Source organism: Bombyx mandarina, chromosome 06 (assembly GCF_030267445.1).
Source record: "Bombyx mandarina strain Sakado chromosome 06, ASM3026744v2".
Taxonomy (NCBI): domain Eukaryota; kingdom Metazoa; phylum Arthropoda; class Insecta; order Lepidoptera; family Bombycidae; genus Bombyx; species Bombyx mandarina.
The window spans coordinates 8302212-8446390 of NC_143213.1; the positions used below are offsets into that span (position 1 = coordinate 8302212).

A 144179-nucleotide genomic window follows, 5' to 3' on the forward strand; every position below is an offset into this window, starting at 1 on the left:
GAAAGTTCCGAATAGATAAATTCGAACGATAGACACTTACCCCATGGAACCTCCCAAGAACCGTAAATTGAGGATGATTTAATAAGATTACGCAACTTTGTTGGGATAAAAGATGCCAGCCACGAGTCTGGTAGAGACTTTATAAACTGGTTTTTAATCAATTATGGAATTGGCTATGGTCAGAATAACGTTTTACGGGGATCGATGTTTGAATGCGACCAACCAAATTTAAGTTACTGTGGTAAACGAACAACCTGCTAATTTATTTATGATAATATTTTTTTATGTTAATATTATATAATATGTGAAAGTTTGTGAAAATGTTTGTTACTCATCGCGCGTAAATTATTGAATAAATCTTAATCAAAATTGGCATATAGCACATGGTAGGTACATACTCTCCGTGGATTAACCAATAGGATATTTTTCCAACAATTTGTCCCCTGGAATAATAGTTCAGCATTCATGTTATTTGAACATAATTTTAGTTTTGAAACTCATACTGGCACTTTTCTTTTCGCGCGCGCGGTGTATGTGGGTCTCGACGATCTGCAGATGTTGGGAGCTTTATTTACTAGTGGTAGGACGTCTTGTGAGTCCGCACTACTACCATGCCTATTTGTGCCGTGAAGCAGTAATGCGTTTCGCTTTGAAGGGCGGGGCAGCCGTTGTAGTGTTAAAAGTGAGACCTTACAACTCATGTCTCAAGATGGGTGGCGGCATTTACGTTGCAGATGTCTATGGAGACCGGTAACCACTTACCACCAGGCCGTGAGCTCGTCCACCTACCTAAGCAATAAAAAAAGGAGACCACGGGCTCAAGGAGTTTTAGGGCTCTACCGCACTAAACGACTTCCCTGCACTCTTACAGCCAACGTCCGATCTCGGTCAACGCGGACGTGTTGTCCCGTTCTTCCGATGTCAGCGCGCTAGAGTGACGGTAGCGTGCGGCGCAGCCTCAACACCCTATGGTCACCTCGTGACCATCAACGGGAGGAGACGGCCTCCTCACAGGGGCCGGAGCTGGACGAACGCCCTCCTCTGACCCTCGGCTCGACGACAGTGGCACGGCGCCGAGAAGAAAGGAGAGCTCTCCCTCTCCTGCCATCTCCTTCTGCAAGATGGTGGCCTCGCAGAAGATTGATAAATGGCACTGCCTTCACCTTAGAACGTATTATAGCACCGATAATGCACTCCCATGGAATAATAAATAGTTCCACTTTAATGTTATTTTAATTGGATTTGAATCGTATTTACTATTGGTAGTTAGAGAATATCAAGTGTCCAAAATGTACAGGTACTGCTCAAAATAATAGATACAATATTTTGTACGGGGTTTGGAATTAATTCTGACTATCTTCCTTCACAGCGATATGGGCAACACAGATGGATGATTTTTTGCCGCGTTTTCAAAGTTCGAAGATTCAGCCTTTGTTTCCAGATACTATTGTGGCGGATATACCAACTGACAGCGTTCAACACATACGCTGTTATAATTTGTATATTTACTACCGTATACTAAATCAGCTTATGTCAAATACAATTGCATAATGTTTATCTGCTTTGTTTAATATAACATCGGCAAATGTGTGTGACGTTATGCACTTAGTTGTTATCTATGAATTGCAGTAAAACGTGCATAAAAACCATGCGCACGGAAACCAATATGGAGAAAAGACGATTATCAAATCCGTCATTGGAACGTTATATTAATCTTGAAATATTCCCCGCTATAATTTATTTCATCGTATATAAACATGACTCAAGTAGATGGAAATTTGTTATTCTGTGGTAGGTTTTAGCATAATATTCTCACAACCCTACATGTCATGAATGAGTCTAATCAGTAACAAATTCCTAAAATTTGTGCACGGCAATCTTCCAGAAAAAAGATGATGTAGTAAAACATTAAATAAGTCTTATATAGATAGATTAAAGAATGAAAAATAGGCAGGGTGGATTGATTCGAGGCCAGGTCGTCGTGTATGTCAACTAAGCCATTATATTATTAAAAGTGATTGATTGTAAATTTCGTTGGTCAAATATCAAAATTTATCAAAAAACTAATTAAACATCTATAGGATGTATTAATAATATGTTTTAAAAATGCTAGTTCTCCTTTCCATAGATAAGCTTCGTACTTAATATAATATAAATATTATAAAGAGGAAAGATTTGTTTGTTTGTTTGTATTGAATAGGCTCCGAAACTACTGAACCGATTTGAAAAACTCTTTCACTGTTTCGAAGCTACACTATTCCCGAGTAACATAGGCTATAATCTTTTTTGAAAAAATTTGGGATCCTTACTAAAACTTTAATAATGTAACCCCAGGTGTAAAGATGTTACCTAAAATATCCTTTACATCGCGTGCCCTGCGAAAACTATTGATGATAGAATAAAATAATGTACTACGACTTTGTAGAACACATTATTATTTACAAAAAATGTCGCGACAGCATATGTCTAACTATGATAGTTATATCACATTAAGTATTATTTTATTTTAAAAAATAAAAAAACGTCAAACATCGTTGAAATTATTGTTAAATACCCGAGCGGAACCGGAGCGGGCCGCTAGTACTTAATAAATACGTACGTAAAAAACGACTCATACAAACTTCAAAGAGGTAAATTGTGTTTGGTGTACAACAATCAACAATTTCAATACTTGAAATTTAGCTTCATATATTAGAATTTATTTCATAAAATGCTTTGATGGCACTGTGATTATAACTTTTCTAGCTGCAGCTAATTTTTGGACTTAATAATTTAATTTGGAATAGGTTGTTTGCTTTGAACTTATCAAGTTATATCTATCAAGAAATAATTGTTAATTTGTTTAATCTTTTTCGAAAGGTAAATTCAACAGAACATAGTCTAAAATTAAAAGTCATCATAAACAAAGATAAACCTATTTAAAAAAAGAAATTTCGAATGCTTAGTGAAAAAGTTAATTTAGATTTCAATACAATAACACTCCCCAGGGCTATAAGAATGAATTCCGAACGAACCTAACGCAGACACGATTAATTTCCCTTGTCGGATAATATGTTACCTGGTAATGGATTCATAGATGTAGTGGTTCAAAATCTATACACCGATTGTGTGAAAGTTTAATGCACACTCAATTGTAGGTCTGGTAATAAATAAAGGAAAGGTATTGGAAATATACTGGCTATAGATCTGCTAGTTTATTACCGGTTATAAATACGTGATTGTATGTTAAGCTTTAGCAGTTGTTTCATTGATAATTATAACCATTATGTAACTTGTTTAGGTTCATTAATGTTTTGTCAACTACTAAGCCATTCGATACGAGCGGACGAGCTCACAACCCATCTGATGTTAAGTGGTTACCGGAGCCCATAAACATCTACAACGTAAATGTCATCGTCATCTTGTGATGTGAGTTTTTACAGTACAATTTTTAATTATAATTTAAGTTGAAATGGAACTAAAGCAGTAGTAGGTATATTCCGTTTTAGAATCGTTATTTGAAAAGAAATAAAACAAAACATAACGTAGCACGTGACCCTTTCTGTGGCCCACAGCGAATGTAAACCGTGAACTAAGTTCAAAGCACTCCCAAGTTTTAATTACATTTGAAATTCCCTTAACGTAATCGGAAAAGTCGAAAGCGACATTCGTTACGTTAAGGCGCGGATTATTTCCTAATTCCATCTCGTTAAGATTGTGAAAACTACGAATTAACAGCGCGTAAAAACTTTAAAATTAATTCAATTCAAATTTTGTGTGGTTAGGGCAGATAGTTCCTCCCCAGCGTTAAAAAAAAAAAAAGGGCAGATTGTTCCAATAAATTCCTCCAGATCCACTAAAGGTGCTTTTAGGTACTTCAAGCACCGGTCACCGTTCTCGTTGAACCCGTCGACGAAGGGCTCGACGAGTAAATTAACGCTCAGACACAGCCCACTGAGTTTCTCGCCGGATCTTCTCAGTGGGTCGCGTTTCCGATCCGGTGGTAGATTCTGCGAAGCACGGCTCTTGCTAGGGCTCGTGTTAGCAACGTCGTCAGGTTTGATCCCCGTGAGCTCACCTACTAGTTAAGGTTCCGCTGATATAGCCTCTCAAGGCTATCAGCTTAGGTATGAAAAAAAATCCAATAAATGTTCCATTATGTCCATAAATTGTTCCAATAACATTTTAGTTTTTAATGTAAACTGTTTAACGTTTACTCATTGTTCAAAACAAACATTTAATCACTTTTACAAAGTTTTCTTAAAGTTTATATCTATGTCTTTTTGTCAGTCGTCAGATTAAAGTTATGATAACATGACTGAATATAAAAGTGAGACATGACTTAATTTAAAACGCATTGTCTTTCTGTTTGTATTTAACTGTTTTACTAAACTCAGTAACAGTGCGTTTTAATGAAAACGTACAACAGTACTGATTAATTACAAATTACTACAGGAATACTACTCTTTTTTTTTTCTACAGGAGAAAATTTCCGGATCCGGTATGTGGGAGTTGAACCTCACTAAATACTCCTGCCGCTCACAGCCGGCGCCCTACCCCGGATCGGGCGGGAGCCCAGTCGGAGGTATTGAGACGGCGGGACAGGGCTTACGCAGAGCATATTACATCCATTCCGCCGTCCCCCAGACGCCGGACCGGTCACCGCCAGCGACACGATCGCCGCTTCCCTCGGTACTCCGGTCCCAACCCCCTACTCGGTGGCGACGGACTTCTGTTCACTCGCCCTGTCGCCTCCTTCTGCGAGATGGTGCACTCGCAGAAGTCGAGCATAGTCTTCCAGGACTCGTCGCCGCCAAGAATCGATACCACGACGCCAGGCAGCGACAAGTCCGGGTCTATCTTTGCGACAAGGACACGGTGCTGCACCTTCGTGCTCATTGCACCTGCAACAGATGGAAGGTGAGGCGTCCTCTGCCACGATTCACCTAGTCATCAAAGACCGGGTAAACCGCCTCGTCGGTCCGTAGACCCCACGTGGGCTTGGCCAACCGCCTTGACCGCGACTCGAGCATGGACCGCCGAGAATGGGCCTTCCGCGCCCGCATCTCATTGTTGGGAAGACGTGCCACTACCAGAGCACGAAGTTCGCTGCGCCACCGATAATCGATAGCGAGAGGCTCCGTCTCCAGCTCCCATGTCGGCGGCCCCGCCAACACACACGCCGCCTCAAGGAGACGGTGCGATATCTACGGATGGTCTTGATAGCAATGGTGTGCTGCGGTCGGCGAAGGAACCGAGCCATAGCGGCCCAGTTGCGCGGCTCAGCCCATACAGGCGCACCGTACAGAGCCATCGATCGCACCACCCCTTGGTAGAGGCGGCGCACAACCTGATCTGGCCCCCCGATATTTGGGAGCAGCCGGCTCAAAGAACCAGCCGCCCTCATCAATCGGGGGACAGAGCTTTGGAGTTACTGAGCGCCACGTCGAGGCTCAGCCTCTTTAACCTTCCGACGACGAGGGCCACTTCCGCTGTGGCGAGACGGGCAGACTCATCATAATCATCCCCTGGGCCACGACCAACGTGTCGTCCACGTAACAAATAACGTGGAGGCCCGGGAGGAGGACACACACACTTATTCCACAAGAGAGGGCCGAGAACCGACCCCTGCGGAATATCATGCACGACCGGAAAACGGTGAAGGGTCCCAGGACCAGGGCATGGTGTTAAATGCGTTGGCGACATCAAGAGACACCGCCAGCGCCACCCCAGCCCGTAAGACAGCCTCGTCCGAGAGAGCCCGCACGAGAAGTATCGCATCCACGGTCGAACGGCCCTCCCGGAAGCCGTACTGCTCCGAGGAATACTACTCCTAATTTATTTTTGTGTCAAAATGTTTCTCAGAACATATTACTTAACAAGGAGCTTAAATCAGCTACTAAGATCGTATTTCAATCGTGAAGAGCATTGAAGAACGTATTTCATTCCAACGAAGGGATGTAATAGAGGTTAAAGTATGAAATTGCCGTTTTATTGTAGTATATACTTCGAATTGACATACAACCTTCATGATTTGAGATTTTTGAGTGAAACTTTTGCATGTGGTACCTTTTTTTTTTTTATTGCTTAGATGTGTGGACGAGCTCACAGCCCACCTGGTGTTAAGTGGTTACTGGAGCCCATAGACATATACACATAAATGCGCCACACACCTTGAGATATAGTTCTAAGGTCTCAGTATTGTCACAACGGCTGCCCCACCCTTCAAACCGAAACGCATTACTGCTTCACGGCAGAAATAGGCGGGGCGGTGGTACCTACCCGTGCGGACTCACAAGAAGTCCTACCACCAGTAATTACGCATGAGCATTTGTTAGGTACGTATTTCATTAGAAAAATTGGTACCCGCCTGCGGGATTCGAACACCGGTGCAACGCTTCAACACGAATGCACCGGACGTCTTATCCGTTAGGCCACGATGACTTCTTTTAAAACCTATTATACCTACCTATCTACCTATTAGGTTCTTCTTTTAAAAAATGTGCAACATTCGATTATCGACTTTCGGTTGTTTTTTTTATTCAGCTTAGACAAGAAAGATGAATAATTCGAAAATTGGAGTAATTTTTGAATACGAGTTCCGGCAAGAAACTAACGCTACAGAAACAGGTCGTCATATCAATGTTGCGTTTGGAGAGGGGACCATGTGAATAACAATGAATAAAAAGAGATGGTGGAAGCCGATCTGAGCCAAACTACCCAGGAATTAGCGGCATGATTTAACGTTACCTTACCATCAATATTGACTCATTTGCGTCAAATCAATAAAATTTGACTGATCTACAGAATGAAACACGTGTTGAAACTTATGCTGCCTGGTTGAATCGATGCATAAATGAAAGAACATTGGATCAAAAGTGTCCTAAAGCAAAGATTAGCAATAAAAAGGTAATGGTAACTGTTTGGTGGTCTCAGAATGATGTTATTCACTATAGCTTTCTCCGATCTGGTCACGCAATAACAGCAGATGTCTACTGTGCCGAACTCCGAACAAAGATAGCAAAACTTGCAGTGAAACAGCCCCAACTCATGAATCGATCTTCACCATTATTGCTTCATGATAGCGCGAGACCTCATACAGCACGAAAAACCGTTTTAACTCTATAGGAACTGCAATTAGAAACAATTCGTCACCCTCCGTATACGCCAGACCTTGCTCCAATGGACTACCATTTTTTCGTGATTTGGACAATTTTCTACGTGATAAAAAGCGTTCTTCCTAGGAGGCAGTACAAGATATTTTCACACAGCTCATAGAATCTAGATCACCAGAGTTCTATCGCAAAGGTATAAATGACCTTCCTATTAGATGGCGGCAAAGTTTTGATAATAATAATAGATATTTTGAATAAATAAATATGTTAAATGAAAAAAAAAAAGAAATTCATTTTTTCAGTATAAATTGGCAGTTTCCTACTTTAACCGCTTTCATTCCATCAGATATAAAATGGATAGTGCCAGGTTCAGGCCAAATTAAAATAATTGTAAAAAATACGAAATCCCTGCTTGAAGTTATCTAAAATGAAATTTCTGTCATATTTCTAAAAATAAAAAACCTACTAATTAATTGAACTGTCAAACTACTTGACACAAAAAATAAAACGGACAAACTTGAATTTAATTAGGCGTACACTAGTAAAATGAAGCAGATTCTCTTTTGAATTATCTTGTAAAATGACTTTAGCATTAAAAAGTTATCAATTAATTTCACTGTATAATATATTTCGCGACGAGATGGCCGGTCCATAGAACGCCTCGTTGTACAGGGAAGCGTTGATGGTACAAGACCGCGCGGGAGGCCCCCAATGCGGTGGACCGACCAAATTAAAACTGCAGTGGGAGGTCCCCTAAATGAGTGCAGTAGAATGGCCACGAGCAGGAAAGATGGCGCGACATCGTGAGACGCATCAAGTCTGCCCCTTCCAACACTACATGACGATCACGACCACTCTGTCAAGAGTGACACATCATCAGCCTGTATCTCTCTACTGCTGGATGTAGGCCTCTCCCATAGTCCGCCACAATGAACGATCCTCCGCCTTCCGCATCCAATCTCTCCCAGCATTTTTTTTTTTTATATTGCTTAGATGGGTGGACGAGCTCACAGCCCACCTGGTGTTAAGTGGTTACTGGAGCCCATAGACATCCACAACGTAAATGCGCCACCCACCTTGAGATATAAGTTCTAAGGTCTCAGGTATAGCTACCTGCCAACAGGTATAGTATAGTTACCTGTCGCCGCAAGTCATCGGTCCAACGGGCAGGGGGACGCCCAACGCTGCGTTTACCGGTACGCGGTCTCCAGTCCAGAACACGTCTGCTCCATCGGCCATCGGTTCTGCGACACGTATGTCCGGCCCATTGCCACTTCAGCTTGCTAACCTATAGGACTATGTCGGTTACTTTGGTTCTTTGACGAATTTCATCATTTCTGACTCGATCCATCAAAGAAACTCCGAGCATACACCTTTCCATAGCACGCTGAGCGACTTTAAGCTTACGGACCAAACCTACGGTTAATGTCCACGTTTCAGCGCCATATGTCATGACCGGCAGCACAGAAGAGTGACACGACTGAGAATAATAATAATATAGTAGAATATTTTAAGCTTAGCTATAAAAATCCATGTATTTTCTTAAGTAGTGATTGAAGTTATAATTCGTTATAATTTTCGAGTACTCACTCTCCACCTCCACGACTGTAATTGGTGTGCAGTCAAATAAAATACTATTAACGCGGAGATTTAAGTAACCCGAACCATCATTAGTTTGTTTTAGTTCGCGTATAATTTAATAGTAAGGTAATAGAAGATTATCGGTAGGCAGCGGCTTGGCTCTGCCCCTGGCATTGCTGAAGTCCATGGGCGACGGTAACCACTCACCATCAGGTGGGCCGTATGCCCGTCTGCCTACAAAGGCAATAAAAAAAAAAAAAAAAAAAAAAAAAAAAAAAAAAAAAAAAAAAAAAAAAAAAAAAAAAAAAAAAAAAAAAAATAATAATAAAGATCATAGTAATTCGGACTACAATTTCAATTCCATCAAAGCGGGAGACAGTGAAAGTTCAATGAAATTTGGAAACAAAAAAGGGTTGAGGTTGGGGAAAAAATTCAACTACCGTCTGCAATGGATCATTAATCAAACATCAATTTCTCAAATTTTACGAAACCGAAAATTAGTTCATTTTAATGCTGTCAAGGACATATGGTCCCACGATCCATCTAATATGGAATGGTATCTAGAACTCGCAGACATTGCAACTACATTGATATTACCCATCACTAGACGTATTAAGGTCGAAATTTAATTGCATATGGTTCCGCATTGACTCCGGGGTATATGTATATTAAATAGCCTAGGAGGCCTCAAAAGTGTCAATTTAGATGGCATATTACTCGTAGAAGTAGTTGACACGGGACTGACACAAAAGTTCGAAATATCAGATAGTTTTAATACAACCCCCTAAATATTAAGATAAATAAGACAATTTAAATGGGCATGGCGGTGGTCCCTGTTGGAGTATAAATTACGCTACACCTTAAATAATTACACTTTAAAAATAAACCATTGTCGTCAATTGCACAAATATTCACGCCTCATTAGAAACCACGAACAAAATTGGCTTTCTCTCATTATTGGTGCATATTTGTAGATTGGGGTCAAACAGGACAGATGAATGAATGACTTATGTTTATAAAAATAGAATATTTAAAAACCCCTCAGTTCAGTCACTTGTTGTAAGGTTGTTTTGTTAAACTTACTGATATCCGAAAATATATTCGTGCAATTATTTTATTTGAACTTTAACGTTTTTATTATTAATATGATAGTAATTATTTTTATATTGGGTTTAAGATTTGTGGTGTTATGTGCTGGTGAATAGACTTATGTTCACGTACTATGTTCAATACGGGATCGTAGACAAGAATTAGATGTTAATTTTATAAGAGTCATGAGTTTTAGTGTATAATATAAGTACTGAATATATTCGAATTACAATAAGTTTATATACATTAAATTACAATGAGTATTCGAACTACGAAGAAAAAATAAAGTATCTTTGGTAGAGTTTTGTATTGCTACTTTTATAGCCCGTGGAGTGAAAGTTCCTGAAAGTCAGAGATTTCATTTCACATTCAAATGAATGTATTAACATTTACGGTCGGAAGAATTCGCGAAAATATCATAACTCACTATTAGATAACATTATTCACTGAAAGATTTGGTAATAAATTATCTGACTTAACTACAGTACTTGATTCTATTTTTTATTTATTGTTTAGATGAGTGGACGACCTCGGCCCACCTTGTGTTAAGTGGTTACCGGGGCCCATAGACATCTACAACGTAAATGCCACCACCCACCTTGAGATATAAGTTCTAAGGACTCAGTTATAACATTGCAATGACTGTCCCACCCTTCAAACCGAAACGGATTACAGCTTCGGCAGAAATAGGCATCACGATGGAAGTTAAGGACTTGATCAAAGACCTACGTTCTCGCAAGGCTCTCAGTTCAGAAGCTATTTTTAACCGTGTTATTAAACTTCTACCCGCCCAACTTATCGTGGTGTTGGTATCTATATCTTTTCCGCTTTTCTTATCGTTGGAACTATATCTTTCCCGCGGTATGGAAAGAAGCGGAGGTTATCGGCATCTATAAACCCGGTAAACCAAAAAAATCATCCGACGGGTTACCGCCCGATAAGTCTCTTCATGTCTCTAGGCAAACTATATGAGTGTATGCTCTAAAAACGTCTCAGAGACTTCGTCTCATGCAGGGGCATTGTCACCGACGAACAATTCGGATTCCGTGCAAATCACTCATGCGGCCAACAGATGCACCGCCTCACTAAGAATATTCTCATAGGGCTTAACCGACCAAAGCCTATCTACTCGAGAGCACTCTCTTCGAAGTCGCGAAAGCGTTCGACAAAGTCTGGCACAACGGTTTGATTTTTAAACTATTCAACACGGACGTGCCGGACACCTGGCTGAGCCTTTGCTCGCCCACCTGCCCTGGAAAAACTGGAGAGGCCTCCGGGCCACTAGTAATACATAAAACATAAAAAAAAACAAATAGGCAGGGCGGTGGTACCTCTGTAGGTGACGGCATCCCTTCGGTGAAGGTCATGGGGTGGCCCGAGGGGTTTGAAGCCGCGCGGCGCATTCCTAGCATTCTAGCGCGCTACCAAGGAGAACTATCAACATCTTGATAAAAGAGCAACCGGTTGGCGGTATATCGCCTCCCAACCCGACAGGCTGGTTCTGGTCCAGCGGCGTATTCTGGGATACCAGCGACACCATCTGGGCGGCCTGATGGGCTACCGTACCGAGACGGCCAACGTTTCAGAGCCTTCGACTCGTCTAGATGGCTCCGTCGGCCGGACGTCTTTGGAGTTAGCTGCGCCATCTGGTTTTAGTGTTGACCGCGGTAGCCCCTTACCTCATCCGGGTTCTGACCTCGGAGGGAATCGGACACTCGGGCGAAGAGTGCAGGGGAGTCGTTTAGTGGGTCATGATGTGGTAGGGTCCTGAAAACATCGTTGGGCCCGCGGTCTCGCAGTCTCGGCCCAGTCCCACATACCCCGCGCGCTCCCTAGGCGCGGTGACCTCGTAGGAAGTTTGGCCCCCAGTACGAAAAAAAAGATCGGTGGTACCAACCCGTGCGGACTAGCAAATAATAATAAAAATATATAGTTCGATACCATGTTTCAAAAAATCCAAAGATCGAGGAAAGTTTTCGTTATCAACTGTCCGTATCGTTGTTTAATTGTGGCAATGTACGAAACACAGCGAAGCAAGGACTGTCCTATTTACTGGAGTTCATATTCTAGCTGTGGTTTGGTAGCAGCTGGTAATCCAAAAAAAAAGTAAGGTAATCTAACAGCCTAAAGATAATTGAACAATAAAACGGTCGGCAGCGGCTCGGCTCTGCCCCTGGCATTGCTGAAGTCCATGGGCGACGGTAACCACTCGCCATCAGTTGGGCCGTATGCTCGTCTGGCTACACGGGAAATAAAAATAAATAAATAAATTAATAATATTATATTATATACACATAAAATAAAATATACAATGAAACATTTTGACATTAAAATTAAATATACATAGAAATTTAGATAAACTTCGATATAACTTTTACAAAAATACCACTGGCAGGATTAAATCCAGGAAACTAGCTTACAATTCCCGAAAATGAAGCCACTTAACAGTACTTAAATGTAGGTAGAGACAATTAAGCCACTTAAAAGACGCACTTCTAAACTCTGAGAACGTAATTCTACGAATTTGTAATTGTAGCTTTTGAACTTCGTTATATCATCTTTATGTAATGCCTCGATGATTCGAGGTTAGTTACACATTCAATTTAGAATCAAATATAACGATTGAGAACACATAGCTTTGTTTAATATTTTACTGTTATTAGAACAACATTACTCCACAACATGTGACAAAGACGTGCTTTTGTATGGAAATAGATAGGGAAATGTTGATGCATAAATACATATAAATTAATTTACCTACACTCACTGGTGACGCTGGTTGTAGAAGACAAAATATATAATCCCATGTGTTATTGTACGAATTAAATAAATATTTTAATTGTAAATCTTGTGTATAGATATTGTTATTTCATTCAAAATATAAATGGAAAAGTCTTCTTGCATTGTTGTTCAAATGGAAATGATTTGAACAGACATGCTTACGCCGCAGAATGTCAAGAGAATCTACACTTTAATCAGCGTCTTTTAAGCTATCTAGTGTTCATAAAATTTTAAATGATAGATTATGGTTTATTTTTAATTTAAAGAAAATTACAAATTTTCAAAGGACAAATCATGGTATCAAGTAGAAAAATTAGAATTAAATAAATTAACTAAGGCAATCGCTTCATAGATAATACAAATAAATTAGTTATAGATAAGCAACACAAGCACTCAGCAAATATCTTTACGGGCGTCGGCCACTAGATGGCTTCACTACGATTAGTTTCTCATTACTCCTGTAGAAGGCAATAATATATTACCTATCCTATATTTTATTTTTAATGAAGGTATTTGTAAATTTTCAGCAACCACAAATTGATAAAATTCAATCAATTTGTCTATAACATAATATAAGGACTTATTAATGTTTTGTTTTCTGTGTTTAGTTATACAATAATTAAATTAAACTTTTACAGTATATAAGTTTAGGTGCATCCGCTACAAGATGTCGCTAGTTTCCGTTCCAAAAAAATATTTGTCTTAAAGTATCACAGTTTCAGGGCCCTAAATCGCTTAACTCGGTCCTGTTATAATTCATTTAGTGGGTAGCATCGTTAAAAATTACACTGCCATTTAAGGTTAGACTGTTTGACCGTAAAATGAAAATCAGTAGCTATGATCTTGATTACTGTACCGGCCCCCGTTTTGGTTAGAGGTGCTTGGTCTTGGGGTTATTTGTTCTTGTCACCTATTTTTTGGTTCCCGTACGCATAGCTGCGTTTTGCGTAATTACTGGTGGTAGGACCTCTTGTGAGTCCGTGCGGGTAGGTACCCCACCCCGCCTATTTTGGTCGTGAAGCAGTAAAGCGTTTCGGTTTGAAGGGCGGGGTAGCCGTTGTAACTATACTGAGACCTTAGAACTTATATCTCAAGATGGGTGGCGCATTTACGTTGTAGATGTCTATGGGCTCCAGTAACCACTTAACATCAGGTGATGTATGAGCTCGTCCACCAATCTAAGCAACTATAAAAAAAAACATCGGAGAAAATACTTTTACAGGCGTTAGTACACCTGTAACGTTTATAATTTATTATTTACGAATGTCTATGTTGAATATGTTTTATTTTTTTATATGTAGAATGATTTTCATGTTGAGATTGAGATTGGCAAATCAGGATAGCAACAAGTAGGGTACGTGTTCCGTATTCTTAAAAAAAAAAATCATTCAGATTTTAAATAATGATATAAGTGATGTTTTTTTTAGTAAAACGAATCCTTATTCAAAAAAGAAATTGTCGAAAATCAAGTCCACTTGTTAAGACCATCAATTCAGTTGTCAATCGGACTCACTCACAGAATTAAGGGCAGAAATCTGCCGATTCTATTGCTCTGATAGCATCGTTCACTCGAGCTTTAACATGGCTTAGAGGTCCTCCAATTGTTCCGTGTAATTATTCTAACGGTACTACAGGGGACCGGGAATTTCCGCCTGGCCTTGTTGACTTTACCTGTTTTGCGAAGTTCTTTTGTCCAAATTGAAATAATTCGCCTTTTTCGCAAATCGCTGCCTCTTCCAAACTTAATTTTGTTTGAACAAAAAAAAAACAGTCGGAAAAATGTTACGTAGCATCTTTTGTATAAAAAAGAATTTAATGAGCTCTTATGTATTTAACTGAAAGCTCTCAGAATAAGATCCCTGTAGTATTTGAAAACATTACTTTTCACCCAATGACGTGAATTAAAATAAAATAAAAATCAATAGTAACAATATTTATTGAAATTTTATCAATTTACATACATAATTATATAAATTACAAATTTACAGGTGAATCATCACACGGGTTGTATTGGAACTGTCCTTGGAACCGCTAATTGTATAAGCTAGTTCAGTGATTCTCAACCACTGTTCCGCGGCACTTTTGTGTGCCGCCAAATTTCAAAAGTGTGCCGCCAAATTTTGCGAATATATAATAATGTTAATATTATTAAATTATATAATTTTAAAAGAAAAATATTTTAAACATGAATATATATTAAATCCACAAAAAAAAATTATAGTATATTTTAGTTTATTTCGTATATTAAAATTTTTTGATAAACTATTTATGCAATGTGTTGGAGTAAGTAAATAATTTTTATCTGTTTTTTTTGTGTGCCGCCAAATTTTGAAATCGTTAAATATGTGCCGCAACAAAAAAAGGTTGAGAATCACTGAGCTAGTTAGTCCAATACAAACAGAAAATATTATACATTTATAAACTAATTTATGTACGTTATTTTAGTAATTTTATTATTTAATAAATCCGCAATACAATCCGAAGGGGTTTCCTCAAGACCGCTGAACTTACATGTAATTTTTAATTGCGTTTGCTACATTGCGTACAGAAAATATTTCAATACCACTATTTTGTCAACATTGAGGATCAATTAAAATGCTATCTTAAATACACCACTAATAAGTTAATATAAAAATAATTATCTTTAGTAGGTATTTCAAATAGTATAGAAATGTCTAGACTCCTAAAACTTATTCTATTATTTTGTATCTAAAGTGTGAAAAAATCGCATTTTAAACAGTAAGCGGAAACATTGGAATATAGCAATATTATATAATCTAAGTTATTAAGGATTTACTAATTATTTAAGTTTACAGCTATTTTGAACCAACCCTTGGTTTCTATTTTAGGAATACTTTTTATATTTTTATACGCGTCAGACTTAAATTGGAATGTGAAAAAAGATTAATGAACTGAACATTACGATAGTACAACGTAAGTAAACATCTAATACCAGCAATATTACGAAACACAGCGAAACAATAACAGTAACAATATCGTAAACAAAAGCGGAGTGCTCAATATATTATATTTCAACATATTGTTATGATCAAAAATATTTAGGTTGTGTAGTGATGTAGAACGCTTCCTGCGAGTTCCGATTCACATGAATGAGGTAGCTAACCTCTCTCCTCTCCGTAGTAGAGTTTTTTGTTTCGCCGAAAAGTGTTGTCAAAATTTACATTTTTTATTTATTGTTAACTTATAATTTATCGTCACATACATGATAACCATTTGTTGTAGCTTTCTCAAGACGAGGATTAATCCTGATCGCCAGGGCTCCATTTGTGACGAGTTCTATCGCGTTCGAATTTTCTGTCAACAAACAAAGCAGTAAAAGTTATGATACGTTACGACTGACCCGAAAATCGATAGTTACACCATGTTTGAAAATTGTCTACTACTAAAAGTTTGATTTAGCAAGCCTATTCCCGAATAATAAATCCAAATATCCACGAATGTAATGAATTGCATATGTAACAAAACCGTTAATTTAAGGTTAGTACGTGGGTAAAATTAACAATGTGTACCTATAAAAGCACCACTCCGTTCGTTCCTGTGAGCAGCGTACTGCAATCGCCAACTGGTATTTAGTGGTAGGGAACATATTAATCGTGCACGAGTAGTTGTGACGCTCTTACCTATTTCTTTTACGATTCAGCTATGCATTCCAGTTTGGAAGGGAGAGAAACAGTCTCAGTATAATACAATTGGAATTTCAACTTTATGTCCCGGTTGGCAGAATTCGCTAACAACGTTAACCATTGAACACCAATGGGTCATGTAATCATTCACCCATCTACACAAAGAAAAAAATTAGGCGAATCTTGTAAGGACGGCTGTCGCATTGATCCGGGAAAACAAGTATGCATTTATTTTATGTTGCTTATATTATTTGCAAAACGAGATCACAAAATTATTATGCTCGTAAAATATATATGCAAAATCTATATAAAATCTACGTGCAGCAAAAACTTTGCATCCCTTTTTACGAAAATTGCGCGAACGGAGGAGTATGAAATTTTCCACACTTATAGAGAATATAGAGAAGAAGTGCACAATGCTAATATTTTTTATAAAAATAATGCATAAGATACATTAAATCAATAAACAAAACATTACACACACTACATACCATGTATTTGACGCACACACGCATGCATATTATTTATTGTCAATCTTTTGTTCTTGACGTCTGTTGTCAAATTGAGAATAGATTAAATATTGTTTGTCTTTGTTAATACTTTTTATATTGTAGTCTTGGCGAAATTTGTGATTATAGAAGTATAAAATACAATCATAATAGTCTACAAACTTACAATTCCAATTAGTTATAGTCGAATTTCGACTACTGCGGGACCTCTAGTAAATTATAAATCTTCTTATTAGCAGTGTAAATAATATGTGTCAAAAGAACGAAAGTGAGAATTTGTTATATTCTCTATTGACGTAATAGGTCAGAAAAAACACCTTAATCCAGTGCCGTCATAAAAAGGCTTATCGCAGCCACTCAAACAGACAAGATAACGCTGTTTGGTTTATTAGACACTACTGTTCTATTTCAGCTATAAAAAGTACAAGATTCAGAGACAATGTTTACAGGGATTTAGGAAGGTCATTGAGATATTCCTAACTTTAAAAGCTTAAATTACAATTCGTATAATTTCATTCACTGTTATCAGGTAGATAGTTCTCCAATAATTCGAGACTATACGGTCATGAATATTTCACATTAACACATTTTGTCTCTGAAAATGTTCAAGACAGTTAAAATGATTGAATTTAATCTGTTTTTCAATATTGTTACGTGTTGCGTTAAAAATGCTAATAGCCACCAATTTTCTCATTCGTTTCATGAGCTCATGTTATTTTCATAAATTGAGTTGGATCATATACCATTTTTATGTATGTCATGAATTGGTTTTTGAAGTTATGCTTTTGATTGCCTAATCAGATTTATTTGTATTAATACATTCATCTCTTCTCTGTCACAGATACATACATAATACATTCATGTTTTGATGTTTATGATTTTTGGATCCATATATAGTTTGGATTTTATTCATTCATTCATGTCAGGTAATGAATTGGACAATGTTAATCTCAGTTGCTGGTGCTTTATCGATTGTAATTTCCCATAACGCATTTTTAGAATGTACTAGCTGACCCGGCAGATTTCGTAATGCCTCAATCGATAATTATAGGACCTAAACTTTTGTATAAAATAAACTTATAACAAACAAAAGAAATCCGTCTGACGGGGGACCGTCCGACACTTCAAAGGAAAAACAAAATTGTAAATTTTATTTCATTCCGAGCATTTTTATATTTGTCTACCTTTTAAACCTTCTCCGGACTTCCACAAATAATTCAAGACCAAAATTAGCCAAATCGGTCCAGCCATTCTCGAGTTTAAAACTTTCGCTAAAGCGAGACTTTTTTCTTTTCTTTTGTTGGCAGACGAACGTACAGCCCACCTGATGGTAAGTGGTTACCGTTGTCCATGGACTTCAGAAATGCCAGGAGCAGAGCCAAGCCGCTGCCTACTGCAATACTAACTGACTAACGAACAGCAATTCATTTTTAAATATATAGATTCATTTTAACGTAGTGCTAGTGTTCTGGTTACTACAAGTGTTTGTAATTGATTAATTTTTATTTAAATCTGCACTATTTCTCAAATGGTTATTTGGGTTTACAGAATGAGATGAATCAATTACATGTGAAATGATTCAAACAGTACCTACCTCAGTCAGTCAAACAAAGTTTAAAATCTAAGTGACTATAGTTTCTAAGCTTGAGTTTAGATTTCGTTGCTGGATTGAAAACAACAGTGAATGACATCAATGTTCAGAAAATGTAAAGCAATTACAAAATTAAATGACCAAGTTTTAAACACACAATAAATGGGTCCGTATTGTGCTTACACAATGAGATGTCTGATTTTGTGAGAATTTCTAAAAAAGTACATGTCATTTTCATAACGAGACCCAAGTGTCATTTGCGAAATTCGTATCTCTTCACTTATTTTTTTTATTTTCTTCATTTACTGTAATTAATAACCGGGTAAAAGGAACACTGAAAAATTATAAATGACTGCAATCTATCATTGTTATTTTCGTAACTGTCAAAAGAATGTAATCATCTAAGCATTAAAAGCTATTTTCAGTTACTAATCGAGCGAATGTTTGGGGGTTTTGGTCCTCAAGATGGTCCACTAAGCGGTTCCATTATCTTATGAATACCGGTTAATGAATAATATCTTATTAACTCTAAATAAAAATGTTGTTAATTCCTTCAGAAGTCTATTTCGACTCGGCAATTAGGCATTATGAATAAAGTCGCTTAGCGTAGCATTATTTTAACGAACCTTTTATACAGACTAAGAGGGAGTTCTAAAAACTAATTAATATTTAAGAATATTATTAAAACAAAAGTGGACTTACTGTGCACACATTCGAGTGAAATCATTTACGATCCAATTGTATAGTTATGTTTCAATTTTAGAATTCTAATTTAAATCTTGAAATTAAGTTTTTGTATTAAATTACAAATACGATTAAGATTTGATACTCAAATTTGTAAATATAAAATAATTTAAATCCAGCTTAATGAGTTTGTGCGGTGGGCATTCAATCACAACAACTTTAGTAGCGAGTAAATATTTTATGAACGATTTTAAATCAACCACACACAAATATTATCCTATGATTTAAATATTAAATGATCGACAGTGTTTTCTAAATCCCTTGAACTTGGTTGACGATCCTAAGCCAACATTGAAAAGACCCTGATGGAATGGAAGGAAGTTTAAATACAGTGAGTTATTGTTGGTCACGTACCGTGTTGGGGTGTGGATCGCGACATGTTGCTGCGTCTTCTCGAATGTCATGCTCGGCTGAACGAAGATACGTCACGAAAGTGCCTTTGGCTAACTGCAAAAACAAGCGGTTTTATCTTTTCTTGAATTTAGACTTGTTAATTATCATAAAAATAAAATTGTGTCATGAATGCTGGGAAAACCTTCCAGTTTAATTGGCTCATCAATCAGCACAATTGTAATATTTATTTACAGTCTGAATAATTAATATCTTAGAATAAAAAAATAACCGAAATGATATCCATATTGTAAACAAGTATTCAGATTGCGATTGAAAGTTAGGAAACTGTCACATTTATTATTTAGCCAACAAACAGTAATGTACTAAAAACAACAAGAAGAATACGATTTTCTTTGAATTATAATTCGAACAATTTCAGAAGCTATCAGTTATACGTTAAGAAGGGATTTCTCGCTTGTACGCTTTCCAAACGATTTCAAATTTACATTCCGTTTAGATTCGCATCGTTCTCTTTGTGCGCATTGCTCCACGCGGTTATCTCATTTAAGATAAGTGCTTAGAGACGAGTGAAACAAATATTCATTTATCTAATCTGATATGTGGTGCAAAAATTTTGTTTGATGGTTTAGATGCACTGAATTTATTTAAGCTCTTAGTATTCTTGACTGTTGGAAATAGTTGTTGTCTCACTAAAACCGATCTAGAATAAAAATATAATATAAAAAACTCCCTTATTCCTGTAAAATTTGTATCTTAAAGTAAATTAAGTAATATGTGGGTGCATACATTTTTAAAGAAATTTCTTTTTGGTTACCCCGAAAAATTGGTCATAAAAATACTGAAATTAGTAAGTTTATTTTATAAAACCCTGAAAAATAAAAATTGTCGATTTAATTTAATCTCGACACCCATTATTTTTCTTTCGTTCGATATCAAAACCCTAAGCTGATCCAGCATACTACTGTTTACAGCTACCACAGTTAAAAGCTTACGCTAACAGATCCTAATGGCTTATTAAATAGTTAATTGCTTGGAGATTGGAGATATGCAATATATTTCAACACGTAATTGAAAAAACCTGTTGCACAACATATAAAAGTACTCACCAGAATAAGATTTAACCTCGAGCTTTTTCAAATCATTTGGGGTCGCTGATTCTGATTTCCAACACCAGCATAAAACTAGGCGGAAGTAAAGTCTGAATCTGTTACGAAAAGGTAATAATAATATTTTATTCTTCCAATAAACATAAACACGTATTTAAGAACGTGTTATTGTATAATTCTATGCTGTATATATGGGGGTAAAAGGCTAATTGGTTTATGCGACATTTATCCTTGTGATTAAAGGTGGGTTTTATTTGCTATTAGCATCAACAATTAGATGTTTTTAATTAAACTTCAATTAAGTTTACTCCATTCAAAGTACTGAAAAAGTTTTTTGCTTTGTTTTTTTTTATTATTGCCTTTGTAGGCATACGAGCATACGGCCCACGTGATGGTGTGTGGTTACCGTCGTCCATGGACTTCAGCAATGTCAGGGGCAGAGCCAAGCCGCTGCCTACCGCTTAATACTCTCCACAAGCCTCGTTTGAAGAAGGACATGTCATAGCGCTCGGGAAACACCGTGGAGAGGAGCTCATTCCATAGCCGGATGGTACGTGGCAAAAAAGACCTCTGGAAACGCACTGTGGATGATCGCAGTGGCTCCATATCTGGATACTACCGTATGGATGAACTCTACTCCGGTGGCGGGCGGTGCGATGGTAAAAACGAGATGCCGGTATCATGTTAAAATGTTGCTAAAACCAAAAGCCCTTCAACTCTCGATATAATGGAAACGTTTTGCTTGTAAACTTTCAATAGCTTCACAATCTTCCAATTTTCAAAAGGCAACTGTCACCTACGTACACAGTGTGTCTCTTCATATGTAACAGACGAAATTGACGCCTGTCAATGAATAAATTGCCTCTAGAGCGTTATTACATTTCAATACGAGTTTTATGTATAACTTGGATTTTTTTATTCTCAAATATTTTCCGGACATTCGTTCGAATTTAGTGCCTTTTTAAAAGTGATGACATTTTTTATTCGCAGTCTAGATGTGCTTGATCTTGTATGGCGTATAAAGCACTCGTAGAACAGAGAAAAAACATAGCTTGAAGATCTTGAATGTGAGATCAAACATATAGCATAACAACAGCAACAGCTTCGTTCAAGATAAGCATATTAGAAAAAAATTAATATATTACAAAACATTGTGTGATTTCAGTTCTTCGTAAATACAATATATATGTACATACATATATGTATTATATATATACTACATGTATGTATTATGTCTCTTACTCGATATCGAAGTTAAATTTTAAATATAAATAGCGCAAGGGTTCGAGGACGATTTTTCGTCCTGCTCTTGTATTTTTTAACTTAGAATCGAATAAGTACATTTAAAAAGTTTTCTAAGCCCAAACAACAAATGTATCGAAACGTGACTCATAGATAATTACGAAAATCTAACTACACAAATTTTAAAGGCACACAAACCCTTGAAAGTTACAAACAAAGTACTAATATTAACCCAAACTTGGAGCGAAGATATAGGTTTTCAGTACATTATCGTCTCGTCCCTAACAGGTTCCACAGAGCAAGACAATTTTGTGTGTTAGTGCGAACTACAATTTTACACTAATACAAAACAAGCGTTGTTAAGTCAAAGTTTGTAAATGAAGTTGAACTGTGCAATCAATGGAGTTCCTTGTTATTTCGCCTCATCAATTGTATATAATTTACAATTCAGTTATACTAGTACAAAAGGGAAAATAAAAAGCGAAATAAGGACCGTATGTAACAATATATTGTTTAACTATACCTACGTGATTTCGTAATTCACTTCCATAAGAAAGGAGTAACATCGTTTTTCTAAGAAACTGCTATCAAACAAGGCTTCAATTATTATTTTTCTAAAGAGAAAATCGCCGTATCCTCACCCGCGCGGCAGGTGGGGTATGTGGGAGTTAAACCTCACTAAAAACTCCTACCGCTTACAACCGGCGCCCTACCTCGGACTGGGCTGGAGCCCAGTCGGGGCTATTGAGACGGCGGGACAGGATTGACACAGAGCACATTACATCCATCCCGCCGTCCCACAGACGCCGGACCAAGAGCCCGCCTTAATGACGCTGCGTGACACCTTCCCCCGGAGCGGTCGAGGGAACGCGGTCTACAATCACCCGGCTTCCTACTGCGGGTGAGCGTGCAAAGCACGCCACCCCACGTCTGTGTCTCTCCCCGCACAAAACGGATGGGACCCCAAGCTCTTAGGGGGCCAGGTCACGGAAACGACCCTGCTCCCGACCCCCTGTTCGGCGGCGGCGGGTATCTGAGTAGTGAGGAAAGCTTTGCCTCACTCGCCCCGCCGCCTCCTTCTGCGAGATGGTGCACTCGCAGAAGTCAAGCATAGCTTTCCAGGACTCATCGCCGCCAAGCATCGACGCCACGACGCCGGGCAGCGACAAGTCCGGTCCTATCTTTGCAACCAGGACACGGCGCTGCACCTCCCAAGTGGGGCAGACAGCGAGCGTATGCTCCGCCGTGTCTAGGTCGTGTCCACAATGGTGACACCTCGTCGTCGGCTCAGCCTCTATCCGGTGCAGGTACTACCCGAGGCATCCGTGCCCGGTCAGCACCTGCACCAGACGAAAGGTGAGACGTCCTTCGCCACGATTCACCCAGTCATCAAAGACCGGGAAAACTGCCTCGACGGTCCGTAGTCCCCATGTGGGGTTGGCCAATCGCCTCGAGCACGACTCGAGCACGGACCGCCGAGAATGGGCCTTCCGCGCCCGTAGCTCACTTTCGGGGAGACGCCCCACGCCCCGAGCACGAAGCTGGCTGTGACACCGATAATCGGCAGCGAGCGATTCCACCTCCAGCTCACATGGCGGCGTCCCCGCCAACACACACGCCGCCTTGAAGGACACGGACGCTTCAAAATGATAGGCGGTATTTATAATCATCCAAAATAATCTAGGACGTGTGTTCATTATTAAGCTTATATACGGGATATAAAAAAAACATTTCATCACTTTAGCTGTACATATATAATAATATTCACTCCGGGTCTATGTTTCAACATATGCTATGTATCTTAGATATTATACAAGCGTTCTGTTAAAGTTATTAAACGAACATTTTACAGAAATATTATTTTTATAAGAAAAATGAGGTAATATATTACGCCCCTGCCGATTTTTATGAAGCCTTGTCTAATCCTAAAGAATCAGGATTAAAGTATATTTTCCAAATATAAATACATTAAAGATAACGTTTTTGCTCTAACTTTAATAATACGGTAAATGTATTTCGACAATCTAATGTTAATAAATTATGTTTGCCGAAAAACAATAGCCCTTTGTGTCTGTTGACTTGAAACAAAAAATGTAATCTCGGCACGTTTTAACAACTTAAGACGCTAATTAAATGCCGACAAAGCTTAACATTGAAAATATCCGAAGCAGTATTTCACTAGGGACGTTTAATTTCAAATCTTTCATGATGGTCAACAATAGCATAATACATAATATTGCAATATTATGGTGATGTGTTCAAAAGAAAAAAATGAACGTTCTAAGTTTTCTATAGTCCACATATATTAGTAGTAGATTCTGCGAAGCACTGCTCTTGCTAGGGTCAGTGTTAGCAACTCTCCGGTTGAGCCCCGCGAGCTCACCTACAAACGTTAGGGTGAAGCTGAAATAGCCTCTCAAGGCTATCAGCATTGGTAGGGAAAAAAAAGTAATAATTTTCAAGGAGCTTCTTATTGATTGATTATAACCGATTAGCTTAAAGTTTGCATAGTCCCGATTTTCATAATAATTATGAAGCATCAAGTTTTAAAGTATTAAAGGAAAATTTCAATTATGGAATTGATGTAATCGATATCTTGGCGCAGAAATCAATTAATTTCACTGTAAATATAAAAGCTCAAGCCTCCAAAACAATTTGTTAATTAAAAATCGATTTCTCGGCTGGTGTCAAAAATCATTGTTGTCAACTTAAGCCCATTTCGGTCATGGAGAAGAGCTGTCAGCTTGAAAAACAGTTCTTCTAAGACATTATCTGTGTGTGATTTGGACTTTGCTTCGCTATTACATTTTGTAAACGTTTATCTATCTTTTAACTAAAATACAAATTTAATCTTTTTTTTTCCATACATTTTTGAGATATTAAAACATTAGAATTTGCTTTCAAATTTCATCTGTCTTATATATATAATATAATATATTGGATCATTCGCTAGAGTTATTTACGATTTTTTTTTCCACAGAAGAAAATCGCCGGATCCCCATCCACGCAGCGGGTCGGGTATGTGGGAGTTGAACCTCACCAAAAACTCCTGGCGCTCACAGCCGGCTCCCTACCCCGGACCGGGCCGGAGCCCTGTCGGAGCTATTGAGATGGCGGGACAGGGTTTACGCAGAGCATAATATTACATCCATCCGGCCGTCTCCCAGACGCCGGACCAGCGGCCGCTGGCGACACAACCACCGGTTCCCACGGTCGACGGGCCGGGAGCCCACCTTGATGGCGCCACGCTGCACCTGTCCCCAGAGCGGTCCGGAGAACGCGGTCTACCATCAAGGGTTATTTATATTTATATATACAAGGCGTATTGTAAGCCCATACGGCACACACTACCTTGTCTATATTTGCTGCAATGTAGTCACAGAAAACTCTCAAAGATTACAATTAAGACTAAGACCTCAAGTCTCAAAGTGAGCGGCGATATTCACGCTGTGATGCCTAAATATGTGTTTCAGTGACCAATTAACTTATTCGATCGCGACGGGGCAACGGGGCAACGCAAAACCGCTATCGCCCGGGAATTGTTGTCGGATCACCAAGATCCACACTCGGTGCTTTTGGGCCTCACAACCATCGGTTACGGTCCTCGTCGAACTCGTCGATTACGACGAAGAGCTTGACGAGCAAACTAGCCCCTAAACACAGTCTACTGAGTTTCGCCGGATCTTCTCAGTGGGTCTCGATTCCGATCCTGTGGTAGATACTGGGAAGCACTGCTCCTCTAGGGCTAGTGTTAGCAAATTCTTTCAGGTTGAGTCCATGAGCTCACCAACCCGTCAGAGCGTAGCTGAAATAGCCTCTTAGGCCACCAGCGAATAGGTAGGAATAGGTAGGAAAAAAGCTAATTAGCACCGGGTGGGATGTGATAAAGCCAACACTTGGATAAAGGAAAATAATTTAAATAAAAAATATATTGATAATTTACATAGCTATCAATGGGATTCTTTCTTTTTCATGACATTGATTATTATTTATGTGATACATACAGTAAGTGCTAATGTAAAACTTGAATTTTCAAATTAGATTTTTGCTGGGCCATTGTATGAATACGTAGTTACTAAAGTTGTGTCTACACTAAGGTTCTAGCGCGGTTACGATAATGGACAAAAAATATGAAACATAAATATGAAGCTGTCGTTTACGGCCACAGTGCACTAAGCACTGTGTTTTGGCTAGCACCAACGGAACGCGACATAATGATTTAATGTGCGTGGTTTTCAAACATACCCAACCACGCGTAGCGGTCTAGGCCCTCTAGGCTACGGACGAACTAATGAGCGATTGGCGGGGCTATCAAGCCAATCAGTGTGCTTAGTGCGAGTTTTTTAACGTTCTCGATAGCGCCAAACTTTGTATGCAGTTGGAACAGCCCCACTGTCGGTAAATGTAGGCAAACATATATATTTACACGTTATATATTTGCATAATTAAAAATATATGTGGGAATATTTAGGTGTAACCATTGGCCACACCGACCTAACAGATGACAGATGGTGCATGAAGTATAAGTGACAGATTGATTAAGACGAAATAAGAAAAAACGTATATTTTTGTGAACTGATGATTAAATAAAATTTAACAAATTCGCTAATTTCATTGTGCACCGCGATCCCACAAAACTTTGGGGGCTCGTCCGGGATCGAAATTGACATCAAGATCGGTGATCAGTGTACAAAAGTTGCGAACAAAGACTACGCACACGGGAAAAAGTGAGGGTATTTTCACATTTCAAATTTCACATGAAGACGTTTACAAAGAATTCTATTGATAGTAAAATGCCTCGGAAGGGTGCTAAAGAAGACGAAGAATGCTTTGCTGAACCTGCTCCACAAATTTCCTTCTGCGAATTAGAAAAATCTATGACTTCATTTTCTGGTGACGATGCATACGGCGTGGATACGTTTATAAAGGATTTTGAAGATATCGCTAATCTCATGCAATGGACGGGCATTGAAAAAGTGATCTACGCAAAAAGGCTTTTGAAGGGGACAGCAAAATTGTTCCTGAGATCTTTGACTGGTACGACTACATGGGAACTCTTGAAAACGGGATTAAAAGAGGAATTTGGACTACATCTGAACAGCGCAGCCATTCACAAGACCATATAAAATAGGAAGATGAAACCAGGTGAAACCTACCAACAATATTTTTTGCAACTCAAAGAACTAACAGTACTCGGAAATATTGAAGATGACGCCCTAATGGAATACATCATTGATGGCATCCCTGACAATGAAATGAATAAAACTATACTATATGGAGCTTCCAACATCAAAGAATTTAGGAAAAAACTTGATTTATATGCTGAAATAAAGAAGAAATGTCGAACGTCAAACAAAGCTTATAATCAATCAACAACATCCAAGCCTACAACATCTGGATGGAAGAAACCATTACCTAAGAAGAGATGTTTCAACTGCGGAGACCTAGATCATGAATCTTCAGGCTGCTCTAAAGGAATAAAGTGCTTCCGTTGTAATGACTTTGGACATAAGTCAACTGACTGTCCCAAAAATATAAAGAAGACTCTAGAAATAAAATGTAACAAGAAGAATGATAGCCCAGCACCCTACAAAAAAGTTATGATCAATAATGTTATGGTAAAATCACTTATTGACACTGGCAGTGATGTGAACCTAATGAATGAATCTACATTTACTCAAATACATGGCGACACTTGTAACTACCATCCTGATTTAGTACAAAGCCTGACAGGCATTGGTGACTGTGAGGTACATACAAGAGGCTCATGTACTCCAAGAATTGAGATTGATGGTTGCCAATGTGAAGCAACGTTCTATATCATCGAAGATGCCAAAATACCAGTTGATGTAATAATAGGGAACCCAATATTACAGGACATAGAACTCAGTTTTAAGTCTGGTGTTATTTCTGCTAAAATAATTTTACAAGTCACAATGTTAAAGGATCAGGCTGAGGAACCAATGATTATAGGAAATTTCAAATATAAAGATCAGATTGAGAAAATACTGACAGAATATGACCCTGGAAAATGTTGTAAAGAATCCAAAGTTGAATTAAAGTTATTACTTACTGATGATCCCACCAAGTGGTACAAACACATCAGTAATATTCAGAGATGCTTAAATAGTTCATTTCAAAGAAGCATTAAGATGTCACCCTTTGAATTACTGACAGGAGTCAAAATTAATAATAAAAATGAAGCTATCTACAATTTAATTAATGAAGAGAATCTTAAATTTTTCTGTGAGGAAAGAGAAGACTTGAGGAAGAAAGCAAGGGAGAACATACAAAAAATTCATGTCCCTTGCCCTTTCATGCCCTTTTGTCATGGTGCCGGAATTTCAAGGAGTATCCCTGCAGCTTTCCGCGAGTATCGGGATTCTGGGGGTCGATATTTCGAGCGATGTCCAGTTTCGGAGTCATTTGGAAGGTAAAGCCAAATTGGCCTCTAAAATGTTGGGAGTTCTCAAGAGAGCGAAGCGGTATTTCACGCCTGGACAGAGACTTGCGCTTTATAAAGCGCAGGTCCGACCTCGCGTGGAGTACTGCTCTCACCTCTGGGCCGGGGCTCCCAAATACCAGCTACTTCCATTTGACTCCATACAGAAACGGGCTGTTCGGATGGTCGATAGTCCTGCTCTCGCGGATCGCTTGGAACCTCTGGGTCTACGGAGGGACTTCGGTTCTCTCTGTATTTTTTACCGCATGGTCCATGGGGAATGCTCTGAGGAATTATTCGAGATGATTCCCTCATCTCCTTTTTATCATCGCACCTCCCGCCATCGGAGCAGAGTTCATCCATATTATCTGGAACTGCTGCGTTCATCGACAGTGCGTTTCCAAAGATCTTTTTTGCCACGTACCATCCGGCTTTGGAATGAACTCCCCTCCACGGTGTTTTCCGAGCGCTATGACATGTCCTTCTTCAAACGAGGCTTGCGGAGAGTTCTTTATGGTAGGCAGCGGCTTGGCTCTGCCCCTGGCATTGCTGACGTCCATGAGCGACGGTGACCACTTACCATCAGGTGGGCCGTATGCTCGTCTGCCTACAAAGGCAATAAAAAAAATAAAAAAAAATCAAGATGAGAATAGAAGAAATTTTAACCGAAGACGAAGGAAACCCAGAGAATATGAAGTAGGAAATCTTGTTGCTATCAAGAGGACACAATTTGTGCAAGGCTACAAACTGCATCCAAGATACTTAGGACCTTATGAAATCGTGAAAAAGAAGAGGAACGACCGTTATGATCTCCAGAGGATTGGTCAAGGTGAAGGACCCCATCACACCAGTAGCTCCGCTGATATGATGAAACCTTGAGTTGCTGATGCTGTCGAGTACGAGTCATCTGGGACAGACGACTGAGCAGGACGGCCGTGTGGGAATATTTAGGTGGAACCATTGGCCACACCGACCTGACAGATGACAGATGGTGCATGAAGTTTATGTGACAGATTGATTAAGACGAAATAAGAAAAGACGTATATTTTTGTGAACTGATGATTAAATAAAATTTAACAAATTCGCTAATTTCATTGTGCACCGCGATCCCACATATATATTATATAAATGTTGAAGATGTCGCATCTCTTATATACAGCATTCCCTATTACAAGAGCAATCTGATTTAAGGATGAAAAATGAAGAAAACCACAATAGGTACTACACATCGAAAAAGAAGTTTCACTTCATTCACGTGCACCAACCCCCACGTTTCTTAGTTTGGCGTTAATTAATTTATCGTTACAAAATATTAACAGCTGTAAAACTGCTGTGTTAAATATCTGTTTTTTTTTTTGTTTTGTTGTGCTTCGGTAAATAAATGTATTTCTCTTTAACAGTACCTACTTTTAAAAAAGGTTTAGTATTTTTTATTCATTCCGAAAACCTCTTAAACGGTACATATCTGTTTATTGTATGTATGTATATTCTATAATAATGTATTGTCTTTAGGACACCGCAACATACCTGCTATATTTTTATATTTTCCAGAATTTCTGTAAATTAAACGGTTGTCTGGAAGAGATCGCTTTTAGCGATAAGACCGCCTATTGTACAAATGTATCTGGTTTTTGACTGTTTTTTTAATGTAAATTGTGTTTTGGTGTTCAATAAAGTGTATTCTCTTTCTCTCTCTCTTATGACAGGATAAATATCAAATCTTCATCAGCACTTGAAATATATCTCAAGGCCAAAACAGATCGCAACAAACGCCCCGTAAAGCGCTTCCGTCGCCACCCAAGTCTCCGTGAATTTAGCGTAGATGCAAACAGCAATTCTATATTATGTTGGATATTTCATGCCGGTCGTCGCAACCGCACTAGTTACCTACGGATCCAGCTTTAAAGCTATTTATAATGCGTAGCTCGGTACCCCGAGTAACCGAGCACTAAGATCTTGATAACTTAAATAACCTAAAAAGCTGAAATGGAAATTCCTATTTTGACTAAAATTTTAGATTTGTTAAGTATACTAACTTTAAAACTATTTATATGTATATAGTATGTTTCATTTATGTAATTTCGGACTTGTGTTGCGTAGTGACACGGAACACCGCCATTTTGAAATACTATAGTAGTCTGAGTTCGATACTCACATTTTCCACCTCGCTGTCTTTGAAGGCCAATTTTAGCCAAAGTAGCTCGTTAAGCACTACTTTTTTATTGATTAGGAAAGCTGAGAGCCTAGCGCATTTTCAAAAGTCACTTAGATACTATTTAATCACCTGTTTAGATTTTTAATTTAAAGTTGAAAATGTAAGTCTAATTCACCAACCGTACATTTTTCTCTTTACACCAAAATTTTTATAACTTCCAATAAAGTTACGAAGCTGATTATTTTATGCATAAAAGAACAACTCGTAGAAAATTACTTGCAAAAAAAGTCTCGAAAATTTTTCTAAATTTTTTTTTTAAGCTCAGTTCTAAAGTTCTCTAAAAATTTGAAAAAAATTCATAACTCGAAAACTACAAAAAATCGCGGAAGTGATTGGGATGTGGAGTGATTCGGATACCCCACGACACGAGGGACCAATTTTCCGGCCAGCCTTTGTACGGTTCAATATTTCCGGTACCACAAAGAAAATGAAGATAAAGAAGCATTATTAAATAAATGTTTACAAGCTTTATAGATAATTACGACAGATTCTAAAATAGTGGTAAAATAGTGTTTAATTTAAAAAAATATGTTTGGAAATTTGAATGTAGAATTTATATATAACTAGTCAGGTCATAAGTATTGTCACACAGTAAAAACTTTTCTTTTAGAATGCTGGCCACAAAAAAGTTTATTGAATTCGAATTTCGAATTGTTCATGAAAATAAAAATGTATACTTTTTGAATTTTATTCATTTTTAAATATGGAGTGGACGCTTAAAAAAGACCGTGTTGCAGTTATTGCGTTGCATCGTTGCGATTACGCGCCAATTCAAATTTATAACATACTGAAAATTTTGAATATAATCAAAAGATTCGTTTATCGTACCATCAAACGATACAATAAGGACTCTAGTGTAGATGACAGGTCAAGAAGTGGTCGCCCTCGGTATGTTAGGACTCCAGCAGTGATAAAATCTGTGAAGGCGCGAATTTAAAGAAATCCCAAACGTAAGCAGAAACTGTTGGCCCTTCAGATGGGGTTAAGCAAAACCACGGTGAAAAGGGTGTTAAATGAAGACTTAGGGCTTCGGGCATATCGAAGAAAAACAGGACATCGTTTGAATGCTCGTCTAATGGACCTGAGACTGAAGAGATGCCGCGCTTTGTTGAAGCGGTACGCGGTAAAAAAATATCGGAAAATTCTTTTTTCGGACGAAAAAATTTTTACCGTAGAAGAGAGCTACAACAAACAAAATGATAAGGTGTACGCACACAGTAGTTAAGAAGCGAGCAACCGTATTCCGCGTGTCCAACGAGGTAATTTTCCATCCTCGCTCATGGTATGGTTGGGAGTTTCTTATTGGGGCTTAACAGAGGTACATTTTTGTGAGAAAGGTGTAAAAACGAATGCAGTTGTGTATGAAAATACAGTCCTGACGAACCTTGTGGAACCTGTTTCTCATACCATGTTCAATAACAGGCACTGGGTATTCCAACAAGATTCGGCGCCAGCTCATAGAGCGAAGAGATATTGACATGGACCTCGTTCGTGCTGCGATAGACGACTGGCCGCGCAGATTGAAGGCCTGTATTCAAAATCACGGAGGTCACTTTGAATAAACTTTAGTGTCATAAGAATCTATGTTTTGTTAAGTTCATTTTGGTATATGAATGGTTACATAATGAATAAACTTGTTTCAATTATTTTACATTAAACATGTGACAGAATTTATGACCTGACTAGGTATTTTATATTTTTAAGTAATCATAACGTGTACATACTTATTGCTCATCCAATAGTATATGAGAGGATTAAACATAGAGTTTGCCATCGCCAGCCAGTAGAAGCCGAGATAGATGTGCTGAGCGAAAGGCGCCGTGGCGAGTGACTGATGGTGATACACCAGAACGAAATACGCGTGGTATGGAAGCCAGCATAGAGCAAACACCATCACCACCAACACGAACATTCGCACCACCTACGAAAAAAACAAAATTAATACATTCTACTAATAAACAGTAGCCGATGATGAAATCAGGTGTATTTTATATATTATAAAAAAATTATTGGTGTTAGACAACAACATAATATTAACACGTAATGTTAAAATAATAGTAAAGGAGGTAATGATAGTATCCTGCGATAGGCGTTAGGAACTATGTAGGTGTTTTAAAATTACTCAGTATTTAGTAGTAATTTTCTAAGGTAGTAAAGTGTTTCTAAGTTTTCAGTTGATTAGTGGAAAATTCTGGAATAGTTTTAGGATTATAAAACATAAAAAGTCGATGAATATGAGTGAATAATATGAAGTTTTGAAAAATTTGCAATATTTTCGATTATTTTCTCTTTGAATTTTAACCACGTCATTACTAAGCTTATTTCAAAATTTGAATCTCTCCTCACTGCGCGGAGTAACTACCACGCTTGCCTAGGTTTTTTTATTTGTGTTTTTATGTACTATCCGATCTTAAAATAATTATTCTGCCGTGAAGCAGTAATGCGCTTCAGTTTTAAGGTGAGGCACACGTTGTACTTTAAAACTGAGACTTAGAAATCATTTCTATGGGTTCCTGTAACCATTTAACACTGGGCCGTGAGAAAAACCTAATAAAGTGTATACACAATTTGTTAGGTTGGTCAACTAGTGTAAAATATCCGAATTTTTTATATAATACGCTGATAATAATTAATAAATATTGATATTTGAAATCGCAGCATTGACTAGATTACTTTACCAGATTCGTGACACCATTCGAAACACAGATCGACTTTTTCTTAAGTTAACAACTTAGTGAACGTTTGTGTAACTGGTACTACAACAATGACTGGCAGTGAATGCAATGTTTGCTTTAAAACAATAAACCCGACCTCCATTTACGAGTAAAACGCCTCAGGGTAAACGTTTTTAGAACAAAAACGAAGAAACTGGCCCTTTCTGCTTCACTAACAACTGCTATGCAGTTATAACTAAAAATACATTCCTTATTTCTATGTTTTCAGTGTAAATATTGTTTAAGACGAATTCGTTTTTATACTTGTTTATGCTCTGGGCAGTACTAATGATTCTTATTAATGAGAAAAATATGGGTAAATCATAATAATAAATAGGAATTTTAGGTGTTACAAATAAATTTACGATTAGAATAATAGAGCTCACAGTAGTATTAATTCATGAGCAGCTTTTTTTGTGACGCAACTTCCAGCTACGCATTGGTAGATACGTCGGTATTGAACAGACTAAAACCCCTCAAAATAACAACACGCGGCAAGTTAACATGTTTTTCGTAAAGCGCGTCTCTCCCTACCCGTTGACGGACTATTCGAAGTTATCTGTAGCTGCTGAGGTAACGCCACCAATACATAGCCCTAGGATATATTACTGCTTCTGAACCATCGCGGGTCGGAAAGTACAATCATATGTCATTCGGCTGAGTTTCGCAAAACGCGGGATATATCCTCTTATACGTCGTCCTCTTGGGTCTCCCACACGAGTCTCCATACTGGAAATGGGATCTTAAAAGGGAGTCATTTCGAGAAGGTGGTACGACATAAGAACCCTCTTGTCGTGGCCGCTGGAAACTACATACCCGATCCTGTAGACCGAATGGTAAACAGTCGACGTCGCCCAAAGCACGTCATTACGGATCCTCCCGATCCATTAACGGTGCTTTTAGGCACCACAAACACCGGTCACCGTCCTCGTCGAACCCGTCGCTTGCGACGAAGGGCTCAACGAGCGAATTAACCCATAGACACAGCTCACTGAGTTTCACGCCGGATCTTCCCCGTGGGTCGCGTTTCCGATCCGGTGGTGGATTCTGCGAAGCACTGCTCTTGCTAGGGTCAGTGTTAGCAACACTCCGGCTTGAGCCCCGTGAGCTCACCTACACACGTTAGGTTGAAGCTGAAATAGCTTCTCAAGGTTATCAGAATTGGTAGGTTTAAAAAAAAGGAGAGTTAGAGCGGAGAAGATTCTAATGAAAACCTTCACCCAGCCCACGGCTTAATGGCCACAGATGTGTATGGACGGAAAAGGGCGCTTTCTTTGAAATTCGCCGCCTGCTTTTACAAGATGATGCACTCGCCAAATTCAAGTGACGTCTCACTTCACATTGCTAAGTCGTTATTGGATGCCAGCAACCATATTCGGTCAGCACATATGAAAGCTGAAGCCTACAAACAAAATAACGTAGTCGATAAGCAATTTTCATAATCAATAGGTCGCTGTTGTGCGCTGGAACGGGTGTATACTACAATTCTGTTTGTATCTGCAGCCAAGCAGTTTGTTTCGGTTTGAAGAGTAAGCCAGTAGTTATAAAATATAATTGAGACATCGACCTAATTTCACGGGGAGAGTGGTGCTACTGGAGCCCATAGACATTTACAACGTAAATGCGCCATCTACCTTGAGATATAAGTTCTAAGGTCTCAGTATACTTACAACGGCTGCCCTACCCTTCAAGCCGAAACGCCTTACTGCTTCACGGCAGAAATAGGCGGGGTGGTGGTAGCTACCCGTGCGGACTCACATGAGGTCCTACCACATATGGCTGCTTTATCCATATGTGCATTTTTTTAATTTATATAGTAATATAATACACAATGCGCTATGGTAATAAAAATAATAAATAATAAAATAAAAATTAATAGAATCTTGATAATCTATATTAGAGACTAATAATTATTAGTCGAGATTGCAACAAAATATGTGACAGGATGAAAATAATATTTCACTGTTAGTAACGCGGAGGGAGAAAACCCATTTATAATACAATCGATTCTCGATTTCTACGTGTTCATTCAAACACCATTAATTTCTCTATCATTCTATTTAAAGGTTTGTTGTTTTGATTCAACTATAACAAAGGAATTGTCCAAATAAAGTGAATAAAAACAAACAACCATGGAGTATTACCGATAATAATAGCAACGTAAATAATTTGTAATTGTTTTACCGAAATACGAAAACATTATTACAAAAACAATAATTTAATTGTAAATGTCGATCGACGTTATTCTGTTTCCTATATATTTAAATTATGTATGTAAGTATAAAACATGATTTTCTTGTTAGGAAACAGCACTGAGTAGCAGAGTACTACTATATATACAACGTGTTACAAAATACCCCGTAAAAAATATAATTAATTATCAAAGCCTAAAATTTTGTTAACTCTAGTAAGCTGTCACGTCAGGGAACCAGATTATTTATACAGAAAGACCGACATACCTATTTTACCTAATAATTGTCTACTTTAATAGCTTTACTATTTTTCATTCATAAATGTTTGCTACCTCAATACAAGGAAGTCATATTATACTGGCTTCAAAAAATTTCAAGTTAGATGTCAATTTCAATGTCTTTTAAAAAATTTGTCGTTCTGCGAATTAGGTAGAAATGTTGGTACATTCTGCATAGTTTAGTCTTTAATTTTGCTGAAATATGGTTTGCACACCAGTGAAAATAATAATTAACTATTTTTTTTTTTTTGGGGTATGCTATACAGCGTTACTACGATTCTTAAATATTGTAAATGGACTCGTTATAAGGTCCCATTTAACCTCCTTTCGGCTTTACGGATAGTTTAGTAACACCCTGTATAGGAAACAATACTGAATTTAAGCAGTCAAAACTCCTTTTACGACCACAATATGCGACACTAAAATAAAGCAAGATTTTATACGTGTAATATATCGCTAGAAATTTTCCTTAAGGTATATTGTATGTGAATGTAGATCAACCACAATTGGTTGCTTTGTGAAACTGTGAGTGAGGTTTACATATATTCGGCATATATGATGCGTAGTGAAAGTGTCAGTCGGGCGTTAGACAGCTCTTAAATGAAAACCTGACTTTTACTAGGTTTGAACGAATAAAATAAAATTGTAGATCACTTTGAGTATTTGATCCACAGCAGTCCCCTCGACAATGCTCTTGTCTTTAAGAAGTCCTTGTAAAAAACTCATCGTATTTTCTACAACATATTTGTACAGCTCGAGCTGTGCGAGAACTCTCTTCTAAATTATATACGCGTTAGTCATTTTTAAGAGGCGAACAATGGAGCATTTCCTCTCGCTTGGCTTGGCACATTTATTCGTAGACTATTTATTTTCTTTATCACAAAATGCTTATGCTGATTTATTTATGTGTATTATATAAACTGTATATATTAATCTATCCTTTTCGAATATAATCATATATGTATATAATATACAAAATAAACCACGTAATTAATTAAATGTACCATTTACATATCGACGCTTGAAAGGCAAACGTGACTAAGCGAGGATGCGTGAACTTTACAGTAGACTAATTTAAAGTTGAAATACCTGAAAACAAAATTTATTTTAACGAATCTAGCTGTAGTAGAATCTAGCTAGTAGCTGTAGGATTGAAATGATTTTAATAGACCTAGAAATATATATTTTTTGCGCATCGAATATGGTTATTGCCTATCATTTATCTACAAAGCAGTTATTGTCGCTTAGTCACGTTTGCCTTTCAAGCGTCGATATGAGAAAGGTTAAATAAAATGTATCTTATTGATAAACGAATTAGATGGATTTTCATAAATTTTAATGGTAAAGATTGGTAACGTTTTTTAACAGGTCACTGTCTTGGCTAAAATCTCAATAAGCATAAAATTTGGAGAGTGCTTTCTTGATATTCCATTTAAACTTCTATAGGTATACTTAATATAATAAAAAGGAAAGATTTGTTTGTTTGTTTGTATTGAATAGGCTCCGAAACTATTGAAGCGATTTAAAAAAATCTTTCACTGTTTGAAAGCTACACTATTCCAGAGTGACATAGGCTATAATATTTTTTGAAAAAAATTAGGTATCCTTACTAAAACTCCAATAATGTAACCCAAGGTGTAAAAAAAATACCTGAAATATTATTTACATCGCGTGCCCTGCGAAAACTATTGATGATAGAATAAAATAATGTACTACGACTTTGTAGAACACATTAATATTTACAAAAAGTGTGCGGACAGCATATGTCTAACTATTATAGTTATGCCGTGATAAGTGTTATTTTATTTTAAAAAAATAACACGTCAAATATCGTTGAAATTTCTGTTAAAGACCAGAGAGGAGCCGGAGCGGGCCGCTAGTCTCTAATAAAGAGGAAGAAAATTTAGTCTAAAATGTAGTAGATTATTATGAAACCCAATGGCGCAGTAATTAGTGGGCCTGACTGCTTGGGATGTGGTGGCGAAACGGTGTATTAGCTCGTATTTTGGTATTTTATATTATTATTATATAAATTTAAACGTTCAAAAGTACGTGACGGTCTCTGATTCCGATAGTACTTGAAAGCTTACTTTAGGGCCTGATCACCATATACCTGTGATTTGACCCGGATTATTAATTATTCGCCAATGCTTATAAAGAAAATATATGTTTGCTCATTTTTAAATTCCAAATGTAATATTTTCCTCGGTTTTCGCGTGGTAATTTTAGGTTTTTACCAATGAAGTTTTTATTAATATTTTTTATTTCTATTAATCAAAATATGCTCCCATGTGGTAATGACACATCTTTGCAAGCGCAGTGGTAATTTTTCAATGCCCTTCTTAAAGAAGTCAGATGTACGGGGGCCAACGAACTCCTCAAAGGTATTTTGTACTACTTCTCGTGCCGAGAAGTTGTTCAAACTTTAGAAAAAGCAGAAGTCTGTCGGCACAAGGTCTTGTGAGTACGTACGGTGGATGAAAACTTCCAACCCTAGCTCTTGTAGCTTAGAAACCGTCTGTTGTACCTGACCGTGTGAGATCGAACGTTGTCGTGAAGGAGCAGCAGGGAAGAGCAATAACCTAGATTTTAGGAGATGCCTTTTTAACACTTTTATTGCGCTTTTTTTTTCATACCTATGCTGATAGCCTTGAGAGGCTATTTCAGCTTCACCCTAACGTGTGTAGGTGAGCTCACGGGGTTCAAACCGGAGTGTTGCTAACACTGACCCTAGCAAGAGCAGTGCTTCGCAGAATCCACCGGATCGGAAACGCGACCCACGGAGAAGATCCGGCGAGAAACTCAGTGGGCTGTGTCAATGGGCTAATTCGCTCGCCGAGTCCTCGTCGAGCCCGGGCTCGGACGGTGACCGGTGCTTGTGGTGGCTAAAAGCACTGTTAATGAATCGGGAGGATCCGCAATGACGTGCTTTGGGCGACGTCGACTGTTTACCATTCGGCTTACAGGATCGGGTGGATGAAGACGATCGCTCAGTTCGTGTGGCACCCGCTTATCAAAATTTGTTATCTTGCCGATTTCACGCGATTGGTGCAAATAGCTGCTGCAAATCAGTGGTAGATTGAGTATCATCAGCTTCCACTATCACCTTTAATTCGTCGTTGTAGTTAGTTTTCGGGCAACTACGTGGTTCATTTTTGTATAAAAACTTCCATGTTGCAAGTATTAAAACCAATAACGAGTCGTGCGTTCATTTTTAGTGTTCACTTCGTACACGGCATTATGTTGTAAGCCGTTTGTGAGGTTTTGCTATCGCGACGGAGTTCGTATTCCGAACCTACTCGTATTTTACTTATATTTTACGTATTTAACTTACTTATATTTGATTTGTTGCTTAATTAAATTATAAACTATAAGGAGACTAAAATTTTATCAAATAACTTTTAATATTTTTGAATACACCCACGCACACCCTCTTACACTCACTCATGCTCAGAATCATTACACACAGAGGGTACATTAAGTCATATTGGCACTTTTATGCAATCCATGAATTTCAGTTTAATTTTTGTTTATTAATTTTCTATTTTTGTGTATCTGAAGTAAAGTTGTTGTATTCTTTGTACGAGGAGCACTGCTGCTTGAGATACAGGTTTTATCACCTGGTTCAAGCACATATGCAAATTATGATCAATAAATACATAAATGAAATAACTTTTTGTAGTCTCTAGATTGAAGAAAAACCAATTGTAGTGAAAACAAAACGCTAATCAATAAAAAAATGTCCGAATTTCGGAGTAAAATTACTTATCTTCAAAAAAAAATCATCTGAATTTTGAATTTTTTACAGCCATACACAATACGTAAATTACGTTTGAAAACTTTGAAACTGCCAATATCGTAAGACAGTCACTTCATAAGTAAAAAAGGGCTATTATAAATAAAATTACTTTTACGGACTACCTTAGTTACCACGAAAACTCTAATGTATTCGAAGCATTGGAAATAATATAATGATAATAAAAAAGGGGAGATTACACCGTAAAAGTAGTTTTTAATTATACCAAATTTAACATAGATGAATCTCGTGAAAAAGACTGAAAACTTTTCGTTCAATTTGTTTTAATTTACAATCTACGTAGCGCGTGATTACTCTGAACAAAAGCATTTTGATAGCATTCCTGTAACGAGACTATAAGTTAGAATGCTATAACGGGAGCCTCGTACATTAATGAGACCCCCACAATCGGCTTACTTGCGAAAGTTAGGCTTGCGAACTTTCCTATGAAACAGACTCGAGATTAGACTTGTGACAGATGATATAGGAGTACGTCTGCAGTGACAATCGATTTGTCGTCATTTCTCCGCGGGATTATTATCGATACCGTTAAGTCCCAGAAAAAAGCTTCTAACATAAGACGGGTCTTTTTATACGGGAAAAATGATTCAGATGTACTTTATATAATATATGTTTAGATTAGATACGCTAAGGATTATATCGGAGCTCATTGTCATCATAACTTGAATGCTGTCTACCCACTCCGAGATTAGGAGTGGGTGCCTCAATTTAATTGGAAAATGGCAGTCGCGTTCTTCGATTTAGATAGCCGACCATCACAGCGGAAAAACCCCAAAAGGATAGTACCCATGTAGACTTACAATACGTCGTATTCTGACCAAAATACTGGTTACCGGTATCTGCGTGGACAATATTTTGGTGTAATATTGAGGGAACGCTGCAGTTGGATCTTTGTCCCTTAATTGTCTTTATGACGCCGTTCTGACGTTGACAAATTAAATTTACATTTATAATCGAGGTAGCGTAGCGTGGCTATTTCCAATTATATTTACTGTAACTGTTTTAAACTGTGCCATATTTTGGTGCGATTATAATCGCCAAAAATATAATGTTACGTTTAGATTTGAAACTTTTACCTATCGTTTTCAGATGAGAGTTTATGTACCTGCCAATCTCAACAGCTACTGAGAAAAAACTCATTCAGATGAATTTTAACGGTAGGTAGCGGACTTGAATCTGCCCCTGGCATTGCTGACGTCCATGAGCGATGGTAACCACTCACCATGAGGTGGGCCGTATGCTCGTCTGCCTACACGGAAGTAAAAAAAAAAATTAAGGATGAGAGAAAGCATTTAGAGATTTAACGAATGAGGGAACTTTTTTTTTTCAATTATTTACGGCAGATTTACTGCAACCGATCTTATGTTGGAAGGTTACTGGATTTTATAGATATCACGTGGTGATTGCCTATACCCGATAATTTTGAAAAAAATTTAACTGCCGTCTCGGTTGTATTGGTAAAAGGACATTGTAAGGCATTTAGCAAATTTTTACACTAATTTCATAATTTTTTTTTGTTTTTTAAATTCTATCTAGAATATAATATATTATTCCTTATATACATAGCTACTATATTTGGGTTAAGTTAGATATATCATTTCAATCGAATAATTAATATTACTGATTGTACTCGTATTATTAATCAAAAACTAATATCGGTTGACAATCACAGTATCTAAGAAGCGATATAACATTGCTAGTACTCTATTAATCCGAGTTGTAGAATAATTGAAATGTTCCACTAGTGACTTCAAAGCAACCAATCGAGGATTTATTCGTAAGCAAATTCGGAAAATCGATCTCAACCGCACTGAATAGTTTGACTACAGTTCCCTTTGCCTAATCCTATCAGCCAATCTGTTAATACCGGTATAGCCCTTCTAGTTCCGAAACAGTTTTAATAATCAAACTGGTAGTCACCGGTCACTACAGCTTATTAATTTACGGCCTATGCTGAATTTCGATTTGAAGTCGTCGTGGCCTAAAGGATAAGACGTCCGGTGCATTCGTATCTAGCGATGCACCGGTGTTCGAATCCCGCAGGCGGGTACCATTTTTTCTAATGAAATACGTACTTAACAAATGTTCACGATTGACTTCCACGGTGAAGGAATAACATCGTGACGTAATAAAAATCAAACCCGCAAAATTATAATTTGCGTAATTACTGGTGGTAGGACCTCTTGTGAGTCCGCACGGGTAGGTACCACCGCCCCGCCTATTTCTGCCGTGAAGCAGTAATGCGTTTCGGTTTGAAGGGTGGGGCAGCCGTTGTAACTATACTGAGACCTTAGAACTTATATCTCAAGGTGTGTGGCGCATTTACGCTGTAGATGTCTATGGGCTCCAGTAACCACTTAACATCAGGTGGGCTGTGAGATCGTCCACACATCTAAGCAATAAAAAAAAATAAAAAAAAATCATAACAACTCTGATTATTTTTAATAATATTGCTGTGAGGCTTAATCTTTGTTTTGTTTTGGTTTATAAATAATATTAGAATTTACTATTCCTTTTATTAAGTTTGGAGAGTCACTTATAAGTAACTTATTGGAGTGACTAATATGATACTGAGAATCTTGAAGCGGCTTAGAAAAAAAAATGTCTACTAATTATTATTGTTATCGTGAATCGCAATACTTGCTACGAAGTTACTTTATTCGTGAAGAGCTTAATCATCTAAATACAGCTTCTAGAATTAAAGTAAACACAAAATCATGTCGTAATGGTTTTGAATTAAATTACAGAATATTAATTTCTCATCACCAGAAATGAAAGGTAATTTATTTCGCGGTCAGATAACAATCTCCCGCTTAATTTAAATTCTGAGAACATCAGAAAGTTTAGGAAACCTGATACGCGTTCAGACTTCATTTAGCCAATTAAGTCGTAATTAATTAGCTGTATTTAATATAATGTAGGCATTTATACGTAGCCGCAAATATTGTTCGAATGTGAATCGATTTTCTATCGACTTACAATAAGATCATCACCTTAACCCTATTTGGAAAAAGAAAATTATTCAAAATTTAAATGTGAAAATTTATATTTAAATAAATAGTATATAACATAGTATAAAAAGTATGAGGAGGGATAAAATTTTTATAAATCGCGGTGTCGTGTGTGGTTCGTGGTCCTTCTTTAGGGATTTCTACCTCTAAAATTCTATTTTTAGATTATATCGTATAAACATTTGTTCATATAGATATAAAGATAATTATATATACTACTTTACAATTAATTACAATTTAAAATTAATAATTTCAAAAGTTCAACAATCATGGGAATTGGCTATTAATAATGTCAAGATATATGTGTAATATAACCTTTTTTTTAATTATACTACGGTTTTTCATTGATCGAAATTTAATAGTATCACTAACATCATACAAATCAAATTCATTTCATCGTCGCTACTTTATTTTTATACTAGCGACCCGCCCTCGCTTCGCTTCGGAAACATTAAAACACACATGAAACAAAAAAAAAAAAAAAATTAAAAAAAGTAGCCTATGTTCATCAGGGACAATGTCGGCTTCTAATGGAAAAATAATTTTTCAAATCGGTCCAGTAGTTTCGGAGCCTATTCGAAACAAACAAACAAACAAATCTTTCCTCTTTATAATTTTATTAGTATATTAGTATTAGTATTAGTAAGTATAGATTTATTAATCAATTTTCGTAATTCGATTTGAATTGGAATTTCAATTTTGCAGTCCAAATTGAAACATACAACTTCATTCGTTATTACCAAAGCTCGAAGCTTTTACGTTATAAACGTAACATGTTATAGCTGGCTCGGAGAATTTTTATTCAAGGTCTAGAATTTTAGTACTTCAAGCTCGATATTATAATTAAACAAAGTACGATGAAGTACTATGGGCACCTAAATTACTCGAAACACTAATTAGCGCTATGTTTACTTGTGAAATTGGCTCACGGCAGACCTTAGAGGCCATAGGAACTTTTAGTCATTACAACGAGAATGCGCTACCTTGAGACACAAGGGTGTCTGGAGTCTCAATTATATAGCATAATAGCGGCCACACACCCTTCTAGCCGGAATGTATGACTGCTTCGGTGCAGAATTAATTAAGATGGTGAAACTTACCTATACGGGTTGAAAATCCCTGCCACTAGTAACTAAATATGACTTTGCTGGTATTATCTATATATTAATACGTGAAGCAAAAACTTTGTATCCCTTTTTACGAAAATTGCGCGGACGGAGGAGTATGAAATTTTCTATACTTATAGAGAATATAGAGAAGAAGTGCACAATGCTAATTTTTTGTTTAAATAATGCATAAAAGATACATTAAATCAATAAAAAAAACATTACACACACTACATACCATGTATTTGACGCACACACGCATGCATACTATTTATTGTCAAACTTTTGTTCTTAACGTCTGTGGTCAAAATGAGAATAGATTAAATATTGTTTGTCTTTATTAAAAAATTTTTATAGTTTAGCCTTGGCGAAATTTGTGATTATAGAAGTTTAAAATACAATCATAATAGTGTACAAACTTACAATTCCAATTAATTATAGTCGAATTTCGACTACTGCGGGACCTCTAGTTTATATTATACCATAAAATATTGTAAAATGTTATTTGTTCGTGAATAAGTTTTAGGTACGTATTTATTTAATCGGTACATGCCTAGATACATACAGAGGCTTAAACAACGACAACTCAGTTTTAATATTACGGTAAAGTTTTGTATGAAATTATCGTGAATATATTGTAAATAATTAAGAAAAACCAATATCTATATCTATATCTATACTAATATTATAAAGAGGAAAGATTTGTTTGTTTGTTTGTTTCGAATAGGCTCCGAAACTACTGGACCGATTTGAAAAATTATTTTTCCATTAGAAGCCGACATTGTCCCTGATGAACATAGGCTACTTTTTTTAATTTTTTTAAAATTTTTTTTTTTTGGTTTCATGTGTGTTTTAATGTTTCCGAAGCGAAGCGAGGGCGGGTCGCTAGTATTTTTATAAAGGATGTGCAAAAGTACTTATTAACTATCCACAATGAATTAATGAAAATCACTCACCAACATAAAATTAATTCACTTACCGATTTTGAAAAAGAATAAAACTCGCGAAACCTAAATGAAAAACGGTTGAAATTACTACTTATAAAATATGTTTGAAACTTTACCTTCCGTTTAGCCCTGACGACTTGCATCTGATGCAGTGTGCATTCTCCAATGGCCCTCCCTGTGAGGGCAGCGCTCATTTGCGCGTAAGCCCACACCATTACCGCCATTGGTAATACGTACGTTACCGACAGGAACACCAGGTTGTAGCTATTATGTAAAAAAATAATTAGCAAAGTAAATTTGGCACAGGGAACCGACTACTTTATATTTTACAAAATTGATGTGTGTACTTAACCAAACGAGGACGGGTGTTGATCTTTCTGGGTCAAAATAAACAAAAGAGTTGATGGTAGATGTACCATTACGGTGCGATTGAGTAGACATAATGAGAAATTGTGAATGGCCTCTAGCATGATCGAAATGCTGTAATTATTCGATTTTATTTTGAGTTCGTTTTGAAATGATCAGCACCCTTTACAACTTTTATTTTATTTCATAGCGATTATTATTGTGTACATAAATGTATTATAAATATTTAAATAAATATAATGATTTCCATACTAATATTAATATAGTGAAAATATGTAGGCTTAGACGATTGTGATTTCATCACGCATGAATGGCCCAACGCAAATCTATATATTAATACGTGAAGCAAAAACTCTGTACCCCTTTTTACGAAAACTGCGCGGAGTATGAAATTTCCCACACTTATAGAGACTATAAAAAAGGAGTGCAAAATGTTAATTTTTTTTTCATTATGCATAAAAATACATTAAATCTATAAAAAAAACATTACACACACTACCATGTATTTGAAACACACACGCATGCATAGGTACTATTTGTTTATTGTCAAACTTTTCTTATTGCTTATTGTCTGTGGTCAAATTGAGAATAGATTAAATATTGTTTGTCTTTATTAATATTTGTCTATAGTGTAGTCTTGGCGAAATCTGAGATTATAGAAGTATATAATAAAGAGTCTTTGACAATAGAATCATAAATAATAGAGTACAAACTTATAATTTCAATTAATTATGGTCTAATTTCGACTACCCACTAGTATAGTTTATAACATCTATATCTATACTAATATTATAAAGAGGAAAGATTTGTTTGTTTGTTTGTTTCGAATAGGCTCCGAAACTACTGGACCGATTTGTAAAATTCTTTTTCCATTAGAAGCCGACATTGTCCCTGATGAACATAGGCTACTTTTTTTATTTTATTTTTTATTTTTTATTTTTTTGTTTCATGTGTGTTTTAATGTTTCCGAAGCGAAGCGAGGGCGGGTCGCTAGTATTTTACATTTTTAATTTTTATATGACATGAAAAGACAACTAAAAGATAAACTACTCGGTGAAAAAGGCTACTAAGTTTTTATCCTATTCCTCGCGTCTTCACAAAGGGAACTATCAAACTTGTCGAATTGCAAAAAAAGAGCGCTGTCATGAATATTTTATAAAATATAATTAAAAACAGGGAAATATACGTTCAATATACTTAATTAGAAATAAGAGTTATGTTTCAAATTACGTTTTCACTCCGCATCTTTTAGAATGTACTATATCGATTTCCTTTGTTTTTGTTTGCCAACACAATGATATAACTACACGTCAGATGTAATTCAGTTTCAACTGAATAAGGTTTTTACTACAATGCAAATAAATCTTAAATTTGGCTACAAGCCAAAAAGTTGCATTATTCAGAAACGGATTTGGGAATAACATAAATTTGACGTATACATTTACGATTCTCTCACGGAACGCGTACAAAAATTTACCTTTAGTCGAAACAAAAATTAAATTTGAGTTCATGTTTCACATCTATTTTCAAATTCTCTTACTTGTATTTGTATGTGGTTGTATTCTTTAACTCACAGTATGATTAATATTTATACTCCTAGCGATACACGTACAAAGGTAGTTTTCCAATTACAGCACTAGAGCGCATTATGCGGCATAATGGTCAACGTTGAATGTTGTAACTACAGCAACGCTTCGCACAATCGAGCACTCTCAATTTAAGGATTACTGGTGGCCCGAAGGCCTTTCCAGTTTCACCAGGACAGGTGGGCGAGCAAAGGCTCAGCCAGGAGGAGTGGGATTCAGTAACAACTGCCCGAGCGCCTCCGAAGGAGACCTAACAACTCAAGAGCAATTGCTGCTCTCGCGTGATACTCGCAATCGATACCAACTCAGTGACAGAAAATTGACAAGTGTTTTTTTTTTTTAAGTTGGCATTGATCGAAATTTTGTCTATATTATAACGATAATATAGACAAACAACAATAAATAATATTACTAACGAGTAATATTATTTATTGTTGAAAAAATATGTAAGGCTTTCGTGTCGTCGTAGTTTCCTGAAAATAATCAAAGCTAATTCAAATTGTGCTAAAAAAACTAAATATAAGTATGGATGATTCAATTAAAAAGTACGTAATTATCTTCTCATTTAAAAAAAAAACTCAAAACGTAAAAATTTTTTAATGAAATAATCAAAATCCAAATTACTTTTAATAACCGTCAATAGTTTTCAACCAATTTATTATTGTTTACCATATTATTTTCAACACTGAACTTAGCGCACTCTGCTGATGCATTTGAAAACTAATTCACGTTCCTATTAAACTTCAGCATAATTCGGCATTGTGCGCCACTGAGTCGCATTATGCTCTGTAATTGGAAAACTAGGAAAGTGTCTTTTTAGACAAATTTAAACTACATTAATGTTGCAAGAACCCTTAGTCGAATAAAATCCATTGGATACGAACAGTATAGGATAGGCCATTGTGCTTATGTTTGTGGCTGGCGTATGCCCAGCAGTGGGTGTCTAGAGACAGAGGAAGACGATGCTGATTAGTCTAGGGTCGAATTATCATGCTTAGTGCGTTTTTATTCGTTTGAACTTGTACGGACACAGTTTGTTATGTAAACAAAATTGTTTGTAGTCATAACATGCGTCTGCGCCGCAAGCTCCGTTGCTTTTTACTTTTTAAGTTCAGTCGCGGTCGCGAATAAACGCTCCGATTAACCAGTTGTGTTATTTAATTATCTCACTTCCGACAACGCCCTGAACCATTATTGACCATTACTAAAATAACACCTAAAGTGGTGACATTACTTCTCTGTACACAATTATAACCATCTATGTAACGATATCTTACGTCTTCAAGACGTCAAATTATTTTTAAATTTTGAACACGTATCATGAGCCGATTGTAGTATACTAATATTATTACTTTAGTCTAATATTGTGATTTTTTTCCCGATATGCTATTAAAATGACTTTTTTTGCTATACATGTATAGTCAACTAGTAGAATGACAGTTTCTTGCACTCTTCTCATATGGTTGTGAGTAGCCTGAGACCGGATATGTATATTCCTCGAGTGAAAGCTACGTAATATAAAGTAGTTACGTATGTATTTATGAGTGCTCAAAGACGTATGAGCCCTTTATCTGTGAATTATATTCATAATAATAGAGACGGCTGCATTCAAATTTGCTTGTAAACTCTGTTTTGCAATATCGCTCTTGGCCAGCTGACGGACACGACAACCTAAATGTCAATGCCTACATTCAAAAGCGGAGACTCAATTGTGTGAGTATAATATGTGGTGTTTGGACTCCTCTCTCTTTTTTAATTCCTCTTTGGATTCCTCTTCCCCTAAAAGGGAATATATATAAGACCTAAATAAGGCCTACCGTCTTGTATGGATCCGCTTGTTGGACAACCAAGGTGACGAATGAGCAGCGATTGCATGCAGCAGAGATGCGAATGTTGCGATGGATGTGTGGAGTAACAAGAATGGATAGAATACGGAATGAATATGTTAGAGGAAGTCTGAAAGTGGCACCTGTGACAGAGAAGCTGAGAAGTATGCGTTTGGGATGGTATGGACAAGTGATGAAACGAAATGAAAATGAGGTTGGTAAGAGAATGTTAACTATGAATGTGGAAGGATATAGAGGAAGAGGTAGACCTAAGAAGAAATGGATGGATTACGTGAAAGACCATATGTGTAAGATGGAAGTGAGTGAAGAAATGGTATATGATAGTTGCGTCGACCCCAGGTGACTGGGAGAAGGGCAGGATAATGATGATGTGGTGTTTGGACGCACCCTTTTAATTGGACGCGCGTCTGCTTCGCTTCGAAAGAGGCTCGACGACTATCATTCAATATGCTCTATCAGCAGCAAAGGAAATGTAGCTTACCAGTAATCACTTAAAGATGTTGGGTAGCTACCGTCGGGCCATTTGATGAAGCAAATCTCTCGTTCTCCATTTATATACCTAAAAAAAAATAATGAATTATATTATACTGACATAAACCTGGATGCTTCTTTGACTCTAACAAACCAAATTCAAGGAAATCAGTGTTCTTTCTTCTTTATTTGACTTTTTTTTTCAAATACATCAACACGGATTCAACTATCGTATTCAAGATACGTCGAGACATATTTCAAGAGATAAAAGAGCTGATTATTTTGGTGATAGACCAGTGAGTAGATTTTCGTAAGGCTTAATAAAGCAAATATGTTTATTAAGATTAATAAACAAATATGTTTATTAAGATTGTTAAATCTCAATAAGGGACAAGACGACATGACTAAGTTACAGTTGTAAACAACGATTTCGAGAATTTCTCGAGATAGTCAATGACGTCATCTCAATTGTCTTGTAACGTCTTACAATACAGGTAGACAAGGTTTTCGAGTTACGCTTTTTTTTTTAACCTATTAATAAAGTTTTGTTTTTCGTAATTGGGGAAGTGAGGCGTGTCACTCACTCGCGTAGTTTTTATTTTAATTTAATTTTTACAGCCGTTGTAGACAGACGAGCATACGGCCCACTTGATGTTAGTAGTTACTATCTCTCATGGACGGCGGAAATGCTAAAGGCACAGCCAAGCCTCTGTCTACTGCTGCAGACTCTCCGAAAACCTCGTTTGAAGGAGGACATGTCACAGCGCTTGGGAAGCACTTTGGAGGGGAGTTCATTCGAAAGCCGGATAGTACATGGCAAAAAAATATCTCTGGAAATGCACTGTCGACGAATGCCGCGTTACCAGATGCATGAACTCTGAATGTTTTTGAATGATTTTACGGTCCACCCGGTGTTCAGACTATAATCATCGTGAACGCCGCAACTCGCCTTATTACATGACTACTTGGTAAAATAAATAGGCTTGGTGGTGATAGTTACCCGTGCGGGTTAACAATACCCTCTACGAATAGTAAGTACCAATTGGCAATCGCAGTGCACTGACTTATGATTCGGAGAACCATTCATTCCAGTCGTATTTTGTATCTTTCACCGTAAGAAATGGAATGAACAACGCCTAATGTATACTTCTCTTTATTTAACAAACTACTTACGTTTTGAAGCCTACAAATAATAATATTTGCACTTCGTAACATATTAATTAAATCAATTATGAATTTTGTGTGACTTTATTAATATTGTTCGTAAATTCGCGTGTCATAATCTAATATCAGAACACATTGTAATGAATTACAAACAACGACCCCGAAAACATTTAGCACAAGCTATTTAGTGAATTTAATTTAATCCGAACACGCAATAACATCCACTACGCCGATTCTCAGGCAATGTAAACAAATAATTAGAACATTACAAGAAGATCTGTAACGTGTTCTGAATGTTAACACGAGAATTTAGTTCAGGAGAATTTCAATAAAAAACTCCTGTATGACTACATATTGATCTTTGAAATTATTATTTGCATTTGTTAGGTTACCTGATTTATTATGCAGTCAAATTTATTATGATTACTCAAACACGTGTTTGGTGTTGGTGTTTTTTTCTATATCATTTCGCAATATCCGACATCCAATAAACAGAGGAAGTGGAAAACTAATAAATTTATCGCTCTTAACTATATAGGAAGGACGGTTTTCCTAATGGGACCTATTTAAAGAGTTGTATAGTTGTTTGTTCCGTATGATTAACGTGTACCATTAATTTTCAAAGTAAATATTTATAGGGATGTATTCAATAGTGTGCCATTTCATGCAAACCACTCAACTCGATTCTCGACTTTGACTGAACCAATTTCCGTTGAGAGGCCCTCTATCTCAGGTCACCTGCTAGTTGAGAAAGGTTACTTACGACTTCAGAAGCGCACGTGTCATCAACTATTAGTTTAAATGAAAATTCGTTAATAAATGAAGGGAAATGTAGCACGGAAGATTTTCAAAAATATGTCTAAGGAACCCAAAAAAATTACTGAATACCCAAAAAATACTGATAGACCTCACGATTGGGTTCCACAGATACTAGCGTCCTGCTTATTGCGACCAAAAGATGATCATGCATTCGGGTTTAAATGGCGCTACAGCTCTTATACTATAGATTTGATATTTAGACCTTTTAATTCAAGTTGGGAGGCGGAAAACACATTGTGATATCTATGGGCTTCGGTAACCGCTTAATTGCAGGCGAACCGTGAGTTCGTTCACCTTTCTATGTAATAAATCTCGGCGAAGATTCGATTGTATACTATATTTTACTTAAGAGTTGGAATTGGCCAGTCTGTCTCTTATTTTCCCATAAGCTTAATACATACTAATCATCATTGGTAACGTACAACATTAAACAGATTATTTTAAATATTTATTTCTATATTAGTACAATAGGTTTTTTTTTTCGATTTATTGACACTTTTTTCTTTCGAATATTTCGCTGAAGATAAGAATATTCATTCAGGGATTCATTTATTCATTCAGGGAAATAATTAAATATATGTTTCAAATTTTGATTAATGGAACGGTTAATTTAATGTTGATTAACCGCAATTTATAGTCCTAAAAACGTGCAAAATCATGTACATATATTAAGAAAAACCAGTGCGTTCAACTTAGAATTCAATTTAACATTTTTAAAAAATCCGTCAAGTTTAAAATCAATACATACAAAAAAAAAGCTGAACACATTAACAATAATCGAAATACCTATAAAATTACTCGTATGTAAGTCCGAAGGCTATAGCTGTCAGTCGTGAAATATTTACACAGACCTCTGACGAATGCTATTGATGTTCGTATTTATTCAAGAAAACGTGTTGCTTCCGGTTCGTTTACGTGACAGTATCCAAATAGGAATTAATATTCACCTACCTACCTTAAGAACTTCGTAAACAAACTCGTTCGAAGCTTAAAAGCAAATATATTTTTTCATTGGTATTTCTATAGCATTATTATTATGTGGAACAGAGTGCGATAACCAAATCTTTAATTGGTACATCCTGCGAAAATATATGCACAACTGATTTAATCAACAGGGTTTTTTTACGACAGAGATGGACGAATTTATGGCCCATGTGGCGTTAAATAATTGCCGAAGCTCATAAACTTTGGACGTGAGGTTGAATTCTTGAATGTCATCACCAACCCTTCAAACTGGAACATAATAGCACATATAGTATCATAATAGCCGGGGACAAGACATGTACATTATCATATAGCTCCAAACTAGGATTCCTGTGCTATAGGAACTGGAGATTTATAATCATACTAAAATGCAATGAAATATTTACATACAGATATAAAATACCGACAAAGAGCAAATAAGCCTGTTGACCGCACTAATGCTTGCCCGATGCCGGAATCGAACACATTATCCTCGTCCGATCAGTCAGGGGCGCTAACAACTGTCCCACTGAGTCAGACGGTCAGTCAAACATCAATTTTACATCTCTCGTACTTTTGTTTTCTTCATTCTTTTTAAGCTATTGCATAGCTTTTATCGCGGACTTTGAGCGCGGCGACCGGGTCAAGAAATTCCGTAACGAAAATAAAACCTAACACCCCCACTCCACCTACCATGTAGCTCGCGTTCAACACATTCACACGTTGCGCTTGTGTAGTGTTTGCGAATAAGCACGCGGCGTGACGTCGCACTACATGCGCATCATGAAAAGTCTGTCCATCTCTCTCTCGCGCGGTCTGGCTTATGAGTGTGAAGGGGACAGTTAATGTTTAATGTTTTGCTTTTTTTTAATGTTTTTAAATATAGCGGGGTCTTATTTGATTATTGTTTTAATATTAAATTATTATTGTCTAATTAAAAAATACTTTGTCTCTTGGTACTCAAAACTGCGAACCTCGCAAGGCAGCCGCCTTTAATGACTTCGATTAAAATGCTTTTATTCTAAATTTCTTTTGTAAATTTCCTTTATACTATTAAGAATTAATGAACCGAATAAAGCTTTGTTCTTCTAGATTTAAAGCCAAATAATTTCGTTGAAATATGTATAATTTAATAGCTTTAGAAATTTAAATATTAGAAAAACGAATAGGGAAGGTGACTAAATTTCTGTTGATATTAGAAAGTAGATATTATTATATTATTGTTACGCTTATGCTCACCACCAACTGATGGGTATTCGTAGCAAAACAATCATCCCGGATTGAATGGTATTACAGGTGCTACACAATTTAGTTTTCGGCCCCAGGATCAACAAACGACTTAAGATGAGTGGCGGCATTTATCTTAGAATGGATTCCAATGACTACTTTACACAAAATGCACCATTCACGCATCTAACTAGTCTGACCATATTTAATTATTTTGAATTTGGAATACGTATATTATTTTAAAAACTTCTTTCGATTTTGCGCTATGTCACATATTTTTTCGTGTTCATTATCAAATTACAATATGGAATGGGGTGTTAAATAAAATATGATGGCAGTGATCGCCTTTCACAAAGTGGGTATGGAGTCGTCGTTCATATTCCAAAAGCTTAGTATCAGCCGTATGTTCGTATCAACTATCAACAAATACAACAACATTTCATATGTAGAAGACCAGTAAATATCGGGGCATCCGCGTGCTGTTAGAGCTACAAATACTGTTAATGCTGTTAAAGCCAGAATTCGTCGAAACCCTATTAGGAAACAAAAAGTCCTATCGCGAGAAATGAAGACTCCCGCTAGAACTCTGTCGCGTATTATAAAACAAGACCTGAAGCTCGGTGCTTATCGTCGATATACAGGACATGCCCAAAATCAATCTTTACAATTAAAGAGAGCGAAAAAAACGCCTTCTGTCGCGATACGCAGGTGAAAGGTACAGAAATATCCTCTTTACCGATGAAAAAAATTTCACGATTAAAGAACACTACAATAACAAAATGATAAAGTGTACGCTCACAGTTCTAAAGAAGCTGCTCAAGTGGTCGAAAAGGTACAGCGTGGTAATCATCCTTGATCAGTGATGGTTTGGTGGGGCGTGCCTTATCAAAGAGTCACAAATCTACATTTTGTGAAACAGGAGTGACAGCTTCAGCTAAAGTGTAACAAGATACAGTCTCGGATCATGCTGTGAAATTTCTCTGCAATACTCCTTTTAAAAATATACCGTGGACCAACCAGCAGGACTCTGCACCTGGTCACAAGGCACGAACTACCCAAGCCTGGCTTGAAACCAACGTTACGGACTTTATTGAAGACTGACCTTCATCTAGCCCAGACCTCAACCCCTTAGACATCAAATTATGGTCAGTTTTAGAGGACATGGCCTGCTCTAAACGATACGGCGACATTGAGTCTCTTAAAAAATCTTTAGAACAAGCAGTGACGAAATATCCTTTAGGAACAGTGCGTAAATCCATAGATTCGTGGTGAAACAGACTAAAGGCCTGTGTAAAAGTCAAAAGTGGCCATTTCGAATAGAATATTTTTTAAATTTTTTGCTGACACTTTAATAAATACGTAGGTATAAATTTTAATATTACATTACTTCATTAAAAAAAAGCATTTTTATTTGTAACAGAACTTATGGCTGGACTAGGCAATCTATACCTAGTCTTGCCATGAATACTGAGACAAAGAAAAAAAAATTATATTGCAAATAACATTTATTACTTTTACAGTGTGTTAGTTTAATACATAAATATAAAACAAGTTAAAGTATAAAAAGCTTATTCGAAGTGGTCTCCATTGGCTGCAATACAGTCCTTTAAACGTTGAGGCCAGTTATCAATAGAAGCACGCACTATTTCCATGGGAAAATTTTTCACTGCCAATCGTACGGATTGTTTTAGGGACTCCAAATTATCATGGCGCTTAGAGCAAGCCGTACTCTCTAAAACTGACCATAAATCATAATCCAGTGGATTAAGATTGGGACTAGACGACGGCCAGTCTTCAGCTCTGATGAAGTCCGAAACGTTCGTTTCCAACCAAGACTGCGTAGACCGAGCTTTATGAGCTGGCGCCGAGTCTTGCTGGAAGGACCATTCTTCATTATTGAACTTGGTGTTGTTAAGGGGCTTCACTACCTTCTCAAGAATGGTATCTTGATACACTTGTGCCGATGTTGTGATACCTTTTTCACAAAAGTATGGCCCAGTCATTCCTTCATAGCTAATACCCAACCAAACCATCACTGAAGTCGGATAGTGCCCACGTTGCACTCGGTCGACTAATTGGGAAGCTTCCTTAGAGCTTTGAACATAAATACAGTCATTTTGTTTGTTTAAATGTTGCTCAATTGTAAAAATTTTCTCATCCGTAAGCAAATTTTTTCTATGACCTCCCTTTGCGAACCGCTTCAGTAGTTGTTCCGATTTTACCACCCTATTTTCTTTTAAATTATCAGTTAAGAAATGACCAGTACGTCTCTTATAGGCTACAAGTCCTAAGTCATCTTTTAAAATACGCGACATGGTTCTAGGTGCTATCTTCATCTCCCGAGATAAAATCTTTTGCTTTCGGACAGAATTGCTTCGAATTCTTTCCCTTACTGCTTTGACCACCTTTTTCGTACGAACACTACGTGGACGGCCAGATTTTTTTCTGTCACAAACAGAGGAGGTCTCATTGCACTTATTAATAGCCTGGTACACAAACATTTTACTAATACCAAGCGTATGCAGAGTTTTAAAATTGCATTTGGCTCCATACCTACTTTGTGTAATGCAATCACAGCGATTCGGTTCTCTTTATCACCCCACTCCATTTTGATATCGCAAAATATTGTACAATGTATTGGCGCCAAAATGAGAAAACTCAATGAGCAATCATATAAAAATGACAGATTCCAAATTCAAATGTAATATTTTGTTTATTTTTAATTGTAACAGTATTTATGGCCAGACTAAGTATACATTTTTTTTTTTTTTTTTTTTTTTTTTTTTCCTACCTAAGCTGATAGCCTTGAGAGGCTATGTCAGCGTAACCCTAACTTTAGTAGGTGAGCTCACGGGACTCAACCTGACGATGTTGCTAACACGAACCCTAGCAAGAGCCGTGCTTCGCAGAATCTACCACCGGATCGGAAACGCGACCCACTGAGAAGATCCGGCGAGAAACTCAGTGGGCTGTGTCTGAGAGTTAATTTACTCGTCAAGCCCTTCGTCGCAAGCGACGGGTTCGACGAGAACAGTGACCGGTGCTTGAAGTACCTAAAAGCACCGTTAGTGGATCGGGAGGATCCGAGATGACGTGTTTTGGGCGACGTCGACTGCTTTCCATTCTGTCCGCAGGATCGGGAATGCTAAGTATACATAAAAATGAATTGCTGTTCGTTAGTCTCGCTAAAACTAGAGAACGACTGGACCGATTTGGCTAATTTTAGTCTTGAATTATTTGTGGAAGTCCAGAGAAGGTTTAAATTGAATATGAAAATGCTCGCAATTAAATAAAAATTACAATTTTGTTTTCCTTTTGATGTGTCCCCCGTCGGACGGATTCCTTTTGTTTGTTTAAAGTTTATTTTATACAAAAGTTAGTAGGTCTTTTATTTATCGATTGAAGCACTACGAAGTTTACCGGGTCAGCTAGTTTAATAAATAAAAGCTACAATTTTGCAAAATCAATAACTACTTACTGTTTTTTGTAGGTATCGGAGTAGAGCAGACTGGGTAAGGCTAGCATGGCGCTGGCGATCCAAACCGTGAACAAGGCAGCGCGGACCACTCGCCGGCTTAGCCTGTGTTGCAATGGCTTCACTATGGCGACATATCTAAAACAATAAGTCCTTTTGTAATGCTCCATAACTACAAATTAATGACCGCTCAAATTTACTGTTGCTATAAAATTTTAATACTACTCAATATGAGTTGCTCATTTAATAAATAAAGACCAATGATTACGAGGCGTAATCATCATCAGTCAAATCCATATAAATGTAGAAATAACCTATTCTGTCAAGATAAATAATAAGGGCGTAATCCAAATAAATAGCAGGCACATTACCTAAATATGATTGACAATCGACTTAACGTAAAATTGTTTTCTTTGGACTACATTCACGTAGCTGTTTCAATATTGAGAACATACTGTGGTTTATCTTCATCTATATTTAACAATGAATAAATTATATAAATCTGTGATAGTTTGATAAAGCTTTGTTTGATCTTTCCAAAATTTGAATATAAAATATTTGTATAATATGATATTTACTATCGAAGCTTTGATTGATTGATCGATTTTGTTTGATTTGACGAAAACAAGTTTGTTCGCGCATTCAGATTTATCATTGTGGTGAGGCCTAGTGGACGTCCGCGGGCAGATAGAACAGAATTCAGATCCATAGACCCATCCATCCATTCACTACCCACTGAAACGCGACCCACTGAGAAGATTCGGTGAAAAACTCAGTGGGTTGTGTATGTGGGTTAATTTACTCGTTAATTCAAAGCCCATTGAGTTTCTCGCCGAATCTTCTCAGTGGGTCGCGTTTCCGATCAGGTGGTAGATTCTGCGAAGCACGGCTCTTGCTGAGGTTCGTGTTAGCAACGTCGTCGTCGAGCCCTTCGTCGCAAGCGAGGGGTTCGACGAGAACGATGACCGGTGCTTGAGGTACCTAAAAGCACCGTTAGTGGATCGGGAAGATCCGAGATGACGTGTTTTGGGCGACGTCGACTGCTTTCCATTCTTTCCGCAGGATCGGGAATGTAGTTACCGGCGGCCACGATGAGAGGGTTCTCATGTCGTGCCGCTTTATCGAGGAGGAGCCCTATGTCACTGTTATCATTCACGATTGTCATTTGATTGGTTCACTGTTCATTTTTATAGTTCATTTGAGTTGCTGGGTTTCGATCAGTGATTGTTTAGTGGTAATTTAGGTGCCTGTGTGCTGTGCCTCGGTTACAATCCTGAGTCATAATCCGACATACATATATATATATAAAATGTATATATATATATACATTTTCACTGCTAATTTGAATGGTCGATATTAATACCAAACAGAGAATAAGTCAGTATAAGATAGAAGACCAACTATTCTTGTTTCACACAGAATTTTATTATCTTTGCCCTCGTGAATGTTGTATTCCAAAATATGGCACAATAGGCGAAATAGTCAAACTTACTCATTTAATTACCGTAGCAGCATTAGCTACGTCGTGAATGACGTATTATGAAACACATGTAGACCCATAGATGCTTGGTCAAGTTATACTAAACATAATGGGTGGCTGTGCTATGACAAATTAATGTGTCGTTCATGATAGAAAGATTCGAGGCCAACAATCTATTGATCGGTTTCCCAGAGAGCGGGTTAATGTTTTACTACACGTGTTATTATTATAACGACTTACATACATACATATATAAATGGTGCTGAAATAGGTTGGTGAGTTTGACATATTAGTATGCGTGACTAATGTAAGTCTGTACGAAGAAGGAAAATCGAAATTATAAACTCAAAGAGGGTTTTTTTTTATTCCTTAGATAGGTGGACGGGCTCACAGCCCACCTGATGTTACGTGGTTACTGGAGCCCATAGACATCTACAACGTAAATTCCGCCACCCACCTTGAGATATCAGTTCTGAGGTCTCAGTTTAGTTACAACGGCTACGTTACCCTTCAAACCGAAACGCATTACTGCTTCACGGCAGAAATAGACAGGGTGGTAGTACCTACCCGCGCGGACTCACAAGCGGTCCTACCACCAGTGTTGTTACCTATTCAAGAAATGAAAGAGAAACTAACATTAATAAACTAAAAATTAATTAAACCCAAAGTTATGTAAACATGGCTTTTGTTATTTGTTTACAGATTATTTCGTCACGTAAACATAGCTTCTACTATTAGTTGTTTATAGAATACCTCGGGTATCTCAGCTGTGTGATGTTTATTGATGAAGTTTAATTACAAATAAACTTCAATCTCTCGACGTCAACAAGCTGTGTCCCGTGGGCTTTTTTTTTTAATGCTACATTTAATAAATTGCAATAAGTAAAATTGTGATGTAAAGCTTCTTATCTGGTTTAAAAGGTCAGATTTTTAGAACAGCCGGAGAATATTGTTCATATTTAAATATACAAAGGCAACAAAGCTCTAATTTTACGTCCGATCTCGGATGTCAACTATTGTTTCCTTTTTTACTGATATATATATATAAGTTTATATGCCCTAAATAAATTTGAAACACCCTCTATCACAAATAAAAAATATATTGAATCTCGAAATAGTTCAACGATATTCCCAATTTGGTATATATTATATGTATGGAACCCTAGGGGTCGATTCAATTCGCAAATCGAGATTCAATTAGAAGATGGGTCATGAAATAAAAAAATTGATATTAAACATAGATAGGGATTTTTTTTTCATTTTTGAGGGATTTTAATTATTTGTTTTTTTTTTTTTTAATTATTAATTGTAATTTGTGTGCTTATATATTTGCCACGTGTATTGTGCATTTGTGTTTTCGTGTATAACGATCTTAATAAAATATGGATTTGAACATACATACAATATACATGATCATACACATACATACATACTTGATCCTTCAATAAAAATTAACTTCTTGATATTTTATTTAAGGCATTCGGGTGATAAGTGGTGGGTTCATCATCATATTAAACTGGTGGGTTCCAGAACTTGTATGTAAGGGCTTTAGTTGGAATACGAGTTTTACTCGCAGCTGTCCATTGTTTTTGCTTTACATTAATTGCTGAGTTCACGATCGGGGTTTTAAGTAGGTACCAAAGCCCATAGATACCACAAGGCGAATGCCACCACCATGAAACATGAGGCTGAAGTCTCGATTTGGATAGAGTAAGATGATGACAATTAATACTGTGAGTTCACACTACGATTTCCAACCAATATGCGTCGGCTAGCGATCGCATGCTTCATATTGCATACTAACGTTTTTATCCCTATTGAGAACATGAAAATTAAACAAATCCTTAAAGTCTACAAAAAGTATGCAGTTCCTAGAAGTGGTTTCCTATATAAAATTAGTCTATTTGATAGTTTTTTTTGTGTTTATTGCTTAGATGAGTGGACGAGCTCTCAGCCTCTTGGTGTTAAGTGGTTACTGGAGCCCATGGACATCTACAACGTAAATGCGCCACCCACCTTGAGATATAACTTCTAAGATCTCAGTATAGTTACAACGGCTGCCCCACCCTTCAAACCGAAACGCATCACTGCTTCACGGCAGAAATAGGCAGGGCGGTGGTTACCTACCCGCGCGAACTCACAAGGTCCTACCACCAGTACCATAGATGTCTGAATCTCGCTTACGACATTTTCAAGATAAGCTTGCATATATATATATATATATATACAAGTTCCGAATAATAACATTCGGACCGTTGGTCTACCGAACAATATAACCCCTCTCTGTGGATGATCTTCTCTTTTTCGTATACCTCAGCACGCACTTATGCTCTACTTAACCTTATACCTAACAAGAAAAACAACACAAACGTCAAATGCATTCGCCTAGTTAACGAAAAAAAATTGTGATCGTAAATTCTTATTGCCTCATCTCTTGACGATACATAGACAACAAAACAAACTGAATCCAAAGTGCAAACCTTAAATATATTATTTTACGGTCCATAAAATCGCGTCACGTACAAACACGACCCGCTCCTCCTTCCGTTTTGGATCTGATTACTAAATGACAATCCCTTTTTCTTTATGAAGATCACATGGATTACTTGGCCCAGAAAATAGCCATCCTAATATGCTTTATTGTGTTTTGTTATATTTTTATTTTGTTTTTAGATTTTATTTCTTGACCGAAATAGTTATTTGCTCCATAGATATACATTCTTTTTTTTTTCTCGCTAAGTTTGGATTGCAAGTTTAATACCGGATTTAATTCTAGGTGTATTTATTGGATCATCATCATCAGCCTACGGACATTTACTGCTGAACTGCCTTCTTTAAGGCTCGTCATAACGCGCTACTGATGCTACGTTGATCGCGTCCAGGGTATTCCTGTGACCTGCAGCAGGTCGTCGATCTACCTCATGTGTAGCCCATGGCTTACAAACGCTGCGTTTTCCGTTACGCAATCGCCACTCTAGAACTTTTTGGCTTCAGTGGCTATTTGTTCTACAAGAAAGTGACTTTTCATCATCACATACATACTAGTAGGAGGGGTGATGGTGTATTTAATAAAAATAAGATGCGTAACGCATTTAACAAGAAATGTAACGGGCGATAAAATTTTAAGCACAGCTTAATTCTTAGCCTATGAGAAAGTATTTCGAGGTCGTTCTAAAAACGGCAAGGACAATAATTTTTTTAAATATTTTTAGAGGTAACCTTAAAGAGCCCTCTTTGTCGCGTGTCGTCGTTAAATTAGATTTTTTAAATTCAAAATAACTTAATAATAATGAAGAGATGCGGTGACATTAGGTACTTGAAAACATTGATAATAAAACTTAGAGCAATTTATGTGTTCGAGGAGATTTTACTAGATTGATAATACTACTACATGAAAGAGACATCACAAGCATGCAGACTCTAAAGTTGAAGTTAAATATATTATGTAGCTTAAAAAGTTCCAAAATCCATTAAATTTTTAAATGTTGCAATTGTCTTTTTAATTCAGTTTTTCAGTTTTATTTATATTTCATTTTTTAAGCGCAAATACTAAATGATACGTGTACTAAAAATGTTTTGACGTGCAATTTTTCTTACCTAGGAGCACACAAGCAAGCTCCAAGCAAGCAACCGAAAGGTAAAAGTAAACATTTTTAATGAGCCGGGGCGGCGAACTTTTCCTTAAAATTTAACCAACCACATACGGCACATTCCCTAATTAGCATGAAATAACCTCTCAACCATACACCCGCGAATTAACACGTAAGCGACATATCAAATTGTACAACAAATGTCTCAGATTAATGAAATGCCGTTGTAACAAGATCATTATTTACGTACGTAATAATCAATATATAATTTATATAATTATAATTTATGAATAAATACGTACGTGTAGGTATTTACAATTAAACATGTTTTAAACCAGCTGATTCGTGTAATTGAAATACAATATTATGATTACAAAGAATGAAAAGTAAATCAGTAAATTACAAATTTCACTTTACAATAAATTATTAATTGAGTAATTTAAAGTAACTCGGTATAATATATAACGGCCGTCTGATATAATGGTAAGTGACATGGTCACTACACAATGGGGTCGCGGGTTCGAATCCCGCCAAGGGAAGATATTTGTATGATAAATATAAATGTCTTTTCCAGGGTTATGGATGTATATTAAATATATGTATGTGTTTAATAAAAATCTTACATTTATTTCCGTTATCTGGTACCTGTAACACAAGTTCTTTACGAACTTATCACGGGACCAGTTAATGTGGCGTGATTGTTAGTAAATATTTATTTATAATAATGTTGTTTAGTACGCAAAATAACGTGACATTAATTATTGAAAGTAGGGGCTCCATGAATTCGACGTGTTAAAGAGTGGACCAATACGTCAAACTCACTTTAGAGTATCCAGTAAACAGACTGAACAGGAATAATAAGTTAATCCCTTCTTTGATATGGGGACACAGTGACTTAAAAGGTATTGAAATTGATTATTCGGCTAAGAAAGGTGCCGAGATTGTCTTTAATCCGCCTACTGTCTAAAGCTAACGAGCATTTCGATCGAACTGGGTATCCATTGATAGAAGATCACTCGGGAAAGATACTCCAGAAAAAGCACTAGTGACACCTTTCTTGAAAAGTTTCGTTATTTATTTATTTATTTGGGAAACAAACAGTACAATACAAACATAATATTTTAAATAATATAGCTAAAACAATAATCAAATATGTTTCCACAATCAAAATCACATTCACATATAAGTAGAAAGTGAATAGAGAAGAGAAATTTAGAAATTTAAATCACAAAAAAAAACAAAAGCAACACAATAGGCACATATTATTTTATACATCAACTTACACTATAAAACTATAATACTCTTTATGTTATATTATCTATATATTAATACGTGAAGCAAAAACTTTGTATCCCTTTTTACGAAAATTGCGTGGACGGAGGACTATGAAATTTTTCACACTTATAGAGAATATAGAGAAGAAGTGCACAATGCTAATATTTTTTTTAAATAATGCATAAAATATACTTTAAATCAATAAAGAAAACATTACACACACTACATACCATGTATTTGACGCACACATGCATGCATACTATTTATTTGCTTTGAACTTTTGTTCTTGACGTCTGTTGTCAAATTGAGATTAAATATTGTTTGTCTTTGTTAATATTTTATTTGTGACTATAGAAGTATAAAATACAATCATAATAGTGTACAAACTTACAATTCCAATTAATTATAGTCGAATTTCGACTACTGCGGGACCTCTAGTATCTGAAAATAGCTGTTGCAATAAGTTCCAATATCTCTAAAGTACTGAAAAACGCGATTTCAACGGCGAATCGTACGGCACATGTGTACGTAGATACGTCAAGTTGGCTCGTAGGTTACTACACGTAAGCTTAACTACTGATAGGGTTTGTGGGTCAAATAAACTTCTCATTTCAAAATTCTCCGCTTATTATGGCATGTCTCTCTTTAAACAAGATTTGTGATGAGTATTAAACTCCCAAGGCTCTACCTTGCGAGCGATGTGGTTTGGACCTTGAAATTGTTGAGGTCTATATATACATTTCGTCAGATGGGTTGCAAGCTGATAACAGTACATGACGATACACGGTTAGCAATTGAATTGATTTAGATCAAATTGATTTAATTGAATTGCTACCTTTTTTGTATTTATGTCTTATGTAATATGTTTTTACCTGTAAAACAGTTATATAAGTACAAAAATTAAACATCAAAACATTAGAATGTAATTATAATAAATTTAAAAGGCCCGGAGCGAGTTCACGCCCACGCGGTGCCAACTAGTAAACAAAACCTTTCATTTTATATATAACACGCTTTGTTACGCAAACGTTATATTACAGTTCTGTTGAATCCACGAAACGGTAGTAATTCAATTTTTTATCAGACAGTAAATAGTGCTCGTGCTTCACAAATGCAAAACACATATGAACAGTATTAGTGGCTTTGCTAACGGTAGACAGCGGCTTTGTTAACGGTAGGCAGCGGCTTGGCTCGGTCCTTGTCATTGCTGACGTCCATGAGCGACGGTAACCACTCACCATCAGGTGGGCCGTATGCTTGTCTGCTTACTAAAGTAATAAAAATAAATAAAAACATGCAAAAGTTTTTTTTCTTCTATTGAAGATCGGCGTTCGTGAACATAAATCTTATTGAATAAACTACAAGTTCTAAACAAAGAATGGACGCGATAACATATTATTCACTTTCAATTAAGAAAATGTAGTAAGTAAGTGATATAAAGGGAAAAGGAGTTTGTAAATCCGAGTAATTCCTTGCCGACAGCAACCGAGGTTGCCAAACCGAAGAAAAGTAGGTTAAGGGTTTTTTCCTCACCTGTACACACACAAAATGTTAGCAAATGAATATAACTTTCTTATTATATATATTTATAGGGTTAGGAGCTTAATAAATTATTATTATTTATGTCAATCAATATTAATTTTAATTGGAAATTAAACTATAAGTTAATACTCAGTTGATTTTCCGCTGCTAATCTGTGTACTTTAATTGATGAGATTTTGCATCAAGATACGGCATGGTCAATGCAATTATGTTTTTTGTGCCACAATGTATACTGTACTGTAGACTATTTGACAGGTTTTAAAAAAAAAATAACACTTGGTCTAAAGGGTTCGTCTAAATCACAACAGCATTAGCTATAGCTCATTTCGTCTATAAAGATCTATCAAACATAAAACTGCATTATTATTCTAATCAGATTTTCAACGAAACAGAGAAATTGAGAATAAGGGTAACAAAGTTTAGCTACAAATGCGAGCCAATTTATTTTGGTAAATGTAGGATAAGTCATGCTCAATTACTAATCCTGAGACAAGTTTGTTTTGACCTAGTACTTTGTTCTTGACAGTCTTTGTTTAACTATACTGTTGGTGTTGGCGTAAATAAACGTGTTTTTAATATTGTATTACTATTAACAAAGAAAAACAATTCACAATATAATATACACTCGGTCCAGCTTGCGGGTTTCAACTATAGTTTGTAACGATACACAGATTGTTCATAATGTGTAAAATAGACACCGAAGCTAAAAAGAGAACAATATAGTATTTTAACATTGGTCTCAACGAATATTCATTGTAAAGCCACTTTTCGTTTAAGTTATGGCAATATTTCCCGGACCTGCACTTTTTTTTATTGCTTAGATGAGTGGACGAGCCCACAGCCCACCTGGTGTTAAGTGGTCACTGGAGCCAATAGACATCTTCAACGTAAATGCGCCACCCACTAAGGTTCTAAGGTCTCAGTATAGTTACAATGGCTGCCCTACCCTTCAAACCGAAACGCATTACTGCTTCACGGCAGAATTAGGCGGTGTGGTGGTACTTACCCATGCGGACTCACAAGAGGTCCTAACACCAGTAATTACGCAAATTATAATTTTGCGGGTTTGATTTTTATTACACGATGTTATTCCTTCACCGTGCACGTCAATCGTGAACATTTGTTAAGTACGTATTTCATTAGAAAAATTGATACCCGCCTGCGGGTTTCGAAAACCGTTGCATCGCTTCAACACGAATGCCACGAAGACTTCAATTTTTTTTTTGATTTTTCAAAATTTGTAGATCTCAGTAACAAGAAATTGACTACGAAATTAAATTGTACATGAAAGTAATTTATCAAGAACAGCCTCTATTAGATATCGTCTTTTAAAAACGATCGACTCCGAACGGGAATCGACCCTTTTTATAACGGGGATAAATTTAAGGGTCGCCAATCAGAAGGTCAACCACACGACTTAATACTACAACCGGATGAAACCAATTTTTTTATATACAACTACATGTACAAACAAAGACGAAAATCACATAGGTACGATGTGATTATTTATCCCTATTTTAAAGAACGAGTAGCTCTGAGGTTCATACATGTATGTATGTATTTGGCTGGAGATATCTATTGTAAGAAAAATCCCACAATCTAGACCTACCCTATGATATTACTCGTATATTAACTTTGTAATTTAAAAAGAGTCAAACACATTGCACTTTACCGGGATAAAGAGTGGCTTGTATAACTCTTCGATCCATAAAATATTAATTGATTTGTTGATCAGATTGTACGTAAAATCAACAATTAGCTAACACATTATCATATCTTATACCTTTAAACGAGCAATTCTTGTATATTAATATATATGTATATAATCTGAATCTCGGAAACGTCTCCAACGATTTTCATAAAATTTAGTATAGGGGATTTCGGGGGCGATAAATCGATCTAGCTACGATTTATTTTCAGAAAATGTTGTTTTATTCGTGTTTTCAATAATCAACTCTTCCCAACCTCTATTGGCGAATAATAATACTATTTTTCTTAATTGAGGGCAACTAACCGCTTTAAAGACACAACAAGATGTCGTTATCAGAAAAAACCGAGAAAAGCTCGGTCATCGTCTAGTTAATTATTATTATAGCATATGCTTACACATATTCGGCGTTTTTCGTGTGTCATCTTATTTACTATACCTTGTAAAAAAATGTCAATTCAGGTTTTAAACTATCTTAAAAACTTTTAAAGTAAACAAAGAAAAATTGACTTTTTTCATGAAATTAAAATATTTTAAAAATATAAAACATAAAGAGAAGAAAGTGTTTATTGCTTATTGTAAAACCGAGCGCTTACAGAACTTTGCTTTTATTTCACTATACATCCAGAATAAAATACGAATATAATCTCGAATTATTGACGACAAAGAGTTTTCTATTTCCCGGAACTGTTTTTAGCATAAGGCACATTTCTATATTAACAATTATGATTTAATGAAAGGTGTGTCAATCTGAGCGATCCGAAAAATTTCTCGATTCGTTTCGCATCGCTCTAAATAAGAAATTCGACGACCTTCGTATATTTACAGATACTTCTTTATTGAGGCCTGATTCGAGACAGGGTTCTTTACTTACACGGAAATTGGATTTTTAAGTATTAATCTATTTCTAATTAAATATCGTTTACTAAGTTTTATTTTGGACAAAATTTTAACTGTCAGATATTCATCGAGTGAACTACTTGACTAATATAAAATACTAGCTGACCCGGCAGACTTCGTAGTGCCTCAATTGATAAATAAAAGACTTTTGTATAAAATAAACTTAAAACAAACAAAAAGAATCCGTCCGTCGGGGGGCACATCAAAGGAAAAACAAAATTGTTATTTTTATTTAATTCCGAACATTTTCATATTTATCTACCTTTTAAACCTTCTCTGGACTTCCACAAATAATTCAAGACCAAAATTAGCCAAATCGTTAAAGCCGTTCTCGAGTTTAAGCGAGACTAACGAACAGCAATTCATTTTTATATATATAGATATAGATAGATATGAAACAATTGAATTACAATTAAATTGAATTAAACAATCAAAAACCATCTAAGCAATAAAAAAAAAAAGAAAAGTATATTTACGTAAATCTAATTTTCATATTGAAAGTCCAAATCTAGAAAATTTTACTGTGTTTGTGGCGTTTCGTAGGAAACAAACAATTACGCCATTACTCAACCGAAAAACAAAAATATGTTAGCTTGAGGGTAGACATTATTTTGTTGAACACCGAGTAAAACGAAGTCACCTTTGGTTTCTGATTTAATCAACAATATGTTAACTTGACAATTCACTTTAACACTTGTCCAACTTTAACCAGTACGTACAACAGTCACTGAATCACACAACGTAACAACGATATAGTAAGTGCACCGGGCAAACGCAGTCGAACGAATGTTCATTTCAAGGCACGTTCCGCCTTTTTATACTAGCCGGCGCAGCTGGCTTATGAGTCACTTCTGTTGCAGCTGTTGTTTACGAGTGGAACGACACGGCCGGCGCGCCTCGCTTGTGTGAGTCACTCCTATTGCACGTGCTGTATAACATAAATATCGTTAACGCCGTCACGGCCATACTGACGTGCGCTCGTCCTCGTGCGCGCATTCTTATGGTATGTCTGTGAACAACAAACGTGTTCGTTCATCCTGACATTAACGGATGCAACTTAAAACGTGGTCTATGATATTAACAATCTAGTACGGTTCGGTTCGCATAATTCTTCAGAAAATCCTATACTGGCTATAAATAACCTTCAGACTGCTTACATACCTGGGCCAGTTCATTTAAAACTCTTCAGGTATGTAAGTATGTCCCTTTTAACTTAGACCGGAATTGTTATCCCTTCAGTTTTTCGAACTGGACCGGATAATGCTAGACCGAATCGCAATCCCTGTAGCTAATTGTTGTGGCTAATCTGGATGAAAATCCCTATAGCCAAGCCATTGGACCGGACAGACCCTTCAATGACTTCACACTTTTTTTTTTTTTTTTTTTTTCCTCTTTTTTTTTTTTTTTGCTAGTCCGGATTAACATCTCTCTAGCCACATACAATTCTCTTTTTTTTTTTTTTTTTTAATCTGCGTGTACGGTAGCGTTTGTTAAAACATTTCTTAAACCAGAACATTTATACGGAATTTCTTCAGAAATAGTGCGAGACCGACCATCGTTTTCTACATTTCCAACACCTGCACCTGAGGTGCCTGAGCTTACAGACATTGTATCACTACCCACAGACTATGTTTGCTGTATCGCTATTTGCGGACAAAAATGTCGCTTCTATTGTCAGTGATAGAGTCGTCATCATTAAGATCAGTTTCACGAACAAGATTAATTAACCCATCTGTGTACGCCGTCACGTCATCGTCACTATAATTTTCAGAAATTTCTAGTAGGCCTGACGGGCCTCGAGGTACTTCGCGTAAGTTTTCATGGGGAACTTTGTACACTAGAACCATTTACATATCTCAACTTATACCTATCGTTTTCCAAAACTGCAGATGATTGAAAGATTACTGGTGGCCCGGAGGCCTTTCCCGCTTCACCAGGACGGGTGGGCGAGCAAAGGCTCAGCCAAGAGGGGTGGGATTTGCTAACAACTGCCCGAGCGCCTCCGCAGGAGACCTAACAACTCAAGAGCAATTGCTTCGCGAATGAATCTACTACCGGATCGGAATCGCGACCCACTGAGAAGATCCGGCGAGAAACTCAGTGGGCTGATGCATGGGTTAGGTTGCACGTCGACCTCTTTGTCGAGTTCGACGAGTACGATTACTGGGGTTCCTCAGCCTGCTCCTAGTGTTAGAGCTGAAGGTATCTAATGCAAGAGTTATTGGATCTGATGGATCCGTAAGGACGTGTCTAGGGTGACTACGGTGACTTGTTCATGAAACCGCTTACCATTGAATAAATTACTATGGCTTTGTTTTATAAGACTACAGTCTGACCCTGAATGGAACATAAAGGGGGAGCCAAAACCACTTATCTGTAACACACTGAAGCTCTGGAACACACGTTGACGTCTCTGGTTGGACCTGCCACAGCACCTCACAGTCTCCTACGAGGCGGCGCGCCCTAGCGCAAGTGCAGCCGTAGCGCGGGGGCTCCAATATCGGCAGTCCGTGCTGGAGGCGTGGTCTCGTCGTTTGGCGGACCCGTCAGCCGGCCTCCGTACCGTCGAGGCGATCTGCCCGGTTCTCGCGGACTGGGTGGGCCGCGACCGCGGAAGTCTCACCTCCGGCTACCTGTGCAGACTCACAAGACATTTTACCACCATGCAAACTTCTTACCGCAACAAATCTTACCAGCCACCACGCAAACTATAATTTTACGGGTTCCACCTCTCTTACACGATGTTACTCCCACACTGAGGAAGCCAACCGCGAACACATGTCAAGCACGCACAAGCACGCACTTCACCGGAAAAACCTGCATCCGCCAGCGGAACCCGAACACCGCCGCATCGCCAGACACGAACGCACCGGACGTCTTATCTTACAGGTCACGACGACTTCAGATGTGTCAATTTTTCTTCCCCACGGAAACTTGCTTGCTTTCTTGTTTGCTTGCTCGATGAAGCCCGAAGTCATCGAACGTGTAGTGTTATTGGTATTGAATCGAGTAGATTCTAAAATTTCAGCGACAATTCACAGTCTCATGTCCTGGTTTACTGTACTAGTGCCATGTAACTCTAGCAGTAGTCATTGGCTTAAAAACGATTCGTGTCGGAACTACCCACTCGTCATGACAGATCCATTATTGCGATCGAAGTTTCACTTGAGATTTGCACTTGCCTTAATTTCTTGCAATAGCTTGTTACGTGTTGTATTTCCGTTAGTAAATGCCATGTGATGAAGTCGACAGTCAAACTGGGCAACATGAGCCAGAACGTAAGATGTGACGATTTCTTCGTGGCTCAGATCTTCCATCGAGGTAACAGAGACGTTATTACACGACTTACGTATGCTGCATTCACGCTCTTGTGGCGTACCACTACTAGTATTCTGATCTGCATCATGTTTTTTTTTGCTGTACTTCGAACATGTTCAAACACGTCACGCCAGTGAGAGTAGAGTTCTGATCTCACTTCTGATGTTAGCTTGAGGGTAGACATTATTTTGTTGAACACCGAGTAAAACGAAGTCACCTTTGGTTTCTGATTTAATCAACAATATGTTAACTTGACAATTCACTTTAACACTTGTCCAACTTTAACCAGTACGTACAACAGTCACTGAATCACACAACGTAACAACGATATAGTAAGTGCACCGGGCAAACGCAGTCGAACGAATGTTCATTTCAAGGCACGTTCCGCCTTTTTATACTAGCCGGCGCAGCTGGCTTATGAGTCACTTCTGTTGCAGCTGTTGTTTACGAGTGGAACGACACGGCCGGCGCGCCTCGCTTGTGTGAGTCACTCCTATTGCACGTGCTGTATAACATAAATATCGTTAACGCCGTCAAATATATTTAATAGAGCTCTGACCCAGAACATAACTCCGTCGTTGAGTATTCAGTCAGTAATACCGAAGCACAGAGACATTACCAAGGTAAATGCCACACACCTTGAGACATTTTTTTTCCTATGCTGATGAAGTCTTGAAAGGCTATTTCAGCTTCTCTTTGACGTGTAGGTGAGCTGATGGGGCTCTAACCGGGAGCAAGAGCAGTGCTTCGCAGAATCTAGCACCGGATCGGAAACGCGACCCACTGAGAAGATCCGGCGAGAAACTTAGTGGGCAACGAGACATGAGTTTTAAGTCTCAGTTTTTATAGCACAACGGCAGCCCTACCCTTCAAGCCGAAACGCATCACTGCTTCACAACAGAAATAGGCAGGGCAGGTACCACCTGTAATATGTAGCTTCCTTTAGAAAAATAGAAAATTATACGTTTTATTTTTCATATAATTATTGTTGAGAGAATGTCAAGATTGGGAATGTAATGTTAAAATGTATGAAAGGTATTCCACATTGAAATTGTATCGGCGGATATAAATACATTCCCGTTTCAGCAGGTTTAATTTATCGAATTTAGCGAATACAATGAAAACGAATTATCGCTCGACTGTTGTGCGCCCGACTCCTTTAGGAAAATTCGTTTGGTACAATAAATATATGCGTGTGTTTCTGAATATCTCTTGATTATACATTGACTATTATTTACTACTTAAAGGCGAATTATATTATTATTGATTAAATGCATTATTCAACAGTTTTTAATAGTACAGAACTCAGAACGTAAAATCGTTAAATAAATTTCTTGTTTTTATATTCTTGACAAATATATGGCTTTACAGAAATGTAATCTGTCAAAAATGTTGTTTTCTGTATTCTGTTCTTAAACACTTTAGAAAAAAAAAGAAAACAAAAAAAAAAGTACAAAATAAACGGTATTTTTATATATGACGGCGTTAACGATATTTCTGTTTAGCACGTGCAATAGGAGTGACTCACACAAGCCAGGTGCGCCGGCCGTGTCGTTCGACTCACAAACAACAGGTGCAACAGAAGTGACTCATAAATAAGCCAGCTGCGCCGGCCAGTATAAAAAGGCGGTACGTGCCTCGCAATGAACATTCGTTCGACTGCGTTTGCCCGGTGCACTTACTATATCGTTGTTACGTTGTGTGATTCAGTGACTGTTGTACGTACTGGTTAAAGTTGGACAAGTGTTAAAGTGAATTGTCAAGTTAACATATTGTTGATTAAATCAGAAACCAAAGGTGACTTCGTTTTACTTGGTGTTCAACAAGATAATATCTACCCTCAAGCTTACATCAGAAGTGGGATCAGGACTCTACTCTCACTGGCGTGACGTGTTTGAACATGTTCGAAGTACAGCAAAAAAAACATGATGCAGATCAGAATACTAGTAGTGGTACGCCACAAGAGCGTGAATGCAGCATACGTAAGTCGTGTAATAACGTCTCTGTTACCTCGATGGAAGATCTGAGCCACGAAGAAATCGTCACATCTTACGTTCTGGCTCATGTTGCCCAGTTTGACTGTCGACTTCATCACATGGCATTTACTAACGGAAATACAACACGTAACAAGCTATTGCAAGAAATTAAGGCAAGTGCAAATCTCAAGTGAAACTTCGATCGCAATAATGGATCTGTCATGACCAGTGGGTAGTTCCGACACGAATCGTTTTTAAGCCAATGACTACTGCTAGAGTTACATGGCACTAGTACAGTAAACCAGGACATGAGACTGTGAATTGTCGCTGAAATTTTAGAATCTACTCGATTCAATACCAATAACACTACACGTTCGATGACTTCGGGCGCAAGCAAGCAAACAAGAAAGCAAGCAAGTTTCCGTGGGGAAGAAAAATTGACACATCTGAAGTCGTCGTGACCTGTAAGATAAGACGTCCGGTGCGTTCGTGTCTGGCGATGCGGCGGTGTTCGGGTTCCGCTGGCGGATGCAGGTTTTTCCGGTGAAGTGCGTGCTTGTGCGTGCTTGACATGTGTTCGCGGTTGGCTTCCTCAGTGTGGGAGTAACATCGTGTAGCCGGAGGTGAGACATCCGCGGTCGCGGCCCACCCAGTCCGCGAGAACCGGGCAGATCGCCTCGACGGTACGGAGGCCGGCCGACGGGTCCGCCAAACGACGAGACCACGCCTCCAGCACGGACTGCCGATATTGGAGCCCCCGCGCTCCGGCTGCACTTGCGCTAGGGCGCGCCGCCTCGTAGGAGACTGTGAGGTATCATTGAATAACTCTGACTGCGATCGCGCGCTGCCGGCGTCGCAGCGCGGCGACGTTCTCGTGGGTAAGGACGTGGCACCAGACGGGTGCTCCGTATAGTGCCATCGACCGCACGGGTACCATCACCCTGCCTATTTCTGCCGTGAAGCAGTGGTGTATTTCGGTTTGAAGGGTGGGGCAGCGGTTGTAACTATACTGAGACCTTAGAACTTCTATCTCAAGGTGTGTGGTGCGTTTACGCTGTGGATGTCTATGGTAACCACTTAACACAAGGTGGGCTGTGAGCTCGTCCACACATTAATACGAAGAGCATAATCAAACGAAATTAGATACGAAGTTTAAAGGGCCGTTTAAAGTAGTTGAAGTATTGGATGGTGTCGATTTAATTTTGACTCTCACACATTCGCTTAAGGCTCGAGCTGCTACTTGCCTCGCAAAAATACAGCCTGGTAAGATATCCTGGCCTACTATTAAAGAGATGCTGACAAAATTATCTAATGATGCAAGACCACTTCGACCTGGTTATTAAATTTGAAATGGAAAGCAAAAAGGGACCAGCTGAAGCCGGTATCCGGCTATGGCAACTTATAAAGAAGATTCCCGACGCTAATGTGCCAGAACAAATAGCCACCGGATTTGTTATATCAATACTGTCGCAGTGTGATGAAAGAATCCGTCGGGAATTGAACTCTGTCGTTATTACCACAAAAAATCGTCTATTTCACACATTACGTGGCTTTACCCTCAAAAGAAAAAACGAAGATCCTGATAAAGAACCAAAACGCTCTCGAAGTTTTTTTCCGTGGAAGCTGCCATTTCTGCGGAAAACCTGGGCATCGTGCCGAAGGGTGTTGCGACAGATACTGCTCTCAAACTTTTTTCGATATTCCAGCAAAACCTGAACAACCTCCTCATCCGTGGGCGCCCGGCTCTCGCCTGCAAGTCAGCTGTTACGTGTGCGGTGATGCGAGTCATGTAGCTTCTGGGTGTTCCATGCGCTACAAGAAGAAAAACGACACTGCTCCAGGTGCTGTGGCAGGTGCAACCAGAGACGTCAACGTGTGTTCCAGAGCTTCAGTGTGTTACAGATAAGTGGTTTTGGCTTCCCCTTTATGTTCCATTCAGGGTCAGAATGTAGTCTTATAAAACAAAGTCATAGTAATTTATTCAATGGTAAGCGGTTTCATGAACAAGTCACTCTTTGATCTGAAAGTAACTTAGACCAATCATGATGGTAAGAGCACTTAGGGGATATTCAACTCGCCCTTAATAGTGCACGCTGTCGAGTAACAGGGTTTACTCCAATAGAATAGACGTTTGCCGTTCAGGGTAGTTCACTTGAAATATCTTAAAGTTTCAACAGAGTGATAATCCCTCTAGATTAGATCTTGATTTAGCACGGTCGAAGACCGGCGAAAACATAAAAAAAAGGGCACAAACAGAAGCTTGGTTTAGTCGAGGCAAAGCTAAAGTCAACCTCTTTTCCGCTGGGGATCTTGTTTTCGTAAGTTGACCGAAAATGTAAAGGTCCCTTCAACATTACTGCAGTTTTGGAAAACGATAGGTATAAATTGAGACATGTAAATAGTTCTAATAGTGTACAAATTTCCCCATGAAAACTTACGTGAAATACCTCGAGGCCCGTCAGGCCTACTAGAAATTTCTGAAAATTATAGTGACGATGACGTGACGGCGTACACAGATGGGTTAATTAATCTTGTTCATGAAACTGATCTTAATGATGACGACTCTATCACTGACAATAGAAGCGACATTTTTATCCGCAAATAGCGATACTATATCTGTGGGTGGTGATACAATGTCTGTTAGGTCAGGCACCTCGGGTGCAGGTGTTGGAAATGTAGAAAACGATGGTCGGTCTCGCACTATTTCTGAAGAAAGTCCGTATAAATGTTCTAGTCTAAGAAATGTTTCAACAAATGCTACCGTACACGCAGAGTGAAAAAAAAGAGAGAAAAAAATTAAAAAAAAAAAAAATTAAAAAAAAGAAAAAAAAGAATTGTAAGTCATTGAAGGGTGTATCCGGTCCAATGACTTGGCTAAAGGGATGTTAATCCGGACTAGCAAAAAAAAAAAAAAAAGAGAAAAAAAATGTAGGTCGTTGAAGGGTGTATCCGGTCCAACGACTTGGCTAAAGGGATGTTGACCCGGACTAGCAAAGAAAAAAAAAAAAAAAAAGAAAAAAAAAAGTGTGAAGTCATTGAAGGGTCTGTCCGGTCCAATGGCTTGGCTATAGGGATTTTCATCCGGACTAGCCACAACAATTAGCTACAGGGATTGCGATCCGGTCTAGCATTATTCGGTCCAATTCGAAAAACTGAAGAGATCAAGTTAAAAGGGACATACTTACATACCTGAAGAGTTTTAAATGAACTGACCCAGGTATATAAGCAGTCAGTATTTATAGCCAGTATAGGATTTTCTGAAGAATTATGCGAACCGAACCGTACTAGATTGTTAATATCATAGACCACGTTTTAAGTTGCATCCGTTAATGTCAGGATGAACGAACACGTTTGTTGTTCACAGACATACCATAAGAATGCGCGCACGAGGACGAGCGCACGTCAGTATGGCCGTGACGGCGTTAACGATATTTCTGTTTAGCACGTGCAATAGGAGTGACTCACACAAGCCAGGTGCGCCGGCCGTGTCGTTCGACTCACAAACAACAGGTGCAACAGAAGTGACTCATAAATAAGCCAGCTGCGCCGGCCAGTATAAAAAGGCGGTACGTGCCTCGCAATGAACATTCGTTCGACTGCGTTTGCCCGGTGCACTTACTATATCGTTGTTACGTTGTGTGATTCAGTGACTGTTGTACGTACTGGTTAAAGTTGGACAAGTGTTAAAGTGAATTGTCAAGTTAACATATTGTTGATTAAATCTGAAACCAAAGGTGACTTCGTTTTACTTGGTGTTCAACAAGATAATATCTACCCTCAAGCTTACATATATAATAATAATAATAATAATAATAATAATAAAGATCATTTATTGCCTTTCACATCATAAAATGAAATACAAAAAAAAAAGAAAAGCAAAAAAAAGAGAAAATGGCAAAAGGAGGTGGCTCAGCTATTGCTGTTCAAGGTTGATAAATTGAACAGCGCTGATTTTCAGTCACCCCCGTTTCCCTTTGGTTCTTTGCGGGAATGAAGACTCCGTACGGTGTGTACATACTCAGAATATGATATAAATTAGTAAAATTAGTATATAATTTAAAGAAAATTTAGTCAGTCCATAAAAAAGAAACTGGTGCCCGTCTTTTTTCAAACCTCACACATTACGGTAGGGAGCGGCTTGGCTCTGCCCCTGGCATTGCTGAAGTCCATGGGCGACGGTAACCACTCACCATCAGGTGGGCCGTATGCTCGTCTGCCTACAAGGGCAATAAAAAAAAAAAAACATGGACACCAGTAACCCACCTACGAGTATACCTGGTACGAAGTTTTTTTCTCAGACTTCGCAAGACGTTCTGCCACCAGTAATTACGCAAATTAAAATTTTTATGGGTTTGATTTTTATTACACGATGCTATTCCTTTACATTTTATACATTCTATTTCGAACATTTGTTAAGTACGTATTTCATTGGAATAATTGGTATCTGCCGTCGGCATACAAACACCGATGTACATACGAAAGTACCGGACATCTTATCCTTTAGGCCACGACTAATTCTAAGCAATCATGCATTCCAGTTTGAAGAGTAACAAACAGCATTCACGTCGTGATATCAATCGTCGTGATATCAATGAGCTTCAGTTAAAACTTGACAACTGCCTGCCCATATAAGCTAATAGAAAAATGAACCTATTCAACTTCTTCAAAATCTTTCGAGTGAAACTGAAAACAAGTTTTTTTTTTATCGAACCTTCGTCACGAAAAACGGTCCTGATAGTATGAATTACGAGTTAAGTAAATAAGAAAGTTAACGGGAGAGGAAATCGGTCCACGCGAAGGCCTCGTAGGTACTTAGGTGCGTTTGGGAATAAATTGTGAATGCAGGTACTCGTAAAATAATTTATGTTTGAGGTACTACGTGTAAGAGGTTATGTGTTTCCGGATATGAAGCTGCGGGCGCTTCTCGAGAATTTAATAAACACTTTACATGAGATCAGGTGGTTGAGCTGAACTATGTTACGATATTCAGTGCTAGTTAGGGCGAGGCTTCGCACAGACGGAGATTAACTTATGAGTTTCCGTAATGCTAGTCAGCGTGAAACGATAAACTTGCAGGCTTCTAGATTTGTATGTACAGTTGATTAGCTGTTCATAAAACTAATTTTACTTTTGATGCTGCTGATAATTTATTAGAATTAGAATTAGAATGAATAATAATCTAGCACTTTATGTGTTATCGACAAATTAGTAAACGATTTGTTTATCTATATATTAATACGTGAAGCAAAAACTTTGTATCCCTTTTTACGAAAATTGCGCGGACGGAGGAGTATAAAATTTTCCACACTTATAGAGAATATAGAGAAGAAGTGCACAATGCTAATATTTTTAAGATACATTAAATCAATAAAGAAAATATTACACACCCTACATACCATGTATTTGACGCACGCACGCATGCATACTATTTATTGTCAAACTTTTGTTCTTGACGTCTGTTGTCAAATTGAGAATAGATGAATAGTACAGCTAGGATTATTTAAATGTATTATATAAGAAACGATAGAATGCTATGAAAACAAAAACAATGGAAACATCGATTCTCACATCAAGCGTACATTTCTGTTATTATATTGATTTGTTTTTATTTCTTCGTTCACTGATTTTTTTGGTTTTAATTTTTATTTTTATGGCTTGAATGGTTGGATAAGTTCATGATCCACTGAATGTTAAGTAGTTTCCGGAGCCCATGGGTATCAACAATGTAAATACCGCCACCCACTTTGAGACATGAGTATGTTGCACTTTTCTTCTATGGTCCTTTAACATAATACGTTCCCAATTTACAGCATAAAGAAAAGAAGCAATGAAAATGTAAGAAGACGTTCATACATATTACAACAATCTAAGCATAAGTCGAAAGTATACTTTATAAGACGAACAAAGCTTTAGAGAGAGGAGTTGAGGAAGTAATCTTGAGAAAAACACTTATTACAACTCAGTCATTGTGATACTGAATTTTATTTGATGAAATTGAATAAGATGCTTTTATTCGTGGTAGAGATTGTTCTTTAGAATGATGTCACAGAACCGTTCATCAAACATTTATATGATATTCGTTTACCAACAGTGTATAAAATATAAATATTATAATGAAAGATATGTCACTCGAAACTATTAGATGAGTATTAATCTGTCTAATAGTTTTTATTGCCATATTTTCTTATTGTTAAGTTATTATTGCAATTGTATTTGTGATAAAACTATTACATGACATCGATGCTACAAAAATCAAATTTTAACATAGATTAGTGTAACACGAAGGCTTTCCAATGTGAATATGGATAAATGTATGAAATTCACCGGATGGTGCGCCAACTATATAATATAACGTTTTTACCTAAATGGTTCTATTTTAAAATCACTAGCTTCTGCTAGTCCCAACGTGAGCTGAACAAACTTTTAGCTCAAGCGAATAAAAAATACATGATTGCATAAATCACGAACAAAAACACATATCATCGGCTTATTAATATTCATAACTCTTACTCCATGTATTTGCTCAGTACATGATTGTCTTATATACACATTATTTATTCTTCTTTTTCTTCTCAGTCGTGTCACTCTTGACAGAGTGGTCGTGATCGTCAACATAGACCTATATAGTAGGGACACGACATATTGTTCTATACGTACAATTGCTTATATAAATAGCACCCATTTTGAAGGCACATACATAAACATATATCTATCTCGTTCTTACTCAGCACTTTAACTCGCAGGAAAACAATATAACAGTATTTCAGTGCGTACATAAAATGAAACATGAATATACGTAAATATCTCCGTCTCCGTCTAATGAGGCCGAAAATCCGCCATGTTTAGCGCGCCAAATGTCATTGTCACGTCAGTTCGGCCGTCTGTTTTGGGTTGTACATTATTTATTGACTATGATATCGATTTAATATGATTGATTATATAAAATTTCATAATTTATCATGCTTAAAACATAGAAAAATAATAATTAAAACGTATTTTATAGGATCTCAAGAAAGTCGATGTCCTAAAACTATTATCTATATGTATTTAAATTCATTATGGAGCCCTCATCCCTCATCATGACACTAATCATAAATACCACTTTAAAATATGTCATCAAAACATATTTAGACATTCTGTTTAGATATTTCGGGAAAAAGGCTACCGACAAAATCTCTTCGGAACTATTTAAATAAAATAGTTTTATTCCGCAGTGAGTAAAACACTATTGTAAATTTGTTAAATATTTAATAATTAAGTGATTTTAGAGAGGAAGTCACAAGGAATGACGTTTGTAATTAATGAATAAATGTTCTGTAGGTGTGTTTTTTTTAAACGCGGTCCCTGGATAAGTTTAAAATTTGAATCACTCTCAAGCGAAAGTGATTCAAATGGTGCGGCGCACCTTCCTTGGGGTGCGCTGCGGTAGAATGTTACGGACTTTAGAGTCAGCAAAACAATTAAAATAGATTGTAATAGTCTAAGAAAAACACGTACTCAAAATACGATAACATTTAGCATGCTAGAAATGGGCTGATGGCTTTGAACTACGCCATATCTTTATGTTTTGCGACAAACGACAACTTTATAAAATCATTGTAGCAACTTTTAAAAATCATCATATCGTTTACTTGGCAAATTCGAAGGACGAACTTGTCTTAGATTTCACCCATCTAAATCATATCATATTTGCACATAACAATATACCTACTTACTTCCCATTAAAGTATAAATTCTACAAATAAATAATACTCAACAATATTTAAAATAAAATGAGCCAAGAACGTTTATCGATAAAACCTGATAACATTGAAATCCTTTGTACAGCACTAATGCCGCCATGTTTTGTGGCCAGATGACGTCACAGTGGCACGAAATTTTGGTTGACGTTTCATTTCCATAGGTTTCCTACTTCATTGATCGTCAATAATAATATCAATAATACTCGTCCAACATTATTTATATTATGAGCCAAATATCAAAAGTATTTTGTTGAAATACTGTTTAGTGAACACTGTAAAATACCTTCTAGTTAGTTAATTAATTAAGTAAATTAAGTTAAGATTAATGACTTAGACGATTAATAGTGTTACAAAGACACTAGTCATAACGTTGTAGTCTTTATAGGTTATTAAAAATTTTTTTTATTGCTTTGATGGATGGACGAGCTCACAGCCCACGTATGGGCTCAAGTGGTAACTGGAGCCCATAGATATTAACGACGTAAATGCGCCACCCACCTTGAGATGTAAGTTCTAAGTTCTCAACTACAGTTACAACGGCTGCCCCACCCTTCAAACCGAAACGCATTATTGCTTCACGGCAGAAATAGGCAGGGTGGTGGTACCTACGCGGACTCACCACAAGCGGTCCTAATATTCGTTTTTGGAACGAAGTTCTTTATGGGACGATGCCGAGGGGTACCCTAACCGGAAAAAAACGTCCGTAACATAAGATTTTATGTTTGTTACTTCATAACTTTTGATTAAGTGACTCGATTTTGATGATTGTTTTTTTATTGGAACGAAGTTCCTTACGGCAGGCTTGGAGGGGATAGGGATTTTGCTGCGCGACCGAACTGAAAAAAATGTGATAGTAAAACCGTAAGAAAAAATCCGTGGAAAAAAGTGCGTGGAATAAAACCGTTAAATGAGACGTGCGCAGGCGCGACAGTCGTATACACAAGCGAGTAGTGTATAATACCTTTCTCTTTCTCCCTCTTTCTTTTCGTTCTCTCATCCCTTCTCTCTCTATTTTGTAATTATTTCTATTTCTATGTAGTTTTATGTTGTCAAACAAAAATAAAGAGACATATTTTGTTATTTTAATTGATAATTTGAATTACGATTTTATTTTTATTTTACGTAATTTATTATTTCCTAAAATACTGAATTTCCTAAATACTTTCCTGTACTTAAATAAAAACTAATCAGAAAAATTTAAGAGAAAAATCAAGAAAACCAACATAAAAATGAGCACGATTTTTTTTTTGCAAATTGTGTCGATTCTACATTAGCCGAAGGAACTTCGTTCCTACCTGGTATCCCACGACACCACATTTATTTATTTTTAAAACAAAACAAAGCTTCGACTCACCATAAGGAAAACAATATTTTAAAATTATCAAATTTTACATATATTTAAGTAGTGATTTACAAAAATTTCCATGTTAAATTATTTTCCTACTCTCTCAACCTTGCTCTCATCTAATATTAGAAAGCTGACGCTTTCCGTGTGGTCTCATTTCAAGTTCTGATTATGGTATCCATGAGAAAACCATTAAGCCTTAAATTTGCATTAAATACGTGTGCGACAAATAGATAAATAACTCAATAACTCAATATCACGCCAACCGATTTCAATGATCATTGTTTGTGGTATATATTAATTTGTCACCACACATCTTTTTTTTAAACTTTGGGTGCTTAAAACAAACCTGTCAACTGTTATGGCCACGAGCGTGAATACGCCCGCTGACACGGTCAAGCTTGCTGTGAAGTTACTCGCAGTGCATGTCACGGCTCCAAAGGGCCAGTTAGCCGTCACCAGGAATACGAAGTTCGGAGCTCCGTTGAGGGTTGCCATCAAGAGGTCTGCTACGGCCAGGTTCACAAGGAAACAATTCGTTACGGTCCTCATTCGGCGATGTGCTGAAACAAAAGACAGATTTATAATAAATACAATATGACGATGTTTTAAGTTATCCAGAAATAAATAATAGTTTAAAAAAACTAACAAAATACGCTTTTATAGAAAATCCAACTAGAAAGTAGAAAATAAATTCATAAATTTTTATAAAAAATTTGTAAGAAATAATGATTTTATTGTAAAGAAAGCGTGGTGTGATTTTCAGGATATTATCAAAATAACCCTTCTACTCATATCTGTTCACAAAATATTTATAACTAACTATTATTTATATTTCATATAATTTTTTAGTAATATTTATTTTCAATATTTTTTTATATTGAATTGTCATCGGTCCTTAATAAGTATACCAAATTTTGAGTTGATCCGACGTTTTGAAGGGGGTCAAAATCATGTTCAAAGATTCCGTTCCGTTCCGAACATACATCAGTTTGAAGCTAATAAAAGCGTATTAATAAAAAACAAACTTTTATAAAATTTCTTCACGGATATGAGAAGTGTTTCGTTGATTCGCGATTGTGTCTCTTACCGTACTGGAAAAAAAAGCATTTAGCGTAAATAAAATCGATTAAATTCCCTTTCCACACAATATATTAGAGGTCAAAGTTACAACTATCTTCACTATCGTCATAGATATATCCAGCAAAATATCAAATTTCTAGTGCGCTTTGTTGTGAATATCAATAAAGCGTCTTATGGTTTGCTTGAACTAAGGTCAACAAGAGTATTAATCACCATTAAGAATGGAAATAATTATACGTTTGATAGAGCTCGAATATCAAAGTAGTCTCACATTATCTCACATTTATTAATGAAAATAATAATATAATCGCGGGACAAGTCACACACGGTCATCTGATTCCAAGCTATACTATGAACTATACTAGAGACTGATGCCCATATACATACTTATACATGTATGTTTAAATATAATAATATGCATATCAAATATTTTTATCAGATAAATGTTTGCCGGATGTGGTAATCGAACCTATGACTCTGGGCCCAGCAGTCAGGGCACTAACTACTGCACCAACAAGTCAGTCAAATTAAAAAGCTAGGTTGCCAGCACTCACGTTATTCAATAAAAATAGGGTCGCTAAAGCTTTGAAACTTTCTGATTACATTCTGTGGGAGAATAAGCTTGACATCCGCCAGGGATCAAGTGGTTAGTGGATCTTTGTAATTTAAGTCTGAAGTCGTCGTGGCCTAAAGGATAAGATGTCCGGTGCATTCGTATCTAACGATGCACCGGTGTTCGTATCCCGCAGGCGAGTACCTATTTTTCTAATGAAATACGCACTTAAGAAATCTTCAAGATTGACTTCCATGGTGAAGGAATAACATCAGGTAGGTAACACTACTGGTAGGACCTCTTGTGAGTCCGTATGGGTAGGTACCACCACCCCGCCTATTTCTGCCGCGCAGAAGTAATGCGTTTCGGTTTGAAGGGTGGCGCAGCCGTTGTAACTAAACTGAGACCTCAGAACTAATATCTCAAGGTGGGTGGCGGCATTTACGTTGTAGATGTCTATGGGCTCCAGTAATCACTTAACATCAGGTGAGCTATGAGCTCGTGTACACAAGCTCGTTTAAGCAGTAGAAAAAAAAAACACTGATTTAAATAAATACAGATATAATCATAGATACGTTGCCAATTTTAAGCCACTATTTAAAATGAAAAGTACACATGAATTGCCATTTCAAGCACACAATACGATTTGTAATTTAAAAAGAATCACGTTTTATTAAATTTTTCATATTCAGTTAAATTTAAAAGTTTTTAACTTTCAACTCGATTGTGTAGTCGAACAACAGCTGGATTCATAAAAGTACTGTCCCTGTGGTGTACAAGTAAAGTTTATTGAGATCGACGTTAAGCTTTCTGAATACAAAATGAATCTAGAGATTTTTAGGGTGCGACTGTGAAAGGGGAATGATCTCGCGTAAATTTAACAAGGAAAAATCCAGTCCTGTTTAATTCTACAAACAAAAAAGTAGGAATTCGACTCAAAACTTCCTTAGTCAAACTATATGGGTAAAACGGAAAACTAGTCACTATAATATTATTAAGCGAATAAATATTATTTGTTCTTAATCTTAAATTTAAAACAATCTTGAAACACTTTGGACTTTTTGGCGGTAACGCGAGGAGTGAAGTTGTGTGATTTGTTTTATTTTATCTATTTAGTGTTTCTTCAGGTTTAAATGTTTAATAACGGTGGTTTATTAACTGTTTAATATCTGTGAAAGTGCACAAATGTGGGAAAATGACACAAAACCGCTGGACGCAACTTCTCGGGATCCCCCAAAAAGTCCACTGAAAAATCTCAGTACATGACCACCATTTTACTGCGATTATATTTCATCCCATATTATCTCATCTCATTTCATTTCATTTCATCCCAGTTGATTAATGTCCCAAATTAATAATCTTCATTTCATTTCACTCCATATTATCATTTTTCATAAAAATAAGGTTATAAATTATTATAATGACATGACTTAAAGTCTTAGTTACCAGGTCATAAACTCCCTTAAAAAGAATTGAAAGACATTAATTTAAAACTTACGATAATTAAAAAAAAACTTTAACTGGCGTCGCAACAATGGACTTAGATTACTCATACCATAAAATGTTATTTGTTAGGATTAGTAAATTTCAGTCACGGAATTTTCTATCATACAAGCGTTGTAAAAAACGTATACTTTTTATAGTTTATAGAAAAGTGTTGTCAATTATTTTTCATAGCTTACACGAGTCGTTGATAGAAGAATTTAAGCTATCATCTTTAATATTGAAAATAACTACAATTTTGAAACAAAATTAATTTGTTTTAAGCATTTAACATTTCGCTTTAGCAATTCACTAATTAAGCTATAACCGTTTCTTAACATTGAAAGTAATTGTGAATTTCTTTCAGAATGCCTTTAGCTCGTTTTCTTTCATTGAACACCCCTGTAATTTTTTCGGTTCTCTAATCAGCATTTACCCTGTCAAATGTCTAGAGACAGAAATAATCAATTCCATTTAAATATAATAGTAACTAGTGTACATTTCACTTTTTAATGAGCTTTTTAATAAACCATGAAATATTTTTCTATTCATAAATCAGGTTCATGCTTACTTTTCATCTAACTAAATACATTACGAGTATTTCTATAACATCTAACAATAAGTCAAAGTTTTTTATCTGAGATAATATGTTTTATTGCTTTGATATCTATCGATTATTATACGTATTATACTTACCTAGAACAATCCATATGACCATTGTATTTCCAATTACAGCAAGAAGTAACATCACGGCAAAGACTATGAACCAAGCCAGCTGCCCCCACCATGGTGGGCTGTACGGTCTTTCCCCTAGACCCATACAGTTACCGAGTGTAATCCTGTGAAAAATGACCAAATATTTTGTAATTTCCGACTATACAGCACTTAAATAAAAAGTAAAAACCACAAAATTCTTTAGAAAAGGCATCGCCCACACATAGTACGCAGTTTGTAAAACTCAATTACATTTGAATGGCATCTCAGTTAATCCAAGACATCCAGCCGAGAAAACTGTCATATCAAAGAAAGAATATTAGCAACGGAAGAGTAGGCTAAATAATTGTACTGTTAGCGCAGTTTTAATATCTGCACAAAAGAAATGCTTAGTTTTGAAATGGGCGGACGAATTTCTAGTCCGTTCGCTATTAGCTCTCTGTAAAGGACTGCCTACACACTCTACTCACATAGATATGTGATCGTTCCTCGGTAGTTAAGGGTAGGTTGTATAAAATTTATTATTTATATTATCGATACGTTATTGTGAGACTAAGCATTGGAGGTATTTTGACGTCATGCGTTCATTATTTTACCGATTTTGATACAAGTTTTTCTTCTGAAGACTATACTATAATATATAATCAGACCGACCATCATATTTTACAACCAAACCGAAATAATATGCGTTAGCATTCATAGCAATTATTTGTTAAAATTTTAAGAGAATATTTGGGGAAATCAATAGTAATAATATTTCGCGTCAGTAAATTTGCTTTTAGATCGTCTGTTAAGTATTTGGAACGGATGTATACGAATCACGGAAGCTAAAAGTTCAATAGCTATTTTTAAATTATCATTCAAAGTGTTTCTTGTAGAAATGATTCTGGATGAATCAATGTTACACATTTCACAAACCTATTTGTAGCGTCTTTGATCTAAAAGTCAAGAAGCCCGGTGAATTCATAACGAAAAATGCGTTCAAATACGGAAAACATGTATTGATTTTACTGAGCAAAAAGACATCTAACACGTGCTCAAATTAAAGTCTTCGATTCAGAAATAAAATCGTATAATAAAACCTTCAAATTTAGAAGGTCGCGTATTTAATTTATGAATTTAAATAGGTCAGTCCATTTTCGCCGCTGCGTTTCAAGTGGGGGTGGAAGCATTCACATTACGTTGCCTACGGGCTCGGGTAACCACCGCATGCGTATCCAATAGTTGATCGTTTGCTCTACAGCGTCTTTGTTTGTTTCCCGCAAACATCAGTTAAAAGCACCTCTTAACTTTGGGGTTACCATACACGCGCGTTAATCCAACCTTAAATGGTCTCAAGCTTAGCCTTATTCGAGAAAACGGACCCTTCTTGCAAATATCTATACTTTGAAAATATTATGGCCACGTTTTAGTTATAGTTAACCAGTTATTATAGGCGGCTTCGTTTGCGTTAATCTATGAAAACAAATTTCGATTCCACGGGAACAGTTTATTTTATTTATAATGGTGGTGGTACCCTATGTTCTTTTCAGTGCCCTTAACAAAGTGGACACTAAATTTCATGACGAGTGATTTAGTAGTTAAGATCTGAAAGCGTAACGAAAAATTCGTTTTCGCATTTAATAATGCCATAGACACAACCCACTGAGCTTCTCGCCGAACCTCTTCAGTGGGTCGCGATTCCGATTCGGTGTTAAATTACACGAAGCACTGCTCTTGTTAGGGCCAGTGTTAACACATTCTCTTGAGTTGAGCCCGGTGAGCTCACCTACCTGTCACAGTGTAGCTGGAATAGTCCATTAAGCTAGCAGCGAATAGACAGGTGAAAAAATATTAATAATATTAGTTGTTTTTTTTAGATTGATAGTCAATGATTGAAGATGAAGTAGTTTTGGAACGAAATTCCTTATGGGACGATGCGGAAGGGTACCCTAGCCGGGAAAAAACGTCCGCAACGTAAGATTTTAATTAGTAATGCACTCAGTGTATTACTTAACTTTGTCATAACGTACCAAAAATAACATATTTTTAGTATATGTTTTTTAGAAATCATTGTGAATAATATAAAGTTGATAGCTTTGTAAAGTAGTTTTATTTTTATCAATAAAAAGATCGTAATAAAAAATGTATACCCGAATAATTATTTTCTTTATACCTCGAATAGAACTTAAAATTAATATTTTTATAATAAGGAACTTCGTTTGCGCGATACTTATGATGGCTCAAATTGTGAGGCCACATAAAAAAGTTCCATTGTCTTATCTATTAAGATTGTTCGAGAAAATACTCTGAAGATAAAATAAAAACAGTTAATTGGTTTTGTTAGACTGTGAAATTACAGTTTATTATTAATCTAATATCAAAGAAATTGTTTCGTCTATTCTAAGCTTACTTATGCGTAAAATCGTCACTTAGCTTCAAAATAATAAGATTATCAAATGCTGAAGGATAAACAGTCAAATTTGAATGCTATCGACTCCCTAGTGCAAGAAACATTCTTTTTCACTGTGTTGTCTTGATTTATTTTAGTAGTAATATATAAAAGAAATGTTTCTCACGAACATGTTACTGAAACATTTATAGAGGAAAATATATTTCTGGAATTTATATTAGGTTTGATGTAGCTCCTTTGCGATTTCATTGTTACAAAACATATTGGAATATCCTGAAAATATGAAATGTATTTGCGTAATATTTATATTAATGTATTTTGCGTAATATTTACGTCGATTAAGAGCATAGCAAAAACTCTCATCAAAACAAACAAGACAGTTAAAACTCCAATTTACAAGTTGCAGATTTCAAATTTCTTAATGCAATTTAAAAGTTTTTTAATACCGATATCGTCAATTACGGAAAACAAGAACAAGAAAAGAATTAGTTGACGTTTCCTGATTGAGTTTGCGAAAAGTTTAATCTGATTTCTCGCAAACGGAAAAGTGTCAAATGCGTAAACAGAATTTGGCCAATCCATCGTTTTTTTCAAAGAGGACTTTTAGTTGAATCAATATGGAATCGACTTGTCGCCAAAAACTATTGCCTTTACAATATGTGTCACCAATTCCATGGACCCTATTACAGAGCCAGGATACGAGTAACATTTGTCACACTCTAATGTGACCCGTCGTCCTTCAAGTAACCTTCTTCCACATTCCACATTTTTTTTATAGTATTTTGTGTAAGTAACCACATTTCCTGTTTAAAATATTTATGAGGAAGAGGCAGAAGTGAAAACTGCTAAAACCGTAATCGTTTCAGCACATTTATAAAGGATCTATATATTAATACGTGAAGCAAAAACTTTGTATCCTTTTGTATCTTTTGTATCCTTTTGTATTTTTTTACGAAAATTGCGCGGACGGAGGAATATGAATTTTCCACTAATACAGAATATAGAGAAGAATTAGTGCACAATGCTAATATTTTTTTTAAATAATGCATAAAAGATACATTAAATCAATAAAAAAACATTACACACACTACATACCATGTATTTGACGCACACACGCATGCATACTATTTATTGTCAAACTTTTGTTCTTGACGTCTGTGGTCAAATTGAGAATAGATTATATATTGTTTGTCTTATTATATTTTTTATAGTGTAGCCTTGGCGAAATTTGTGATTATAGAAGTATAAATTACAATCATAATAATGTACAAACTTACAATTCCAATTAATTATAGTCGAATTTCGACTACTGCGGGCTCTACTTTTATTTAATATTCAATGCTTTTTACTAGTGAAATCTCCTCTTTACATTAACTTATTAGTTAACAAATACGATATCACGTTAGTCAAAAGAGAGATGATTTTAGCCAAAGCATTAGTTCTGCATACTAATTTTATTAAAGTCACATTAATTAGTATGTATTATTTTATTTCGAACATAAGCCAGTTGAGAAAATTGCCTATAATTGGACAACTAAATTAGAAAAGGGTAATTGGGCTCGTTTTACAATTATTATATCTTAATAAAGTCACTAACGAACTTATTAGAACCGAATTTTAATTGGCACTTTAGATTCTGCCTAAATATTTAAGTCGATCGATTAAAAAGGATCAACGCATTCTAAGGGAGATGAACTGTGAAATGAATGCTTGAGGTCATTACTCCGCCGGCCTGAAGATTGGTTTTAGTAATTTAACACGAACAAAAAACGATTCTAGTATTAATTGCGGCCCTAATATATATTGTAGGTCTTGTATTAACACGTTCGCTGCGGCAAGTAAAATCTTAAACCTTTGTCTGGTGCGGCGGCGGGCCAAATTGTGCCCCCAATGATTTTTCCGCCAGTGCGTGGTAGGTCTTTTTCGACACGTCAGCACAAGGTAGATTAAATTGCTATAACTTTGCGAAAACATAATGTAGGTGAACAGTTTTTGGACTGTTGGAAAAACCTTGAACCCAACTTCTTTAGATTTGATTCGCCCCGGGATCTGCCGAACAGAAAATGAGAAATAAACCAAGGAAAATGGCGGGTCGATATCGACCAGAACCGCACTAGAAAGTATTTTTAGTAGTGATGGGAAAGACAAAAATAAGGGGATATCGAAAATAAAACAGAATTAAAGTAAAGAAATAAAAATTGTTTATTTAATTATTATTAATGGCTGTCTTTAAAACATTTCGCACAAAGATTTTGCTTGCACATTCTGCAGTACGTTTTAAATTTTTTTACTTTCCTTTTCACCTCGGAACTCTTCATGGTTTCCCGCAGTTTTTCATTTTCTTGAAGGAAAATATCTCCTGACTGCTGTCACTATCACTATCTGCACCGCAAATTAATTTATTTTCCAAAATATTTATCTTTCTTTTGTTGCCTGACATCGTGCCTTTAAATTTAAGGAATAAAAAAAACGTGACGTACGTCAATTCCGATAGCTTGCCCAACACTAACTGCGAGGCGGGCGCTCTGTGCGGTATCGGGCCGCCAACAGCCTGTTGGGACGGCGGGCCACAATAGGCCTCCTCCCGCACCGAGTTGATATTTTTTACCGTCAGTGGCCGATAAAGGCCTGCCGTGATGTTTTTATAGGAACACCTATACTTTTGACCACATCTCAAATATATATTTGTCTTTGTCGTACCCTTACAAACACCTGAGATAATCGTTCCGCACCAGCGAGAGGGACATAGTTTTCTTCGTCCGCACCAGGTGAAATTCCGCGGCAGGCTGATTGGGCCTGTTCCGCAGTGAACGTGTTAAAGCAAGTTTATGTGGCGTATAAAGGGCGAGAAAAAGTTCACCGACCTACGCCCAGTTTCGTTTGTTTACGAGCTATAGACTTAATGAAGACAGAGAAAAGTTGTTTGAAGAGAAATGCGATATTAAAGACAAACTTTCTAGATACCAGCGAAATTTCCAAGTTCATAACGGAATGTTTTGGTTTGGTGTATTTGGAAGGGTTTCGATTTCATTTGTCCTACTTTATCCTGTCCTATTTAAAGTATATAAATTTCTGGCAAATATTTCCTGACAAAATCTATATATTAATACGTGAAGCAAAAACTTTGTATCCCTTTTTACGAAAATTGCGCGGACAGTGGAATATGAAATTTTCCACACTTATAGAGAATATAGAGAATGCATATAGCACACTTATAGAGAATATAGAGAAGAAGTGCACAACGCTAATATCTTTTTTTAAATAATGCATAAAATATATATTAAATCAACAAAGAAAACATTACACACACTACATACCATGTATTTGACGCACACACGCATGCATACTATTTGTTGTCAATCTTTTGTTCTTGACGTCTGTTGTCAAATTGAGAATAGATTAAATATTGTTTGTCTTTGTTAATATTTTTTATAGTATAGTCTTGGCGAAATTTGTGATTATAGAAGTATAAAATACAATCATAATAGTGTATAAACTTATAATTCCAATTAATTATAGTCGAATTTCGACTACTGCGGGACCTCTAGTTAACGTTATTTTGTAAAAGATGAACAGCGAGAACAAAGATGATTTAATAATTTTAATTGTGATAATTTGTAAGTTTCAACCATCAAACCTCCTATAAGTAAGGTTTTTATTAAAAAAAATAACGATATTAATTTTAAAATAATTACAATAGGAATATTTTAATTCATTTATCTGATTTTAATGTTGGTCTTCTGGTTATATATAATACCTTTCCTTTATTTACTGATGAAATTTTCTACATAGGAAGGCTTTAAAATAATTTGTTCTTCATTTTTTATTGCTCCAGACGAGTACACGATTCATCTAGTTTTTACTGGTTAACAAAGATACCACAAAGTAAATTGAGTCACACATCTTGATCATAATAATTGAAGTCTCGATTCTTTTGTATATGCTGATTAAATACTACTACTTAGCGGCAGAAGTTGGTAGGGTTGTGATGCCAACCTTTTCAAACTCACAATACGCTATACAATAGAATCCATTAACCAGTAAGTATGTTTACAGATTGAAGTATGAAAAGCTAATTAATTGGTTTAAGTGACATTTTTGCAACTTTACAGGAGAGCCACTTATGGCTTAAAATTTAGAGAAAATATCATAACGAAAAAACTTCTTCAGCTATTTGAATAGAGTAAACTTAATAAAAGTTCAATTAAAAACATCGAACTGTTGATATGCAATCACTACATAGTTTAAAACAAAGTCTCTTTCTCTGTCCCTATATCTGTCTGTCCCTATGTATGCTTAAATCTTCAAAACTACGCAACGGATTTTGATGCGGTTTTTTTTCAATAGATAGAGTGATTGAAGAGGAAGGTTTATATGTATAATAACATCCATTAAATAGTGGACAAATCAATAATAAATTACGGTTTCCGAAGCGAAGCGAGGGCGGGTCGATAGTACCAATAAACGCACCTTTAATTACAAAGATAAATGTCTCGTATTAAGGGAAATGTCGCTTAAACCAAATAGCCGTTAACCCCTTGATATATACATAAATTCAATCGTAAATTTAACGTAAGGAAAAGGAAAAAATATAGCAGACACTTACTTTAGGTTTATGTCCTCTAAGATCTGCTTCGGGAGCAGATCTAAGATCTCGGAAACGTTTAGGTCGTCCCATTTTTGCTCATGGCCGAATATCTGCTGGGTACAGTTTATGAAAGACTGAATGTCCAAATCAGAGTCCATTGCACCACACTCACAGATCACACTGTTGTTTACAATATATAACACTCAACAGTGAAAAATAATACACTGAGACAGGATAGACACACTTGTTCCATATCATTTTAATGTCTTGAACATTAAAAACTTGCGTACTGTATTAAAACTGTATAAATAAATAAAACAATTTATTAGCAACCCGGCTTAGCGACTTAGGCATATTAATGTTACTGTAGTAGTAAGCGTGTTTTAAATATTTTTCTATATTATTGAAAGTTTCCTAATTGACGGTGAAAATTTCATTGAAATCTGTGTAGATATAATTTTACCAGACAAAAATCAATTGTGGTTTTGGTTTCTCAAAGATAATAAAACTTTTTTTTAAATTTCAGATTTGAATATATCTCATACTATTATTATTCATTCTCGATGGTTAAAAAAAACTTAAATAAAACCTACTCATAGATAAATAATAAAAGTTTTTAAAACCTAATCTCTAAATGACCATAAAATAGAACTATTTACAGTCGCACTCAACATTTGCTTAATGTCCTTATTTAGTTTTTATGTTAATTTATAATCAATAAAATGACTGCGTAAAAATGATTAAAATAAAATAAATAGACAACATGATTCGATCCCATGATTTTCGCCACCCTTCCCTGAAAACAATTGTTCCAGTGGAATCAATTCATAGATACGATTTCTCCAATACATATTTGTTTTTTCGGATTCACAAGCAAGCTTAAATTAGGAGTCGTTTATCAAGGATTATGTCGCCGTTAATGGATCTTTACGCTACCATTAATGTAATGTACAACGATTTGTTAGTTGCTTAGTAATTGTTGTTTCTGAAAATTATTTAAGACCTCAGTTTGTTGGACGCTCATTCAGTCCTACTAATTGTATTTGAAGTAATAGATATTCCTTTCAGCTATGATATCCCAATTCGCTAATATATGCATAAAAAAATAATTAACGTCATTTTTTACTATAAGCATATTTTTAATTTAACAAGAAACGCCTGCTACTTGAAAGTATTGCAAATCCACAGAATAAAAAATGTGCTAGAAGAAAGAATATGCAATCGACACTATTACTGTAGTATTCATTTACTAGTTGTTAGATACACTTATAAAGTTATATAAAATGGACATGTTGTTAAGAAATCTAAAAATATTTTTGCCGCGGTTTTCTCCAAGCCGCCATTTTGCAAGTACTACCTTTACTATAAGGAGGGCAGATTTTTAGTAGATACTAAACTGGACACTTGTTAGTAATTGTGTCCGTCGACATAATTAATTAACTCAAAGTTTCACCACTGTTTGTCCGAGTCTGCGAGTTAGTATACAGTAGTCAGGACATACATGGATGTATAAATATAGCCACAGTAAAGTTTTTCTACACGCAAGATAGGATATCGTCGTCAAGTTGCGGAAGCCAGCTCGTATTCTATACCAAAGTTTCGTTATCCTGCTGAACGATCTCAGAAATAAAAGGTTTACCTAGTATATCAACAACTCAACCATGCTTACTAAGGTGATGATTACAGAGTTAAGTTGAATGTACGAGTGAAATATAGTCTTGAATTTTATTGTCACAACGCGAAGTCTACTTGAGATATGAAGTCAATATCTCAATGCTTAAAATCTTCCCTCCCCTCCCCCTTTAAACGGAACGAAACATTCCTTCGAGATAGAGACAAACAAAGCGGTGATCCCCGCGTGCGAGGATGAATGACCTGAAAATTGAATTGTGTCTAGTAGTAATAATTTTAATGTATCGAAGATGGTCGAACGAGGACCTCTCGATTTTAAGTGGTTATTGTCGCTCATAAAATAACTCAAGAATGACAAAATAAATATCCAATGAAAAGGTTTTCCCGCTTATCTAAATGTTTCACACGCTCCCGGACATAATGACCTGGAAGCATTGTAGGTCATTCAGGATATCTGAGGATTAGTTTTGTCGGAAGGCAATAAAACTAGAACGGCATTTATATAGGAACTTCTCATTCTCGCCTAACATTCAGTCTACGTCTTTTAGTCTACGCCTACGTCTTTTAGTGTAAACGTCTCACGAAAATACATTACAACAATTTCATAAAAAAGGGTGCGTGTACTTATTACGTACGCGCGTAAGAAGTTATACTTTATTTTTATTAAATTTATTTCTTTTTTAATTATTTAAATTTTAATCAATTTGAAAAAAAAACGGTTAAACAACATCCTCAAACACGCATATTGGACTTCCCTTTTCTTGACATCGTATAATTTCGGTAATTCTCGGTACGGTTCGGAAAGTTCACCTGCGGCTATATTCAGACTCGCCAAGTTACGTCGGTCGTATTGTAATGAGCGATTTAGTGTGCAACTTCATTCTGTTAATTTTGTGTCACGGTGCGCGCGCACCGTAAAATTTCACTCTCATAAATTTTTCATAACGCGTCTAAAGAAGTATAGCTTCCATAATAAAGGTTTTGAAATTTTAAAAATAACCTACTCTCGTAATAAAAACAAACACTGTCACTAAGCCCAGTTAACTAAGCCCAGCCTGAGCCAAATTAAAATTAAGAAAAACTTTTATCCGAATTTTCATCCGAATCAAGTACATTAATGTAATGATCATAAAGGGAGAAAGGTTAACAAACAATTGCTTAGGTACAGTCCTTCTGTACTTAAAATGTTAATATCACGACTGATACACATACTACTTTACATATCTGATACTTGAGGTCATGCTCGCGTGCCGTCTGCTTACTGGTAAGTATATTTATATTTAAGTACAAATATATTTTAAAAAAAATCATGGTGAAGTGTGAATGGGATTTCCAACTTACCGATAAAACCCTGAAAACAGTGCATTCGATTTGAATTATAAATTAGAATATATTTTCAATAAAGTTAATGAACATTATGCTCTACATATTAAAAAATTACTAGACGATGACCGAGTTTTGCTCGGTTTTTTTTGATAACGCCATCTTGTTTTGTCTTTAAAGCGGTTAGTTGCCCTCAATTAAGAAAAATAGTATTATTATTCGTCAATAGATGTCGGGAAGAGTTGATTATTGAAAACACGAATAAAACAACATTTTCTGAAAATAAATCGTAGCTAGATCGATTTATCGCCCCCGAAATCCTCTGTATAGTAAATTTTATGAAAATCGTTGGAGCCGTTTCCGAGATTCAGATTATATAATTATATATTAATATACAAGAATTGCTCGTTTAAAGGTATGAGATTAAAAAACAAACCTATCAATAATATAAAAAAGCAAAAGATTGCCATGAGGTAAATAATTTCTTAAATTAATCCGGATCGCGTGGACAACCAATTAGTCGTCGTTACGTAATAATTCGATAAAACTTCTGAAGTACGTTTCCCATTTACTTTTCTTCGTCTTTGAAATTGATACTAATTGTTCAACTTTTATTGCGGTTAATTTCGAAGATTTTTTTCGCTGTTGTTTATCTGAAAATTAGTTTTATTCTTTTTTTTTTTATTGCTTAGATGGGCGAACGAGCTCACAGCCCACCTGGTGTTAAGTGGTTACTGGAGCTCATAGACATCTACAACGTAAATGCGTCACCCACCTTGAGATATAAGTTCTAAGATCTCAGTATAGTTACAACGGCTGCCCTACCCTTCAGACCGAAACGCATTACTGCTTCACGGCAGAAATAGGCGGGGCGGTGGTACCTACCCGCGCGGACTCACAAGAGGTCCTACCACCAGTGAAAATTAATATTCAACCGAAGAGTACTTCAATTTCGTTGGCTGATTTTTTTGGCAGAAAATTGAACTCGGTCTCTTTTAAGCTCACTTCAATCTTTCACTCCTGGATTAAGATTTTAGGCTAGAAACAAGTGACATTTTACATTCATGTGATCTGATATCTTTTACAGGAAGCCTTTCGTCAATGCATTGAACTAAATAGCCACATTCGAGGTTATGATTGTAGGGCGTCTTGTGAACCCGCATGGGCAATTTTATCGTAAAGCAGTGATGCATCCGATTTGAATAACAGTAACCGATGCTACACTATACAATTCAATGTTTTATCTAGTATTTCAAATTAGGTAGTCACATTTACGTGGTCATGTCTATGAACTCCGTTAACCACTTAACAACAGCTGGGCTGTGAGCTCGCTCGCTCTAGTATGAAACGAAAAATATATTGACTGTACAAAGTGTAGTGACCGACTGAGGAGTGAGGAGTGACGATACAGTACCGTAAGTATCGGCATCAACTAACTGAGACTAATGCCCGTATCTTTAGACGTTTCGTAAAATAGTCCTCCACTCTTAACTCATCCGATGATGCTCGAGAATTCCCTCCAAACTTACTCGAGTTTGGTATTTTTAGTCGACCATTACAATATTCCTCAACTGTCCTCGAGTGAGGTAATAATGATGAAAATTTGATCAAGCTAGCATCAAACCCATAGAGTTCTGTAGTCTGTGGTCATTGTTTAATGTCAAAGTCAAGCTGCCGCTGTCTGTTTGACACTAGATGAACTTGTTTGATGTTTTGGTTGCTGAGTTATTCGTAAATATGTGTGCGTGCGGTAAACCTGAAAGTGTATTATTTATTTTCTAACCTATTATTATTTTAGATTTCGGATCCGGCTTTGTATTTTTATTCGCCGCTTTTGTGTGATTTTGGTTGCATCGTGTTGTTGAAGTGCTTTTCCACAACCACCAGTTTATTATTATATAAATAAAACTTATAATCGCATTGACTTTATTTATCAGGTAGTAAGCAAAATATGTCTCTTATGTAGGTAAATAAAATAAAGAGTTTCAAATGTCTAACCTCGAACTATTTACTTATTAAATATTATCAAACTTAAATTATCAAATATGCGGGAATCATGCACAGATCCAGGCCATTGCACAACAATATCATATATTTCCATTTGCGGTCCACATACTATTTGGACATCGATAGAAAACCAGCCTTGAGTAACGTTCAAGGTACGTCGCGACGTACCATTAACTTGACAGTTCGGTCACTTCACTCAGTTAGGAAATTTTTCCAAGGACGTTTGAGTGGAGTTTATTTTTACGACTAATCATACCAAAACGCGCGTTGGAGGTTGAGTCGAGTCGAGTTAAGCTCCTTTAAACGACTAAAGATACGGGTGTAACTATTCCCTCGAGACCGTGGACCACTGTAAATATAATGTTTTCGGCGCCGTTTCGGTTAATGCTTTTGTGATTTCATTAAGTGCTTGAAGAATTATTAATTAAAATCCTAGAAAAATTTTAAGTTCATATTTTCAATCCACGTCATTTCAAGTTATCTTATAACATGCCAAAATAACATAATCAGGTGAAATGTTTTGATCGTGGTGTTTTGAAAAATAAAGATTTGTTTAATTTAAAGCCTATATTATGTCTATTACCTATTTACTATTATATATTTACACTGTAAGCTTATTTTTAGATGATGTAAATTGCAGAACTGCTATTTACTTTCTATCGCCGTTATTTTAATGTAAGATAAACATGAATGAAAGTTGTTAGTGTATGTCCATAAATTTACTTATTCGACCTTGAACAAGCCAAATATCATTATAGGAATATAAATGTTGTTGACCAATAAACACGAAAGAATTTGCCCAAAGCCCTCCAATTATGGATATAGCGTGTTATTTTCCTCACCAAAATCATATTTGCCACTCCATTTTCACGCAGTACTGCACTATATCTAATATTACAACAGAATAATTTGCGATTAGGCCCTCCAATCCCATTATTTTCTATAATCCATGTGTATCGTTGTACTCTACAAGGTCCTTTTAGGTAGTAAACAGGTTACATAATGCTTTGTTCGTTCATTTATATATTCAATAAAGTAAATATTCTTAACATGATCATACATTTTGTCTGCGTAGAATCTAACACATTCTAGTCATAGATATAAGTGAATGCTATAATAATTAATGCTTTATGTCTGTAAAATAATTTGTCTACAACTTAAATTATGAAGAAGAAAAAAACAGATTGTTTTCACAAGAGATATTTGTTAAGATTTAAGAAATTTACATTTAACAGAACAAAGAAAGATAATCTTCTAGATTAAGATAATTGAAGTTAATACTAATAATAATGATTATATTACTCGTACAACTTGAAAATTCACAAACAAATTGTGGAAGATGTCATTGTCGTATTCACGATTTGAAGATTTGAATCCAATAATATTGCTCGAGAAACGTGACATTGAATGGCGTAAATAGGTTTTGTAAAGTGGATTTTTTTTAAATTTCTGTATTTACCACAATCTTACAAAGATAACCAGTGGATTTTTTTTAATTTCTATATTTACCACAATCTTACAAAGATAACCGACCACGCATTTCAAGGATTTTAAAAACAAAAATTCACCCAAACCAACAAAATCCAATTGACCACGGATAACGTTGTGGTGCCGAGTCAATCAATTTATTGGGTTTAGTACAATGCCTAAGAGATTACCCGCTACCGAAGCATTCGAGTATGTTATTTCGGTTTATATCCCTTTGTGCCGACTCGCTTCGACGGGAGAAACGGAAGTGCGCTGAATACGAAGAAAATTACAGCTTCAAATTTTATTAGCTCGGAAAAGACTGTTGTAAAACTATTTTATTGATAGTCAGATCTACAAGATTGTAGAAAATATCTGAATCCCCATTTATTGTATCAAAATATATGGAATAGACTATGCTATTTACATATTTTGACATTTTTTCGCATTGTAGTCTACAAGTTTAAGGATTGTCGCGGCATTTTGCTAGTGGTAGGACTTCTTGTGAGTCCGCGCGGGTAGGTACCACCGCCCTGTCTATTTCTGCCATGAAGCAGTAATGCGATTCGGTTTGAAGGGTAGGGCAGCCCTTGTAACTATACTGAGATCTTAGAACTTATATCTCAAGGTGGGTGGCGTATTTACGTTGTAGATGTCTATAGGCTTTTTTTTATTGCTCTTGTAGGCAAACGAGCATACGGCCCACCTGATGGTGAGTGGTTACCGTCGCCCATGGACTTCAGCAATTCCAGGGGCAGAGCCAAGCCGCTGCCTACCGCAGCTCCTGGTGTTAAGTGGTTACTGAAGTCCATAGACATCTACAACGTAAATGTCGCCACCCACCTATAGATATGAGTTCTAAGGTTTCAGTTTTTAAAATAAGAATTATGCAGGATTACATCAAATAGACAAGGTGACAATTGAGTTAATGCATGTTAGGTCGGGGTGGGCAAGTTCACCAATATATTGTATCTAATTGAACATTATTTTCATAGGTCTCCCCAGTCAAGTATATAGAAGAAAAAGCGTGTGTGATGTAACGTATTAAATATCCCGGAAACGGAACTATAAACCTGAAACGGACAGATGAAGTTTTACGCAGTGATGAGTAAGCTGGGATTTTGAAAGGGCATATAAAGCCTTCGAAACGAAGGAACTCGGTTGAATAGGATTGATTTCGACGCTGTTGGCGAATCGAAACAGAACTTAGTATATTAGGCTCATCTGTAATTCTCTTGCGTAATTTCTCATATGTTTTCCTGTTAGTGTAGATGTGAAATGACGTCTGCAATTGTAAGGAGCGCGTTTAAGTCGCTGTATTGTTGTCAGCTGTAGTTTTTATTTTTATTTTTTTATTTTTTATTGCTTAGATGTGTGGACGAGCTAACAGCCCACCTGGTGTTAAGTGGTTACTGGAGCCCATAGACATCTACAGCGTAAATGCGCCACACACATTGAGATATAAGTTCTAAGATCTCAGTATAGTTACAACGGCTGCCCCACCCTTCAAACCGAAACGCATTATTGCTTCACGGCAGAAATAGGCGGGGCGGTGGTATCTACCCGTGCGGACTCACAAGAGGTCCTACCACCAGTAAGGAATTGTATCAATGTAATCCATTAAGTTCTATAATATAATGAATACATGCTTAGTAGGTAACGTATAAACAACAATGTTAAGTACCTACAACGGCGATTTCCTTCTGACCAAAAAAAAGTAGGTACCTATCTCAACAAAATATACTTGTCATCTAAATAATGCATTATCTAACGTTTATGTTCATACTAGCGACCCGCGCTCGCTTCGTTTAGGAAACTGTAATTTATTATTAATTTCTCCACTATTTAATTGATGTTATTATACATATAAACCTTCCTCTTCAAACACTCTATCTAATAAAAAAAACCGCATCAAAATCCGTTACGTAGTTTTAAAGTTTTAAGCATACATAGGGACAGACAGATATAGGGACAGAGAAAGCGACTTTGTTTTATACTATGTAGTGATACTAACCATTTATTAATATTGATGAAATACTTAGTAGTAATGATTTTATATTTAGACTTACAATTGATGCTTTTCAAGGCAAATTCAACCTAGGATTACATCTGAGGATAAATCACAAAAAGAAAATACCAGAAAACGAGTCAGGGTTGACGGTATGTTTGATATGCAATATAATAATTTTGTACAAGTGTCATTGGGGAAAATATTTTCGAGTTTCAAGTCTGCACTGTGTACCCTGTCATGGTGTTTCGTTTTTGTAATTAAACATTTTGTCTTTTTTCTAGATTAACGGAGCAAAGTCACTTGTAAAACTTAGTATTAAAATTGCTATAAAAAATCTGAATACCCTGTGACAATAATAAGAGATCAATTGATTTTGGGATGTGGACTTTGGGCTGTCTTCTACGCAAATCCTGGCTGCCCGTTGTAATGGCATATCGGTTTTGAACGAGTTCAAGGTAACAATGGTCCCAAAGTCCGCAGTGTGCCTACACCGACAGCTTATCGGTAGAATTTTGTGTTGTAGCTCTTTCAAGCTTGACCGTCTGATGAAGACTAGTAAATCGAAAGTAAGAGGTCAAAGGTTAAAGCTTTTTTATAATACAATAAATTTATTTTCTGTTTTTTATTTGGAATGTCTATAAATGCGTGTCTTTTAGTTTAGTTTTTTTTTTTAATTAGTGTTTTCTTACAAACGATAAATAACTCACGTTACAATATTTAGGAAATACAAGACTGTACATACACTTACAAACATTTTTACTGGTGGACATCCGTCTTGTGGGTCCACACGGGTAGCTACCACCACCCTGTCTATTTCTACCGTGAAGCAGTAATGCGTTTCGGTTTGAAGGGCGGGGCAGACGTTGTACTGTTAAAAGTGAGACCTTACAACTAATGTCTCAAGGTGGGTGGCGATATTTATGTAGTAGATGTTAATGGGCTCCGGTAACCATTTAACATCAGGCGGGCCATGAGCTCGTCCACCAATCTAAGCCTACTTACTGCTTTCTAGTCGAACATGAATCATTGTCATTCGTAAAAAATAATATCTTTCATTTATTATTATGTTTCTAAACATTGATAGTATTGATTAGTTTTTCTTTAGTAATTGTTATTAGTCATTGATAGTACGTCTATTCGCTCCCGATTCCGTTCCCGTCACGAGGACTGTGGTGGATTGGCACACTCTGGGCATCAGCCTGGCTGAATCCCACCATCGCTCCCGTTTAACCCGGACTCTATCCCGTCTCCTCAGGATACCGCTGAAGCCATAGACATCTTAACGTCACACATCACCTCGACATTAGATAGGTCATCGAAACAAGTTGTAGCGGAGGACTTCCTTCACCGCTTCAAATTGTCCGACGATATTAGGGAACTCCTTAGAGCTAAGAACGCCTCGATACGCGCCTACGACAGGTATCCTACCGCGGAAAATCGTATTCGAATGCGTGCCCTACAACGCGACGTAAAGTCTCGCATCGCCGAAGTCCGAGATGCCAGATGGTCTGATTTCTTAGAAGGACTCGCGCCCTCCCAAAGGTCTTACTACCGCTTAGCTCGTACTCTCAAATCGGATACGGTAGTAACTATGCCCCCCTCGTAGGCCCCTCAGGCCGACTCGCGGCGTTCGATGATGACGAAAAAGCAGAGCTGCTGGCCGATACATTGCAAACCCAGTGCACGCCCAGCACTCAATCCGTGGACCCTGTTCATGTAGAATTAGTAGACAGTGAGGTAGAACGCAGAGCCTCCTTGCCACCATCGGATGCGTTACCACCCGTCACCCCGATAGAAGTTAAAGACTTGATCAAAGACCTACGTCCTCGCAAGGCTCCCGGTTCCGACTGTATATCTAACCGCGTTATTAAACTTCTACCCGTCCAACTCATCGTGATGTTGGCATCTATTTTCAATGCCGCTATGGCGAACTGTATCTTTCCCGCGGTGTGGAAAGAAGCGGACGTTATCGGCATACATAAACCCGGTAAACCAAAAAATCATCCGACGAGCTACCGCCCGATTAGCCTCCTCATGTCTCTAGGCAAACTGTATGAGCGTCTGCTCTACAAACGCCTCAGAGACTTCGTCTCATCCAAGGGCATTCTTATCGATGAACAATTCGGATTCCGTACAAATCACTCATGCGTTCAACAGGTGCACCGCCTCACGGAGCACATTCTTGTGGGGCTTAATCGACCAAAACCGTTATACACGGGAGCTCTCTTCTTCGACGTCGCAAAAGCGTTCGACAAAGTCTGGCACAATGGTTTGATTTTCAAACTATTCAACATGGGCGTGCCGGATAGTCTCGTGCTCATCATACGGGACTTCTTGTCGAACCGCTCTTTTCGATATCGAGTCGAGGGAACCCGCTCTCCCCACGACCTCTCACAGCTGGAGTCCCGCAAGGCTCTGTCCTCTCACCCCTCCTATTTAGCTTATTCGTCAACGATATTCCCCGGTCGCCGCCGACCCATTTAGCTTTATTCGCCGACGACACGACTGTTTACTATTCTAGTAGAAATAAGTCCCTAATCGCGAAGAAGCTTCAGAGCGCAGCCCTAGCCCTAGGACAGTGGTTCCGAAAATGGCGCATAGACATCAACCCAGCGAAAAGTACTGCGGTGCTATTTCAGAGGGGAAGCTCCACACGGATTTCCTCCCGGATTAGGAGGAGGAATCTCACACCCCCGATTACTCTCTTTAGACAACCCATACCCTGGGCCAGGAAGGTCAAGTACCTGGGCGTTACCCTGGATGCATCGATGACATTCCGCCCGCATATAAAATCAGTCCGTGACCGTGCCGCGTTTATTCTCGGTAGACTCTACCCCATGATCTGTAAGCGGAGTAAAATGTCCCTTCGGAACAAGGTGACACTTTACAAAACTTGCATAAGGCCCGTCATGACTTACGCGAGTGTGGTGTTCGCTCACGCGGCCCGCACCCACATAGACACCCTCCAATCCCTACAATCCCGCTTTTGCAGGTTAGCTGTCGGGGCTCCGTGGTTCGTGAGGAACGTTGACCTACACGACGACCTGGGCCTCGAATCAATTCGGAAATACATGAAGTCAGCGTCGGAACGATACTTCGATAAGGCTATGCGTCATGATAATCGCCTTATCGTTGCCGCCGCTGACTACTCCCCGAATCCTGATCATGCAGGAGCCAGTCACCGTCGACGCCCTAGACACGTCCTTACGGATCCATCAGATCCAATAACCTTTGCATTAGATGCCTTCAGCTCTAATACTAGGGGCAGGCTTAGGGACCCCGGTAACCGTACTCGTCGAACTCGACAAAGTGGTCGACGTGCAACCTAACCCATCCATCAGCCCGCTGAGTTTCTCGCCGGATCTTCTCAGCGGGTCGCGATTCCGATCCGGTAGTAGATTCATTCGCGAAACAATTGCTCTTGAGTTGTTAGGTCTCCTTCGGAGGCGCTCGGGCAGTTGTTAGCAAATCCCACCCCTCTTGGCTGAGCCTTTGCTCGCCCACCTGTCCTGGTGAAACTGGAAAGGCCTTCGGGCCACCAGTAAACTTTCAATCACAAAAAAAAAAAAAAGTACGTCTATTGTGAAAACTCAAAGAGATTGATAAATCTATTTTAGAAATGTAATATTATTATGTATTCACGCACGTTCAAAACAGCTCGAGGCATGAGAGCGTAACTGAAATACACAGTCGTGTTTAATTAAAACACGTTTTTTTTATTGCTTTTTTCACAAATACTGATACCATCGATGTTATTGATTATTCGCTTACTATAATATTTAATCTGGTTTCATTGACTCATTATCTGTAAGTTTTATATTATAGAATCAGTTTATAGGAATTTAAAGCACTTCATTTAGTCACTTAGTAGCATCGTAGCAACGTAGCACCGTAACACCGTTATCTATACTTAATATTATAAAGAGGAAAGATTTGTTTGTTTGTTTGTTTCGAATAGGCTCCGAAACTACTGGACCGATTTGAAAAATTCTTTTTCCATTAGAAGCCGACATTGTCCCTGATGAACATAGGCTACTTTTTTTAATTTTTTTTAAATTTTTTTTTTTGGTTTCATGTGTGTTTTAATGTTTCCGAAGCGAAGCGAGGGCGGGTCGCTAGTTCTAAAATATAAGTTAATATCTGAAATATAGGACTTAGTCGCATAGTCAGCTTAAAATATCTGACAATATACATACAACATATGATATATCAAAGGTTTAGTTAAATTACGATTAACTAATCTAAATTTTACCAACAGTCAAAGATAGATATATTGCTGCATTTACCCACTAAATGAGCCTTTACATTAGGTACACTTATTTGAATATATTTATGTGTTAAATTATCTACGCGATAAACTTTGTATATTACTTTTTTCTATGTTTTCTTTAATTGACCGTCTGGAAGAAATTTATAATAGAAATAAGGACCCCCAACTGCACACTACACTATCAACACTAGTCAGATTAAATTTGTATACATTTATTAAATTTGTATTTACCTTCAATCGAAACAAATATGTAATCACTTTCTCGAACAACCATAATGAAACAGAACTAAAAGTCAAATAACAGAAAAAGTTAAATTTGCGTGGAGGCTATCCGCTCGTAATAATTAGTGGTAACGCAACCCGCGTAGGTGTCTCAATGTGTCCTTTGGGTACACCTGCCTTCCCTTCGTACCCGACGGCAGTAGTCGTAGTCATTACATTAATATGTATCGTCGTGAACTCTGATACTCGTAGACCACAATATAAAATTACAGTCTTTAGTCAGTCAGACAAAACAGCCAGTCTCATCATTATTATGTAATCGGTTTAATTCCTAGTGTATTTATAACTTAACTAGCGGCCCGCTCCGGCTCCGCTCGGGTCTTTAACAAAAATTTCAACGATATTTGACGTAGTTTTATTTTAAAAAATAAAAGAGCGCTTATTGCGGCATAACTATAATAGTTGGACATATGCTGTCGCGAAACTTTTTGTAAACAATAATATGTTCTACAAAGTCGTAGTACATTATTTTATTCTGTCATCAATACCTTTCGCAGAGCACGCGATGTAAAGAATATTGTAGGTAATTTTTTAAGCCTTGGGTTACATTATTGTAGTTTAGTAAGGATCCCTAATTTTTTCAAAAAATATTATAGACTTTGTCACTCGCACTCGGGAATAGTGTAGCTTCCAAGCAGTGAAAGAATTTTTCAAATCGTTCAGTAGTTTCGAAGCCTATTCAATACACAAATCTTTCCTCTTTATAATATTAGTATTGAAGTATAGATATAGATTACTGGTAGAAAGGCGTCTTGTGAGCCAGCACGGGTAGGTACCACCGCCCTGCCTATTTCTGCCGTGAAGCAGTAATGCGTTTCGGCTTCAAAGATGGAGCAGCCGTTGTACTATAAAAGTGACTTAGAACTCATGTCTCAAGGGGTGGCGGTTTTTAAATTGTCGATTCCATGTTGAGGCCATTTTAGAGCCCTTCAGAAAACTTTCTGTTGATGACTCCAGTAGATTGAGTAACGTTATACGATTACCTTTTCAATATCAAACTGATTAGTATCCCTGATTAGTATGTAATATTGGCCTAGCCACAGCCTTGAGGTATCTAAGCTACGTGAGAAAATCTATTATCGCTGATCCCGCAATTTACATACATACTTAAACCTATTTCGGAGATATTAAATATAACGATATATGCCTATCTATATTGTGAGTTTTGAATTTGTTATGTATTATTTATTACTGTTACGGTTATCCTTTGGTATATAATACCTTTTCGGTCAGGAAGACATCGCTACATGTGATAAAACTGCCATTTGTAAAATTTTTTTCTTTAGTAGTTTAAGATCTACTGCCTTATTTACATGCGATCGTTCAATAAAGATTTACCAAAATATTTACTTTGGATTCCACTTTTTTTAATTTTCGTGCTGACAATATTGATGACAATAAAGATTGTGTCACGTAGGGACGCATATTAAAATCTACAAATCTACAGGTCAATGCTCTGCAATTCTGAGCAATTGTGTATTCACGTACGTCGTACGTGAAGTGGTGAGAATTTAAAAGAACATTTTTCTTTCTGCACTTAAATTCAATTTAAGTAGTAAGTTTCTCTAACTTAGTTTCTTTAACATGCGTCCAAATAATGCAGTTTAAGTTTGAAAATACAGAAAGTCTGACGTTTGATATTTAAAAAAATATAGAGTGGATCCTCTTTCCTTTTTTACTTTTTAAAAAAACGGCAGCAGCACTCACGTCAATATCATTTTGTCAAGGAATACAATTAAAATCAACATATATTTTCGTTAATAGAAACTACATTAATATATATTTAGACATAACTAGAACTATATTTATTGTGCCAATAATACATACCAAGTTTTAATTTAATGGGATATATAACGCGCGAATGACTAGAATACAAAAAAACATACGTACCTAAATATATTATATCAAACATTAAGAAGAAGATAATATAACAATACAGTTACTTTTAGTTGTAAGTTGATTTTGGTAAATATTCCTATTAATCTATCAATTTTAAATTTCTCTACATACTCATGATATCACTTTGGGTATACTGGTATAAATATTATAGAGTTACTTTATTTAAACTCGGAAAGTATACCGTCGTCTAGGATGTATTCAAATTGATCTACTGGAGCATGTAAATGTGCTGTGAGGCGTGCTGAATATATTAACGAGTCGAAACCCTTTAACTAGCATACATCTTGGAAATCAAAATTAAACATTCCTGATTTCAATCATAATTAAATAGTATAGTATAAAACAAACTCGCTTTCTCTTTCCTTATATCTGTCTGTCTCTATGTATGCTTAAATCTTTAAAACTACGCAACGGGTTTTGATGCGGTTTTTTTAATAGATAGAGTGATTGAAGAGGAATATTTATATGTATAATAACATCCATTAAATAGTGGAGAAATCAATAATAAATTACAGTTTCCGAAGCGAAGCGAGGGCGGGTCGCTAGTTAAAACTATTTTATGGTTTAATACCGCGTTTATTTTTTCGGACATTTCGAATACGTTTTGACGGTTACGAACGATTCAATCGACCGACTAACGTGAGATAATACTGAAAAGTAATTGAGTTGTGTGTACGACTCGCAAATATAAAAGAAGAGGAATGTAGGAGGAGTAGTCGTCGTGGCCTAACGGATAAGACATCCGGTGCATTCGTGTTGAAGCGATGCACCGGTGTTCGAATCCCGCGTAATGCGTAATTACTGGTGGTAGGACCTCTTGTGAGTCCACGCGGGTGGGTACCACCACCCTGCCTATTTCTGCCATGAAGTAGTAATGCGTTTCGGTTTGAAGGGTGGGGCAGCCGTCGTTACTATACTTGAGACCTTAGAACTTGTATCTCAAGGTGGGTGGCGCATTTACGTTGTGGATGTCTATGGGCTCCAGTAACCAATTAACACCAGGTGGGCTGTGAGCTGGTCCACCCAACTAAGCAATAAAAAAAAATATGTAGAATAGGGATCGTATCGCATAAAATAAAAGTTACACTGTATGACCTCTTGTGTGTCTGCACGGGTAAGGTACCACCACCCTGCCTATTTCTGTCGTGAAGCAGTAATGCGTTTCGGTATGAAGGGTGGGGCAGCCGTTGTAACTATACTGAGACCATAGAACTTACATCTCAAGGTGTGTGGCGCATTTACGTTGTAAATAGCTCCAGTAACCACTTAACACCAGGTGGGCTGTGAGCTCTTCCACACATCTAAGCAGTAAATAAAATATATATAGAATAAGAATATAATATGCTGTAGTTTGCTCATTTTTCTCAATTGATTCTTGAAGCCTTCAAACTCAATCACGAACATGATAGCTCACAGGCGTCACGTGGATGCTATCGACTTTGAAACACGGAGGTGATATTCAGTCCGTGCACAACAGTGACCTCGCTCTATCGATTAAAAGGCTGCACAAGAAAGAATAGATTCTTCAAAACAGAGCGCTTGTTTTATGTCACAAAAACTTTGCTCAAACTGATAGGTATTTTTTACGAAGAACATTTATCAAATGAAAAAGTGATTTTTCTAAAGAAAGAGTCCTAGACAATCTAGCTTAACGGAATTTAATCAATCTCTAGCGTCATTAGTGCCATAATGACTAAAGATTTACCAAATTCGGCTTACAGCGTTTTTTTTAATTTTTATTATTGCTTAGATTGGTGGACGAGCTCACAGCCCACCTGGTGTTAAGTGGTTACTGGAGCCCATAGACATCCACAACGTAAATGCGCCTCCCATCTTGAGATACAAATTCTAAGGTCTCAGTATAGTTACAACGGCTGGCCCGCCCTTCAAACCGAAACGCATTACTGCTTCACGGCAGAAATAGGCAGGTGGTGGTACCCACCCGCGCGGACTCACAAGAGGTCCTACCACCAGTAAAAAACGTGTACCTATTACAATTTCTAGATTCCTATAAATGAACATTAGTATCTAAAAGTATTTTATTCAGATATACTTTTACATGTGTTTTTAAATGGTCACTACTTTACGACCGTTTCGGATTGCACTTTGAGCACTAAGCTGAAACTCCGTGAAGAATAGTTCTGGCAAGAATATCCGTGCTTGCGCTTTTCCTAAAATATATGTCCATTACACAAAGTTTTTGGATCAGGTAACTAGAGGAAACGGGTCGGCGTTACCGAGCACTGAACGAGGATTTTTTGGCACTGTCGTTGTGTGAAGGACAAATTTACGCGTTTTCGTCATCAATACGGTCACTGACTGTATGTACCATATAGTACATATCTACTTACAGTATAAGATCAAGGACTTCAACATTGTTACTATTTTGAACAAGAATGTGTTAATAAACTGTACAAAATAAAGACTGAAATGCTTACGTAAATACATAATTCATATGTTTCCACAATGTGTATAAAATAATTTAGATACCATAGAGTTCGAAATTTAAATTTGTTCTCTTTTAAATATTTCAATGCTTTTTTAATAATGCATTTTCTATATTCAAAAAGAAATGTGTAATCTAATTGCATTAATATAATGGGTAACTTCAAAATAGAGAGCGTCATTTCATGAACAAAATAGACTCGCAGAGAATCAATTATTGTCATCAATTATTTCGAGTAATCGAGTGGTAAATTAAGAAGAGTATTGATTTGATACACCAGATGTTCTAGGGAGTCCCCGAGCTTGTTGTTATTGTTTTGGGAGCTCAGGGACATCAGCCTAACTGATGTTACCCATTTTAAAGACACAAGGCTTAAATCTTAATTGTATTCTACAACCGTTCTCGACAAAACAGAAATTTGCGGGATAAATACACCTACCCGTGCGCGTTGAAAAACCTCCCTAATACCAGTAATTACGTAAATTTATTAAGTAAGCTATAATAAAGACATTTTTGGATAAAACAAATATACACATCTCATCGTCCTATATTGTTCTTAACAAATTCAGATTATTGGAAATCACAAGTCATTCACTTGAAGTCTCCGCCCACCAGTTCTCCTTGTTTTGCCAATGACAAGTCTTTAGTTTCGACGGATGCTATCAATCTTGGTTTATTCATTAGCATTTCCACCGATTATTTATAGTAAAAACAAAAAAGTTAGACTAAGTTTGTATTTTTTTATTTATAGTAACGGCTGATATTTATTGAGTAAAAAGACTACAAAAGTTAATATGTAGTCGTATATCGATTTTTTTATCATTATAGAAGACATGACTACATTAATTTACTACATTAATTAATACTTTCATTCTTCCAACTCTTTTTTGGGTCGTAATGAGATATTTTAATTGAAGTGGGCGGTAAGTGGCTGCTAACATAAAATTTTAAGGGTGTTTTTCTTATGTTCTGTTATTCTAATTACATTCTATTTTTTGGTAAGTTATAGTTAATTAGTACGATAACAGAAATATATTTCATATTTTTATAATTTCTGACATATTAAAATATTTCTATCTTACCTTTTAAATGTTATTACTTACTGTACTTAACTCTAATAATATTGATATATAAATATACTATATTATAAATGTATATATTGTATTAATATACTATATTAGAAACAACACAAAAACTTTTTGTTTTACAAATTACAATTAACTTTTGCACAAGAATTGGTAGAATCAAAATAAATATTATATATTATAATAAAATCGTGTAATTTAATTTATAGACGCTTGTGTATATCCTTGATTTGCACTTTACCCGGTTCACTAAACGAAGGTTTCAGGAGCGAGGGAGCTCGCTAAGGACGTGTTATCGGAACAGCGTTCGTAACAGCACTAACGCAACAACCCCACAAAGCAATTGAATATGCAATTCCGAAAAGGGCATATCTCCGAAAATGTAAAATGTTCAGGAAATGAAAAAAAAACTGATTATTTTCTAAAGCAGTGCAAAATTTAATATATTAACTTTTGAGATATATTTTAGTGTTAATTAGCAATTGAAAATTACTGGAATCATTATAAAATGGGTGTAGGTAAGCCTCAAAACTACATGTACCTGTATGAAAAACGTTTTTTTAATTTATTTTTTTATTGCCTAGATGTGTGGACGAGCTCACAGCCCACCTGGTGTTAAGTGGTTACTGGAACCCATAGACATCTACAACGTTAATGCGCCACACACCTCGATATATAAGTTCTAAGGTCTCAGTATAGTTACAACGGCTGCCCCACCCTTCAAACCGAAACGCATTACTGCTTCAAGGCAGAAATAGGCCCCTGCCGGTAGTACCTACCCGTGCGGACTCAAGAGGTCCTACCACCAGTAATTACGCAAATTAAAATTTTTGCGGGTTTGATTTTTATTACACGATGTTATTCCTTCACCGTGGAAGTCAATCGTGAACAGTTAGTTGTTAAGTACGTATTTCATTAGAAAAATTGGTACCCGCCTGCGGGATTCGAACACCGTTGCATCGCTATATACGAATGCACCAGACGTCTTATCCTTTAGGCCACGACGACTTATTTGACAAAATATGCGACATGTGCCCTTTTCGAAATTGCATATTCAATTAGATATTTAAAAAAATAACTAATTCCATTTCCATGTATTAGTACCAGCTCTAAGTAGTAGTTTAAGCAGTATATACTAGAATTTTCACTTTATTTTCAACTTCCGTTTGAAACAGACTCGGAAGACACTGTTCAAATTAATTGGATAAAAGTCATTTAGATCGGAATGCTGCTTACTGTTGCTTGACGTTCTCAAAGTAAAAGAAAGTTGATATTTTTTATCTCGGAAGTCGCTTCCCTCCTACCTCCCTAGAGTAAGTCAAGTTTTATCAGAATGTAATGAGATACTTTGCATCTTTTTATAAAATCCTATTTATAATATGATTTTTTTTCGGAAAACTTCTTTATATTTAATATTCAAACGTTGTTTTGTTTCTTGGTGTTATATATATTATATATGTAATTAGGCGATGTAAATTCACTTTCGTGTACTCTATTTGTCAACTATTTTTCTAATACGTGGTAGTAATTTAATATTTACTAGCTTGTTGCACGTGGTCCTGATTCGCAATACGTAAAATAAACGTTTTTTGATGTGAAACATCTATAGCCGCACGTAAAACCGATTTCTTGCGTGGCGACGCATGTCGTGGCGATGCGTCGCCACGCTATGTGATGGTATATATATTCCCATTCTTCAGATTCCCACCTGATCCTGAAAGTGTGCCATTTGTCAAGTTTTTTTACGTACTAACGCCACACAATATTGCATTCTTTCGTGCTGATTAATAAGTTAATCTTTCTGTGGCCTGACAAGCTTATAAGAGACATTCATTGTCAATTGAACTCAGAGAGGATGTTTCGAATTCAAGAACAATTCGGTAATTGAATAAAGAGACGCGACCTCGTAAATTTGAACTATAGAAACATAAATCAGATGTATACCGAACAAATACGTTATTTTATTATTATTTTGTAATAAAAACGAAATTAAAATCCAATTCGATTTGTTGTGTCTCAAAAATTATATAAACCAAAAAAAAAGGATACGTTTCCATTCTTTTGTACGTTGGCCTTGTTTCTGAGAATAAATTAGGTCCCCTTTTAAGCCTAAATTGTACCTTATGATAGTGCTCAGCCGCTGAAAAGGATTTATGTGGCCACGTTTGCGTCAAGAGAAAATTTGCCTTGTAATGAAGAATGCGTGAACACATCGCTGACTTTAAGTACTTTTTATGTATTTTCTTTAAATAAGTATGTCATGTGCGGACCCCCAAGATTCATTCTGTAATATTGTTTTTCCACTAGTTTATCCGCTGTCATGCTATATTCAACTTTTGCTCACATATCGTTCGACAAACTCATCTTCGAAGGTAGCTCGAATTAAGAGAATAAATAATTAAGTGTAATATAAGTGTACCTTTTCAACAAGATGTAACTATACTTGAGACCTTCGAACTTATATCTCAAGGTGGGTGGCGCATTTACGCTATAGATGTCTATGAGCTCCAGTAACCACTTAACACCAGGTGGGCTGTGAGCTCGTCCACACATCTAAGCAATAAAAAAAAAGAAAAAAAAACCGAATAATTGGCACGTATTTTAGATTTAAGAAATCAGTTTCTATTTTGAGACTTCTATATGCTTTCCATCAAACAAAGTAAGCAATAAGTTCGTGGCGACATTCGCGTTGTGATATTTATAGGTTGCTGTAACCATTTAACACTAGACGAGACATGACCTCATTCGCGGAACTAGAGCAATAAAAGATGTAATTACTTTGTTTAACAAATGACCAACTATGAAAACTTGTGAACGAATTATTGGCTCGCGCTCTTCGTATTGTTCACTAAGTCTTAAATCCGCTATTATTTACGTAACAGACACGAATCATATAGCTGAGCTTCAGATAATGTATCGGAACATTTTAATGAAGTAGGTACAAAATTGTGAACAATGAGCGAACGTGTCTAATAAGACGATATGCTTACGACAAAGCTGTAAACTCATGTTCATTAATTTTATAAAGCACAATGTTACCGTTGTAAAATATCTTTCGATTCTGATTAGTGGCTCGTAAACTTAGTTTTTTTTGATTTGATGATTTCATAAGCACTTAATTTACACGATTTCCATGTTACATTTTCTTTACAATGCTTAATAAAATTCACGCTCACTGGAATAGTAACCACAACGCTCTCCGCGCATGTGAAGGGATGCGTGGCCCGGCTTTTGTGTAAAGGACAAACAATTGCTATAATTCAGTAAATCTGCTCTCAGTTTTTCCACGGAAAATACCGAGGCTTTGGTGTGTATAAGCATGCAACCGTAAAGCACAAATTAAAGCTATTCAGGACACTCGGAAAGAGAGCTTTTCCTAAACTTTTTTATTTATAGCATTTACTTCCGTTCTAATGTTTGTGATTTCGGTATAATCATGATAATCATTTTCGAGCATTTCAAAGTGAGAGAACGTTTTAATTCTGTCTAAAAATTAATCACGTTGTTTCCACAAATGAATTCGGATATCTTTTATCGAATTGCGGATGGGAATCCTCGCGTGCGGATTATTCTAATAATAGTGTTACACGCATGACCTTTCGGGTCGAGCAGAAAATTTAATTGAATCGTGCTGAAAGCGGGTAATTGAAACTCATGAAATCTGTTTATTATGAAAAAAACTATTAAAAGTAGAAACGAGATTTGGAGGGCAGAAACTTTTCAGTTTGATTTTAATTTATCAAATCTCAAAAATGAATTAACTAGACATTTATTCTAGACTAGCTGACCCGGCAGACTTCGTAGTGCCTCAATCGAGAAATATAGATCTAAACTTTTGTATAAAATAAACATAAAACAAACAAAAGGAATCCGTCCGACGGAGGACACATCAAAGGAAAAACAAAAATTGATATTTTTATTTCATTCCGAGCATTTTCATATTTATCTACCTTTTAAACCTTCTCTGGACTTCCACAAATAGTTCAAGACCAAAATTAGCCAAATCGGTCCAGCCATTCTCGAGTTTTAGCGAGACTAACGAACAGCAATTCATTTTTATAAAGTATATATAGATAGATATAGTGTCAGTCTCATCTAGATATAGACATCTAAGGTAAATGTGGCCCCACCTACCTTGAGAGTTCTAAGGTCTTAGTTTTAAGAGGACAATGGTTGTCCTTTCAAACCGAAACGCATTACAGCTTCATGGCAGAAATAGGCAGGGTGTTGATACCTACCCGTGCAGACTCAAGACGTCCTATCAACAGTAATAAGTAAGCTTAAGTAAGTAAATAGTAAGTTAATAATATTAAGTTTGATAGTAAGTTTATGCATTTTGCATATAATATTTTTTTTGCTAATTCTAAAATTAATTTTTTTTAAATCTTATTCCTGATCGCTTCAAAAATCGTGTACCGCATCAACTACTGCGTCATCATCTTCAAATTTATGGCTCCTGAGATGTTCCTTTAACCGCGGAAACAGATAAAAATCGCTAGGAGCTAGGTCCGGTGAATATGGAGGATATTTCATCAACTCAATCTTCTTGAATGACAGCCATCACAACTCTGGACATGTGCGCGGGGGCGTTATCTTGGTGAAACAAAACAAGTTTAGCGATTTTGCCACGCTGTTGCTTGCGTATTTTTTCTCGTAACTTTTTTATTTGTCCTGCGTACAAAATCCCCGTAATAGTGGCTCCATGATTAAGGTATTCGATAATTACCAACCCTCGACTGTCAAATATATTACCTCTTTCGGTCCAAACCCAACGCAAGACTAGTCCTCATGTATGTGACAAGATAATCTGACATTCAAATCACTTGAAAGATAAACGGCCTGTCGATTTGGCTTCGATTCAATTGTAAATCGTCCCAGTCGAGATATCGGAATTGTTTATGGCGTTGGATTCAATACGATGCCAGAGTCACCTGTCCTTCATCTGTATTTACTGTGTATACACAAAGTGTGTACTGAGTTTATGCCCAAGGAATATTGTCCCAGAAAAAACAATCTATAATCTTACCGGCGGATGGAATCGACTTCAATTTTTTCGGAGTTGGAGATGACTGCCTTTTCCAAGTCATGGACTGTTTTTTCATTTCAGGGTCATAGTGGCGAAGGCATGTTTCGTCTATAGTTATGAATCCAGCCAAAAATTGGTCAAGATCTTGTTGTAACAACATTCTGGGCACCCAGCGCGCTGACACTTTTTTATACCCAAATGATTGTATATAATACTATGGACACTTCCTATCCTATTCTACTCGTACTGTTCCTATTCCTTTTTTACTGGTGGTAGGACCTCTTGTAAGTCCGCACGGGTAGGTACTACCGCCCTGCCTATTTCTGCCGCGAAGCAGTAATGCGTTTCGGTTTGAAGGGTGGGGCAGCCGTTGTAACTATACTGAGACCTTAGAACTTATATCTCAAGGTGGGTGGCGCATTGACGTTGTAGATGTCTATGGGCTCCAGTAACCACTTAACACCAAGAGGGCTGTAAGCTCGTCCACCCATCTATGCAATAAAAAAAACCTATCTTTTCTGTCTTAATTTCTTTTGCTATAAACGACGATCCGCCAAGACAATTTTTTAAACTTTTTTAATCGTTTTTTCAGTCATTACCAATGTAGGGCGTCCCGTTCGGAAGTCGTCGTTATTAGAAGTTCTTCCTCCCTTAAAACTCAGCATACAAAAGCGCAATCGTAGAATATGAAAGAGCATGAAACCCTAACGTTGCTCTGAAGTCTTCATATACCAGCTCCGGAAAAGAAATCTTCAAGCAGAGTAATTTTATTACGTTAACTACAAGTTTATAAATTTTCAAGAACACGTTCCGACACAACGCAAATAATTGACTTCTATTTTTTTAATGACTTATATTTTTTAATACAAAAGAGAATTATTAATTCCTTTTTTTAATATTATTATACCTAATGCCTACGCTATGTCTTATCTATGTTTATTTATTTTCATTCCAAGATTCATTAGACACTTCCCGTATTTACTTGCATTGTTGAAAAATATTAAGGCGATCATGTCGTGCTTCGAGGTATTAGATATAAACCGAAGTCAATCTCAATGCATCACTGAAAACCTTATTCAAATTAGTTCAATCATTGTGATAATTCGTGCTGAAAGGCAGACACAAAACGTACGTTTACAATTTTATTACAGTGCATAAATAGATACGTGATTTGGTTTAGAAGAAGTTACGTTAAGCTCGCTGAATAACGATTATAAAACTTCAAGCAAATATAAAGTAAAACAAACTGGTGGTAGGACCTCTTGTGAGTTCGCACGGGTAGGTACCACCAACCTGCCTATTTCTGCGGTGAAGCAGTAATGCGTTTCGGTTTGAAGGGTGCGACAGCCGTTGTAACTATACTTAAGTCCTTAGAACTTATATCTCAAGGTGGGAGGCGCATTTACCTCGTAGATGTCTATGGGCTCCAGTAACTACTTAACACCAGGTGGGCTGTGAGGTTCGACTTTCGAACCTCAGTCACCCGCCGGCGCACCCTCGAGGCCCTGGTGCCCGTGCTGGAGGCATGGTCAGATCGGCAACACGGCGTGCTCGCCTTCCACCTTACGCAGGTCCTCTCGGGGCATGGCTGCTTCGGGAGGTACCTGTGGAGGGTCTGCAGGAGAGAGCCACATCCGGGTTATCACTAGTGCGGGCATCCGGACGATAACGCTCAGCACGCACTCGAAGCGTGCCCGCGTTGGGAGCACCCGCGGTGAGATCTCATCGCAGTGCTGGGGAGGGATCTCTCCTTGCGGGCTGTCATTGCCCGCATGCTAGAGGACGAGAGTTCGTGGGAGGCCATGGCCAGATTTTGCGACCTGGTCATGGCGTTCCGCAAGGCTGAGGAGCGCGAAAGGGAGTCGGATTCCTCTTCGGCTCGGTGGCTTCGGTTTTGATAACAAAACATTTTAGCGGAAAATGCGTTAGTTAGCGGAAATGAACGCTTGATTATCGAAAATGAATTTCAATCAATACCAAAATTAAAAGTAATATAGACTGTACCATAATTTGTATTTTTTCTAGTTTTCTATGAGAGCTACAGTTACCGTAGCTAACACTAATTGAGCGTCAAAATATTGATTTTGAAAAATAAATAAATCAGTTATCGATTAAATAATATCAAAAATACAGGTGCGACAAGAGGCCAGGCTGTGGCATATGATTCGTGAACTCGTTATTAAGAGGATGAATGACCATAGATAATACACATAATATTTAAGAATAAAAAACTTGATGCTTGCCCGCCATGACAAACGCAACTCCATTCGGTAGGTATTAATTACCCCGTGGTAATTAAAAAATACCATTAAGTCAAAGTAAAAGGATTAATCGTTATCAAAATACTAGAATAATTTACCAACGATTATAAAAATAAAAAAATCAATTATGAGTGTAAAAATTTATTGATTTTCACCATGTAACAAGGTCACGCGCCTTTGGGTATCAATAATAAAAATATATGCGAGTATAAACCAGTAATTAATTTAATTGTCATGAAAAATCAAATAATTTTAAGATATAGGTATACCGAAATCTTCATTGAAGCGCCAGCCATGACTGTACAAAGTTGCATGTAGTTGTTGATGAATTAATAATTTGTTTTTAGATCTCTTAAAAGTTAAATGTAAAGTGAAAAAAAAACGTATTTTTAATTCTAAAGCAGGAAAACGAAATCAATATTAATTTCGAAGAGTATTGGAGTGAACGATATTTTTTGTCAAGCCGTCTTTACATTGATGGTACGTCCACTCGAGAACATGCTACGTATAATTGTTCGTGGGAGAAACATGATGTGCCCAACTTTGAGCCGCAAGCGGACATTGTTTGACCTTGCAACTTATTGATTGTCAAATGAATGCCAATCCAATAGGAAATTTAACGCGTTTGAATTCGATTGGCGCGTTTTTAGGATTCATTGGAATTCGTAACAGCATAACTTTTTCGGAATTCGTCATTCAAAATGGTTGCTTCTTTTTACAAAGCAAAGCCGTGGTGGATGCAAATTGCCAAGTGAAATTACCGGATACCAACCACTCTTTCAGTCGTAGAAGGTGTGATAGGTATGAAGTTAAGATGACAAGACTAGCAAATCCAGCGAGCTTAAAAAAATCTGTTGTATAATCTGCAGCTCTGTCGATCGATTTGTATACCAAGGCGCCTGGCAACGACTGCTGTATCTTAAAGTTTATGTGTGCTGTAAAGGCTGGGACTTAGAATCTATGTCTCGAGATGGGCGGCGGCATGGACGTGGTTGATGTCTATGGGTTCCGGTAACCACTTCACCAAACCCACCTGAGCAATAAAAAATAAATAAAAAAACGATTTTCTGCCAAAATTACTTTTTTTAACAACCATGCATGATTTATGTATTGTATGCATACACAGGGAACTTTGCGGTCAATGAGGAGAGCGTTTTGGGAACTAATGCTTATGCAGAAATTAGTGAGAAATTTTGCGCATTTAGTACTTTTATGGACAGCAGCTTTTTTATCGCCGGTATCTTACGATAGGTTCGAAAATATCACAACGAATTGATCTTGTAGCATTTGTAAGCGCCGATCTCAACAGCGTACGTTGAACGTGGATTGATCGGAAGTAAGATTCTGAAATTATCTCAAAGGAATAACAGAGTGCCACCGAATAGTTTGTCTTTGTTTTATTATGCTATGAGTGTTTTGTTCAAAGCCTCAAAAGAAAGTTTCTGTACATTCACCGGAGATGATAATTTTGCATTGTTTCAGCACTGTGGTAATATATGTTTGTTTTTTTATGTTGCACACTGCGTTTAGATCATTATATCAGTAGCAGTTTAAATGCTCAATGAGTTTTTGTTGTCATACCATTTCTAACGGTTTTTTTTTATTGCTAGATGGGTGGACGAGCTCACAGCCCACCTGGTGTTAAGTGGTTACTGGAGCCCATAGACATCTACGACGTAAATGCGCCACCCACCTTGAGATATAAGTTCTAAGGTCTCAAGTATAGTTACAACGGCTGCCCCACCCTTCAACCGAAACGCATTACTGCTTCACGGCAGAAATAGGCAGGCCGGTGGTACCTACCCGCGCGGACTCACAAGAGGTCCTACCACCAGTAAGTTGACGTTTCGATACTTTACATTTTTCGTGGTCACAGACGACTGTCGTCCGTAAAAATAGTTTTAATTATGTCTAAAACTCTCGAAAACAAATACTGAAATACTATTTAACGTTTATTTCAAATTATAACAGAAAGATTTGATTACAAAGACCATTAAATAAGAAATGTACGTATTATTAGTTTGTACGTTTTACCCATCAAATCTCCAATACAAGAATAGAAAGGTTTAGGTGTAAGTATCAACCGAAAATTGTCGGTTCTGAAAAAAATGACAGTAAATACAATATCACTATATAAAAATCGTACCTTTTATTGCTATGTCGTAGATTCAATTTATTGGTATATAGGTACTAAAGTAAGGCTTATATAGCTCTTAAAAATCATTATTTATTGTATTACAACAGCGTTATACCCGTATTCACGAGAAAAAGCACTTAGGTAAAATAATATATCCATGATACACCACAAGACATAAGTAAGCCATTCAAAGAGTAATAAAATAACATATAGATAAAACTTAAGTCACTGTACTGTTAGTGGTTAATGTATAACTTTTATTTTTATTATTATTATGGTATAAATTAATACATATTCAACTCTTAAATCAAGGAATCGTAATTCAAATAACAATCTAACCTTTCAGAAGTAATTAGGGACAGTCAACTCACTTAATGGGCGAGATATTCCAATAAAGCTATTTCAAAGTCTGCTGATTTACGACTGAACAGCTTGTTGTTAAGCCCGACCACGACTTTGTAATCGTTTTTATTATTATTATATATAATTTTATATTTTAGTTCAATTTAAACGAACAAGTCCCAAATTATTGTTGACTACGATGTAATATCAGTTATTAGAGACAAAAATGCATTAATTTTGTTTGAATAAATGATAAAAAGTAAATACCATTTTTTTTATGTGAACCAGTCAATACCCTGCAGTCGGCAATTTTGATCTCTACGAATGATTATCTTGTATTATAAATTTTTCAGGAATGAGGTTATTCGAGAGAGAACTATAGTCATCGACATAGCCCAAAGACTCAGCAAGCTGAAGTGGCAGTGGGCTGGCCATATATGCCACAGAACTGATGATGGTTGGAGTAGACGGGTTCTCGATTGAAGACCGTGCAGCGGAAAATGTAACGTAGGATGCCCCTTGATTAAGTGGTGCGATGACCTCCGAAGGGTAACTGGCAAGAGGTGAATGGGGAAAGCCGAAGATCGGGTTCAGTGGTGTAGATGGGGAGAGGTCTGTCCAGCAGTGGACGACTGTGCGCTGATAATAATTGATGATGATGATAAATTTTATACTCTGTAGACATTAATGTCTCTGGAAGAAACCGCGAGGAAAGCTGTAAGGAAATGCTCCAGATGTTCGGATAGTTACACAATACCATCGACAGATGAACGCAAGCAAACATTTCTATTGTATTCTAGCATAGTATGTACATTCGAGCAGAATTCAATCTATTATAAGGATATAATGTATTTACAAAGATGAAAGTCTTTGCAAATAAATAAAAATAATACCATATAGGATAAATACGATGGGCATCTTAAAATCCAAACTATTGAAACAGATCAAGGATAGTTTCACTAACAAATTTAATGAAAATAAATGTTTCCAAGTAAGTGATTTTCCTAGTGTTCAAGAAAGACAACTTCTATTATGATAATTTTATCGTGTCAAAAATTTCAAGCAACTCTACTTTATTTAATATATATATTTATTTAATATATTTTGTACACACAGCTATTAGAAAAGACACGTCAATAAGGATACAGAGTACAAGTACAGAGTACTACTTATTTCATGCTGAAATCTCTTCCAGTAGGCCCGCAAAAGGAAAAAAGAATTAGGAACACAAACCTAATGCATACAGTAAACATTACATATAATAATATATACATATTACAAGATACAAAACAATATATATACATACAAATACACACACACACACACACACACACACACACACACACACACACACACATATATATATATATATATAACATACACACATATACTTACTGTATATTATAATACATTATACAAATATATATACTTTATTTAAGATGGTAAGGATAAATAATGTTCTTTAACAGATTTCTTGAGCGCTGCTATGGTTTTGCACGCTCGTATGCTTGGAGGGAGGGAATTCCAAAGTATAACTGCTTGTACAGAAAATGATTTTGCGTAAGCATGTGTTTTATGAACAGGGCATTTGAGGAGAGTTTTAATGTGTGTTCTACAAGGAGCAATGGAGGGACGGGCGTAGGTAAAGCGATCACGTAAATATTGTGGGTAGTTAGGATTATGTAGGATATTAAATAGGAAGCACAACATTCTAGTATTTCTGCGGAAACGGACTGGGAGCCACTTGAGCTTTTTGCGAAATTCAGAAATATGATCATATATTTTGAGACCAAAAATAAAACGGATGCACAAATTTTGCAAACGCTCAAGCTTATTGAGAAGCTCCTCAGTGGCATCCAAGTAGCAAGCAAGCTTTATTTGAATTGAACAATGATACAATCCTTATTGATAGACTACATTGAAATCGTCCTCTTAGGCTTAGATTCTGTTAAAACTTTATAAACTCTTGAAACGTCCTATCGGTGTAATAATCTAAGATCTGCAATATTAACTGAAAACCTTGAAAGCTCGGAAACTCACTAAGCTATTTCGAAAAAAACATAGGTACTTTCAGAGAATAAATCTTACAAACTAAAACAAATATTTCAGAAACTAGTAAATAAAATCAAAATCCACTATATTTCTTTTGTTTTGGACTTTATAAACCTAAAATAAGTTTGATTTTATTTATTTCTCTAGTCGCTATCTCTCTACCTATTATAACCGTGATTCAACCATGTTATGATAGGGACCATTGAAAATCCCTATTCCTCAGTCTCTAGTGACCTATTGTTACCCAATCGACTGCGATTTCCTGCCTATATCTAAACTAATATTAATAAAAAAATATATCAAAAAGAAACCCGAGCTCAACAAAGTAAAAGAACTATCATCAATATGGTCAAAGTGAGTTCAATATTCATAATTAAACATAAGTAGTCAAAACTTTTTAAAAATTTAGTGAGACCACATGGAAAGCATCGGCTTTCAAATAAAAAAGTAAAATCAATATCTTCTATAAAACGTTTGAAGGTAACATAAAGTCGAATTGAGATTTTTTTAAGTAATTTAATAATAATTCTGCCGCTAGTACTTCACCACAATTCTCAAACTTTAAATTCACAATTACTTGTTAAATTTTCAGATTATTATTGGGAAATACTGAACAATCGTTATTATGAATGAAGTAATTGTAATTTACATAAATTTTTTTAACGCAAAAGCTTACTTATTCTTTTTAATTAAATATGATTTACAGAATACCCATTATTTTTTTTGGTTACCACAGATAAAATGTAACAACGGTTGGCTTTAGCCGTGTCACTGTTTATTGCTGTACTGGCAACCAACGACGTACCGTAGCCCTTAGATACCCCAACCTGAATGTCGCCACCCGCCTTCAATTATGAGGTTGAACTCGCAATATTGTTCTGTAACGGCTGGAACGGGATTAATCTTCAAACCGGAACCCATGATTAGTACGCGGCAGTAATAGCTAGGAGGTAATTACCAATCAAGTATTTTAAAACTTACATCTTCTAAAGAACAATCAGTTTCAATCTACGCAGTCAAAAGCCTCACTATACTTATTCGTCAAAACATATTATCATCAATAGGTTTTGATGGGTTGTCTTCAGAGTGCTCACGCGCCTTTCTATTTCCTGCTTAAGCTGCTAATAATTTGTGTTTCTGTTGTTCATTATGTTGTGTTGAATTCTATAGTCACGGAATTCTAAAATTGTTTATATGAAAAAATCGACCCCGGGATCAATATGACCGACCAAAGTCACTGAAAGTTCAGATAATTAGTAAAGATTTTCCGTATACACAATGTTGGTAGCTTGGGCGAACTCCGCCTCTCTGGCCCTCGCTCGACAGCGGCGGGCTTGTGCATCTCTCACGCGCCCCGCCGCCTCCTTCTGTGAGATGGTGTACTCGCAGAAGTCGAGCATCGCCTTCCACGACTCGTCGCCACCGATTATCGATGCCACTCCGCAACGACAAGTCGTGTCCTATTTTTGCGACGAGGTCACGGTGCCACCCCTTCCATGCGGGGCTGATGACGAGCGTGTGCTCCGCCGTGTCCAAGTCGCAACCACAATGGTGGCACTCACCGAAGCAACCATGTCCAGTGAGCACCTGCGTGAGCCGGAAACTGAGGTGTCCTCTGTCACGATTCACCCAATCCACAAGGACTGGGCGAATCGCCTCGACGGTCCTACGACCAGCCGAAGGATCGGCTAGCCGCCTAGACCATGACTCCAGCACGGATCAACAGCCAGCATAGCCCAAAAAACTAAAGGAATAAACCATAAACCCTAGTCAAAGATGGATGCAAGGATGTGTGTCTACTTCCCAGTTCAATAAAAATATTACAAATACGGCAAAAACAGGTCTTTCTTTTTAAACAAAAAAGTACGCACCAGTGAGATATCCCGAATAAATCGTAACAATAAGTATTTTCTACATTTGAAGAATGAGTGCTTAAGTATCAAAAGAAAATGTTTGTTTTTGTTTGTAAAATGAAATCTAAGAATTTCATTTCGGTGATCGGCAAATTTTGCTGGAACAACAAATAAAAGTGTATATTTTACTTGAAGCGATTTATTCCAATATTTGTAATAATGTTAAACAAGTACTTCTCGATTAAAATTTACTAAATCTTTAAACACACCGACTTGAGAACTTCGTCTCTGTAAATTTGACAAGGAAAAGTAATTACATTCAATTTCATTCGCAAACTTAGCGGCTGTGCAAATGGGTTCGGTATTCAATTTGTGAACACGTTTGCGCTTCCTCCTACACTTGTTTACGAATGTCTCACGAATTTATCTTCTTTTTTAATTCGCCAATAGAACATTGAAGAGAAAGAGTGTTTTTAATTCTTTCCCAGACGTCATTAATGGCCATTCTGTTTTTATGGGATTTCTTTTGAGGGTCCGTTATGGTCGATTCATTTTGCAGGAGCTCAATGAGCTCCATCATATTAGTGTTGTTCCAATCCATGATGAAGGTACGCTACACAGTAGATGTCACGAACTATGAAAATGGCGAAACGTCCGTTACCTTCGCAATCGTGGGCGCAACTGGTCACACGAATGTGTGGGAGACTTCACGAATGATCGCGGTTCGCGCGCTTTGATGTCCATTAAAAAACCGACACAGCTTGGAAAACCGCGAATACAGCGAAAACTTTGCATAATCATTTGCAAATGTCGTCCTACACTTGCGGGTTTGCGTATTCGTGCGAATGTGAGTGACCGGTATTACAAGCAAGCTATTCCTTATGATAAACTTAAAGTCAATTAAGTGTGTTATTTATTATCTATACTCAAACTTCTATTTGCTTAGAATACTAATTTACATTATTAACGCTTTCATGTACAACATTTAAAAAAAGCCCTCCAGGAGACATATCGTGACATGAAAACACCAAAATAAAATAAAGCCATAAATTATACTATAACCTACACTAAGCGTTTAAATACATATCAACTGAATAAACATCGATATGAAATACAAAATCGAATGCTTGTACAACTTGATGTGCTATAGTGGCTCTCATTTGTTCCCAAATTTGTGGAGATCAATGACATTTAATTTTGGAGAGTATTTCGTCGTCCTCGCCGTAGAAGGACGAAAATCGAGCTCATTTATCTTACGAAATCCCACTTTAAAAATATTTAGGTATCTACAAAACAAAAAGTAACTCGCCTTCTGTAAAAACTCGGCAAGTTCTTTTTTGTTAGTTTATAAACATTTTTGAAGAGCTCCTTCAGAATAATCTTCTCATTGCCCACTATCCATCGTTATCAAAAGTAATAGTCAGTAATAATATTGTATCCTCCATTAATTTTATAACTTAACTGATCTGCCAAAGCCATTTCAATGCTTACAATTCGCAAACCAAAAAGCATGAGCAAATGGGTATAATGCCTACCCTAATTTATAGAATAAAGACATCAATACTAGTTTATTAATTTAACTCATGTAAATACTAATTGAATTTCAGAGCCATATCTTCGACGCCTTTCAAACGAATGAATCCATTAGGTTCGGCAAAAGCGTAAACGGTCGTGCATCCAATATTGTTTAGTTTCGGCTCACGGAAGCTATTACTAGAACTTTATGGGCTTGTTTGATCCGGGTCAACGGTAATGGCCTTCGACCCTTCTGTCACAATCGCCAGTAAAACTTAGCAACGTCATAATTGAGTTAACCGACAATAATCGAAGTTTATTCACCAATCTTCCATCAGTAACAGCTCACTGAGAAGCTCACTTCCATAAATAAAAAGCACAAGCTATGTCTATCTTCATAAATATATGTATATACGATGTGTTTAGTATTTTTATTAATAGACCAATTTTATCAGTATCAAGATTATACCTACTATTTTGGTTAGCTAAAAACAATTCTTCAAAATTACTTTTATATCCGTTGGTGCCTTGCACTTTTATACAATGTATGATTCTTTCTGTGTAAATTTAAATACAACACAGGGTGTGTCACACGCTATCTATTCAAAATTTCGTGTGATTTTGTGTGTCCGCGATGAAATTCTGAACTAATACTTCGATTTTGATGTAACTCACACATTGTCTGTAGTTTGCTCCAACTTAGGAGATAGTTCTTATTTGAATTTATATAACCACTTTTTTTAGAGCCCAATATTTTTTGTAATACTCGTATTATAAAGTGATAAAGGGCAATTATTATCTGTGAACAATTTTCTAACCGATGGCGATATAAGTTAGCTTAGTGACATGATGATTTAGTATTCTAGGTATACATATATTAAATATCACTGTATTGAAAGTCCAAGCCTTCCATATATGCTTCTATATATATATATTACGTACTATGAATAACATGTATATATAATTATAATTTTAAATATAGATCAATGATTATAAAAGAAAGTGTTAAAATTGTTAAAAGTTGTTAAAAGTGTTAAAAAGAATTTTTTTATTAATTTTGTTGTTCACTACATATCTTTTGGTAATTCCCAATCAATAATTGCTAAATTTCACAAAGACAACAAATAATTTTAAGAGGATTTAAATTGAATCGAATGTTTCCACTAAATTACGCACATTAGTTAAATTAATACGGAACTAATATACCGCTATAATTTCTAATTTTAACTCGGATATAACCTTAAAACGATAAAATGCTATTGGTTTGGATTTCCAAAACTAGTTAGGTATAAATAAAGGTTTGCGTAAATTTGAGTTATCAGCAGTTTAAATCGTTTATCGTATAACCCATCTCACCCTCATAAAGTGTTGAAGCTTGTGAACCAGTTCACGATTTCGAGTAAAATATTTATTACCTAACTGGTGAACAGGGTCACTCTTCGTTCTTTTTATCGCTGTTGTCTTGAAACTATTTACGCACCATCCATCTCACCTTGATGATACTAATTCTATGACAGAAATTATCCCTGGAGTGTCAACCACAACTGTACCAAGTTACATCACAATCGAATCAAGAGCTCAAGAGTATACAGAGGACAATATTTTTTTTATTGCTTAGATGGATGGACGAGCTCACAGCTCAACTGGTATTAAGTGGTTACTGGAGCCCATAAACGTCTACAACGCGGAAATGCGCCACCCACTTTGAGATATAAGTTCTAAAGTCTCAAGTATGGTTACAACGTCTGCACCCTTCAAACCGAAACGCATTACTACTTCACGGCAGAAATAGGCAGGGTGGTGGTACCTACCCGTACGGACACACAAGAGGTCCTACCAGTAATCTTGCTTCTTCTTATTCCTTCACCGTGGAAGTCAATCGTGAACATTTTATTGAGTACGTATTTCATTAGAAAAATTGATAGCCACCTGGGATTCGAGCACTGGTGCATCACTCAACACGAATGCACCGGACGTCTTATCCTTTAGGCCACGACGACGTCAAAGATCTTCTTGAAGGGTTAACTGGCTAATAAGCTTTCAGGTGATATCTGGGTAGATGAAATCACAGGACCTAACTTATCGAATTCTTCCCAAAAGGCCACTAAACTCTGAAATAGCTTGCAACTAATTTACTGAAACCTTATTTCATTTCATCTCATCTCGTTTTATTCAATTTCGTTTCTTACAATTTCATCCCAACTGATTGCAATTTCAAATAAATCAAATTTCATTTTTATGTGAGTTAACAAACCAATTCCTAAACGCATTCGACATGTGTTATTCTAAAATGTAGCAATCGCGCTTTTTACTTAAACTTCCCTCTTGTCTTTTCCTAACAGTGTTCGGTCAAGTGCGTGATCATATTAAATATTCTGCCTGCCTATTTCTGCCGTGAAGCAGTAATGTGTTTCAGTTTGAGGGGTGGGGCAGCCGTTGTAACTATACTGAGACCTTAGAACTTATATCTCAAGGTGGGTGGCGCATTTACGTTGTGGATGTCTATGGGCTCCAGTAACCACTTAACACCAGGTGGGCTGTGAGCTCTTCCATCCATCTAAGCAATAAAAAATAAAAAAAATGATTATCAATTAATTTAGTGTTTTAATTCATAATTATGTGAAATTTTATATCACAAAGTAGGTGTGTTTTGTTTAATAAAAATAATTGAAGATTTTATAAACTCCATGCTGGCAACAATAGCACTAAAAGAAAGAAAAAGAAAATATGAATGACCGTTGGTACCTACATTATATGTTAGCATTTATCAAAAGCTGTTTGTTGGAAAGCTATTTGCTTAAGTTCATTGTTTTAACTTCATTCAGGCCTGTGAAATTTCACCCACTTAGATTTCATCTTAGAACAACTTTGGAAGTACAACTGAATGTTTTTCAAAGATCAAACGATGCATAAAATACTTTATTTACCTTAACCATAACCGCAAGGGCGAGCGGTGAAGGGGAAAATTTAATTCAAGCACATAACTCAGTAAAACAAAGGAAGTTTTGCTCGTGATGTATTTTGTTTCGAGGATCACCGCATACTTAGAAAGGTTTCTTTACTTTTATTAAGTCTAGTGTCGAACAAAATTTTTGTTATCCCTATGATAATTTTATTTCAGCTTTGTTTTGCTTTCTCGTTCAACTTTTGCGCTTGTTTTTAGAACATTTTTTGTGGGAGTAGCATTTTAGAATCCATACTGTTAGAATTTTCTGGTTTAAGATGAAATACCGTTCTTTATTTCAAACTTTATCTTTGCACGACTTTGGTTGTAACAACAATTTTGTTTTGTAACTCAAGTGAAAAAAAAAAGCCTTCAGCTATTTTCAGATATCCGAACGAGTTATGCCGTCCCACTCCGAGAGGATTAATCGATTAAACTTATCGATTCCTCTCTTCCGACGTAGAAGATTCCGCCGACAATAGAGTACCACTACTGTGTCTGCGACGACGATACGGTAGAGCACACGCTCGCGCACTGATCCGCATGGTAGGGCGCCGTCTCCTCGTCGTACAAATGGCCCGGACTTGCCACTGCCAATCGTACCTACGATGCTCCGTAGCGAAGATTCCTGGAAGGTGTTGCTAGACTTCCGCGAATCTACCATATCGCGGAAGGAGGCGGCAGACCGACAGAGGGGCAGCTGAGCACCTTCTGCACCAACCCGTACTGCGCTGCCGAGTCGGGGGCCGCTTTCCCAACTTCTGCCGTGAAGCAGTATTGCGATTGAGTTTAAAGAGTAGCTTAGCAGTTGTATTATAAAACCGAAACTTACAACTCACGCCTCTAAATGGCTGGCGGCATTTACATTGTAGATGTCTATGGGCTCCGGTAACCACTTAACACCAGGAGGACCGTGAGCTTGTCCATCCTTTTAAGCAACAAAAAAAGGACTAATCTTGGATCCGTTCAGTGCCTACCAGTACCTACTATTGCTGTGACGCACTCATCTGTTTATGAAACTCGATATGTCTGTTGAAAATTTGCGTCGAATTTTTTTGTCATAAAGATTTTTCCTCCTAACTGTAAAAACCACGAAATAAAACAGTAACGCCATCTCTGATTGCTTATGCAAATGAAAAAATAAAACAAAAATTTGAGCATTCATTCTATAACGTTTTTTATGTTGTCAAATAAAAATACAGATGGCAGTAGTAATATCTGATCTGAATTTCAATTAAATCCTTGATTTCACAAGATAAAGACAAATGAAATGTATAGGTCGAAAGTCTATTAAAGGAATACGAGTTTCAGCATTTATAAAAAACTACAAGACGGCAACGGCGTATCCAGGGGGGTCATGGGGGTCATGACCCCCCCTGAGCTGTTTCCAGGACTTAGGTGGACCACTAATTGAACATAATGATTTTTACTTGTATCTAATGTCATCAAAATTAAATTATAACTTCTTGACTTGGCCACGACTAACTATGTAACCCCCTCCTGGCGCCAAAGCTGGATCCGCCCTTGCAAGACGCTCCGTTTGATTTCATTCACAAAATAGAGTCTCCCGAGTTTTGGACTGCTTGATGTGACTTTTAATGTCTGCGGTAAAAAAAAATCATCTAAGAATGTCCGGCATTGTTAAAACGAAAGTTAATTTTGTGAAGACTTGTGGTTTTACTTTTCAATCCTAATGCATCGAGACATCCAGTAAACTGTGGTTTAAATAATAATTTTTTTAATTAATTATTTAAACTACAGTTTACTGGACACACCTTTTGGTGAGGAGTAGAAGCATTCCAACCGAGCATGCATAATCAATTCTCGCAAACAATATGTACTATAAATATAATAGCCGGCAAACTTCTTGAGCATTTGTTGACGTAGTGGGGGTAAGGTTGCGCATGGTACACTCACGTGCAAAAACATTATTTACTCTGCGTCATAATGCAATTAAATTATTAAAATCAACATGTGTATTTATTTATATATTTATGAGAACATCAACAAAAAATATAGGTTAATAATTGTAATAATTTAATCTTGGGGTAAAATAGATATTCCTTCTATTAAGTCAAAACTAGAGCTGTTGCCAGGTCTTGGTTCAGTAGAAGCGAAGCAGGTATTTGTAATTATTTTTTTCGTTATCATAATCTTGACCATCATCATCACTGTTTTTATCACCCGAGTTGCCATCATCGTGATGAGTCGACATAGGGATCATCGGTGTAGTTTACAACTCGGTCGGTTCGGTCTACTTTTTTGTCTATAATTAATTATTTTTTGAAGTTATTCGATTCGTAGTAATCGAATGTAACTTTTTTCAATTACCAGCTTCCGATTATTTTCTGTTTTTTTTTTCATCTGAAGCCTAGCTCTTTCATAATTCGTCGTAAACTTCATACCGAGCCATTAAAATTTATATCTTCTTTAAATTTTTCGAAGCCTTTCTACGGTACGGAGTTTCGCTGCTTGTTATGTAGTTATTATGATTACATCTTTTTATTACAGATGGAACGAAACTATCCATTCCGGTAACTTTCTTCTTCCCTGATCTTTTCTTACCCGGAGTCCGAAACACGGCGAGCAAGCCAAAGCCTTTAGCTTCGTTAATAATGCACCTAACAGTACTCACGGATGTTTTTGTTGCTTCCGAAGTCTGTTTTATTTTTTCCATATCATTCTTCCCCTGTTTTATAATGAATCAATATACGTCGTACACAATTTTTCTACCCTTTCTTTTGAATACTACACCAGTTTGTCGCGGCATAGTGTATTTTTTATAAAAAATCAACAAACACTCAACAAATAGCAATAGCAACAAAGTCAACAAGCAATTATAACAAATAACTTAACGATTAATAACGATAGACTTTTCACTGTACGCAAGCGTACTTTTGGGAGCAAGCGGAACGAGGGCGCGGTGCGGGACGCAAGGTTTGACTGATCTACCAATAACGCGCTCGATACGATTTCCCCTGCCGTCGCGCCTCACCCTCACCACCAAAGTGATCTAAAATTCGGTTCTGCGCAGTCAAGGTCATTTGCTCAAGAAGTTTGTCGGTTACTATACCCTCATATTGTTTTATTCTTGGGACTACTAACAATTGGTATAATGGAACTATGTAGTTAATATTTTTTAAATTATACTATAAAAATACATAAAATCAATAAATACAAACATTACACACACTACCATGTGTTTGACACACACACACGCACTATTTGTTTATTGTCAAACTTTTCTTATTGCTTATGTATATGTGGTCAAATTGAGTCTAAAGTGTATTCTTGGCGAAATTTGTGATTATAGACCTATAATAGTCTTTAACAATTGAATCATAATAGTGTACAAAATTATAATTTCAATTAATTATAGTCGAATTTCGACTAGATAATTTAGTACGCTATACTAGCAATGTTGCTGACCGCAACTCCTCCCAATTACTTTATCACTAACATTAAATAGAACAAGGAACAGGAAGGCACACAAAAAAAAACCCGAAGAGTTAAAAATTGTAAAATGAGAAACCAATGTTCATATTATATTTTTTTTATTAAATTTATACACAAATCATAATAAGTCTAACCTTAGCCACTAGCCCTTGGAGGACGAAAGTGAATATTAAATCTAAACAGATACACAATTCAAGCCTTATTAATACTCAGAAATTTAATACCTTAGATAATTTTCACAACCGGATATCAATTTATTACGATGATAATTGGGAGCCGATTTATAAGGACAATTTCGAATATATAATTTACTTTAATATAAATTATTATGTGATGAGCATTCGATTTCCTCAGTTATAATTTTTAGACAAATGAGTCGACTATTATCAAAGCCGGCAATGTGACTTTTGGACAATTATTGGTAAATCAGAAAAACGAATTATTGACTTTGTATTCCATTGGCAGTCACAAAACTCTTCTGAACGACATCTTAGATAAATAACAGGTTAAGTATTAACCTTTATTTAATGCAGGTTTTGAACCGTATTCTTTGAAGGAGACGATTATATTCAAACAAATCTGTATTGACATATCAATAACATTTTTTTGTCCAAATGCACAGATTGCCACCTTTGATAATAGACGACTCAAATGCAGTATTGCACATATTTGTCGTCACGTTTGCGTCTAATTTGGTAAATTTTGTAAAGTTGAACAATAACAAAGATGACGTCGTGATAATAGTAAGAATGATTTTTGAATAGATTGATTTATAGTTTTTCGAATTCAAATTTCGAATTAAACTAGAATTTTACTAAAGCAATATAATGATATTTGGTAAAGAGCTCGTGGCTCATAATATCGATATTATCGCTGGATCGTGTAAATGTCTCAAATGTTTATCAAATGGACGCTATCGAATAATATCGAACAAATAGTATACAATAAACTTTCCTTGTGTCAATTATGTTTTTAATAATCATAAACAATCCAAAATCGATAAAGCTATTTTTCTAACCACATTCTGTTTAATCGGATTTCGCTCTATACCAATATTATTCACGAGTCAATCGATTGCTAATGTGGCGTTACATCAGTAAGTTGAACGCTAAACACAATCTAGCAAATTAATGACAAATATTATAATTATCAACTACTTTAAGCGGGGACATCGAATTTCACAAAACATTTTCCGATCACCAGTAATGGTTTTCTTTGAAATGTGAGAAATTTGGAGAATATAATAATTAAACTCCTGTACTCATTGTTCTACTGAAATAATGTGAAAAAAGAGATAAAATCCGAAATTAAAATTTTATCAAAATCTTTACACAATATTTCATAACATATAGTGGATTTTAGACCACATAACACATAATGGACATTTATTCATTCAACAATAAACGCATTACAAGTGACTATGGACTAGTGTATCTAATTATAATCTTTATGTACTATGATAACTTAAAACATACATGCCTATATGCGTAATTTATTTTAATTATTATATTAATTTAAATATATAAAGTTAAATAAATAAGGAATTTTAATAGGAATAAATGTTACGCAAAAATATTATAACGTACAAATAAAAAAATCGCATTAAGTTTTCCGTTCGTTAATAAAATCACAGGTCAAATAAGTAAATTCATTTTAGACTTAATCTTTATTCTAAGCTATATTGTACTTCGATTGGATCATACAAAGAAATCAAGCTGCGGTTAGCGGAGCAGCAATACTATCATCAAACTTACTGTCATCTATCTATTCTGAAGAATTATAAGATCCTCTTTTTTGAGAAAAAATATTTTGCTTTTCTTATACATGAGTCGACTATTATCAAAGCCGGCAATCTGACTTTTGAACAATGATTGGTAAATCAGAAAAACGAATTATTGACTTTGTATTTATTCCATTGGCAGTCACAAAACTCTTCGGAACGACATCTTAGATAAATAACAGGTTAACTATTAACCTTTATTTAATGCAGGTTTTGAACCGTATTCTTTGAAGGAGACGATTATATTCAAATCAATCGGTATTGACATATCAATAAAAAAATTTTGTCCAAATGCACAGATTGCCACCTTTGATAATAGACGACTCACATGCCAACATAATTCAAAGGGAAAGGAGGCGTGCCATTACAATATACATATCATTTAAAATGGCAAATTCCTAGTGAGAATAAACTATTTATCTTCACCATGATTTTTATTTTGTCAACCACCAAATAATTAACTAATACGTACACGTATTTCAAGCCTTGTTTTATTTATATGTCGAAAATAAATTAAAAAGGCAAGTCATGAGAAAACTATTTTGTAAATATTGAACTGTACTGTAATATTTATAAACTGTTTGATTTTCATTCACTGAAACAGAACAGAACAAAAGAGGGCTACAGTATAAAAAATAAATGAATGTATTCCATTAAAAACATGCAAAGTAATAATTATAGTTTGATTTGATCGCCGACATCAATTAATTAACTCAGCAGTTTTAAACTTTATAATATCGAAAGATACTTTTTTTAGAATAATACATACAATACAAAATGAATGTGCAATTAAAAAAATAAACCTTAGTTTATTGCAGGCAACACTTGACTGAATTAATTAGAATCCTCAAATATTAGTCATACATTTCCAATGAGGATGCTATTTAAAAAATTTTATTTTTTTTATTTTTATAATTATTAATATCGTATATTATTTTCCAATAATTTTTATTTATTTGAAATCGTATTTTCAGGATATTATTTTATATTCGTAAACTTTCTAGCAGCTTTAAGTTGAGCATAATTGGCTCGAATACGGAAACAAAGACACGTTATAAATGTTAAGAATGTTGTGTTCAAATTTTGCAGATTTAAAGCAGACTTTTATTGTATTGTTAAAAATGTTTTACTTGATGTGAATAAAATGAAATCTTGTTAAAAAACGAGCTATTTTCACTATATAGTTTAGTATATAATTTTGCTCGGTGGCGCTGTAGTATTGGAACTCATAGCTTGTTCTAATGTATCTAAGCGACGATAAGCATGACCTCTGCTGTTTCTCCTTCTGCCTTGACGTCCTTCGACGATCAGACCGAGAACCTGTAAGTTTACGAAAAGACACCTTAAGCATACATACGTGTCACACACTTTATTAATGTATCTTAACAAGCACACTTTTGATTAAGTTTTTTTAAGTAATAAATTGGGTAAATACCACCAACATACTTTTTATTTATTGCATAGATGAGTGAACTAGCTCACAGCTCACCTGGTGCTAAGTGTTTACCGGAGCCCATAGACATCTACAACGTAAATGCCGCCATACACTCTGAGATATGAGTTCTAAAATCTCAGTATAGTTACAACGGCTGCCCCACCCTTCAAAATAAAACGCATTACTGCTTCACGGCCGAAATAGACAGGGTGGTGGTACCTACCCGTGGGGTCTCACAAGAGATTCTACCACCAGTAACTACGCAAATTATAATTTTACGGGTTTGATTTTTATTATACGATGTTACTTCACGATTGCCTTCGCTGTGGCAATCATGAACATTTGTCAAGTACGTATTTCATCAGAAAAATTGGTTGCCCGTCTGCAGGATTCAACTTTGGAATAAGCTACACCTCACGATGTTGCCCAAGACTGTCCTTCGAGAGAGGTTTCAAGAGGGTCCTCAGCAGAAAGCAGCCGCTTAGGGTTACCCTATATAGAGCAATGGTAATATCTCACTATCAAATGGGCCGTATGGTCATCTGCCTACATTCGTAATAAAAAAGTACGTTGTTATCTCTTGTAACCACGTAAGACCGGCCTTGTACTACTTTGCCCAACATAAGCAATTAATAAAAAATGAGTTTTATTAAAACATTGCTTACCAATTTTCCAACTCTGCTCTTGTTGTAATACAATACGTAAATGACTACAACCAAAATAACAGCGGTCAGGAAAAACGTGAAGAAGTGATCGTCATCCGGATATCCATCTTGGATAGTGCTCGGGTAGAACTCTGAAATTCAAAAGATATTATTATATAAGGTAGATACATTAGTGTAGTCCTTAACACTATCTGTATTTTAAACTAAATAAAATAAATCAAAAAGAATAGGTTTCTTGTATATGGTAAAAATTCATTTTCAATGTATTCAACTGATTTTGATATCATTAAACATATTTTTAAATAATATAACACAAGTAGTTAAATCAGCTATAATTTCTAGACAAATGCCTACTAAGACTATTATAATTGATACCTCATTACTTAATCTTATTTAGAATTGTTATGTAACATATAAATAGGGAAAGATAGGTCACACGTTTTGTCAAACGCCTTGGTCAAACTTTTTCTTTTATTTTTTTGTTAATGCTGGTCATATTAGGCCAAAGTAATAAAATTATTTTTGTTATCATCAGACCTTGATGCGTGTGAAATTTTCAAATTAATCCGATGTTACGAAGTTGCTGGACATGACGTAAAAAGATTTATTTGCAATTGGTATAGGTCAGGCTAATAAAACGTGTGGAGAATGGATGGGTGTGTGATTTTTGCCGTATATTAATTTCACACCTATAGCGATGCCTGAAACCTTTAACATAATAGAGTTGGTCACCATACAAGCGGGCTTCGTAAATCCCGCTGAGCTGGAGATCGATAACCACCGTAGCGATTTCTAGTAAGCAAGTTCAAGTTTAAAGTTTTCTCACAATGGGAATTAAATGCTTAAGTAAAACGGTAGGTGGAATTTAATAAGCTCTATTAAAGCCGTTTTTTTTATATCGAGTGGAGACGACTCGCTCTCTCCCCCAACAAATATCGGCCAAGCGCACACTGAGGCGGCCCCTTTCTCCCCGCTACTTTTTAGCCTTTATATAAACCACATTCCCCGGTTGCGAGCGACCCAAATGACCCTTTTCGCCGATGACACGGTTATCTGCTACTCGAGTAGAAAGATGTCGTTCTTGCATAAGAAACTCCAGTTTGCCCAACCGAATTAGGTCATTGATTCCTGAAGTGGCGCAACAACATTCTTCATCAGCCCACAGTCTTCCACTGCTGGACATAGGCCTCCCCCAAGCCTAGCCACAAAGACCGGTCCTGCGCTGCCTGCATCCAGCGGATCCCCGCGAACCTCAATAGATCGTCGGTCCATCTTGTGGGAGGCCTACAAACGCTACGTCTTCCAGCACGCGGTCGCCATTCAAGAACTTTCTGGCCCGTTACAACAACAACAATTACTATTACAGCAACAACATTAACCCCAAGAAAAGCACAGCCGTGATCAGATCAGAGATTTTTTTATTGGGTCGCGATATTGATTCGACGGTAGATTCTGCGAAGCCCTGCTCTGGCTAGGGCTAGTGTTAGCAAATTCTATCGACTACTACTCGTCCGAGCGTGAGTGGAATAGACCCTTAAGCCACCAGCGAATAGATAGAAAAGCATTCTTTCTACGTGCAACCTTTACATTTCAGCAATTGGGCGTGACCCAACTGTTCAATCACAAACGACACACAAAAAAGGTCATAATGATAGCAGACGTTAGACTCCAAAATTGATAACGAGACCAAACTTTGTAATGATTTGTAAGGATTTAGTTTTCCTGCTACCAGCGTAGTGATGATCCTCTAACTTGTTGAGCATAAATTTTAATACAATAAGAGGAATAGTTATGTACCCGTATTATGAATTATGCTAAAAGATGGTTTTATAACCTTGTGCTAACAATTATTGTTTCCTTAACAATCGATTACATACAATGACTTAACTAGAAACTAAAACATCTGTTTACACAAGTTTGTTATTTTCCAACTCCTTACAAATATATTTTGCAGCTTGTAGGTTTCGATTCAATAAGATAAATTTATTGTCTTTTCTTTACGAATGTTTTACATTTCAATATTTGTATTAGTTGAAAACAACAAAAGAGCTGATTTTTTGCCGTTATATATCATTGAGCCTATCCCCCAACTGTTATGAAATATTCATAGACAACAATACTGGAAGTCAACAAGGTGTTAATAAAACCTAACCTAATAATAATAATAAACATATAAATCACTAACTACTAGCCTCTTTATTATTTTTTGTGAAATAACAAATTCAGCTGTTATTCAAAAACCAAATATATGCTAACTAGATTAACTCTAGCACCATCTACTTCCTGATCTGTCTATACTTTGTACAATTCTGCTTACCTTAATTTTTGCATTGAGTTTCTCTATTCATTCCTAAATTCTTTGATCATGTAAATAAAATATGAAGCGAGTTCATACTCACCAGTTCAGTAACCAAGGTATGAAGCATCAAGTCTCAATGATACAATAGTATATATTTCAATACAACTGATACTTCTTCAATGTAATACTTTGATGAGTAGTGGCATTCACAATGTAGTATCTATGGAAACTAGTAATGATGGTGTGACCATTCAGAGTAATCATAAATAAAAATTACCTGCATGTTTTACTTCTCTAAATGATGGCATTGCTGGTTCAACTTTAATATTGTCCTGTTTATTCTCTTCAAATTGTTCATTTTCTTCTTTAGATGCTGGAAATGACAAATTACTTAAATACATACTAGATTTGAAAAATGCATCAGTTCCAGCTACTATTATATTGTATTAAATAAAAGTATTTATGGAAATCTGCTAACTTATTCAAAATGGGAGACAAACAAGCACTTAAAATCAATTATATTAAATTGCTTATCTTAACCATGCAAGGCCTGGAGGTGATTGCTAAGGAATAAGTTTTAACTGAATTAATAATTACCTTTTTGCGGAGGATCGTTAGGATTTGATATAACCGGCACTACCTTTGCATTAATCTTATCATCCTTTTTCTCCTTTTGTTGTTTATCATCCTCAAAACCTGGATCCTCCACATTGTCTTCATCAGCAGCATCAGGATCATTTTTGGGAATCTCAGAATCTGAAGATACAATTTCAGCTAATTTAATAATGTTCTTTTAATTTACATTACATGTACTAGTTTATATTATATTTTTAAAACATAAATAAATAACAATTAAAATATGCTTTGAAGTTCACTTCTTGTTAATTTTAAATATATGTAATACGGAAACTGCTCTCTTTTGATGTATGTAGTCAAAGCCATGAATGTATGTCCTGCTTACTACATCTTAAAAAGATAAAGTCTGTTATAGGCTCCGACATGAATGAGGAAGGATCCCAATAATAAAAAAGCCACTTTCTCATATATATTTTTACACTACACAAACCATCATTTCCTGGGTAGTCATCAATATCTTCTTGGGGGTTGATATTCGGATTTTCAATTACGCTGTTTGATTTTGGTTCTTCATGTTTCTCGATTTTCTCAGCAACTGGAGCAATAAATGGAACCTGTTTGATAACTTGAGGTTGTTTATCAGATGATGCATTTGGTATTACATTCTGAGGCACATTGGGTTTTAGTTCAGGTAGTACATCACTTTTTAGTTCCTGGTCTTGATTTGACTTAGCTTGCTTAAGGGTTTCTTGCTCATTCAGTGGTGGTAATTTTGAACTAGCATTAATTGGACTGGATGAACTTTCTGGTGACTGAATAGCTTTGTCTTTAGGTTTTTCATTAGTTCCTGCACTGACAATGATATCAAGTGAGTCATTTTGTTTTGGCTCAGATATGGTCTTAATTATGCTCTCATGGCCTGGATTGGCCACAACATGTGGTTGAGTTTTCAATAATTCGTCACCCCATTTGTAAAATTTACAATAAAAGTTAACATCTAAATTAGTCCAAACGTCGACACCACAAACATCAGAGCATCCAACTTGTAGAATTTTACTTGAGTAAAGTTTATAGTCAGTAAATTTTGATAGGACCCAGTTTTTCGCTTCTGAACACACATTGTCCAAGGTTTGTTCCTTATTAATTTCGGCTACGTAATCTTCCTTTAAAGTAATTTGTGACGTATTAGTGGCCAAGCACAAGCGGTTGGCCATATCATAAAACAGCAAACATTTAAATTCTTTCCGCGGGTCTTGCGGACACTGATCTATGGCCGACTTAATTTGCTTATTCAAAAACTGATTTTCACAACGATCTGAAAGTTCTTTCAATAATGCCGAAACTGGCTTCGGTGAGGAAGGCACAGGAAGACCTAAGCTGCGATAGCATGAATTTATTAAGAGGATTGTGAGTACGTATCGAAACATCTTGTTTTATTTAGCACAAACTTTAGTGAGTGAATTTTTGAAACCAGAGCCCTCAGTATTTTTATTTAAAATTGCATGCACTTCGATTTTCGTCAAAAAAACATCTATTCCTTCTCTGTCTTCTTCAACCATAGATTATACACTTATTAAAATAGAGATCTTCAACTGACTTCAACCCTAAAACTTTTTATGCCCAATTTTATAGGCAAAGGGATCATAGCCCATACTATATGGATTTTGATTTAAAAATCTGAAGAAATGTTTTTTTTACAAAGGTATGCACGTGGTACAACATATTGAAATAAATGAAATTGATTTTGCGATGAAATTTGTAGAAATGTAATGACCTGAGGAGAAATATCATTTCGATTAAAAATTAGGATTTGGTGGTGAAACTGAGCAAGTTTTTTTTTTGAAGTTATTCTTCTTTAGGCGCGTTATGAAAAATTTATGAGAGTGAAATTTTACGATGCGCGCGCACCGTGACACAACATTAACAGAAATGAAGTTGCCCACTAAATCGCTCATTACAATACGACCGACGTAGCTTGGCGAGTCTGAATATAGCTGCATGTGAACTTTCCGAACCGTACCGAGAAATACCGAATTTATACGATGTTAAGAAAAGGGATGTCCAATATGCGTGTTTGAGGATGTTGTTTAATCGTTTTTTTTTTTCAAATTGATTAAAATTTATATAAAAAAAAGAAATAAATTTAATAAAATAAAGTATGTATAACTTCTTACGCTCGTATATAAATAAGTACACGCACCCTTTTTTTATTGCTTATATGGGTGGACGAGCTCACAGCCCACCTGGTGTTAAGTGGTTACTGGAGCCCATAGACATTTACAACGTAAATGCGCCACCCACCTTGAGATTTAAGTTCTAAGATCTCAATATAGTTATAACAGCTGCCCTACCCTTCAAACCGATACGCATTACTGCTTTACAGCAGAAATAGGCAGGGTGGTGATACCCACCCGCACGGACTCACAAGAAGTCCTACCACTAGCAAAATGCCGGATCCCCACCCGCACGGCAGGTGGGGTATGTGGGAGTCGAACCTCACTAAAAACTCCTGCCGCTCACAGCCGGCGCCCTACCCCGGACCGGGTGGGAACCCAGTCGGAGTTATTGAGACGGCGGGACAGGGTTTACGCAGAGCACATTACATCCATCCAACTCACGACCTACCTAGAGTTAAGTGGTTCCCGGAGCCCATAGCGTCGTTAACAGCTTTAAGCCACCCACCTTGATACATGGGAATTAAGTATGAGTTGCATTGTATAACGACCCCTCCAACTCCACCCCTTAAAGACAATAGGAATGATTGCTTCTCGTCAATAATTGGCAGGACTAGGTAGGCAGCGGCTTGGCTCTGCCCCTGGCATTGCTGACGTCCATGAGCGACGATGACCACTTACCATCAGGTGGGCCGTATGCTCGCTTTTTATTGCCTACAAAGGCAATAAACAAAAGGACTTAAATTGGTGAAATTAAAGCACTAAATATTGCTACTTTGATTTATAACATTCATAATTATTTAAAAAAAAAGCTATTTATTTACGTATGTATGTTCTGAGATTTCGGAGTTGGGGTGCAGTTGAAGTACCTCGGCCTCATTCTGGACAGTCATTTGACCTTCCGTGCTCACTTTCATAATCTGGTCCTTCGTTTGTTGGGGGTGGCCGGCGCGTTAAGCTGGCTGCTTCCCAACGTCGGGGGTCCTGAGCAGGTGACGCGCCGTCTCTATACAGGGGTGATGCGATCAATGGCCTTATACGGGGTGCCCGTGTGGGGCCGGTCCCTGGCCGTGGGAGTAGCGAAGTTGCTGCAACGGCCGCAGCGCACCATCGCGGTCAGGGTCATCCGTGGCTATCGCACCATCTCCTTCGAGGCGGCGTGTGTATTGGCTGGGACGCCGCCTTGGGTCCTGGAGGCGAAGGCGTTCGCTGCTGACTATCAGTGGCGGGCTGACCTTCGTGCCCAGGGCGTGACACGTCCCAGCCCCAGTGTGGTCAGAGCGCGGAGGGCCCAATCTCGGCGGTCCATTCTGGAGTCATGGTCCAGACGGCTGGCCGATCCTTCGGCTGATCGTAGGATCGTCGTAGGAGGCGATTCGCCCGGTTCTTGTGAATTAAGTGAATCGTGACAGAGGACGCCTCACTTTCCGGCTCACGCAGGTGCTCACTGGGCATGAGGAGGTGACGGGGCGCGTGAGAGACGCACAGGCCCGCCGCCGTCGAGCGGGGGCCAGGGAGGCGGATTGCGCTCAAGCCCTGGCCCTCTAAGTGTTTCGAGTCTCCCTCACATGTCGGCCTGGGGACTGGCGAAGGGGGCCTAAGAAGACGACGTGCAAGCTGCTCTGCACGCGTTTTACGTAAGAGCATCCGGGTGATGGAAGGCCGGCTATCCTCAACCCACGCTGGTTCTGACCCAGTGGGGTATTCCGTAGGATAGACCATTCTAACCGGCGCCGTCTAGGCGGGCTTCGGAAAGCCTGCCGACCGAGAGGGCTGGTGGTCGTGGCGCCGACGACCGCCGGTACGGCGTCGCGAGGGGGAGGGTGATGGGAGAGATGTGCTCCGCACTAAACGCTTCACTTTCCCCCCTTCGCCTTTTCATGAAGACTGTCTCACGCGAGGTTTGGATGCTGGTTGTTGAGCGAGAGGAGGTTTTAGTCGGTTCAACTCCGACATGCCCCGCCGTCCATCCCCAGTGGAGGCGGAAGTACGGTGAATTCGTGCTGACAAAAAAAATATATTCTGAGATTACTTTTAAGTACCTACTTAGTACTATAGAAGGTATTTGCTTCAATTTCGTGTTAATTAAAACTATTTTTATGCTTTGATCACACTTTTTTATTATCATCATAATATAATTTACAACGTTTCGTATACTTTACAATTATCGCAGTCGCGAACGACTGGGATTTTATTCGTCGACATTTAAATATTGTGCTATACCTAACTTTCGTCTAAGTATTTTATTTTTAAATAAAAACTTCTACACATCCTTTTCATTTCACACAGAACGAACTAATGCTATGTTTAGATTATTAAATATTATGAACATCAGAAATAATTTAATGACCATAAAAAACACGTTAATAAACCGTAAAAGTAGCTTTGACCACATAGCAATGATTTATTTAAATTAATCATTTATATTATAAACTTTTAAATAATCCACGGTAATACTGACCTTGTGAATTGTAACCGCGTGCTTTATTTGCTCCGATCGCAATGATTATTGATTCCATGTCGATAAATATTGAAATGTCGTTGTTGTAGTTTAATATCGCTGTAGTAACAGAGCATAATGACCTTTACCTACGTGTACCAATGCTTTTTCACTGAGCAATCTTCCGTGTTTGATAGTAAAGGCTCGCTAAAGCTGTAAAACCTTAACGGTCCACAAGAACCCATTTTCATACTTCAGTGTTTTCAATGTTTATTGCCTACGTTGCTCTTCGTTTAGTTACCTACTGCAATAACTCGTTTTATTTCTCAACTAAAACAATAATATAATTATTTTATGAAAGTTTTCGATGGTAAAATTATACTGCTAGATATCATGAGAGTACCTCGTCATTGAAAGCAGTTTTGGGTATAAATTTAATGTAACTTCTTTATTGCTTAGTGTTTTGTGTTTATGCACGAGCTAGGCCCAAATAAAATGATATGTAATGCTTAATAATATTGAGTATTAACTATAATTGTATTGGCGGGTGAACTATCGCAACATTCGAAGCTCAAACACGCACAAAGGCTTACTTTAGAGTTCGTTCGTTCCACGTTCTAATTTGAGTAATTAATAGGTGGTATATTCTTTATTTTTGTGGGGTGCGGTGAAGGGAACCAGGCCGCAGAAGTGGTCAGCGATTTGATAGAAAGATCTGGTCTAGTCTAGGTGTATACTT

The 144179-nt window shown here is 36.7% G+C and overlaps 2 protein-coding genes across 4 annotated transcripts; both read right to left on the bottom strand.

The window, feature by feature from the left end:
- Window positions 1-14463: 14463 nt before the first annotated feature.
- On the bottom strand, window positions 14464-110828 carry NGR-A33 (neuropeptide receptor A33). 3 transcript variants are annotated; one of them, XM_089728352.1, is made up of 11 exons: window positions 110727-110828; window positions 92082-92352; window positions 85066-85208; window positions 81601-81814; window positions 56379-56513; window positions 48738-48815; window positions 44574-44721; window positions 32117-32313; window positions 20494-20591; window positions 19388-19480; window positions 14464-15860 (listed from the first exon to the last, which is right to left on the bottom strand). In XM_089728352.1, exons 2-10 carry the CDS (start codon window positions 92219-92221, stop codon window positions 19434-19436), a joined length of 1200 nt encoding a protein of 399 aa, XP_089584478.1. In that variant the 5' UTR covers window positions 92222-92352; window positions 110727-110828; the 3' UTR covers window positions 14464-15860; window positions 19388-19433. The 3 variants fall into 3 exon arrangements, with proteins under 3 accessions (XP_089584478.1, XP_089584480.1, XP_089584479.1); XM_089728354.1 differs by having other exon boundaries at window positions 92082-92363; window positions 110727-110790; XM_089728353.1 differs by lacking the exon at window positions 110727-110828 and adding an exon at window positions 110483-110667.
- A 23915-nt stretch (window positions 110829-134743) lies between these two features.
- LOC114241363 (uncharacterized) lies at window positions 134744-140395 on the bottom strand. Its single transcript, XM_028172176.2, has 5 exons — window positions 139317-140395; window positions 138848-139006; window positions 138528-138623; window positions 135952-136082; window positions 134744-135171 (listed from the first exon to the last, which is right to left on the bottom strand). Exons 1-5 carry the CDS (start codon window positions 140251-140253, stop codon window positions 135037-135039), a joined length of 1458 nt encoding a protein of 485 aa, XP_028027977.2. The 5' UTR covers window positions 140254-140395; the 3' UTR covers window positions 134744-135036.
- Between the last annotated feature and the right edge of the window lie 3784 nt (window positions 140396-144179).

Bases quoted from the DNA above. Each gene is read 5' to 3' on its own strand.
- NGR-A33 (XM_089728352.1), bottom strand. From the start codon at position 92,221: ATGGACTCTGATTTGGACATTCAGTCTTTCATAAACTGTACCCAGCAG. The intron at 56,514-81,600 runs GTTTGTTTTAAG...TTATTGTTTTAG, and splicing joins GTGGCCATAACAGTTGACAG to ATATGTCGCCATAGTGAAGC. The intron at 20,592-32,116 runs GTATGTACACGT...TTTTCGTAACAG, and splicing joins TACTATTGGATGAGCAATAA to ATTCAGACTTTACTTCCGCC.
- LOC114241363 (XM_028172176.2), bottom strand. From the start codon at position 140,253: ATGTTTCGATACGTACTCACAATCCTCTTAATAAATTCATGCTATCGC. The intron at 139,007-139,316 runs GTTTGTGTAGTG...TTGTATCTTCAG, and splicing joins TGACTACCCAGGAAATGATG to ATTCTGAGATTCCCAAAAAT. The intron at 138,624-138,847 runs GTAATTATTAAT...TGTCATTTCCAG, and splicing joins TAACGATCCTCCGCAAAAAG to CATCTAAAGAAGAAAATGAA.